Source organism: Ascaphus truei, chromosome 12, assembly GCF_040206685.1.
Source record: "Ascaphus truei isolate aAscTru1 chromosome 12, aAscTru1.hap1, whole genome shotgun sequence".
NCBI lineage: Eukaryota > Metazoa > Chordata > Amphibia > Anura > Ascaphidae > Ascaphus > Ascaphus truei.
Window position 1 is genome coordinate 29,039,989 of NC_134494.1, and position 144,179 is coordinate 29,184,167.

Sequence of the window (144,179 nt, forward strand, 5' to 3'; positions counted from 1 at the left end):
CCTGAGAGTGAAGTCTATTGGGAAGAAGGTAACAAGATTCTCCTGCAGAGACTTCTCCCCATACATCTGGGGGCTGCAAGAGATGGAGGCACTGTACCTGTTAGTAAAATTTGGGCAAGACCCCAGAAGCCTGTCCTGTCTTTCCCCTATAACACCATGCGGGAGACTCAGTGCCCCCTGGTACCAGCAGGTTTGCACCACCCTCAAAGAAGTAACCAGAGCAAGTTTCCCCAAGATAGACCCTATGTGAGATTGGGTGGGGGAAACAGGGTTACATTTGGAGACGCTGCTGAGATTCTAACAGGACAGGCTTTCAGTGAAGCAGAACTGGAAGTTTGGATGTATGCTTCCAGAGCAAGTGCTGAGGAAGGAGGGAGTCTAGGTGTAGTCAGGAGGCAAGTAGACCTCGCAAAGCACAACCTAAGACTAGACTAAAGAGGTGATTAGAGCTGGCAACAGAGCTACAGGCATCCCCCGCATTAACGTACGCAATGGGACCGGAGCATGTATGTAAAGCGAAAATGTACTTAAAGTGAAGCACTACCTTTTTTTTCACTTATCGATGCATGTACTGTACGGCAATCGTCATATACGGGCATAACTGATGTAAATAACGCATTTGTAACAGGCTCTATAGTCTCCCCGCTTGCGCACAGCTTCGGTACAGGTAGGGAGCCGGTATTGCTGTTCAGGACGTGCTGACAGGCGCATGCGCGAGCTGCCGTTTGCCTATTGGGCGATATGTCCTTACTCGCGAGTGTACTTAAAGTGAGTGTCCTTAAACCGGGGTATGCCTGTATAGCTGTTCTAGTCCCCTGAGGCGAGTGATCGTATGATGCCTAAAGGGGGTAAACTGGTAACATAGAGCAGGAACTTCTGGAGAGGGTCTGCGATACTGGCAGCCAAGAGGAGGTGACGTCCAAGTGCCGCGGGGAAAAGCTCCAAAAGCACTACTAGCCAGTGGCCAGACTATCACCGTAGAGCACTTGTACTGGACTGTCATCGCTCAGAGAAGAGTCCACCTCATGATGTGCTACCTAGTGACCCTCCTCTAATCTCCACCAGAGGGAGGGGTCACAGTGAGAGCCAATCACGAAGCTCTACCCAGACTAGAGGAGTGAAAGGATCCATGAGGCGCCGCGCGCTCGCCACAAGCAAAACTTACCCTCCATACATCCAGCTACCGGCACCGCTCCCAAACCTCACCCTGAGACCTATCGTCATCTTAGGAGCACACGCGCGAACCTAAATGACAACCCTGCTGGCTCTGCCTTCCCGTGGTGACATCATCAGCACGCGACACGCACATACTGCAAGCGTGCAGCACGCACCTGTATCCTCTTAGTATTCATCAGGAAGACTCCACACACCTGCCTCTTGCAGCTGAGCTTCCTATCAGAATCCTGCTCAGTGACACGCCTCCTGCTCTGCCCCATAGACCTTACACTACAATTAGAATCTGATGCAAGTCATGTGGGTTCCAGATATCACTATTTTTGCTATTACTGATTGGTTCACTGGCAAGATATGCCAATGTCACCGTTTCCTTTATTATTATTTTTTTACATGGACTGTAAAATGTTAAATAATTATATCTCTTGAACTGGGGGCTCCCAAACACACAACTGATATGGTTGTGAACGAAGAGATGGAGACCAGCTGGTTCTGTTTTAGAATTGGTTCCTCCGCATCCGAGTGCAGTGACTAAACTGCAGGTCCACACCTCCTATTAGTTGGGATAATGCGTGTGTTCATCGCTGATTATCAAAATCTTTATCACATGAAAGAAAAAGTTTGAGAAAACTGGCTCTACACCCACTATATTTTCTTAAATAGAATTGTATGTGTGTTGCATTTACGTTTTGAAGTGAGTCATTACTGATTCATCAAACTTCTTTGGTTATATGACTCACAGGCACCTGGCCAGCATAAAATCAATCCTAGGAAGAAGTGGTGTGAACTGAATTGAGCGTATCATCATTATAGACGGTTCCAGAAGCCCCCAACAGTTTCCACAGCTCAGCTTGCCCAAGGTCGAAGAGATCAAAAGATCCGTGCACATGCTAGAATGACACCACAAAAATCTCAATTCACAGCTGGCAACGTGGACACCAGCTAGAGCAAGAAAAGGACTATGGACAGGGGTATTTGGAGGCAAACCATCAATGCTGACGAAGTATTTGGAATGAGGTATGTAAGAGACGTGGAGAGGTATAACCAGGGAGACAGATTTGGGGAAATTAAACCATGGCTTTATTCAGCCCGTCACTTTAAACAATGCAGGAAATCACAAAAATAAACAAACAAACAGCCTATCCCTCTGTAAGAACAGCAGAGAGGATTGGCGGACAGCCAAAAATGCCTGGAAGCACTCACAACTCACCAGGTGGGGGACATGTAAAAAAAGTTTATTAAAGCTACATAAAAAACATGTTGGACATAGGGGGAACAGAAAACAAAAAAAAGGGGGTGGGGGGGTTCTCCTCCCACGCGTTTCACGCTGCTGTAGCGCTTTCTCAAGGAGTATCTCAAGGACTGGACTGAGATACTCAAAGACTGTTACATGGAGTAGGACTATGGAGGTATTTCATTTGATATTTACCCTTTGCTGTCCCTACCAACAGTTAACACTGAGCTTATTTACTCCCTCCTTAATCGGTCCATCACTCTCCCTACGGTTACCATTCACTGCTGTTTCATTATACTGCCAGGAACACGTCATACCCACACTCAATGTTGCCGATTTGCCTAATATCAACTAAATCTATCCACAATCGTGTGTGTATTTACTCACAGCATCAGCTGTCTTGTGAGCTGTGAATGGTCAGTTTTTCTTACTATCCCTTTGTAAGGGCTAACTCACTCCCCCAGTCCCTATCTGCAGTGCTGCAGGGATACGCCCCTTACCAACCTATCGCCCCATCTCTAAAGAGGTACCTCAAAGCAGGTGGCCCTTCATGTCAGTCTCTGGGTCTGGATTGGTGTCCGTTGAGGGGCCAGCCACTGGCAGGTTCCCCGGTTCGCTGCACCTCTGTCTGGTCCATGGTGTCTTGATGTCAGCAAACAGTCCTTCTGTGTGCTCAAGAATCTCCATGTTAGTTCCCAGCAAGAGGCTTTTCAACCTGTCTGATTAGCCAGTTGGAGACTGGTTAATTGACTCGCTGCAATTACCCAGCTCCCTGCTAGATTCCTCAGACCACTTGAGGCTTATATTTAAGCCTTATTTAGACTGCGGTACATATTCATATTCCAGCCCCACTGACCACTAGAATTGTATATGTTCAACATGTAGCAGGATTTGCTATTCAATGCCTGATTTATATTATGAGAGAACCGTCTTCATATAGATAACTGGAATAGCGTTGGGAGTTCTGTACGAGACGTGTGTGTGTGTGTGTGTCAGTCAAAGGCCCATTTGCTTTACTCATCTCCCCCACAGGGTAGGATAAATGATTACTATCACCCCCAAAACAGTCACACTACAACTCAATTACGCTGTCACCATCATGATTCATTTAAGGGTTTAAAACCTAAGGAGTCATCGGTCCCACTTTCAAAAAGAAAAAGAAACATAAACCAGATTTAGCAAAACATGTCACATAACTAGGATACTCTCTTTAAAGAGGCAATCCAAGGGGCAATTAAAAAAATTATAATAATGTTTCTCTTTTTAATATATGCAGGTTTTGATTACCTTTATTGAAAACGAATTACCTAAACTGCCACTTGATTCGTTCTCCCGTAATCGATTAGCACACATCCTGCTTTCCTGGGTTCACTAAATGGCTGCCTTTCAGTTTCAATCAATCCTTCCGTCAGTGTAACTCAGCAGCTACAATATATTCTTAAATTACAAAGGTAACATTATCTATTGTTACAGTTTGCAGCTCAGACTGCTGGGAATATTGGCAACAAATTATCACAAACAGGAAAGTGTTGCAATGATCTTGCACTGCTGGGAAAGTGTGTAAAACTTACTATATAACTTACATTAAAACTAATTGGAAATGTCATTGAGTTGAATTTAAGTGTAGGAAGTATTATCTAATACTACAGAATTGATTTATTTAAAAAAAAACATGTAGTATATTGCATGGATTGCTCCTTTAAAAGTTAATGGTTCAATTAGAGCTCAGAAACAGTATTTATTACAATTTAGATTTACTGTTACTAAAGGCATACAATGCTTATTACATAAAAAGGATTATAAGATTACATACAGCACATAAGGTCAAATCGTTTATAAAATAAGCCTGAGCTAAGACATACACACCTGACCTCACCCACGCCTTCCTGCCATCTCTTCCCTGTCAGTGGTGTTAACCTTCTGATTTAATACTGACTAACCTTAAAACTCACCCCACAAGTTAAGCATCCCAACAGCCTGCACTCATGGCTACTGTCCCACAGTCACTCCTACCACCCATTGTGGCCAAGCACTGCCATCTACAGCACGTATTCCCTCACCTGCTGTCTCTGTAAGTTTCCCCTCAAACCTCTTAGATTGTAAGCTCTTCGAGGCAGTGATTTCCTTTCCTATTGTCTGATTTTGCTGCGCTTAATGTATTTTAATTCCCTGTACTCTATACTTTGTGATGCGCTGAGCACACTTTTGGCGCTATATAAATAAAGACATACATTCATACATACATACCATATAGGTTACCAGCGAAAGTCCTGTCATAGGTACTTGAAGGGGACGTGAGGTATAAGACATAAAACACACATGCAGTGTAACCCAAGTTACAACTACATAAATTAATAACGGAATAATTTAATTTCCAATTTAGTCTGGGCGTGTCAAATACTTAGTTTAACAATATTTAGCCCCCCTCTGGGGACTTCTAAGTAATAGTACTCTGTTCCCAGGACATACTTGAAATCGAGCGGTATGACTTCCTGGTAAAACATTTAATAAATAAAATAAATAAATGTTAGGGGTTAATGGCCTTAATGGGTTAACCGGGTGGGATCGCTCTATTATTGCCCCTCCCCATCATGCGATGTAGGATGACTGTGCAGAAGTGATTGCCACTCCCTTGTATGTTTTGTGACTAGTGATGTTCCCATGGGGAGATGGAAGGGTATATATAGCTCCATCCAATGTTCGAGAAGCAGGTTCCTTTGAGTTCTGGCAGAGGACCTCACCGTGAGTCCTTTAAATATGTTTGCGTTTAGATATGTATACTGAAAGTGGTCCTGTCCCTGTTTAGTATTTTCAGTTAAGGAGTGTGCCCTATAAAGTCAGTGCCTATAGTAATGGCTCAAGATTGTTCTCATGTGGGAAGAGGAGGGAGCATGAGCAGGAATTTAGCAGGAGCTCTCAGAGTAGTAGCTATGGAGCATAATCAGATCGCCCCCATTGGAAGGTCCTTAGTAAACTCCCAATCCAATATGCATGGACGAGGTATGCAATACATAGAATTGGGATACTGATCCCAGGAAGCAGACTGTATTCCCAACGGGAGCCCACTTGAGATGGGACATTATTGATGCTATGCAGGAGATTGCTAATCTAACCAATACTAAGGGAAACAAGCATGAGTGCCTCCCCAGATTAGGAGTAAGAACTACAAGGGGAAGAAGCACAGAGTAAATGTATGATTTGCCACCAGTTAATATGTCTAGTGGGAAGTCTGTCCTTGTATGGCGAGTCTTATAAACAGATGTTGAATAAAGCTAATTTTTGTACTATAAAAGTGCCCGGCGCCCAACCCAGCACCCTGAACAGGTATGAGACTGAGCACAGCCATGTATATAGGCAATTTGATGTAAACTCTTTTAGAGTCGGGCAAGGAGGGTTACAAGTAGTTAATAGATTAATGACCCCCCAAGAGGACAAACACATAGGTACCAACTTCGGAGTGAAATCCATTTTCTAACTCACTTTTTAGATTGGTAAGATTGTATACATTCACAATTAACCAATTTATATAAGATATCACTAAAAAATGTACGAACCATTGAATTATCTTAAAAAAGGTTAATCTCTAAAAATACAGAAGAGAGTTTCCTGTGGATGACCTTCAGTGACTGGTACCCAGGGGCGGGCTGGCCAGTTGGGAAATTGCCCTACGGGACGGTTAGAATGAAACAATTCGGACTGGTGGCAGAGGAGGAGAGACGAAAAGTCTCTGTGCAGCTCACCGATGCCGACCATTAGGTGGCGCAGAAGAGCTTACTTCGCAGCTCCTCCTTTCACAGGCTGGCTCCACTCTACAGTGTGCTGGCAATGGTAAGGTAATTTGTATGGTATATTTGTATGGTGTTTGTACTGTATGTATGTGTTTATGTAAAGAGAGAGCACAACCCCATAGCGTATGATGTAATTTAATATAAGGGAAGGGGGTGGACAAGGGTAAAAGGCACTTACTTACAATTCGAACATTAAAAACGAGCGTTTGGGAATGTAAATATCACCAGCACGAAGATATGGCACCGCCAACCGACTGCACCCACTGCTCTCCTGGTGCAGCTTTCTCGCCAGGCGGTAGCAAACGTCCCGATGCCCCGATGTAGCTTGGCAGATACTACTGACCGCCTGAGTAAAATGAACATCACCCTCCGGCCACGAGCGAGTCGCCGCTTAGTGACGTAGTGTCCAATTGCAGGGTCTCCGTACGCGTTTCGCCGCATGCTGTGACTTCTTCAGAGGAAGAACCTTTAACCCAGCCAGGGCATTATTGGCCAGTAATGCCCTGTTCTGAGGGGATTATTACTATTATAGGCTAAATGTAGGTTTATTTTATTTTTATGTTTTTTTAAATTTTTCATAAAAGATACATTTTTGTAGTCATATTGATTTTTATCAGCATGATTGTCTACATTCTTTTGCTTTTACTGCAAGTTTATTCAAAGGAAAATTGTACATACACAGCCCCCTCTATACACACACACACACACACACACACACACACAAACATACACACACAAACGCGCACACACAAACGCGCACACTGCAGCCCCCCCTCTATACACACAAACACACTCTGCAGTCCCCCCTACACACTGTGCAGCCCCCCTGTTCTACACCCACAAAACACACTGCAGCCCTCATCCACCCTCAACACTCACAAAACACACACACACACAAACGTGCACACTGCAGCCCCCCCTCTATATACACAAACACACTCTGCAGTACCCCCTACACACTGTGCAGCCCCCCTCTTCTACACCCACAAAACACACTGCAGCCCTCATCCACCATCTACACTCACAAAACACACACAGCTGCCCCCCTCTACACCCACTGCAGCCCCCATGTAAACCCACACACTGCATAGACACACACAACACTCTGCACCCCTCCTCCACCCACAAAACCTGGAGCCCACCCTCTGCACCCACAAAACACACACTGCAGACACATACAGATCAACAAAACAGACTCTGCCACCTCTACATCCGCAAAACACACACCAGCAGCCCCCACTCTACACCCACTGCAGCCCCCCGTAAACCCCCACACTGCAGACACACACCAACAAAACTCTGCACCCCACCTCCACCCACAAAACACACACACAGTAGACACACACCAACAAGACTCTGCTTCCCCCTCTACACCCACAAAACACACACCAACAGAAAACACACACCAATAAAACACACTGCTGGCTGCCTTTACACCCACAAAACACAAAACAGACACACAAACCTTTCCCCTCACTCTCCTGTGCAAGCTCTCAGCAGGCAGGGAGGGGGAGGAGTCAGTGCCTGGCTGCAGGCAGGGTGCGGGAGGTGTCAGTGCCTGGCTGCAGGCAGAGTGAGGGAGGTGTCAGTGCCTGGCTGCAGGCAGGGTGGGGGAGGAGTCAGTGTCTGGCTGCAGGCAGGGTGGGGGAGGAGTCAGTGCCTGGCTGCAGGCAGGGAGGGGGAGGAGTCAGTCTCTGGCTGCAGGTAGGGTGGGGGAGGAGTCAGTGCCTGGCTGCAGGCAGGGTGGGGGATGAGTCAGTGCCTGGCTGCAGGCACAGTGGGGGAGGAGTCAGTGTCTGGCTGCAGGCAGGGAGGGGGAGGAGTCAGTGCCTGGCTGCAGGCAGGGTGCGGGAGGTGTCAGTGCCTGGCTGCAGGCAGAGTGAGGGAGGTATCAGTGCCTGGCTGCAGGCAGGGTGGGGGAGGAGTCAGTGTCTGGCTGCAGGCAGGGTGGGGGATGAGTCAGTGCCTGGCTGCAGGCACGGTGGGGGAGGTGTCAGTGCCTTGCTGCAGGCAGGGTGGGGGAGGAGTCAGTGTCTGGCTGCAGGCAGAGTGAGGGAGGTGTCAGTGCCTGGCTGCAGGCAGGGTGGGGGAGTAGTCAGTGTCTGGCTGCAGGCAGAGTGAGGGAGGTGTCAGTGCCTGGCTGCAGGCAGGGTGGGGGAGGAGTCAGTGTCTGGCTGCAGGCAGAGTGAGGGAGGTGTCAGTGCCTGGCTGCAGGCAGGGTGGGGGAGGAGTCAGTGTCTGGCTGCAGGCAGAGTGAGGGAGGTGTCAGTGCCTGGCTGCAGGCAGGGTGGGGGAGGAGTCAGTGTCTGGCTGCAGGCAGGGTGGGGGAGGAGTCAGTGTCTGGCTGCAGGCACGGTGGGGGAGGAGTCAGTGTCTGGCTGCAGGCACGGTGGGGGAGGAGTCAGTGTCTGGCTGCAGGCAGGGTGGGGGAGGAGTCAGTGCCTGGCTGCAGGCAGGGTGGGGGAGGTGTCAGTGCCTGGCTGCAGACAGGGTGGGGGAGGAGTCAGTGTCTGGCTGCAGGCAGGGTGGGGGAGGTGTCAGTGCCTGGCTGCAGGCAGGGTGGGGGAGGAGTCAGTGTCTGGCTGCAGGCAGGGAGGGGGAGGAGTCAGTGCCTGGCTGCAGGCAGGGAGGGGGAGGAGTCAGTGCCTGGCTGCAGGGAGGAGTCAGTGTCTGGCTGCAGGCAGGGAGGGGGAGGAGTCAGTATCTGGCTGCAGGCAGGGTGGGGGAGGTGTCAGTGCCTGGCTGCAGGCAGGGTGGGGGAGGAGTCAGTGTCTGGCTGCAGGCAGAGAGGGGGAGGAGTCAGTGCCAGACTGCAGGAGGGTGGGGGAGGAGTCAGTGCCTGGCTGCAGACAGGGAGGGGGAGGAGTCAGTGCCTGGCTGCATGCAGGGAGGGGGAGGAGCCAATGCCTGGCTGCAGGCAGGGTGGGGGAGGAGTCAGTGCCTGGCTGCAGGCAGGGAGGTGGAGGAGTCAGTGTCTGGCTGCAGGCAGGGTGGGGGAGGAGTCAGTGCCTGGCTGCAGGCAGGGAGGGGGAGGAGTCAGTGCCTGGCTGCAGGCAGGGTGGGGGAGGAGTCAGTATCTGGCTGCAGGCAGGGTGGGGGAGGAGTCAGTGCCTGGCTGCAGGCAGGGTGGGGGAGGAGTCAGTGTCTGGCTGCAGGAGGGAGGAGGAGGAGTCAGTGTCCGGCTGAAGGCAGGGAGTAGGAGGAGTCAGTATCTGGCTGCAGGCAGGGTGGGGGATGAGTCAGTGTCTGGCTGCAGGCAGAAAGGGGGAGGAGTCAGTGCCTGGCTGCAGGCAGGGAGGGGGAGGAGTCAGTGTCTGGCTACAGGCAGGGAGGGGGAGGAGTCAGTGTCTGGCTACAGGCAGGGTGGGGGAGGAGTCAGTGCCTGGCTGCAGGCAGGGTGGGGGAGGAGTCAGTGTCTGGCTGCAGGCAGGGTCGGGGGGGGAGTCAGTGCCTGGCTGCAGGCAGGGTCGGGGGAGGTGTCAGTGCCTGGCTGCAGGCAGGGTCGGGGGAGGTGTCAGTGCCTGGCTGCAGGCAGGGTGGGGGGTTGGAGTCAGTGTCTGGCTACAGGCAGAAAGGGGGAGGAGTCAGTGCCTGGCTGCAGGCAGGTTGGGGGAGGAGTCAGTGTCTGGCTGCAGGCAGGGTGGGGGAGGAGTCAGTGCCTGGCTGCAGGCAGTGTGGGGGGTTGGAGTCAGTGCCTGGCTGCAGGCAGGGTGGGGAAGGAGTCAGTGCCTGGCTGCAGGCAGTGTGGGGGGTTGGAGTCAGTGTCTGCCTGCAGGCAGAAAGGGGGAGGAGTCAGTGCCTGGCTGCAGGCAGTGTGGGGGAGGAGTCAGTGTCTGGCTGCAGGCAGGGTGGGGGAGGAGTCAGTGCCTGGCTGCAGGCAGTGTGGGGGGTTGGAGTCAGTGCCTGGCAGCAGGCAGGGTGGGGGAGGAGTCAGTGTCTGGCTGCAGGCAGGGTGGGGGAGGAGTCAGTGCCTGGCTGCAGGCAGTGTGGGGGGTTCGAGTCAGTGCCTGGCTGCAGGCAGGGTGGGGGAGGAGTCAGTGCCTGGCTGCAGGCAGTGTGGGGGGTTGGAGTCAGTGCCTGGCTGCAGGCAGGGTGGGGGAGGAGTCAGTGCCTGGCTGCAGGCAGGGAGGGGGAGGAGTCAGTGCCTGGCTGCAGGCAGGGAGGGGGAGGGATATACAATGAAACCTGAACTCCTGCTTTAAAGGTACAGCAGGGCTCCGCTTCTCGGCGATGCGCTTATACGGCGCCACCGAGAAGGGGGCCGCCATCTTTAATTCCGAGTCGTGCATGCGCAGAACGGGCGGTTGCGCCCGGCGCACATGCGCAGACCGTTGTCTGCGCGCACAGACCGTAGTTTGCGCGCGCAGAACGTAGGCCACGCATGCGCAGAACGGCAAAAACGCCGTTCTGTGCATGCACAGAACTGAAAATCGCCGGATCCGCTTTCCGGCGATTTTCACAATACGGCGGGCCCCTGGAACGGAACTCGCCGTATTCCCGGGGCCCTGCTGTACCACATTTCTGAGAGACTCGCCCATGACAGGTTTTAATGAGCAAGCAACATATTGGAGGTTGGGCGGAGGCATGCTACTGAGGAGTGGTAATGTCACTGCCTTTGAAGCTGCTGGACCTGATTTGAACCCCAATCTCTGCTGACTTTGTGACCTTGGGCAAGTCCCTTTATATCCCTATGCCTCAGACACAAAAATGAGCTGGTAAGCTCTTTGGGGCAGGGACTCGCGCTTACATTGTCAATACTATATAGAAAATAAAAAGATTGTTATTGTTACTGAGTTTGAAGCAGGGGAGCCTGGTCCAAACCCCCCCGGTGTCGGCTTCTCGTGCAAATCACTTTTTCTCCCTGTGCCTCAGGCACCCAAAAATAGATTGTAAGCTCTACAAGGCAGCAACAATTCTATGTACAGCTCTGCGTACACTGTCAGTGCTATACAAGAAGACAATACTGTATAGAAAAAACAATATGGAAACATGGTTTTGGATCATTTTAACAAGCCTCTCTTGACTGTGCTTCGGATCAGCACAGTTGATAACTTTCATACAGTGTTTTCTGTCTGTACGGCCACTTGCCACACAGGGATCCTATCTGTGCGGGGAGGTTTTCCCATCCCTTCTGTGAATGGGGTTGTTGTGGTGACACAATCGTCTCAGATGGTGGTTTCAGGCGGCTGCACCAATCCAGTTGTGCAGCCGGCAGTGATGTGATTGAAGCTGTGTATGTGATTGGTAAGCGGCGTGTGCACGTCACTAAAAGGGGTGGGAACCAGAGGAGAGAGAGAGAGAAAGAGGAAGGGGCTCCGACTGCAAACCTGCAAGACTTCTTCTGTCTTACACAAAGGACTGCAGAGCTGCATGGAGACTGCCCCAGCCCGGCGCCCACACAGAGGTAATACAGGAAAAGAAATGGCATTATTACTTTAGTTTTTATATGGCATCAATAACTGCGGAATACTTGAAGTTAAACAAGGAAAATTGTAGCCCCTGCGTATAGCGCTTACAGTGTAAGGCAGTGCCTATAGTGTCGTCGACGGCGACACGACGGGTGATGTCACCCGTCGCCACCGGCGAAAGTTATATTTCTCCGTGCGGCAGCGTTGCGTGTTTTTGGCAATTTGATTGGTTCGTGGGCCGCCACGTGACGCGACAGCCCTTGAAAAATCAAATTTTGCCGGCTACAAGTTTTATATAGCGCCATTAATGTACATATGCACATGTACACTAAGACACTGCGCAGCGCATTCCTCAATCTGCAGTGTAAGGCTACGCTTATAGCGCCGGCGACGTCACGATACGCTCACTGGGAAAATCAAATTGAGATGACTTCCAGCGATCGCGACCAAGCGTCGCTCCGTGCTTACTATAAGCGCACGCGACGGCGGCAATACATTTGTTTTGACGTTGCGTCACTGTCACTATAAGCGCAACCTAAGTGTTAGAAATTCCACCGTATTATACTATAACGGCTTCAAGTGTTACAGTAATCTGACCCCTGCGCTGGATTTGCAGAAAGGAAAGTAGCGATTTGCATACCGCGCGTTTTTATTGAGCTGTTCTTGTTTATTTAACCTAAGGATTTGTGCCATTGTTATTTGTAGATAGCAGCACATAACAGGAGGCAGAATGTAACATGCACATAACCACATTCACGCGGAGACAGAAACATATAGGTTATTTCATGGACATTAAAGCATATGGAGAAATGGCGCTGAAATGGAAAACACCCTCAATGCCTAGAAAATGTTTTTTATTTTCGTTTATTTGTAAAGCGCAAACATATTCCGCAACGCGGTACAATGGGCGTACAAAGATTTGTGCGTTGCATCAACAGAGTGACATACAGGCATACCCCGGTTTAAGGACACTCACTTTAAGTACACTCGCGAGTAAGGACATATCGCCCAATAGGCAAACGGCAGCTCACGCATGCGCCTGTCAGCACGTCCTGAACAGCAATACCAGCTCCCTACCTGTACCGAAGCTGTGCGCAAGCGGGGAGACTATAGAGCCTGTTACAAATGCGTTATTTACATCAGTTATGCACGTATATGACAATTGCAGTACAGTACATGCATCCATAAGTGGGAAAAAGGGAGTGCTTCACTTTAAGTACATTTTCGCTTTACATACATGTTCTGGTCCCATTGCGTACGTTAATGCGGGGGATGCCTGTACCAAATAGGGGTAAACATGCACAAACAGTTTACATATCTTTTAAAAATATATATTACATGGCTGCCGTTCTCTATTTTTTTGAATTTTTTTTTTGTTAGTGAAAGAAAAAAAGCAATGCACAGGTATTTTATTAGATTCACATATTCTCAGTTTCTCCTTTATAAAAGAATTTAACTTGGAAGAGTGCAGGGTCAACATGGGGCAGTCTTGGGTAATGCACTCTTTGAATCTTGTATAATGCACTCTTTGAATCTTGTATAATGCATTCTTTGAATACTGGCTGCCAGTAAATCCCTGAAGCAATGATTTCTAGAAAGAATGCATTGTCTTATTAATTAACTGGGTGAATTAGAAGCAAAAGGGAAACACAAAACCACATTTGCAAGTACAAAGATCACTGCATTCTTTTGATTGTAAGCTCTTTGGCACAGAGTTTCTTCACCTCTTTGTAACAGTATGCACGGCACAGAGTTGCATAAACAGAATGACAAACAAGCGCAAACAGGTGATGGGGGCCTCGCTCATTAGAGCTTACACTCTAGAGCAGGCCTGCACAACACGCGGCCAGCGGGCCACACTCACTGTGCAGCCCGCCACGGCTTTGCTTGCTCTCCCCCTCCTCCCCACTCTCCCCCTTAGCCCGTTCTCCCGAATCAGAGGACTGCATGATAGGAGCGCGCTCTAGCCGTGTGAGGCCTTGGCCAGTGTGGCGCTGAGCGGGCGCTTAGCTGCTTGAATTTGTCGTCCGCAAGCGCGTCACGTGAGCGGTTCGCCAAATGAGGGCGAACCAGCTCTGTGACGTCATGGCGGCACGCCCCGATTTCCCCCCCCCGCCCGCGCACCTAGCCGGCCACAAATGTCCCGGCCGAGCACGGAGCATGACGTCACCGCGTACTCGCGCCAGCGCACTCGCTCCCTGCCTGGCCGCAGCCTGAGAATGTGCCTGCTGCTAGAGTGCGTGTGTGCGCTTCTTTCCTCGTGCAGTCCTGCCTGCTCTGCTCACACTATTCTGCTGCCCTCCGCCGCTGCCGCTGCTGCAACCACATATCCCCCGCCTGACTCTTAATCAGGTAGAGATCTGGGTGGGGAGGGGAATTATACGAGCTGATGATGATCTGGGGGGGGGGGGGGGGAGATGATATGATGATGATGATGAGGGGGACTGAGGGAGATATGATGATGATGATGATGAGGGGGGCTGGGGGAGATATGATGATGAGGGGGACTGACCCTGGAATACAACAAGCTTGTTGCTGAAAAGAGGTGTAAGACCTCTCATTAAGGCCGCACTCGGGGTGCCGGCGCGGGTGCGCACCAGCGTGCTCACTCCTGCAGTCCCAGCTATGTGTGCACTGGGCTGCAGAAGATTAGGGAAGTGATCGGGGGCGGGGCAATAACGTGGCGAACGCGTCACGTAGCTGGTTGGCCCTCATTGGCTGAACCAGCTCACGTGACGCTGACGTCACGCGACTGCAGCCTGTAAGACAAATTCACTGCTCTTGGCAAAATGTCGCAGCATCGACGTGCTACAGCGCAACGGGCACTTTAGGAAGCACCCTTGGGAATCAGGTCCCAAAAGTGCGCGCGCACTTCGCGACGCCAGCACCCTGAGCATGTGCAGCCCAAATCTTTTTTCCTTGGAGCAGTTCGGCCCATCTCACTTTACAAGTTGTGCAGGCCTGATCTAGAGGGAATAAGGGCCAATGTTGGAACAAAATGGAAAGGGGGCTGCTCATTGTGGGACGGAGTGTGCCTCAGGGTGGGGTATGGTGCAGCTGCGCAGCTGGTCCCATTAAGGTTTGGGGGTGGTACATGGCATGGAGTTTGCTACTGTATTTAAATCCCTGAAAGGCACTATTTGACACTGCATTTCATGTCCCTCTGACCAGTGTGGGAATAGCAGCTGGCACTAAAGTCTTTATTTGTTCCTTCAAGTACCTTTTGTTCCTGTAAATTGATGACTGATTGGCATTGTAAGGAAACAACAGCTAAAACAGCAGCTGAGCCGTCCAAACACCTTTCCTACTCCTTCCCTTTGGCTGCACCCAAATACACACATTCATGTTACACAAGGAATGCATAGTCTATCTCTCCCAGAATTAACCTGTTACACAGGCGTCAGTATTTGTTTTTAGCAAACCCATATCATAAGCAACCAAATAGGTGTCATGTATGTAGATTTTTATTTACCCAAGACATTATATACTTTAGGAATTTGAATACAATACAGAGGTAACATGCAAAAGAAAGATTAAGTTGCCATAATGCATTGAAGTGGTTAAGAAGAGGAAGTTGCTAACGTCTGGACCTTCCATAAAAGAGTGGATTAGAGGTATTTGGAATAATGACCTCTCACGGTTGTACTGGAACAGGATTATACATTTTCTCTGTTCTCACACTGCCAGCTCTCCCCAGGGAAAGTTAAATGTTTTTCCCTGCTCTGATGCAGCCAGAGCTGTGCAAACTGCGACATTATTGTTACATATCCCTTCTTTACACAGCCACTAGTTATTGGTTGCCCTGGCAACATCCCAATCCTCATAGCCATAAGGTTGGTTTAGCCCAGGTCCCCTGTCCCTTTCTGTTTAATGGATTGGTCCTCAGCATGTTCTTGTCTGTTACAGGAAAGTGTATTCCTTTTCCTAACAAGCTGCCTAAGGCCTCGGCCAAGCTTCCCGCTGGCGTGCTGAGGCGCGCTGGGGCTAAGGGAAAGAGGGTGCTTTCCCTGCGCGCCGTCAGGGGGCGGGCAAGTGATGTCACGGAGCTGGTTCGCCCTCATTGGGCGAACCGCTCACGTGACCGGCCCTGCGCGCCGGCAAGCGGGGAAATTTTACATTTCCCTAAGACCTGCGCTTCCGCAAGCGCGCGGAAGCGTAGGCGAGCCCCTACTAAAGCCGCTCTAATTGCGACTGTAGGGGCTCTCAGTGCTGAGCGGGAGCGTGCTTCCGCCAGCAAGCAGGTAACATGGCCGAGGCCTAAGGCCAGGGCCATGGTCAAAAAGACCGTGCTGAGCCGCTTCCGGAGGCGTGTGGAAATGCAGGAGACAGGCAAGTTTCAATTTTGCCGCTGAGAGAAGGGGAGGGCCCGTCACGTGACTGCCAAAAGCCAATGGCAGTCCTTGTCGTCGGCGCCATGACGTGGCGCACTAGCCCCGCCTCCCGCCCGTCTCCCACACGGCTTTACAAGTGCGCACGCTGACGCTCATGCAGGGACACACAAAAAAGCTCCTGCTTGAGCAGCAGAGCATGGGCGTCAGCGCTCTTCCCTTCACCATGTCCGAGGCCTAAGTGAGTACGCTCTCCCCTCCATTACTCCCCCTGTAAAGGCAATCCTTTTTTACCATCCTCTCTGAGGAGTACTCTCACACAGCAGAACACCTTCCCATCATTAGGTCATTCTCCTGACAAGAGAAATCTGCCAATTATATCCTTGTGCAAGTACTTTTATTTCTGTCAACTCCCCCAATAAAGTTGAAGAAAATAGAAGGACTTTGTGTGCTTTAAAAAGGGGACGAGTTATGCGATCTGTACCTACATGCTACGCATGGCCCTGGATCCAGAATAATGATTGTGGCAAATTGTTGAGTCAGTGACCTTCAGGATTCAAGATAAAACAGTGCAAAGTTTAAAAATACAGGGTTACACTATCATGAATCCTTTGAAGCTGAGTGAATTGTATAGTCTAGAGCAGGGAAGTGCAAACGTTTGTTGCTGCGCCACCCACCTTGGCTTCGACGCCGGAATGCGTTACCCGACACCTGAATGCGTTATCCAACGCTCCCCGCCACTGATTAACATGGGACTCACTTTACAACGGTGTCACTATCCAACGCTACTTCCAGAACGGATTCCGTTGGATAAACGAGCACTGCCTGTATAACCTACGCGTGTTGGGCAGCCCTGCTATAATCATTAGTTGACAACCCATGCCTAACTGCGGAAAGAAGGCAGCAAGATTTACAAAGTTGCAGTGGGGAGGGCTGTGTTATCAAACAATTCACAATAGAAGCCATCTTTAATGGGCCCCAAATTGAAAAAAAAAAAAAAACATTTACATCAAGATTTTTTTTTTTTTTCCAAAACAGAAACGTATTGGATTATTTCACAATGAGTCCAGAGAGAAAAGGGGAAAGTCAAAGTATTTAAAAAATGACCTTCAAGAGGGGGAAAATATGAAGCAAGACATGTCTCTCTCACACTCGGCCTATCTCTGTAAATCAACATAATATAAAGAAACCCGGCTTTGCAGAATGCTTTAGATTTAGTATTGTGTATACAAAGCTGTGATGATGGAGAGCTCAAACTTTACAAAGCGATGTGTTGTCAACAGAGCAATATGCATCCAATGCAACGATGAGCAGAAAAAAAGGTCAAAAGACCAATCCTGGGGCTCAAGAGTTGTCCAACAGTGGGACAAGATTACAATGTAGTCTCAATGATTATGTTCCAAACTTATAAAGGGGTATCCCAATCAAGTCCATATATATTCTTGTTAATCAGTCTGGGGGCTTCCAATTGGGCAATATTAAAGATAGTGCCTACCTGGCTTCACCCTTCATGAACCTCCAGGCAACAATATATGTGTAGCGCACAATAATCTTTAAAGTCCATAACTATATTCTTCAGCCCCCCAGACGACGCGCGCCTCTCACCAGCCCCTTACTTCCTCCCTAGCTGTCCCCAGTGGCGCCTTGCTCCCCGGCTCACTGCGCACTGTGAAGCGTCAGCCAGCAGGGGCTACAACAGCATTGTGCAGCAACGCGTCACGTGGTGTGGCAGGGAGCCAATTAGAAAGATTGATGGGTGGAGAGACAGATACTGGGGGTGGGGGGGAGAGCGGCACAAGAGGTAGAGAGAGAGAGAGAGAAACTGACAGGATGGAGAATGGCACGGGGAGAGGGATGGTGGGGGGTAGAAAGCACAGTAGCACGGGTGGAGAGGCCAAATATCTATAACTCACTTTTCACAGCACCTTACAGCCATGGGGGAGAGGAGAGTGGCACAGGAGAGAGGGATGGCCCCCCTCGTGTCATGGCCGTGCCTCCCTCGCGTCAAGGCCGCGCCCACCTGGCCCGTTTTGGCCACGGCCCCCCACACCAAAAAAAAAAAAGCTCCCTGCAGACTGCAGATAGCTGTGAAGTGCCGTACAGGCGCTGCCAAGACGCACGGTGGGCGTGCCGGTGCGTGCAGTGGGGCCTTGGCCTAAGGCCCCAGTGCCTGCGCTGCATGAGCGTCTGCCAGGCTGGTGGCGAGTGCAGCCGAGTTCCCCGGTCTGCAGTGAGCTGCAGCTGGAAAGACGGGGGGTGGGGCGGCGTGACGGGGGCGCGGCCATGACATCACTCGGCAGGTTCGCCCTCATTGGCTGAACCGCCGGGGTGCGTGGCCTAGCTCTCCGTTGCTAATACTAATCTCAATTTTCCTGTCTGCAAGAAAAACGCAGCGTGTGGCATGTGGCGGCCGCCCCATTTAGCGGGCCCGGCCCCATTGATGGGCGGGTCTTGTCCCCGCAGCGCCCGCCATAGCACGCACTGCAGTAGCCAGCAGCGACCAAGCCTAAGGCTAAGGCCTCGCTCCCTCTGTCAGCGCGCCTGCACTGCATGCAGCCAGCGCGCTGACAGGCAATTGACCACTACCTGCGGTCTGTAGGGAGCCGGATCGGGGGGGCGTGGTTTGAGGGGGGAGGCGTGGTTCGAGCAGAGGGCTCTCCGTGCTGTCCCCCCCTTCCCCGTCGGTCCATCTGTCCCCCCATGGGTATTGAGCACTGGGGTGTGTGGGGGGGACAGCAGCCCAGACTGGGTGAGCCGGTTTTCGGCGCAGGGGGTGCACAACACAGCCAAAACGGCAGCAGACAGGATTCCAGCCGGACCTGTCATGCTTTTGCACAGACCCCCCCCCAATCTGCTGCTGCTGCTGCCGCCTCTCCTTCCCAGGAAGAAGACGAGCTCAGCAGCCAGAGCTGGCCGCAACCTTCACAGCACACACAGCCTGAAACGGGCACCGGAGCTTCCCTCCTCCCCCTCGTGTATCCCCTGCTGACTGACGCGTTGCAGTGCGCAACGAGCCTTGCAGGGAGGGGGGACTGGGGCCGCCTCCGGAGGAACTCATGTCCGGTGAGTGACGCGGCCGTGCGCGCGCGTCGGAAGCAGTGGGACCCCAGCCTAAGACTGCAGTCTTTGTGCCGAACGGAGTAACTCACAGTTGTTGGAGGTGTGCGACTACAGTCCTCTCCTGGCTCGTGATTGGGATCCGTCCGTTTTGCTGTTCACCTAGATCAGGGGTGGGGAACGTCAGGCCCGAGGGCCGTATAAGGCCCTCGAAGTCATTTGGTCTGGCCCTTCTAAGGCAACTGCTATAACCGGGGTCACGCTAATTTTTAAAAAAAAATGGCTGCCGCGCGCCCGATCGGGAGGTGGTGTGAGGCGCCGGCAGCCCTACATGATCCCCAGCAGCCACCATACTAGCTCAGGCGATCCCCCAGCAGTCACCGTACTTCCCCCGCACTCCCCCCGCAGCAGTCCCCGCATCATTCCCCGCACTTCGCCCATGCTTCTCCAGCAGTTCCCCCCGCACTTACCCCAGCTTCCGCCCTACACGATCCCCCCAGCAGCAGCAGCAACTACCAGAGGTAGGGGGGCGGGGTTCTGTGTGCCTGCGTGCCTGCCGTGTGCCTGCCTGTCTGTGTCTGCATGGCCCGCGAACGATCTTATAAATATCCAAATGGCCCTTGGCAGAAAAAAGGTTCCCCACCCCTGGCCTAGATGCTGAGGGTAGAGGTAGAAAAATTGCGACACACCACCAAGGATGACCGAGAGAGGGTAACTTCAAAAATAGGTCATTTAATGCATCGTAAGATCAGGAAAACAGGCACTCGAGGAGCCGACATGTTTCGTGCCACCGCACTTTATCAAGGCTCCTTGAATGCAATGATGAGCCTGTTTTCATCCTCATTTTGATGTTGTGCTACTGGTTTTTTTTAAACTAGGCAACAAATTAGTTTAAGACAATATTTAAACAAACTACAGTGATAATAGGGCTGAATGAATCCCACACATAAAGATCGTACCCGAGCAAAGGACCTATTGCTGACTGTAAGGAAGTAGGAGCACTATTGAGAGAAGGACACTTATTGTATTTCATGTACAGTATGTATTCTGTATAGTGTGGCATTCTGTAGGCGTCGTCATGTGCTCCATAATCGGCGGCGGATTTGAAAATCCGCCGCCCCTTTGCACTTACACGTGTCGGCCGCCTCCTTGCTGCCACCCCACATCTCCTTTTGGAATCCCAGCGTCAAATGAAGCCGCAGACGTCATCAACATGATGGCGCACGGCGGCGTGTTGTCATGGTAACGAGACGCGTCCTCTGCGTCAGTTGACACTGGGATTCCAAAGGAGATGGAGGGGGGCGGCAGAAATGAAGCGGCCGACACGTGTAAGTGCCTTCCCATTAGGTCCAATAGGCCCGAGAGCGCAACAAATCCATATGGGGCGGACATTTTTACCACCCCCAAATTTTGCCGCCCTAGGCCCGGGCCTAGTGGGAAGTCCGGCACTGTCAGTAGTATAACATATGCAGTGACCACAATGAAAAAGCCTCTGTTCAGTATGTGGGGTTAGAAATCAATTTTAGGAAGATGGGAACACAGTTATTTGTAATTCACTATGTTTTTGGCGTAACATTGGATGGAGCACGATGGGGTTTCTTTGCAGTCTACATCTTACTCGGGACAAAATGTAGCACTGATTGATTACTAACTGATTACTGATTGATTACTAACATGAAAGAGAGTTAGGTTTATAATGGGCTGGGAAAATATGTGGTGCCTACATTTGGAGACATTAGTCTTTAAACTAGGATAAATAGTTATATTAGAAATCACCATGTGAATCTTACCTAGTGGGTTAGTAGCAAGTCAATTCACAATCAAGTTTAGTTTTTGGAGCACTAGGGCGGACTGAAATACAAATGAATAGCCTGTAAAGATCAACATAAAGCTGATTTTAAGTCTTAAAAACACATTCAATATTTTAATGAAAGAAAACCTTCTTAAAAAATCTATATTTGAGTTCTGTTGCATATTGAAAATATCTATATTGCAGCATAGAATATGATTGCAGAGCTAGCAATAAACGAAAGGGGGGTTGAATCCCGCTCGGCCTCCATGTATATGGAGTGGAGGGTGCATTAGGGAAGATGAATTCTATATTAGCAAAAACTCCAAGCACATGATGGTAATATCACAAACTGGGAGACTGGGAGAGGCTGTTGCTCCAATGTGAGTGCCGATAGATTTATGTCTTACATACCAGGTATCCTTCTGGCCTTAATGAAGGGTTTCTTTATTTACCTTTTCTTTAATGATCAAGAACGATGGTTTCAATTAGGGTACCATTATTGTATCGGTTAGACCTCATCTTCTTTTACTATTGATTTTTTATTCACCATTCAATTAGTGTGCGGGGCTTAGTTCTGTCCAGTACACTCTGGGTACACCTGTCAGTATCATTTCACTAGTAGATATACTTTACCTGACACTACGGTTTTTACATCTCTACCTATAAGGAAGTAGTATATGACGCAATACCTCTTGGCTATTTAGTATTAGCGTGCTGTAAACAATAGAAGGCACCCAGCTATTGGCAGTATTACACACACCTCTTGATTTAGGTACACACTAACAGGCAACAATGAGTATTATCTCCAGGGTCAGTGCACGCGCATCAATGCCTATTACATCTGTGAACGCATAGAATACCCAGCATTTAACACCAGAGGGGACGTAGACACATTCAAAGAATATTATAGATCGCGCATGCGCACTCATGTGGTCATGGATAGCAGTCAGCTGAGCATGATTGACAATAGGACAGCGCATGCGTCATTATGGCGGCTGGAGAAATCCAGCGGCAGCTGTGTCACCAGTTCCATATACAGGTATTTAAAGATAGCCCACGCAGGTATTAGCACGCCCTTGACAAAGCCGCCCCAGCGAAACGTACGTCGGGTACGTGGGCGCGACGACACTATCACAGTCAGCGCTCACAGTCTAGACCGGGACACCATTACCAACAACTGTAGCTAAGTATAATTGCGGTTATAATACTCTGCAATGCTTTCTTGCTTGACGAAGCATCTCTGCTTATGCTGGCTGCCGTACCACTAAGATTACTGAGTGGTATTGTACAGTATCCCTATACATGGTGATTCACTGAGTGGGATCACACATTATTGTATACCATTTATTACTTACTGTGGTTCTGATATAGGTAGTTGTAGGGAGATCTCTGCTACTGTTATCTCCACTTAAATTAGGTACACCACACACCCGATATTTTAGAAATTAGCTGCAGTTGAGTATAGTTACCACACACTACTCCAAACAGTGTAATTGTACTTTAGGGTGTACTAGCTATAATCACCAACCCACCTGTCCTTTCCCTGTGGCCATGGACACTAGGGGTCATTAGTATTTCATCCAATATTGCTTTAGTAGCGTTAGGTATCTAGTGATTTGCAGACTAGTGCCCGCCTACTTCATTGCTTCATTAGTATAAGGAATCTAGTGATTAGTGATTAGTTTTCCAAGCACCTTCTCTGAGCATATATAATTGTTCACCAAGGGCAAACAAGTGCCCATCTATTCATCTCCACAGAGACAGGCTGTCTGTGGCTCTTCATTCCCTTCCCAGTCCATATTAGTAGTGCTAATATCTCCAGCATTGTCATTGGGAGTACTCTCTCCTTGTTTACCACAGCAGTAGCTACGTACACTGGATTAGGGTATATTGTAATCACCCTCCAATTATTTTTGTGTATACTGTACAGTGTTCATAGGGAGATTTCGTTATATTATAACCTCCTGTTGACATTATACACTGAGTCACAAGGAGGCTCTGTATTATATGTAAGTGTCCCTTTTATTTTACATTGGTCTAAGGACTATCCACTTCACATCTGTGTGTCAGGGAATCTCTCCATATGTGTATATATACCTGACTTCTGATTTAATAAGAGGAGCTCCGTTTTTGCCATGTTAAGGTTAAGTCGGCGGAGGGCCATCCAGGATGATATAGCAGAGAGACATTCAGAAACTTTGGTCTGTACAGCAGGTGTAAGGTCAGGGGTTGAAAAGTAAATGTGTGTCAACAGCACAGAGGTGAAATTTGAACTCAAGAGATGTGATTAGGTCACCTGGAGAGAGTGTGTAAAGAAAAAAGAGAAGAGGTCCCAGGGCAGAGCCCTGGGGTACCCCCACAGAGAGATTGATAGAGGAGGAGGTGTTGGCAAAAGAGACACTGAAAGTACGATGGGAGAGGTAAGAGGAGATCCAGGATAGAGCTTTGTTATGAATACCAAGAGTATGGAGAATGTGAAGGAGAAGATGGTGGTCCACAGGTCCACAGTGTCAAATGCTGCAGAGAGGTGGAGTAATATGAGCAGAGTGTAATGACCTTTGTCTTTGGCAGCATGGAGGTCATTAGTTATTTTAGTGAGGACTGTTTCAGTGCAGATTGTAGAGGGTCCGGGAGAGAATAAGTGGTGAGAAAATGGAGCAAGCGAGAGAATACAAGACGTTCAAGGAGTTTAGAGGCAAAATGCATGAGGGAGACAGGATGATAGTTAGAAAGACAGGTAGGGTCAAGCTTGCTGTTTTTAAGTAATGGTATAACTGTTGCATGTTTTGAAGGAGGTGGCAAAGGTACCAGAGTAGAGGCAGGAGTTAAAAATGTGAGTGAGTGTAGGGATTATAGTAGGAACAATAGGTTTTAGGAGATGGGAGGGAGTGGGGTCAAGAGGGCAGGTAGAAGGAGAAGAGGAGATCAGCAATGATAGTTCTGAGTAGGGAGTCAAAGACAGAGAAGAGTCTCTGTGGGTTAGACTTGTGCATGTTTATTAGTGAAGGAAAGTAGGTTTGTTTAGCCTGAGAGAGGGCAGAGTTGAAACAGGATAGCATAAATTTGTAGTGAAGGAATTCTGCAAGAGTGTGAGATTTCCTCCAGAGGCATTCGGAGGAACAAGTGCAGCAAAGCAGCATGCGTGTGTGGGTATTGATCCAGGGTCTGGGGTTAGAAGGATGAGAATGGCAGAGAAAAAGCGGGGCATGTAGATCAAGAGAGGAGGACAGGGCAAAGTTGTAGTTGCTGACCAGGTTGTCAGGGTCTGGAGCAGAACTGAGAAAGGAGAGGGAGGAGCATAAAGTAGAATCAAAAGCTGGTAGGTTAATAGAGCACAGGTCTCTGCAGAAACGAGGGGGAGGTGGAGAAGGGGAGAAGTGAGAGAGAGAAAATGAGAGGAGGTGATGGTCAGTTTGAGGAAAGGGGGCAGTGGAGACATTAGAGAATTTGTTTTAGTGAAAACCAGGTCTAGGTAGTGGCCATCCTGGTGGGTGCTGGCTGCAGTCTTCTGTTGAAGGCCAAAAGAAGAGGTTAGAGAGAGAATGCGGAAAGCCCACGGGAGAGAGGGGTCATCAATATGGCAGTTGAAGTCCCCAAGGAGAAGAACAGGGGAGTCTGAGGAGAGAAAGAAAGAGAGCCAGGACTCAAAGTGAGATAGGCAGAAGCGGGATGAGTAGAGGTAGGTGGGCAATAGATGATCGCCACGTGGAGAGGGAGAGGAGAGAAATTCTGGACAGTGTGAGCCTCAAAGGAGGGAAAAGCAAGAGAAGGAGGAATAGGAAGGGTTCGGTAACGGCAGAGAGAGGAGAGGAGGAGCCCCACACCTCCACCCCTGCCATCAGGGCGCGGAGTGTGGGAGAAAGAAAGGCCACCATAAGAGAGGGCAGCTTCCAGAGCAGAGTCAGACTGAGAGAGACAAGTCTCAGTTATAGCAAAGAGAAGCAGAGAGTGAGAGAAAAAGTCAGACACAGAGAGGAACTTGTTATAAAGGGAGCGAGCATTCCAAAGGGCACATGAGAAAGGGAGAGAGGAGGGAGGGTGACAGGGGATGGGTATGAGGTTTGAGGGGTTGACACCAGAAGGAGTAGAAGTTGCATGTAGGTGGCGAGAACAAGAGCATGTAGAAATAAGGCAGGGACCAGGATTGGGAGAGATATCCCCAGAAGCAAGGAGGATGTCACGCTGCGCTCACCACAAACAGGACTGAAGACCGCGGGGCTGAGGTGGGGATGGAAAGACACCGACCCACAACCACGCAGTCCTGTCCGGAATGCGTAGTCCAAGTCGTTCAGCGTCGTAGGGTTGGAGAGGTCAGGGTAGTCAGGGTACTTGCCGTAATTCAGGGTCGGAGAGTGGAGGATGGTCGATTTCCGTAGCCAAGGTCAAGGGTAATAGAAGGTAGAATGGTCAAGGGACGAAGCCGGGGTCAAAGCGCAGGAGAGTGTAGGAATCCGAAGAACAGCCAGGATCAGGACAGGAGAGAACAGACAGGTCAGGCCAAGCAGGGACCAAGACACAATTAAACAGTAGCGGTGAGCACAATGCATAAACAGGAGCTTATGCTCAGCAAGGAATGACAGACAGGAGCAGGTATATAAGTAGGAAGGATCCAATTAGCTTGCAGGGGTGTGATCCGGTCCTCCAATGGTGTCAGGAAAGTACTAATCTGAAACAGCCTGCAGGTCAGGCTTCCCTGGTGATTACTTTGGTTGCCGGGCAACACGCCCACGTGCGCGATGCGCGTAGCGCTGACATCACGCGGACGCGCGGTCGAGTTTCCTCCCTATGGGAGGCGCCGACGGCTCTTCAGAGCGTGCGCGTACCGGCTTGGCAGTGCGCGGGCGCGTGGGTCTGCCGTGTGACGCATCAGCCGGGGCGGTTTCCGGCAGGAGTTGCGGCGGATGTTACAGAGGAGAAGCATTGAAAGAAAGAGAATGTGAGAGGATGATTTGTTGGGGTGTGTTTTAGTGCTTGGGGTATAGCTGTGTAGTGTAAGAGGGCGCAGGTAAGAAAGGAGTTCATGTGAACTGAGAAGTTGCGAAGGAAGGAGACATGGAGAAATATGAATAGAGTTAGAGACATAACGAGGCTGGTAGAAGTGAGGTCAGAGCAAATATAAATAGTAGCTGCGGCGTGGCAGCAATAGTTTAGTGCTGAGATGTGCAGTCTGGGATAGATAGTATTCTCCTTTCCAGCGTAGTTCAAATCCAGGATTCAGGGCCAGTAGGTGTTGTGTTGTCCACAAAGTGTTGAGTAAAGCACAAGAAACTAGCAGAATCCTAGCGAGAGATCAGAGCTGAGATATAAGCAAAGGTGGATCAGCCTTGAAAGGAAAGCAAAGAACTTTATAGAACAGCAGCTATAAAGAACTTACATGTTTGTCCAATAAGGTATGTGGCTTGCAAATGATCAAGCTTTCTCCAGGAGGAATCTAGCTGTGGTACCAGAAATATGTAATTGTACACAATGTAATCTTTACTCTTGCAGTATAGAATGGGTGACCGCCGAAAAATGAATGCATCCAAAGGAGATCACAAAAAAATCGGAAATGGGGAAAAGGAAAATCTGGGTCAATGGGGAAGAGCCTGGTAAGAGAACGGTTTTGATTCTTCTATTCTCTGCACTTGTTACGTTGTTTGCACTGCCACGTATCTCTTTACACAACAATCCACCTATAATCATTTCTAAAACCCTTATTCAATATGCTGTGAATAGAGTAGAAGTCTTCTCCAACCCTGGACAGAAGGAATGAAAACAGATGAACATTTTCACCCTGATCCCAAAATAGGATTGATCAGCACCTTGGAGCAATGTAAACCTGTTCCAATGATTCTCTTTGTCCTGGTAGATAAATATGTAGGGGTCTACGTATCAAGGCAATTCTGGCACAAAACTGAGGCATCTTCTTTCTGCACCTATGTATCAAAGCATTAAGCTCCAATTTTTCCCTCTCTGCCCAGCTTGCGAGTTTGGGGAAAAATCAGGAGGAGTTGCATGGTGCACATATTATAATGAGATGTATCACATTCTGTGTCTCTTCTACGTTTATTTGCCCCAAAAAATCCTTGATATCTGATGGCAGCGTAAATCTAACTGTTGTTACATACGACGCAACTCTGCTCCATTGTAGGACGTCAAACCACACATGTTGATACGTTGATCACATTTTTTTTCATATTTTACTTTTTTTTTTTTAAGTAACAGAATATTTGCTGCTGGTAAAGATGGAAATTGACACATGTTTTGGTTGCAGGGAAGTCGACTGGTTTTCCCTGGCCAGCGTCATCTTCTTGCTGATGTTTGCCCCTCTAATTGTGTATTATTTTATTATGGCATGTGATCAGTACCAGTGCGCACTCACTGGTCCTATCCTGGACATATATACGGGCACTTCTCAGCTGTCTGACATCTGGAACAAGACCCCACTTTTGAACTGGAGGGCGGCCAACATCTATATAGCTTGGGTTTCTTTCCAGGTAAAAGCTCATTTTGTTTTTTCTAGCAATGTGCATTATTGATGACTTAATAGTCATACATTGAAAGGACATGACAAACGGGACTTCTGTGTTTATGGGAGGGAATGAAAGATAATTAATGACAGAACAAAAAAAATGGTAAACAGCACTCACAAAAGTTGGTTACAGTGCAGGGTGCCAAGGACAAAAAAGAACACAACACCTCTAACAATAATACACACTAATCCCAAAAAAATGTCCAGCACTCACTGTTTATAGAAATCAGAATTCAAGAATGGGATAATTCCAAAAAGCATCATTTAATATATACACAAGAGAACCTATAACAGAACCGCATACTCTACATCCAATAAAGTGAAATAGCAATATGTAAAAGCATACGTATAACAGAGGGGGGATAAAGGGAGGGGGAGGGGGGGAAGGAAACAAAATAAAGGGTACAAGACAGTACACAGGTGGGTACCATGAGGGGAAACAACGGGGGGGGGCAACGTTTCGGGGAACACCCCTTCGTCAGGCCCGTTCCCCCTCGCTCCAGAGGAACAGAGGGGTACTTCCCTGTCCCCACAACCCACAGAAACAGTGTCAAGTCCCCAAAAAGAGACAGAACAGCCCCCCACACAAATTTAAAGATAAATAAACTTTGCTATATGGCAATTGAGATATATAGTATAATTCCCAGAGGGAGCAGAGCAAATATACAAAGGCAATAATATGGACAAAAAGCAAACCACAGGCAATCTGTATGTAAGTTAAAAAGTCCTGCTCCTCTCATATGCAAGACGCCCTTTGCATATGAGAGGAGCAGGACTTTTGAACTTGCATACAGATTAAATTTGTGTGGGGGCTGTTCAGTCTCTTTTTTGGGGCTTGACACTGTATCCCCCCTGCCCCCCTGCTGTTTCCCCTCAGTGTACCCAGCTGTGTATTGTCTTGTCCCCTTTATTTTGTCCCCCCCCCCCCCCTCCCTTTATCCCCCCTCTGTTATACGTATGCTTTTACATATTGCTATTTCACTTTATTGGATGTAGGGTATGCGGTTCTGTTATAGGTTCTCTTGTGTATATATAAAATTATGCTTTTTGGAATTATCCCATTCTTGAATTCTGATTTCTATAGACAGTGAGTGCTTTTTGGATTAGAAAGAAAATTAATGTTGGGGTTATAGGCCATGGATAGGCTTGGGATTCCTTAGCCAGGATACTGAGGGTGTTGGATTTTGCACAGCCACTAATGAGAAGTGTTTGTGTTTTAGGTGTTTCTCTACATGTTAATTCCTGACATTTGCCACAAGTTTCTACCCGGATATGTGGGTGGGGTGCAAGAAGGGGCCCGAACACCTGCAGGTAAGTAACAATAAATATTTCCCCTGGGTGAAAGGGTTAACGTTAACTAATATTTGAGGAGTCTGGGAATCAATGTAAAAGTTTGACTCTTAAATAGACGTATCACTCATTTGGCCACTTGGGATACTAGCACATGTTCCTAAACTGGCTAAAATGATAGATTTTAATATTAAAGAAAATATTTAAAACATAACTGGTGCTGGGTACCATGTGTTTTCTTTCAACTTAGTCTGGTTCACATCTTGTGAAGGGACCGTAGCTGGGGGAGCAGTTGCTGGAAGAACTAGTCTACTAAGACGGTTTGCTCCTTCAATTGTTTTCTTATTTCTTTGCCTTCGTTCAGGGGTGGCAAACTCCAGTCCTCAAGGGCCACCAACAGGTCAGGTTTTAAGGATATCCCTTCTCCAGCACAGATGGCTCAATCAGTGGCTCAGTCATTGACTGAGCTACTGATTGAGCCACTTGTGCTGAAGCAGGGATGGCCTTAAAACCTGACCCGTTGGTGGCCCTTGAGGACTGGAGTTGTCCACTCCAGCCTTAGTTGAATCTGCAAAGCCTGAGGTCCCATTGGCATAAAATCTAAAAAATGCTATCCATTTTCTTACATTTGCTGTGGCTGCAGAAACTTCTGGCACTGGCCTAGAATGTAAATATTAGTGTCTTACTTGATGGACCCCAAGGAGCCTTACCATGTGGACATTCAAAATCTTTAAAAAACAAAAAAAAACACACCATATTACATTTTACACATGCTGTAACGGGCATGAGTTGACCGAAGGGGGCTCAAGCAGACCTTAGGCTACTGGCTACCCACCAGTATATATATATAATGTACTTTTGCTTTGACATACAATGTATTTATCAGATCCCTCCATTGACTGAAAAACGAGCATGTTCTTGTTATAGGCATAATTAACAAGTATGAAATCAACGGACTTCAGGCCTGGATAATCACCCATATTCTCTGGTTTGCCAATGCATACTACTTCCACTGGTTCTCGCCAACCATCATCATCGACAACTGGATTCCTTTGTTGTGGTGTGCCAATATTTTGGGTTATGCCGTGTCCACGTTTGTATTGATTAAAGCCTACCTCTTTCCCACGAATGCAAATGACTGGTGAGTTTGCCTCTGACTTCTGTTTCACTGCTGGGGTGAGCTAGGGGAAATAACTGGTCTGTAATGTCTTGTTGCCCCCCAACATGCCAGCAGTGAATGTAACTAATATTGAATCTGAAGAAAAAAAACATGCTTTTTACCATAGCTCTAATTCTAATGTACTAATTATTTCAGCAAATTCACCGGCAATTTCTTCTACAACTACATGATGGGGATTGAATTTAACCCCCGTATAGGAAAGTGGTTTGATTTCAAGTTATTCTTCAATGGACGCCCTGGTATTATTGCCTGGACTCTAATAAATCTGTCGTATGCGGCAAAGCAGCAAGAGTTATATGGCCAGGTCACCAATTCAATGATTCTCGTCAATGTTCTTCAGGTAAACCCTACTATAACACCTGCATGGACAAACACACACTCAAAGGATTACATTTAGTTAGGAAGTATGCATGGGATATGGAGAATGCCATCGAAGAGACATAATGAAGGTAACCCCCATGAGTAGAAGCAGTAGCATCAATTTCATATGAGAAGGTTTAGTTTGTGTCTAATTTTCTAGGAACGTATTTTCTTAAAGTCACTGTTTATCCATAGAAACCTGCTTACGAGGAATAATGTAAATGTGCAGTATTAGTTACATGGTGTGTTAGCTGCTTCTCCGTCTGTTTTGTAATATGTTGTTGGAGTATTTTGAAGTGGTTCATTAAAGCATAACTGTCAGATTTGATCAAAGTCTAAGTAGGCCGTCCCAATTCTGAGAATTTACAATAGCAGGGCAAACGTAGAGTCAATTTGAGCACTTTTACTGCTGAGAAGACATGCAGAACTTAGGAGGGAATTCTAAAGGCCGCAGTGAGGGATATCGGAGCTCGATCTGTTTTAATCGGCACTGAAGAGCTTAGTCAATCTCCCCGCTGGTGAATGTTTTGCAGTGCAGTTGCAGGCTCCATTTTGCAGTTCCATAAAAACTAATTGGGGAAGTTATTATCTTGAATGTATTTAATGAGTACAGCCATAAAATTGTGACGAGTCCGTTTGAGAATGCCCCTGTGTGGTACAGACATTAAATTGTAAACAGGGAAGCTAGCACAAATTAATTCCCCCAATTCAATATAGTTACAGTAATTGTTGCAATTAAGAGTTAATGAGGCATCAACTTTCATTCACTTGAAAACACACTGTGCTATATTGAATAGAGGTAATGGTGCCATTTCTCAGTACTTGGTTGATATTGATTACACTAGAAATTTGATAAACCATGTCTAGCTTATCATTTGATGGGATATCATATCTCTGGACACTGACGATTATCGTGTAGTTCGAGCAAAACTGTGGTTGTTAACGGAACTCTTCACCATAGGAATAAAAGTGAATGGTAGGAAGAGAAAGACATTAACTGAATTTGCTCAATTAAAAGTATCACAGTGTCCTTCATCAGTAGAATATAAATGAATCACCCGTTCATATCTACCTTTTGTAACTTGCTTTTGAGCAGGCTTAGTTTTTTTCTATGGAACGTGGCACTCGTATACAGGCATACCCCGGTTTAAGGACACTAACTTTAAGTACACTCGCGAGTAAGGACATATTGCCGAATAGGCAAACGGCAGCTCGCACATGCGCCTGTCAGCACGTCCTGAACAGCAATGCCGGCTCCCTACCGGTACCAAAGCTGTGCGCAAGCGGGGAGACTATAGAGCCTTTTACAAATGAGTTATTTACATCAGTTATGCACATACATGATGATTGCAGTACAGTACAGTACATGCATCGATATGTGGGGAAAAGGTAGTGCTTCACTTTAAGTACATTTTCGCTTTACATACATGCTCCGGTCCCATTGCGTACGTTAATGCGGGGTATGCCGGTATATTGATGATATGTAGTTATCATGGTGTTTTACTAGGACAGATACAGTTGAGATATCATCCTGGTGTAGCACAGAGAGAGAGGTGACCTGCTACTTAATTAGAATCTCTATCTTTACAGGCTGTTTATGTAGTGGACTTTTTCTGGAATGAAGCCTGGTACCTGAAAACCATTGACATTTGCCATGATCATTTTGGCTGGTATCTGGGATGGGGAGACTGTGTCTGGCTGCCTTATCTCTATACTCTACAGGTAATAAAAACAACACAGAGACTGTGCCCATCCTTTTTACTTCCCAAATGGGTATTTGCTATGAACGTAGTGCATTGCTGTGCACTAAAGTAATGAATAGAAAGGATTGGACACCCTTTAAGCCCTTTTCTATGCTGCTGCAGTGGTCAGTAGCATTTAACCACTATTTTAAATGTTAATGTTTTGTACTTTAAACTTTTAGCTAATTCACAACATTTTTAGATATAATGTAATAAGGAATCACACAATACATTTCTAAATTTCCTGCGTAAAAATAACATCCATGATAGCCTCTGTTCTGAGCAATACAAGACTGAATTACATACTATGTGGACAGAATCCAAAAGATGAAATTGCCCTATGATCTATGCTGCTATTGTTTTTGTTTGTTTTTTGGAAAAACCTTTATGTATTTTATGATTGTTCCCTATCAATAAAAATCAGAAGAGTGTTTGTATTCTAATTTGGTTCTGTTTATTCTTCTAGGGTCTATATTTGGTGTATAACCCTGTGCAGCTGTCCACAACGGCTGCAGTGGGGGTTCTTTTGCTAGGTTTGATTGGCTACTACATCTTCAGGATGACCAACCACCAAAAAGACCTGTTTCGACACACCAATGGCAACTGCAAGATATGGGGCAAAAAACCCAAATACATTGAATGCTCTTACACGTCTGTGGATGGCAAGAGGCACTACAGCAAGCTCATGATTTCCGGCTTCTGGGGAGTCGCACGGCATCTTAACTACACCGGAGACTTGATGGGTTCTTTGGCTTACTGCCTAACATGCGGCTTTGATCACCTACTGCCTTATTTCTACATCCTATACATGACCATTTTGCTGGTTCACCGCTGCATACGAGATGAGCATCGTTGCTCCAGCAAGTACGGAAAGGACTGGAGGCTTTACACGGACGCTGTGCCCCACAGGTTACTACCTGGAATATTTTAACATCTAAGATGCAGTTCCTAACAAAAACACCCATGAATCCCGTTCAATGTCGGTGGGACTATTACCAATTCGATTTTAAATTGCATTTTAATAAGCAAGGGCTGTTGACCACTTTTTGGCCACGTATTGCTTTATGAATAAAGCATATCACAGAGGGGACATGAGTTCAACTTATTGTAGAACCTGTTCTTGGAAAATACATGAAACGCCGATTCCAGAAATGGACTAAAAATACAGGGTTTTATCCTATTTCATTTACATCAGGATTTTTTTTTAAGGTGTTTTATAACACGATAGGTCGGATTTATCTTTTATACCGTTACAGTTCCTTCATAAATCCAGTACTATTTCTGCTGAATAAAATGTTTAAGTATTGCACTTTTTGTCCGAATGTTTTTCGTTATCAGTGACACTGACTCTGGTTTCAGGAAGCCCAGTTCTTGCATAATTTGTGTAGCTTTTTAATGCCTCTGAACATAGATTTTTATATTGATGTCAATGGTGGGGTGGCGTTAACAAACTAGCCACGCTAACAATCTTGATAGAATTTGGGGTTCAGAAAAAGGGCAAACTCAAGTAACAAAACAACAGTACATCATTGTTTAAATGAGGCAATTAGAAAGATGCTGAACTACATGCCAGCAGCAGTTTGGAAGCTCTGGAGATAATATGGTTCATCAGAACACACTAAGGCCCATGAATGCTACAATTTATCGTGCCCTAACTACCATTTCAAATGAATGGGAGTTAAAATGTGCCAAAGCTTAGCACCATTTAGTGAATATGGGCCTAGGAGTGTTTACCTTGTAGTGCCAAGCCATAAAACACCTTAAGGGCCATTCACCTGAACAAGCCGTACTGTGCCTTGTGGCTTAGCACTTCTTCGCAAATATGGTCTTTTACTCGATATAAAAATTGGCACCCTGTTACGGTTTTACAGTGTGTTTTATTTCACATTTCTTTTGAATTTTAACACCTTTTTAGAGAGATTTGTGCCTTTGTGGTGGTGGGTGTGGAGGTGGAGAGAGGAATTATGGTTAAACATATTTTTACATTGGACAGGGTTAAAAAGGATGACCTAAAGTAAATGTTTTTCCAAAACTTGAGTCAATTGTTTCTTGAAAAACCTTTGAGGTAAAAAATCAACAAGTATGTATTTGAATGCTTGATCATGCAATATAACATATTGAACAATATTATGAGATATATATATGAACAAAAAACAAACAGAAGCGCAAGCTCCATAGCATGTAACTGTTTAAACAATAGAGTACATTTATTAAAATCAGCAGCCCAAAGGAAATGCACTTACAGGATTAAAAAAAGCAACCATACGTGGGAGAGAAATCTCTGTGTGAAGACATCAACGGGGGTGGGGGAGTCCAAGATATGCAAGGTGCACCTGATCAGCTCATAGCCACAGCCAACTCCTGTCACGAGCTGGCGCCAAATCGCTGTGCCTGTCAGTGCCTCCGCGTCCTCTGCTCCTGCATAGATCAGATGCCAGCTGACTGGATCCGCTAGGACGCCCAGGACTCCACATGCACGCAAACACACGTGATGACGTCCCCAGCCCTACGCGTTTCGTCATGTTTGCGTGACTTCGTCAGGGGTCGTCACTATATATATAGTGTCAAAAGGAGTGCTATTGGGTGTGACCAAATATACTGTATACAACAAAAAACAGAAAGCCCCAATGCAACATCCAAATGACAAAGTGTATAGTTAAATACTTATCTGTCTTCTCATAAGTAAGGGTCATTTAGTTAAACTCTTTGGCCAAAGCATTATATGCCTCCAGCCACGTCACGATCACTCTGCAGGTCCTCCATCAAATTAGCCCTGCAACTCACCGCACAGAAACCGGACCTCAAGCGGCAACCTGTGGCAAGGAACTTTTTGGAATATGGGCATCAACTATCAGCGTTTTCCTTGATGCCCATCGATCATGTGGCACAGTCCAATAGAGGAGGTGACCGTGACACGACTCTGCTCCAGAGGGAAGCCAGGAGGGTATTTAATCTCAACACCAGAGTTCCACATGGCCTCAACGATGAGCTGAGCCGTTCATGTTTCCTGTGAGCGTACTTTACAACACTTTGGTCCACTCGCTGTCACTCTACCGGTCACCACAACGCATGCTTTGTGGGATTGTTCTGTTCATCAGACTTGTTGTCAATTTCCAATCCCATACAGCAGGTTCCATTGGTCGGACTACTATCCAAGAGTTAACTTATCCCCATATACGGTTTGCCTAATGTTTGCTCGGGTTTTTGTGATGTACTGGTTGTCTGTTTTTGATACTTTCTCCAGCAGCACATTTCATATTGGGCATTTTCATCCCTAAATACCACGTATACTGTACCTGTGGTCACCACCCCCCCAGTCTTCTACATTATTGGGCGCTTTGTTGTGATGATATCAGTGCCGCTGTGTACATCTTACCATCCATATTCATGTGACTGTGTTGACACCATTAGCATGAGCAGCATCACCTGTTCCTTGACCCTTTGACCTTTCTGGTCAACTCAGTTACTTTCAGTTACTTTCCTTCAAGTGGGTTGTGTAAAATACACATAAAAATGTGACAATGCAGCCTCAGCTATATTACCTCTGCATGTTTGAGCTTGGTCAGACACTATTTGCATACTCTTCTGGACCTCTTGTGGTGTTGTATACTCTATCACTACAGGCATACCCCGGTTTAAGGACACCCGGTTTAAGGACACTCACTTTAAGTACACTCGCGAGTAAGGACATATCGCCCAATAGGCAAACGGCAGCTCGCGCATGCGCCTGTCAGCATGTCCTGAACAGTAACACCGGCTCCCTACCTGTACCGAAGCTGTGCGCAAGCGGGGAGACTATAGAGCCTGTTACACATGCGTTATTTACATCAGTTATACACGTATATGACGATTGCCGTACAGAACATGCATCGATAAGTGGGAAAAAGGTAGTGCTTCACTTTAAGTACATTTTCGCTTAACATACATGCTCCGGTCCCATTGCGTACGTTAATGCGGGGTATGCCTGTACTAGATATGTTTGGCCAGTAAGGTTACACTTGGGCATCAGCATAATCTTGTGAGCTAATGTTGTTCCTTAATCTGTATAAACACAGTTGAGCTGTTTGATACGTCTCTGGCTGCCATGCTGAAATTTGCCTACAGATGATTCTTCCAGTGCCAACTGTTTCTTTCCAGCCACTACTTTAAAGTAGTCATACTGCCCCCTGGTGGCACAGTGCTTATAAACTACTGAATTAACTCCCTGGTCCGCGACTCCTATCCCTGGATCTTCACTGCGTCCTGGCTGTGTCTGGATCTTCACTGCGTCCTGGCTGTGTCTGGATCTTCACTGCGTCCTGGCTGCCTCTGGATCTTGTGTTTATTTATTTATAAAAATGTTTTACCAGGAAGTAATACATTGGGAGTTACCTCTCGTTTTCCAGTATGTCCTGGGCACAGAGTTATAATGGCAAATACATGGTTACAAATACATAGTTACAATGAGTAAAAAGGGTTATACAGTACATTATATACAAGACATTGTATGCTCAGTTAAAGATAATATATATTACTAGCTGAGAGACCCGGCGTTGCCCGGGATGTAATGTTCCCGTTCCTCTCTCTCCTCCCCCCTCTCTCTGTTTGTCCCCCATTCACATCAATCCAGTCCCCCCCCTCCCTCCCTCCTTTACAGCTTCATGTAGCGTATGGGACCCGAATGCGGATCTGGATATATACCCCCTTGGGCATGGGAATATCATCCCCTTGGAAATTACACCCAGGTCTCCTGACTCTCTTTGTGGAATGCTATAATCTCAGAATAGCGTTTAATTACCGCTGGAACCCTGCTTTATACTGCTACTGATGGGTCGTTTCCTCTCTTGTGCATTGAATTAATTGCTGTAGGAAGTGGTCTATTAAAGATTCTGACCCTTTTGGAGACTTCTGATCAGTACAAATTGCCATGGGTAAAAAAAAAACTACTAGACTTGTTATTTAAGCAAAACAGACTTTATCTAAACGTTTTATTCAAGCATTGTCCCCTGCATGATCTGTGGCACGTACATTCATTATGTATTGTATACCTGGATAACTCTGTATCTGTCCCTCGGTGTGGTTATCTTCTAAATCTGACCCAGTGATGGATTGAGACCCTCGGGGGCCCCTGGACACCAAGACTTTGGGGGCGCTTTCTCGTAGCTTATGTTAAAAAAATATTTATATACATAGCAACGAGACGCCGTGTGACGCCACGTTGGTGACGTCTGTGGCGTCATTTGATGCTGCGAATCGGAAGAGGGCGGCAGAAAGGAGACAGGCTGTAAGTGACTTCCAATCGGCCCTGAGAGTGCGGCAAATATATATGGGGGCGGACATTTTTTTGCTGCCCTCCAATTTAGCCGCCCTAGGCCCAAGCCTAGTGGGAAATCTTCCACTGATTACGTCATCTGGTTGCTAAATTACTGCAAAGGGTGAATCTGCAGTCAGGGACGGATTTCCCATAAGGCCGACAAGGCTATAGCCTAGAACGTTCCCAGTAAGCTCAAACCCCAACACATATATATATATATATATATATATATATACCCTATTTCCTCGATTGTAAGACGCCATCGATTCGCACCCTTGATTTAATAAAAAAAATTGGGGGGGAAAATCCCACTATATTAAATGTGCAGAATTTTTTTTTTTTTTAACTAGCAGGGTCACATGACACTTCAATAACCAATGGGGAGAGAGAGGCAAAATAGGGAGAGAGAGAAAATGGAGGGAAATGGGGGGGGGGGGAGAATGGGAGGGAAAAGGGGGGGGAGAATGGGAGGGAAAGGTGGGAGAATGGGAGGGAAAGGGGGGGAGAGAATGGGAACGAAAGGGGGGGAGAGACTGGGAGGGAAAGGGGGGGGGAGAAGAATGGGAGGGGGAGGGAAGGGGGGGGAGAGAATGGGAGGGAAGGGGGGGAGAGAATGGGAGGGAAGGGGGGGGAGATAATGGGAGGGAAGGGGGGGAGAGAATGGGAGGGAAGGGGGAGGGGAAAGAATGGGAGGGAAGGGGGGGAGAGAATGGGAGGGAAGGGGGGAGAGAGAATGGGAGGGAAGGGGGCGGAGAGAATGGGAGGGAAGGGGGGGAGAGAATGGGAGGGAAGGGGGGGAGAGAATGGGAGGGAAGGGGGGGAGAGAATGGAAGGGAAGGGGGGGAGAAAATGGGAGGGGAGGGGGGAAGGGGGGGAGAGAATGGAAGGGGGGGGAGAGAATGGGAGGGAAGGGGGGGGAGAGAATGGGAGGGAAGGGGGGGAGAGAATGGGAGGGAAGGGGGGGAGAGAATGGGAGGGAAGGGGGGGAGAGAATGGGAGGGAAGGGGGGGATAGAATGGGGGGGATAGAATGGGAGTGGAGGCTGGGAGAGAATGGGAGGGAAGGGGGGGAGAGAATGGGAGGGAAGGGGGGGGAGAGAATGGGGGGGAGAGAATGGGTGGGAAGTGGGGGAGAGAATGGAAGGGAAGGGGGGGGGAGAATGGGAGGGAAGGGGGGGGGAGAATGGGAGGGAAGGGGGGGAGAAAATGGGAGGGAAGGGGGGGGAGAAAATGGGAGGGAAGGGGGAGGGGAGAATGGGAGGGAAGGGGGGGGAGAGAATGGGAGGGAAGGGGGGGGAGAGAATGGGAGGGAAGCGGGGGGAGAGAATGGGAGGGAAGGGGGGGCGAGAGAATGGGAGGGAAGGGGGGCGAGAGAATGGGAGGGAAGGGGGGGCGAGAGAATGGGAGGGAAGGGGGGGCGAGAGAATGGGAGGCGAGAGAATGGGAGGGAAGGGGGGGCGAGAGAATGGGAGTGAAGGGGGGGCGAGAGAATGGGAGGGAAGGGGGGGCGAGAGAATGGGAGGGAAGGGGGGGCGAGAGAATGGGAGAGAAGGGGGGGCGAGAGAATGGGAGGGAAGGGGGGGCGAGAGAATGGGAGGCGAGAGAATGGGAGGGAAGGGGGGCGAGAGAATGGGAGGGAAAGGGTGGGCGAGAGAATGGGAGGTAAGGGGGGGTGAGAGAATGGGAGGTAAGGGGGGGGCGAGAGAATGGGAGGGAAGGGGGGGTGAGAGAATGGGAGGGAAGGGGGGGGCGAGAGAATGGGAGGGAATGGGGGGGCGAGAGAATGGGAGGGCGAGAGAATGGGAGGGAAGGGGGGGCGAGAGAATGGGAGGGAAGGGGGGGCGAGAGAATGGGAGGGAAGGGGGGCGAGAGAATGGGAGGGAAGGGGGGGCGAGAGAATGGGAGGGAAGGGGTGGGCGAGAAAATGGGAGGGAAGGGGTGGGCGAGAGAATGGGAGGGAAGGGGTGGGTGAGAGAATGGGAGGGAAGGGGTGGGCGAGTTAATGGGAGGGAAGGGGGGGCGAGAGAATGGGAGGGAAGGGGGGGCGAGAGAATGGGAGGGCGAGAGAATGGGAGGGAAGGGGTGGGCGAGAGAATGGGAGGGAAGGGGTGGGCGAGAGAATGGGAGGAAATGGGGGGGGTGGAATGGGGGGGGGAGAGGGGCACACACAGACCAGAGAGAGAGACAGATATGGCAGGGGCAGTGTGGGGGGGATTTTTCTTAACCCTTTTGCTGTCAGAGCAGCGAGCATCTGATTTCAAAGCAGGGAAAGAGTGAAGCATGAGAGAGCAGTAAGAGCAGGATGGGTAGGAAGGTGTCCTGGATAAATGAACACACTAGCCATTTGCTTTAGTGGCCCTTTTTATGATGTTACCAAGTACCTTTTTATTCCTGTACTTATTGCTTTCCTTAAAGTAAAATGAACATGTTCTAACAATCTCCTATACTGCTTTTGATAGCAGAGAGACAGACACACAGACACACAGAGACAGAGAGAGAGAGACACATACAGACACACACACTCAGGCACAGAGTGACACACACAGACAGAGAGAGAAAGACACACACACACACACACATAGAGACACACAAACACATACAGAGACACAATCACATCCAGGGACACACAGAGAGACACAGCTACCTCTGCACCTCCTGCATTTCACACTGGGATTCGGGAAGGGGGGGGAGGGGGCTTCTGGGCAATGTTGATGTGCCCTGACAGACATCTCCGATACCTCTGCACCTCATGGGAAGGGAAGGGGTGGGTGGGGAGAGGGGGGGTTGATCGCAGCCATGTGCTCTTCATGCATGAATATCCTGGCCGGCATCTGCAGCAGCGCCCCCTAGCTGATTTTTTTTAAATACATCGATTCTAAAACGCAGACCTATTTCAGCCATGTGAAAATAGGAAAAAAAGTGCGTCTTAGAATCGAGGAAATACGGTATATGTCAAAAGGAGTGCTATCGAGCATGACAAATGTATAATAAAGAAAAAAACCTGGCGCCAGATTGTCAGTGGAATGTCCTGTATTCCTCAAGGGATCCGCACACTTGCTTGACAGACCATGCAAAGAAATAAACACAAACAAACAAAGATCATAGCGCAACACTGTAGGGTGAGCAGTATTGAACTAATATACACAGACAATTAAGAATCCTAGAGACAATTAAAACAACTATTTATTAAAAAGAACTATGCCAAAACTGAGGACCGCAGGTCATCTGTAACACAAAAATTGGAGCCCTACTTACAGACAGCAAGGCTTAAACTCGCATGGTAGGAACAAGTCCTAGATAGAGATGATCTCCCTGCCGGGTGTGATCTCTGCTCCACTGCGGCTCAAACTCCAGTCAGTCCCTTATGATGGTAACCGGAACATCTCCGGCCATGGAGGCTGGTGTGCGGGGTCCACAGCTCTGCACCGCGTGTAGACACACGCCTCACTTCCTCCTCCGGAACAGCAGGAAGTCTCTGAGCCCCTGAGGAAGTAGAGTGACATCTACGAAACGCGTAGGGCTAGTGGCACTGCCACTGTTTGATTGACTTTGGACTTATATGGTCGTTTGGCTTTGGAGCCCTGCTTTTCATTCTGCCTGCCAGCTGTCCCTTTAAGACTACGGGTACTATCGCGCGCGGGCGCGCAGAGACTTCCCGCTGTTCCGGAGGAGGAAGTGAGGCGTGTGTCTACACGCGGTGCAGAGCTGTGGACCCCGCACACCAGCCTCCACGGCCGGAGATGTTCCGGTTACCATCATAAGGGACTGACTGGAGTTTGAGCCGCAGTGGAGCAGAGATCACACCCGGCAGGGAGATCATCTCTATCTAGGACTTGTTCCTACCATGCGAGTTTAAGCCTTGCTGTCTGTAAGTAGGGCTCCAATATTTGTGTTACAGATGACCTGCGGTCCTCAGTTTTGGCATAGTTCTTTTTAATAAATAGTTGTTTTAATTGTCGCTAGGATTCTTAATTGTCTGTGTATATTAGTTCAATACTGCTCACCCTACAGTGTTGCGCTATGATCTTTGTTTGTTTGTGTTTATTTCTTTGCATGGTCTGTCAAGCAAGTGTGCGGATCCCTTGAGGAATACAGGACATTCCACTGACAATCTGGCGCCAGGTTTTTTTCTTTATTTTGTGTTATTCTGTTAGTACTGACAGTATCACCGGGCAGCCATCCTTTATTAGAAGTTTTTTTTACAAGTATCACACTGTGTTTTACACTTTAGCGCTAGTTCACATATATTTTCACCATGACAAATGTATACAACAAAAGACAAGGGAGCCCAATGCTACATCCAATTGACAAAACATATATGGTAATAAATATAAAGTGTAAATTCTTCAATTATAGTATTTTCTTGGTTATTTAGTTAAACCCTTTGGCCAAAGCATCATAAGCCTGCATACCACGTCAAGGTATAACCAAATTTGCAGGTCCTAACACTAAATTGTGAACCTTTCCTTTTACCTCTGTATGAGGGGAAACAACCTGCTTTGGCGAAAGGGTTTAACTAAATAACCAAGAAAATAGTAACTAAGAAAATCGCCCCCCTCAAGACAAAGGCTCTGGGGCAGCCACCTCATCCGATTGCTCCGCAAGCCTGGATGCTCTGGAGGTACGCTGATCACTGGGGATGTCCTGTTGGGAGAGTCCATCAGCATTGCCATGCTCACTGCCCTTCTTGTGCTGAATAGTAAAGTCAAATTTCTGCAGGGCGAGGTCCCAGCGAAGTCATTTTCCATTCTCCCCCGACACCATCTGTAACCAACTGAGGGGATTGTGATCAGTTATTACAGTAAAAGCTCTACCAAACATGTAGGACTGGAGCTTCTTCAGTGTTCACACAATTTTGAGGCACTCTTTTTTAATGGTGGCATAAGCCACCTCCCGAGGCAACAGCTTACGACTCAGGTAGACAACCGGGTGTTCTCCCCCGTCCTCGCCTACCTGGCTCAGTACAGCCCCGATACCATAGTTCGAGGCATCGGTCGGCACCAGGAATCGCTTGCTGTAGTCGGGTGCTGCCAGGATGGGAGCACTAGCCTGGGCCGACTTCAGAGCCTGGAATGCCTCCCCAGAAGCGGGAGACCAGGCAACCAGAACCAAGAGTGTCATCTGGGTCAAGTCAGTCAGGGGTTTGGCCAGGGTGCTATACTGGGGCACAAACTTTCTTAGTCTCTGCAGGGTAGGCTCTCTTAGCTCCAAAAATGAAGCCGGTTGCTCTGCTATTCGAAACAGAGCAACTTTGAAAAGCCTGCCCGCACATCATCAACTCAAGCCACAAGATCATCTGGTTTTCTGACTCGGCCATGGAGGAAGGAGGAGCGATCAATCAGCGTGGGCATTCCGTCCCACCAGCCAATAGAAATGGGGGCTCGTCTCCTGGCTGATGTCAGAGGAGGGGAGTGCCAAGCCGGCTCGGGATGCTGGGTGCACGAGACATACAGACTGACCAGTGGGATATGCGCCTATGGTCTGTGGCTTCCCCCAGACAACCCACTGCCTCCTACTGGGCAGGCTCCACTGAGTCTGGCAGACCAGTGTCCTCCCCGCAGGGGGTCTCTGTTCTCCGGACCCAGTACTCCATCCTGCCCTCTCAACACCTCTCAACATCCTGTCTCCTCTTTGAACTACGATGTCTATCCAGACATCCCGGCACCTACGTGGATGCCCGGGCTGACTGAATAGACATTTATAGAAAATGCACCAACACAATAAAATATGTTTTAATACATATAACTTGGGGAGACCCATACCTCCCATATGTGATTATACTATCCCATCACTTCCCTATATCACTCCTACACTGTCCCATATGTTATTATAGTATCCATCACTCTCTATATTACCCATGCACACCCACCCATGTCTTTATAGTATCTCATCACTTCCCTATTTCACCACTATACACTTTCCCATATGTGATTATACTATCCATCACTTCCCTATATCCACCCTACACTCTCTTATATGTGATTATAGTATTCCATCACTTCCCTATATCCCCCCTACACATTCTCCCATATGTGATAATAGTATCCCATCACTTCCCTATATCACCCCTACACATTCTCCCATATGCGATTATAGTCCCATACCTTCCCTATATCCCCCTTACACACTCTCCCATATGTGAATATAGCATCCCATCACTTCCCTATATCAACTCTTCCATGTTATTATAGTATCCCAACACTTTCCTATAGCACTCCTACACATCTTCCCAGATGTTAATATAGTACCCATCACTTCCCTATATAACCTCTAAACACTCTCCCATATGTGATCATAGTATCCCATCACTTCCCTATATCACCCCTAAAAACTCTCCCATATGATTATAGTATTCCATCACCTCCCTATATCACCCCCACACACCCTCCTATATGTGATTATAGTATCCTATCACTTCCCTATATCACCCATACACACCCTCCCATATGTTATTATAGTATCCTATCACTTCCCTATATCACCCCTTCACACCCTCCTATATGTGATTATAGTATCCTATCACTTCCCTATATCACCCCTACATAGGGTTGCCAGGTGGCTTGTCCAAAAATACTGGACCCAGTGCGGCGTGGACGAGAATCGTTGGTGGGAAAGAATGTTATTTATAAATGACTTGACTGTTACGTAATTTTTTCTAAATTTCACTCCAAGTATACACCAATTTGCACCAATTTATATATTCTATTTCATAAAAAATCTGGGGAGGATCTTGGGGGGGAGGGGTCTTGGGAGGGAGTGCCCCTCCCTTCATCCTCTCTCTTCCCCCCCCTGCATCCTCTCACCACCCTCCCTTCATCCTCTCACACCCCCTTCCCTTCATCCTCTCACCCCCCTTCCCTTCATCCTCTCACCCCCCCTTCATCCTCTCTAACCCCCCCTTCATCCTCTCACCCCCTCTCCCTTCACCCTCTCTAACCCTCCCTCCATCCTCTCTCACCCCCCTCCCTTCATCCTCTCTCACCCCCCCTCCCTTCATCCTCTCTCACCCCCCCTCCCTTCATCCTCTCTCACCCCCCCTCCCTTCATCCTCTCTCACCCCCCTCCCTTCATCCTCTCTCACCCCCCCTCCCTTCATCCTCTCACCCCTCCATCCTCTCTCACTCCCCTTCATCCTCTCTCACCCCCTGTAAGGATACGTCATTCGCGCCCTCCCCGGCGCGCTCCCTACCTGCCTAAATCTGCGACCGGCCTCCTGCCTCTTCTGCCTCCTGCAGCGCATCTCGCGGACCGGCAAATGCCTGCGTTACATCAAGGGGCGCACGCAGACCACACTCGGCACTAAATGCCGTTCCCGCTGGACCCCCCCTCCCTTCATCCTCTCTCATCCCCCCTCCCTTCATCCTCTCTCACCCCCCTCCCTTCATCCTCTCACCCCCCCTCCCTTCATCCTCTCTCACCCCCCCTCCCTTCACCCTCTCTCACCCCCCCTCCCTTCATCTTCTCACCCCCCCTCCCTTCATCCTCACCCCCTCCCTTCATCCTCTCTCACCCCCCCTCCCTTCATCCTCTCTCACCCCCCCTCCCTTCATCCTCTCTCACCCCCCCTCCCTTCATCCTCTCTCACCCCCCCTCCCTTCATCCTCTCTCACCCCCCCTCCCTTCATCCTCTCTCACCCCCCCTCCCTTCATCCTCTCTCACCCCCCCTCCCTTCATCCTCTCTCACCCCCCCTCCCTTCATCCTCTCGCCCCCCTTCCCTTCATCCTCTCGCCCCCCTTCCCTTCATCCTCTCGCCCCCCTTCCCTTCATCCTCTCGCCCCCCTTCCCTTCATCCTCTCGCCCCCTTCCCTTCATCCTCTCACCCCCACTCCCTTCATCCTATCTCACTCCCCCTTCATCCTCTCTCATCCTCCCGTCATCCTCTCTCACCCCCCTTCATCCATCTCTCACCCCCCTTCATCCATCTCTCACCCCCCTCCCTTCATACTCTCTCACCCCCCTTCATCTATCTCTCACCCCCCCTCCCTTCATCCTCTCTCACCCTCCCTCCCTGTCATCATAACCACACAGGGGCAGCCAGAGAAGACACACACACAAAACAGGAGAAGTACTGTACAAATAAATACACACACCAGGACTAAACAGAACAAATACACACAGGACACAGCCTCACCCCTCTCTCTGCTCCATGCTTTTCCTCCGCGCTTTTGGCCCCACCCCCGGCTCCTGCAACCTCCTCCTGATTGGCTGCATTACAATCAGGATGGAGGAAGCTGCCCAGCCCCCTAGCAGCAGCAGCAGCCCTGCTCTCTCTGCTCAGGGGAAATCCCACGGCCGGTTACTAAGTCCCTGGAGAGGTAATACCGGCCACATACATACATGTCCCGCCCCGCACACATACATGGCCATTATTATCTCTCATTTTTACCGGACAGAGGAACAAATAACGGGCTGACCGGTTCAATACCAGACACCTGGCAACCTGTCCATCACTTCCCTATATGCTCCCTACACACTCTCCTATATGTGATTAGACAGTATCCTGTCACTTCCCTATATCATCCCTACACTCTCTCCTAAATGTGATTAGACAGTATCCCATCACTTCTCTATATCACCCCTACACAGTCTCTCCTATATGTGATTATAGTGTCCATCACTTCCCTATATCACCCCTACACACTCTCCCATATGTTATTATAGTGTCCATCACTTCTCTATATCACCCCTACACACTCTCTCCTATATGTGATTATAGTGTCCATCACTTCCCTATATCACCCCTACACACTCTCCTATATGTGATTATAGTATCCTATCACTTCCCTATATCACCCCTCCCATGTTATTATAGTGTCCATCACTTCCCTATATCACCCCTACACCCTCTCCTATACTGTATGTGATTATAGTATCCCATCACTTCCCTATATCACCCCTACACACTCTCCCATCTTATTATAGTGTCCATCACTTCCCTATATCCCCTCTACATACTCCCTATATGTGATAATAGTATCCCATCACTTCCCTATATAACCCCTACACACTCTCCCATGTTATTATAGTATCCTATCACTCCCCTATATCCCACCTTCACACCCTCCTATATGTGATTATAGTATCCCATCACTCCCCTATATGCCCCCTACACACTCAATGCTTCCCTGCTGGAAAGGCCAGCTTCACTCCTATGCACTAGCGGCGCCTGTTGTGATTGACACATGGGGGGAGGGATGTCCTCGCCAGCTCACCCAATCACAGCGCGCGTTTTTTTTGGTAACCAGGAAGTGGTTGTAAGTTGCGACAGGGAAACAGAAGGCGGAAGTGGCCGGTGATTTCCCTCGGGCGAGATGAGCTCTCCGGTGAGTCCGGGGGGCACCGGGCCCCTGTATCATTATTACACCGGGCACCTGTATCTCTATTACACGTAAAGGGGGAGAGAGGAAAGGGCTGAGAGCTGGACCGGCACCGTGTTCTACCAGCACCCATTATAATTACTATTATTAATAGCAAAGCAGATTACTGTTCTTATTATTAAATGTATATTATTATCATCATTCTTCTTATAAAATTAATAATACTACTATTATTATTACTACTACCAGTACTACTGTTATTATCTAACGAATACTATTGTGATTACTGTTATTATGAAATGTATATTATCATCCTTCTTAAAATGTATATTATCATTAATACTATTATTATTACCAGTACTACTGATATTATCACATTAATACTATTGTGATTACTGTAATTATGACATTTATATTATCATATTATCATCATCCTTCTTATAAAATGTATATTATCATCATCATTCTTCTTATAAAATGTATATTATCATTAATACTATTATTATTATTTATAATAATATTACCAGTACTATTGTTATTATCAAATGAATACTATTGTGATTACTATTATTATGAAATGTATATTATTATCATCAACATCCTTGTTATAAAATGTATATTATCATTAATATTATTACCAGTACTGCTGTTATTATCAAATGAATACTATTGTGATTGCTATTATTATGTATACATAATAATTAGATTGTAAACTCTTTGGGGCAGGGACTCCTTTAACTAAATGCCACTGTTATGTCTGAAAGCGCTTCTTCCCATGTTGTGTTATTTGTTATTTATATGATTGTCACGTGTATTACTGCTGTGAAGCGCTATGCACATGAATGGCGCTACATAAATAAAGATATACATACATGTATTTATATAGCGCCAACAATGTACGTAGCGATGTACAACATTACAATAGGAGGTAAATAAATTGCAAACAATAGGGATAAGTGCAGCAGGTAAATGACACCATAAGGCTAAAGGAAGACCCTGCTCCAATATTCTGTAATTATAAAATTAATATTATTATTCTTGCTGTCATTATGGTAATAGGCTCAAGAAATCCAACTCCACAAAATTTGCTTGTGTTAATGTTGCCGTAAAAATCTAACATGATGTTTTTTGTTATTATTTAATGAAGCTGTTTATCTTTCTATGAATATTGTGGCAGTTGTGTGAACTGCGTGTATAAAGAACACAACTCACTGATACTGCACATGAACTTGATACTAACAGAGTGGTGTTATAACCACAGTGTCGTTCTTCATGTTCGTACATTTGGCACGCTTTTTATTAGATCTCCTGTGTAGCGTGTGTAATTTTAAAGCAGCAATCCCACCCGAAATGGGTATTTGTTATTGTACATAATTGGAATCCGGAGGGGGAGGGTCCCCTGGAGTTGCCCTGATATATTTCAGCTACAAGTCCTCCGCACCCTCAGGTACAAGAGATGCTTCAGAGCTAGTGCACTTCCTTCCTTTTTTGTCCAAAATGGCACATGTGGCTGTCAGCCTAACTGTCAGCCCTTGATTTTGAGGTGACAGACACCTAAAACTGTAAGTATCTCGGGAACCGGCGAATAGCGCTGCTCAGCTGTCAAGAACCTGACGGTTCCAATAATGTACAATTAACTCTACTTACAGGTTTAGGTGTCTGTGTCTGCTTTTAAACATAAAAAAATCGATATAAAAAGAGCTGCTGGGATTAACTGCTTTGAAACATATGTCTATAAATGACACAAATGTCAATAAATCCTAATTTAAAAGATATTCATGTACGCCACAGACAACATCCATTCCCCGTCTCTAGCTCCTTCACGCTCTAGTGTTTCTTTGCAAAAAAATACACTAGTGCACAACACACACAAACTGGTTTTATACGTCGGCACGCAGAAATGCACTAACGTGCTATTCCCCTGTGTGTCTTTTTTTACAACAAAATAATATAGTAATGCTTTATACCTACATAAGCCCCACAAATGTTACAACCCTGGCAGGTAGTTGGGTCAGTTGCCGTTTAGCAGGTATTTCCTGTTCCATCTCTGCCAGGTAGTCTTGTGATAAAGCCTGACCCTGCAGTGCTGCAAAGGGCCTAACTGTTGTGGTTTCACAGAATCCAGAAGGAAGTATGTGTGCATGATTCCCATGCTGTGCTTAAAAGCTGTGTTAACAGCGAGCATTAGCTTATAAGGGTTTCAAGTAAAAATGGATTCCGGCAAAAGGTGACATGGTGTGTTCATTTGCATGTCATTTCCCAGAATCCCTTGCTGCAGTGGAATCACTGAATGCTAGGTGATAATGGTGAAAGGCAGGGTTGCAGACCTGTTTAAGACATGTGAATGTGCTCAATAGTGATATATATATCTCCAAAGTGACCAGTGCTTGGCAAATTGTTCCTCCGTTATCTTTCTTTTCTTCCTTTGTGTAGGAATGTATCTATGCATATAAAAGTATTCACCTCTTGTACATGATTAAAGTAGGTCAGGCTTCTTAGTGCTTTAAGCAGCAAAACATGTGAAATCTTATGATTTTTTTTTCTTTAAATAAATCAGTTATGTAGTATTGCCTAATACTTATTGCATTTTTATATTATTGTTATTTAACTCTTAATGCTATTTTTAATGAGTTTGAATGCATCCTTTAATTTCTATAGAGGGTTTTAGCCAACCTCCCCAGCAGCGCAAGATCTTTGCAACAATGTCCTGTTTGGGAGAATTTGTTGTTGACAACAGTCCCAGCAGTTTGAGCTGCAAACTGTAACAATAGATAATGTTACTTTAGTAACATAACGATACAGTTTAACTGCTGAGTTACACTGAAGGATTCATTGAAACTGAAAGGTGGCCATTATGTTAGGCACACAAGCAGTATGTTGACAGATTTATAACAGGAGCAGCAAACGATTGCCAGCTTAGGTAAGAATGTAGAATTATACGGTGTCACATGCTTTATTTATATAAAGAATAAGAAAAAGGGGTGGGGTGAAGGTACAGTACGGTTGCTGCTTTAAAGTCTCCAGCTAAGGGACTAAATCGCCCTTGTTAAAATTCTCATATTAATTGCTAATAAGAATCTGTTGAGAGGTGCAATCCGACTACATTTTAATTACATTGCAGGTAAGTGCCTTTGGTGTATTAAATTTCTTCTACCTCAAACACTGTATCAGTTTGAAGATAAGAAAGATTCAAGTTAAAGGCCAGAGAACCCTTCACTATGCTGTGAAGCAGTGTTCCCTGTGCTGGAAAAAAGCGCAGCTCCAATCAAATACAGTGGATTCAAATCCTTTTCCATGAATAAAGGCCAACTCCAGTCCTCAAGGGCCACCAACTGGTCAGGTTTTAAGGATATCCCCGCTTCAGCACAGATCTGAAACACTGGTTGAGCCACCTGTGCTGAAGCAGGGATAGCCTTAAACCCTGACCTGTTGGTGGCCCTTGAGGACTGGAGTTGGCCTTTATTGACCTCTCTTGTACTAGTAGGAACACAGAAATTGTACAGGCAGACCTGAGTGGAGGGAGTGAACCACACAATACTTGTTGATCACCTTTATCCACAGCCTGCCGTTTTCAACCCCATCTATGACCATGCATGTGTGTGAATACAGGTTTTCGAGTACCAGGAATATGGTTTAAATAAATTAAAAGGCGTGTGGTTTATTTTTATTTTTTTAATAGGAGTTTTCAAGTAATAGAGGATGAACTGGTGTATTAATCATTGCGTGCGATGTCCTTCAGTCTGACTTCTGTGCGTGGTTTGTGATTTTCATTCTTTTTACTCTTTGGAATAAACAGTGTAAATTGTCCCATGGTCACGGCCATCAGCATGGACACCATCAGCATCCAGGGCAGCACTGGCAGGACGCCCATTCACGAGATGACAAGGAGACCGCCATTCAGCCTGGCCTACCTCTCGTTGAAGATTATAGTAACTGGGATATTGTTAAAGCTACACAGTAAGTTGCTTTATTTATTTTTTATTAAAGTGAGTTTTGATTAAACAAAAACAAAAAGAGGGAAACCTTGTAGATCAGAGCAGTTTTGTGCGGTGCCCTTTACTTCCACATTATACAGTATGACCGTAAGGACCAGACATGGGGGATGTCTCCCTCCGCTTACCAGGGTCGGGGAGTTTTCCTGAGATGTTCTTATGTGAATGAGACAGATACTCGGCCTCATAAAGTGGCAGCAAGGTTGGAAAGGGTGTCTGTCTGGCAGCTTACAAGTGTGGAACCCGGCTCTGTCTCTTTCTAAAAATACGGTGACTTTGAAACACCAATGAGCGCAACACCCAACGGCAATAGGTAGCACATCTGTAATTCGGCATTCCAGAAGCCTTTAACCTTTTTTGCTGCCAGGTGGTGCAGTCAAGAAAAGAGTTGATGGAATCCAAAATCAGATTGGTTCTCCTGTCAGTAGTTTTATTTGAGGGGTGGAGACAATACAGCTTTGTGTGTGTGCACCAAACGGATGTTCATCGCCAACCCACACTCGCTTACTGGGAAGCAGAACCAATGTGATTTAAGGATTAATTTCCAGAATCCAGGTGTTTGTGTATCTTTTCCTGTCAAATAAATCGACGTCAAATCCACTGTTCTTTACGAAAGAAAGCAGCAGCCAATTTATGCACTCGAGTGAGGATAATTCAGGTGTCCAAAGTCTGTAAGTTGGCGACCCCACACCTGTGCTGTCTTACTGTGGTAACCCTCTGTGGCTGTAGCAACAAGCAGTGCATTTCAAAGCTTAGAACAGGCATAATGCTGAGTGTATTATAATGATGTTATGACATTCTGTGTAAGGCGTCTCAGAAACCCCTACAATGCTTGGGCATTTTTGCAATGCTTCCTGTTTCATTCGCTTTTGTCCTGGTGGAGCACGGTATCATATTTTCAGGTCTTGTAGTTGTCTGTTTGACATGTCTCTGTGTACAAAAGCACTATTGATTTTGGAATAATGCTTCTCAATAGCTTTGTGGCCATAACACATTGTGTAGCACAGAAACTAGTTGGTGCCTGTTAACACTTTGATTGTGATGTGTCACACACACGATTTACAATCGCAGCTACCTCTAGTACAGATGGTTTAATTTTTGTTAAGTAAATATGCCATTTTTGTCTAGGTTTCCTTTTTATCCATGTTTGTCTCCAGGGTGCTTTACTTCTCTAGAAAACACCCACATTTGCGGGTCATTAATACAAGAAGGGGACATTTGGCTGCATCTAAAAGAATCATGGAGATGCCTTCATTTAAAACCTTAATCCGTATAGTGGTAATAAAAAAAAACAGAATGAGATGAAATCATAATAAAGCAAGAAATATTTCTAAAGGTCCTTTTTAAAAAAAAAATATTTGTTACGCGTTTGTAAAAGTAAGAGCAGCTTTAAAGCCGCAGCCTTCCTCCCCCATAAGCGGTGCCAGGGAGTCCCGCAGAACATTACCGCGTTGCTCCCAGCTACAGAGACCCCCACTCCCGGCTGATGGTAAAATAAAAATGACGTTTAGGTGATCTCTTTGCGGCTTTCTATTGGTGACCCAACCATATGATCCCAAGCGTTCTTTTCCGGAATTTGTGGGGGTTAATGTAGCAGCAACCGTGGGGTCCTTAGAAACTGGCGCAACGCAGTTGAAGTCTGCGGGACGCTTCAGAACTACTAAGGTATGAGAAGCACAGATTGCGATATTCAACTGGTGTCATGAATGGATATATTGTAGAGAATGAAGGATTATCACTTTGTGGCCCCGATTCACAAAAGGATGCTAAGCTTTAGCACCCCCTGGCTCCCATTCACATGAATGGGAGTAAAAGCATGCTAAAACGTAGCACCCTTTTGTGGGCGTGGGCCTGTATGTCAATCGGTTTATTACCCCATCCTATGTGATAGTGGATGAAGGGTTACATGCTTTTTTCTCTGCGTTGCTTCTAGGCTTTGGTTATGAAGGAGAGATGTGAGTAGATCCTATTACGTGGTTTTGAAACAGAATCAGGTACTGAAGCACTCTATGTGATATACTGTAAATGTATTTTATTTAAGGCACGGCCTATTGGAGCGATGCAGAGAGCTGGTAGAAGCAGGATATGACGTTCGACAGCCAGACAAAGAAAACGTGACTCTTCTTCACTGGGCCGCCATAAACAACAGGCTGGAGCTTATAAAGTAGGGTATATAGAATATACATGTGCAGCAGGATGTTACTCTGTCTGGATGACACTAAACATATTTGAGCCGTATGTGTGGGGACCGGGAAGCTTTACCATTTGTCTTTGTTTGTTGACTGAACCATTTTCATTTGTCTTGTTTATTGACAGTCACATTGTGTCTTGTGTACAGATATTTAATTTCCAAAGGCGCAGTCGTGGATCAGTTAGGAGGCGATTTGAATTCTACCCCCCTTCACTGGGCTGTCAGGTAACTGAGACTCTAGCAGTGTGTGTTCTGCAAAGATCGAGTTCCGGTAGTGTTGGTTCTGGAGGGGAACACTATTATTTGACACATTTTTTATTTTTTTTTAATAAAAACAACAAGGCTTGTATTTAATTTTTACTTTATTTTTTTTAACCTACAAAACCACAGAAGTGTTAACGTCACAATTTTTATCTATTGCTACAGATATGAGGAACCTTCATGTTGGTATTGTAAAAGATATTAAATTAATGTCCCGTAATTATTGCCAAAAGTAAAAGAATCAGAGTGCCTTGTTTCAGTGGCATATAAGCAGTTTCCAATTGGGAATAGAACTGTTCCCCTGCTTTGTACTTTATTTATTTTATTTATAAAATGTGTTACCAGGAAGTAATGCATTGAGAGTTACCTCTCGTTTTCAACTATGTCCTGGGCACAGAGTTAAGACAAATAATACATGGTTAATATTATAGAATATCTGGGTGGAGGAAGGAATTCTAAACAATGTGATTATCATCTGACTTCAGGATCTATATACACAATGCAATCATGACACACATTCGGTACGGTAGACTGTTTTGGAATAACCTGCCTGTTTTGTATTTGTTGTACACTTTTAAAGGCGATATATATTGTTTGTCACTAAATCAGGTCTGCGGGGCATTTTGCAGACGTCATAATACCCTGAACACACCCAGCAAGTCATACAAGGTCTCTAATGCAGCCAGTGCTGATTCATGTTAAATTTAACATTTTAAGTTTTTATGCTTTATAAAGAATTTTACATAATTAAATTCTTTTCTTCAACTAGTTACTAAGGTTTCTTAAAAGATAACACAGGCTGTGCCGAAAAACCGTGTAATGCGGCAGGCATAAGCTTATAGGGGTCCATGTTGAAATGGATATAAAGAGTGACACACTGTGCTCATTTGGATGTTATTACCCAGAATCCCTGGCTGCAGTGGAAGTATTGTAGGCTAAGAGATAATGGGGAAGGACAGGGCTGCAGACCTGTCTGAGATATGCAAATGCACCACAAGTGGTATTTTTATTTGCTTTACACTTAAAATATTCTAGTTGTTTTCCTTCAAATATGTGTTTGCAGATTACTGCGATGAATTGTGCGAGGGTGGCTGTTCCGTGGCTTTACCTGTCTGTTTTCTTTCTACACAGGCAAGGACACCTGCAAATGATAATATTGCTGCTGAAATACGGAGCAGACCCCACTCTTATTGATGGGGAAGGGTACAGCAGTATCCACCTTGCTGTACTGTTTCAGCACCTGCCTGTTATAGCATATCTGATATCGAAAGGACAGGTATGTTTAAAAGACAAAGGGTTATATATTGGCAGGTTCTTTGCATTCAGAACGTGATACTAATGGGAGTTTTCCCCTTCCTAAGCCCCTACCAGTGAAGTATATATGTGAATATTATTTGAGGAATATTGCAGACCTGTTCAGTTCATCGTTATAACGCTCCCAGGTCCCACCACAATGAGGGCAGTACCAAACGGCCATCCGTTTAAAGAGCAAAATGATATAATAATAACTTTATTTCAATATAGCGCTTTTCTCCCAATGGGACACAAAGCACATCACAATTTCAGTATAGTGCGCGGTACGCAGCACATAGGATTGTTACAGACACCATCCCTGTCCAGATGAGCTTACAATCTATGTTGTTGGTGCCTGAGGCACAGGGAGATAAAGTGACTTGCCCAAGGTCAAAAGGAGCTGACACCGGGAATTGAACCAGGTTCCCCTGCTTCAAAATCAGTGTCATTGTTATCAGAGTCCGTGTCTTTACTCTATGAGCCGCTCCTTCAGTCTTTTCCCCAGTACACTTTAAACATGTTTCAGTGTAAAGCAATAATGAGCGTACATTTCCAACCGCTATGGAAAACAAATACTTAAAGAACAAATATAGAGGTTTTTTTTACCATTTCGGACTGATCATCTTTAACATCCTCTAACACCATTCACACCCTTCAAACACGAATATAATACACATTACAAAGGAGAATCCCTCATTTAACTTTTAGAACAGCGTTGCTGGCTACCACACAGAATCAACGTGGCACGCAGGCGACCTCTCTGTTGGGGGTACTTTAAAAGCAGTAATTTCCCCCCTCCCTACTGTTATAATTTTTTTCCTATGCTATTTTCAGATCCGGGGGATCCGTTAGTTCCCAATATACTTACCGGTGAAGTCGTCAGGTTTAAATGTCGCCCCAGGGGAAACAAAATGGCTGCCAAATCTTTGGCAAATAGGAATCCACAACATCATTGGTTGCTGCTTCCTATTGGATGGCCATTTAAATCGATTTTAAAAACGAGGAAGAAAAGGGGGCGTGGAATCGCTGCTTTAAGTTTGAGGAGAATCCGTTTTGAGTTGTTTTCCATGTGAAGTGATACTCGGCCCCCAAAGTTATTAAGCAAGGTGAAGCCTTGGGAGGTTATTTACTAAACTGCGATAGTGCTGCTTGGGGCACTATCACAGTTTAATGAATAACCCCCTAAGTGCATTTGAAGTCCTACTTAACTCGCTTTGTCATGAGAATTTTCTTCTGCAAACAAGTGTTGCTGGTTTAACTTTACAGAAATAAAGAATTAACCCCAGATATGTGTTCATCTGTTTTTTTTCAGAGCATAGACATACAAAACATGAATGGAATGACCCCCCTCATGCTGTCTGCAAAGCAGATAATTGGGTATGCATAGTACTTACATTAAACTGATCTTAAACTGACTTGTAGTTTGGAAACTAAAATGTGCTCCAGGAACTGCATAGAACGAGACCTAATATACAGTATTACGTGAGTATGGTATTATGGTGCGTGCACAGAATAACACTTCAGACACAGAAGAATTATCTGCTGCTATCCCAGCTCTTGGGTAGAATAAGGAACATGTAACACTAATGTGTTAGTGCCTCTCCCTTAATTTGCTCAGGAGGCTCCTTCTGCTACATACCCTAAAATTAACACAACCGGAAAAGTTATCGTATTGAAGAGCGTAATAATGGGAACGTGGCCAAACCCCGTGCGGCAGAACTTGCAAAAATATGAGATAAGGTAGATGCTGCTCACCAAACTAAATTGGTAAATGAAAGTAATAGAGTTAGCGGTGCTCCTGCGGGTGAGGGGAAGCCTGCAGGAACTCCAGCAGTACATGAAGATGGGCAACGCAAAGCACCACGGATTTGTCAATAATCTCATTTATTTTAAGCCAGAAACATCACAACGTTTCGACCTTGTGGTCTTTATCAGTTCACTTGATAAAGACCACCAGGTCGAAACGTTGTGATGTTTCTGGCTTAAAATAAATTGGATTATTGACAAATCCGTGGTGCTTTGCGTTGCCCATCTTCAGAACTTGCAAGAATGCCAGAGCAATACAATATCAATGAGAAATAAATGAAATGGTGATGTTTTCCATGCTAGAACGCACTTAAGAAAATATCTATAGAAAGCCTATGAGATAAATATGCAGCATATTATATTAGACATGACCAGATTCGGACAGAAGAATGGAAGGTAATGAAAGAGAGTAGGACATGTCCAGATTTAACCGGCTGTACTTACAGCACCAGCACCCAACACCTTCTCTAGGTACATAGATGGGAGATATTTTTTAGACTTTGCCTTCACTTTTGTGTCATTTTGATCACAATTGTTATAGCGTGATGATATATTTTTTTTCCCTGTTTTTGAGAAGTATTGAAATCAATATTTTCAGCTCGCAACAGCAGCATGGTTTTTAAGATCTGCGTTATTCCTCCGTCCTGGTTCCTGTGACTATGAAATATTTGTGACCACTTTAGCTAGGTATGAGCCGCTGACCCAATCAATAAGCACAGTATGTCCCGTTGTATTTATTGTTGTGCTGTGCAAAGTGAAGTTGTCTTGCGTAAATACAAAATGCTATTAAACTTGTTTGTAAATTGTGAATGCGAAGGTTGGAAGAGAAAGTTGATCCAGTTCCAACTTCTGATTAGGGCCCTATTCAATATGCCGTTTATCAGACTTACCCCAAAGTAGAGATGAACTCTTCCCCCAACATTGGAAAATATAACTTCACAACATACCGGGGATGTACTACTGAGACCTGCTCAAACCAAAAAGCAGATCACTGGCTACTGGTGCACAAGTTAAAACATTTTTGCAGCACTTCAACATTTAAAGCAGAAGTGGCCAACTCACATCCTCGAGGGCCGCCAACAGGTCAGGTTTTCAGGATATCCCTGCTTCAGCACGGGTGGCTCAATCAGAGACTCCGTCTTCAACTGATTGAACCACCTGTGCTGAAGCTGGGGTATCCTTAAAACCTGACCTGTTGGTGGCCCTTGAGAACTGGAGTTGCCCACTCCTGTTTTAAAAGCTAGCTTTGTTTTTAATATGAAATATTCGGTCACTATTGTGTCCAAAAAGCTCTTTCCGCATAACTGCACTGAGTAGCTGCCTCTCTGTATAATTCCTATGCTGTTATTCTGCTAGTGGGTCTTATACTACACTGCAGTTGTAACTGTCTTCAGATCCCCCCAGTAAATGTGTGTACACTCCTGCATTGCTGAATAGGCTAACAGAGTACTGCTCAGAGTGGAAAGTCGTAATAATATTATTGCTGTAGTGTGATTTATGCTTTTTGTTCTTGTTTAGCTTGGAGCCCACTAGTTTCATTTTGAAGTTCAACCCATCTGTCAACGCCACGGACAAAGTGCACAGAAACACGGCTCTGCATTGGGCTGTTTCGTCTGGCAACGTTGACGCTGTCGATCTTCTGTTGGAAGCTGGGTCTAATTTAGATGCTCAAAATGCCAAGGTGAGGATATGTTTTTACATTGAGACAAACACTTTGACAAGTGACCACCAGGGGTCACTAAAAGCCCTGATAGTAGCACTCAAAGTCACCATACACAAGTAAGTATATGGCAAGAACTGGATATAAGTATGATTACTAGGACCAAAAATAAGGGTATATAAACCCTAAGCCAAGAGACTCCAAACTGTAATTAAAACCAAAAAATTATAAAATTTTATTAAATCTAATGTGACGAACAGAAACAAATCAACATATATAAGGAACATATAAACACACAGGATATTAAAATCCTCAATGGAACGGACGGCTGTGATGTGGTATAAGTGACAAGCTAGTGTACATATACTTAGCTACAGGGATATACCCAGTCGGATAGAAGGCATATAGTCAGGTGAAAAGTTTATATCAGGTATTCACTTACCTGACTTTGAGTCCACTTTAAGCTCCACCCTCTCCTCTCTCAGCTCTGCTACAGACCCTGACAACCTGGTCAGGAACTACAACTCTACCTTGTCCTCGTCTCTTGATCTACATGCCCCGCTTTCTCTCTGCCGCACTCGCCCTTCTAACCCTAGACCCTGGCTAAATTCCCACACGCGCATGCTGCGTTCCTCCACTCGTTCCTCTGAACGCCTCTGGAGGAAGTCTCACACTCTCGCAGACTTCCTTCACTACAAATTTATGCTATCCTGTTTCAACTCTGCCCTCTCGCAAGCTAAACAAGCCTACTTTTCTGCACTAATCAACAAGCACAAGTCTAACCCACGCCGACTGTTCTCTGTCTTTGATACTCTACTCAAACCACCCTCAGCTGCCTCTCCTTCCTCCATCTCCGCTCAGGACTTTGCTGACTATTTTAAGGAAAAGGTGGAATCCATACGGCAGAACATCCCCTCTGTTTCTTCCTCCCATCCTACACCTCTTCCTAACTCTCCTCCTGCCTTCCTTGACTCTTTTTCCACTGTCTCAGAGGAGGATGTGTCGCTGTTGATCGCCTCCTCTCCCTCTACCACTTGCCCTCTTGACCCCATTCCCTCCCATCTCCTAAAACCTCTAGCTCCTACTATAATCCCTACGCTCACACACATTTTTAACTCCTCCCTCTGCTCTGGAACCTTTCCATCCTCCTTCAAACATGCAACAGTCATACCATTACTCAAGAACAACAAGCTTGACCCTACCTGTCTTTCTAACTATCGACCTGTCTCCCTCCTGCCTTTTGCCTCTAAACTCCTTGAACGTCTTGTATTCTCTCGCTTGCTCCATTTTCTCAACACCTATTCTCTCCTAGACCCTCTACAATCTGGCTTCCGCTCTGCTCACTCCACCGAAACAGCCCTCACTAAAATAACTGACGACCTCCATGCTGCCAAAGACAGAGGTCATTACACTCTGCTCATATTACTCGACCTCTCTGCAGCATTTGACACAGTGGACTACCCTCTTCTCCTCCACATTCTCCATACTCTAGGTATTCGGAACAAAACTCTGACTCAGGCCCTCATTCTCTCCCGTCTTGATTACTGTAACCTCCTGCTGTCCGGCCTTCCTGCCTCTCACCTGTCTCCCCTACAATCTATCCTAAACGCTGCTGCCAGAATCACTCTACTCTTTCCTAGATCTGTCTCAGCATCTCCCCTCATGAAAACCCTCTCCTGGCTTCCGATCAAATCCCGCATCTCACATTCCATTCTCCTCACTTTTAAAGCTTTACACTCTTCTGCCCCTCCTTACATCTCATCCCTAATTTCTCGTTATGCACCATCCAGACTCTTGCGTTCTTCTCAAGGATGTCTTCTTTCTACCTCCTTTGTATCTAAAGCCCTCTCCCGCCTTAAACCTTTCTCACTTTCTGCCCCACACCTCTGGAATGCCCTTCGCCTCAGTACCCGACTAGCACCCTCTCTATCCACCTTTAAGACCCACCTTAAGACACACTTGCTTAAAGAAGCATATGAATAGCACTGTGGATATTCTGAACACGATACATAAAGCTTGGCCCCCTGCAGACGCACTTACCAGAACTCCCTCCTACTGTCTCTGTACGTTCTACCTACCAATTAGACTGTAAGCTCCTCGGGGCAGGGACTCCTCTTCCGAAATGTTACTTTTATGTCTAAAGCACTTATTCCCATGATCTGTTATTTATATTATCTGTTATTTATTTGATTACCCCATGTATTACTACTGTGAAGCGCTATGTACATTAATGGCGCTATATAAATAAAGACATACAATACAATACAATACAACTCTCATGAGTACATAATGCGTAAGATAACCAGATATAAAGTGGTTCTAACAGTGTATCGCAGTATCAGACACTTATGAGGGTATCTCCACACTACCCCACAACACAGATGGAACCCGGCATATAGCACGATAGGCGGGAGTGTAACGGGAGTACAGACGAATATAGATATGGAACACCAGGTGCCAAAGGGCTACCGTGAGTGGATGTAAATCCCGCTATAACTATAGCTGCCTCCCGATACCAAAGTATTCTTCTGAGTGGGGAAATAAGCAATGTATCCCTGTGTCTGTAGCTATACTACCTTCTCTTCATCTCGCCACAAACACAAACCGTCCTTCCTGGTGTGCGTCAAACGTCTGACGTCACCATACCCCGACGTACGTTTCACGTGCTTGGCACGCTTCTTCAGGGGGAGGAGTCACACCCCGCAGTGTCAGATGCTACGTTTTAAAGTCTTTTGGCTGGGAGGAGCCGTGATTCCAACCAATGGTAAGTGTAAAATAGATCAAACCTCTCAATAGGTATAAATGAACACGGCAAAAATGAAGTATATATATATATATATATATATATATATATATATATATATATATATATATATATATATATATATATATATATATATATATATATATATATATATATATATATATATATATATATGGAGTTTGTTCACGTCGTAGTTATTCGTAAGGTTGACAAACATATTGTATTCTGATGGTAAAGGTAACATATATTCTGATTGCAATATATTATATTATCTATTATCTAGACATCAGAATGACTGACTTGATGTTTTGCAGGCTGGTTAATCAGTGCATGTCCGATGGAAGAGGATATATATCGTGCAGATATATATGATGTATTGCATATGTCATGCAGAACACTAAAATTCACACTATGACATAGTCAGAATTTATTGATGTATAAATTGCAATCAGCAACTAATGTGAAGGGTGGGGTTAATGTAATTCCCCCAATGCTACGTCCACAGATTGAAGAGGACACTTATAACAAACATATGGTTAAAGAATAGGTATTAACTGCACAGAACAAGCTACGTCCACAGATGGAAGAGGACACTTAATAAAACATATGAACAATGGTAAGTTCTCACGTGGCAGGAAAGCTACGTCCACAGATGGATGAGGACACTTAAATGAAACATGTGAACAGACTTATGAGTCTATAGTCCTAAGGTAGGGATAAGAACAGAACTCCTAAATACTATCAGGACAGAGGCGACATAGGGAAACAGGTAAGTTAACCCTATAGCAAATGAACTACGTTCACAGTTGGAAGAGGACACTTGAATCAAATGAATACATATGGGTAAGTATGTCAAACAGCAGGTGATCTGTGTCCACGGATATAAAGGGACACTTCAATAGGGTGAATGGATACGGATGGATGGTCATATACCGGATTGTGATGTCTACAGATGATAAAAATTGCTTAGATCATTTCATTAATAGACAATAATAAATCATAGAGTGAAAAAATAATCTACTGTACAAAGTGTAAATACATAAAAAAGTGAATAATATTCATTCTAAACTGTAAATTCTAATTAATAAAAAACATCCCACACCGTGTGTAAAATCTAATGAATCCTAATGTGAACTAGAATACGGATGAGAATATATATAATGTGTGGTGGATATTGAAAACCAAGATAGGGAAGTATATATATTGTGACTAATTTAAAATATAATGATACAGTGTAGAAATGTACAATACTGGCGGGACCGCCCAAAGTGGTCAAAACGGAACCTTCTGGTGAATTAACTATATACCTGGATCCCAATATAATCCCTATGTGACAGTGATAATGCGCTAGCTAATAAATACTAAAGAGTGACATTGTTGGTGTAGAAATCTACTATGCTAATTGAGACCGCCCAAAGGGTCAATACGGTCTCTCTAATAAGTAATGGATACAGACTCACTATTCTACATGGATTATAAAAATGGAGAAAAAAGAAAACCTTCATTGAGTCCTTGTGGAAAATGAGTGTTGAGCATGTAGATCCATCGACATTCAATTTGGCGGAGTCTGCGATCCCAATCTCCTTTGCGTGGCCCCCAAGGGACATGTTCTATACCTGTAAATTTGAGCACTGAAGAGTCGCCCTGATGGAAATTAAGGACATGTCGTGCCACTGGTGTGTCATTTTCATTACGTATGGAGCCCAAATGTTCCAGAACCCTGATCTTAAATTGTCTGTGTGTTTCTCCTACATATTGTTTACCACATCTACATGTAATGAGATATATATAACTCCTGTAGTTAAACAATTTATGAAACTCTTGATGTTGTAAGTATGCAAATTTTCAGAATCTGTGAAAGTTTTGGTCACATGCATAGATGTGCATGCTTTGCATCGTCCACACGTGTAGAATCCACAAGGTTTAGAGCCAAGCCATGTCTTAGTTTGTGTCGATTGGAAATGGCTATGCACTAAATGGTCCCTAAGATTTTTAGGTCTTCGGCACACCATATTAGGTGACTGTTTCAGAACTTGGGATAGATCTTGGTCCTGCATCAAAATATGCCAATGTTTTTGCAGGATCTGTCTAACAGATCCCCATTGGTCATTGTAGGTGCTGATAAATCTTATGGTGTTGTCGGAGGCTGTCTGTACTCTTTGACCCTTAGTCAGAAGTGTAGATCTGTTTGTATTCAAAGCCCTCCGATATGCTTTGTTGATAGTGGTTTTATTATAGCCCCGATCATTAAATCTATCGCCCATATCGCCAGATTGTTGTTTATATTCCTGGATATTAGAACAATTCCTCCTTAATTGAAGGGATTGTCCTGTAGGAATACTCTTAATCATATACGGTGGATGATGGCTGTCCGCTTTCAATAAGCTGTTGGTTGATGTAGCTTTTCTGAATATGGTGGACTCCAATTTACCATTAGCCCCCTTCGAAATAGTCAGGTCTAGAAAGTTAATTATTTCCCTGTGTGCCTCATAAGTCAGTTTCAAGTTATGATTATTTTGATTCAGTTTATTAATGAACTCCTGTAGTAACTCAGGGGTACCACTCCACAGTAATAAGATGTCATCTATGTATCTAGACCACATGTCTATGTGGCCCGTATACATTTTATCCCTGTAGCTAAGTATATGTATACTAGCTTGTCACTTATACCACATCACAGCCGTCCGTTCCATTGAGGATTTTAATATCCTCTGTGTTTATATGTTCCTTATATATGTTGATTTGTTTCTGTTCGTCACATTAGATTTAATAAAATTTTATTATTTTTTGGTTTTAATTACAGTTTGGAGTCTCTTGGCTTAGGGTTTATATACCCTTATTTTTGGTCCTAGTAATCATACTTATATCCAGTTCTTACCATATACTTACTTGTGTATGGTGACTTTGAGTGCTACTATTAGGTCTTTTAGTGACCCCTGGTGGTCACTTGTCAAAGTGTTTGTCTGTATATATATATTCCCTAAGCACCTAGTCTTTTACTCTTTATTACTACTAGGTGAGCGACTAGTCACCATGTTCATGTGATTTAGTGTTAGGGATACCTGGTACCCCTTTTCCTCGACTAGTCAGCTCCCAGGGAGTTGTTTTGATACATGTATTGTTTTTGAGGTATAGGTTACACTATTCTCACATCCCTACCTATTTATCTCAGTACATATCAGGGTCCTGTATTCCTTGTCTCTACCTTGTAGGTATCTGTTTGTAATATGTCTAGTTTTCTCATTGTCTAGTTTTTTCATTGGCATATTTTGATGCAGGACCAAGATCTATCCCAAGTTCTGAAACAGTCACCTAATATGGTGTGCCGAAGACCTAAAAATCTTAGGGACCGTTTAGTGCATAGCCATTTCCAATCGACACAAACTAAGACATGGCTTGGCCCTAAACCTTGTGGATTCTACACGTGTGGACGATGCAAAGCATGCACATCTATGCATGTGACCAAAACTTTCACAGATTCTGAAAATTTGCATACTTACAACATCAAGAGTTTCATAAATTGTTTAACTACAGGAGTTATATATATCTCATTACATGTAGATGTGGTAAACAATATGTAGGAGAAACACACAGACAATTTAAGATCAGGGTTCTGGAACATTTGGGCTCCATACGTAATGAAAATGACACACCAGTGACACGACATGTCCTTAATTTCCATCAGGGCGACTCTTCAGTGCTCAAATTTACAGGTATAGAACATGTCCCTTGGGGGCCACGCAAAGGAGATTGGGATCGCAGACTCCGCCAAATTGAATGTCGATGGATCTACATGCTCAACACTCATTTTCCACAAGGACTCAATGAAGGTTTTCTTTTTTTCTCCATTTTTATAATCCATGTAGAATAGTGAGTCTGTATCCATTACTTATTAGAGAGACCGTATTGACCCTTTGGGCGGTCTCAATTAGCATAGTACATTTCTACACCAACAATGTCACTCTTTAGTATTTATTAGCTAGCGCATTATCACTGTCACATAGGGATTATATTGGGATCCAGGTATATAGTTAATTCACCAGAAGGTTCCGTTTTGACCACTTTGGGCGGTCCCGCCAGTATAGTACATTTCTACACTGTATCATTATATTTTAAATTAGTCACAATATATATACTTCCCTATCTTGGTTTTCAATATCCACCACACATTATATATATTCTCATCCGTATTCTAGTTCACATTAGGATTCATTAGATTTTACACACGGTGTGGGATGTTTTTTATTAATTAGAATTTACAGTTTAGAATGAATATTATTCACTTTTTTATGTATTTACACTTTGTACAGTAGATTATTTTTTCACTCTATGATTTATTATTGTCTATTAATGATATGATCTAAGCAATTTTTATCATCTGTAGACATCACAATCCGGTATATGACCATCCATCCGTATCCATTCACCCTATTGAAGTGTCCCTTTATATCCGTGGACACAGATCACCTGCTGTTTGACATACTTACCCATATGTATTCATTTGATTCAAGTGTCCTCTTCCAACTGTGAACGTAGTTCATTTGCTACTGTATAGGGTTAACTTACCTGTTTCCCTATGTCAACTCTGTCCTGATAGTATTTAGGAGTTCTGTTCTTATCCCTACCTTAGGACTATAGACTCATAAGTCTGTTCACATGTTTTATTAAGTGTCCTCTTCCATCTGTGGACGTAGCTTGTTCTGTGCAGTTAATACCTATTCTTTAACCATATGTTTGTTATAAGTGTCCTCTTCAATCTGTGGACGTAGCATTGGGGGAATTACATTAACCCCACCCTTCACATTAGTTGCTGATTGCAATTTATACATCAATAAATTCTGACTATGTCATAGTGTGAATTTTAGTGTTCTGCATGACATATGCAATACATCATATATATCTGCACGATATATATCCTCTTCCATCGGACATGCACTGATTAACCAGCCTGCAAAACATCAAGTCAATCATTCTGATGTCTAGATAATATAATATATTGCAATAAGAATATATGTTACCTTTACCATCAGAATACAATATGTTTGTCAACCTTACGAATAACTACGACGTGAACAAACTCCCTGTATATATATATATATATATATATATATATATATATATATATATATATATACTTCATTTTTGCCGTGTTCATTTATACCTATTGAGAGGTTTGATCTATTTTACACTTACCATTGGTTGGAATCACGGCTCCTCCCAGCCAAAAGACTTTAAAACGTAGCATCTGACACTGCGGGGTGTGACTCCTCCCCCTGAAGAAGCGTGCCAAGCACGTGAAACGTGCGTCGGGGTATGGTGACGTCAGACGTTTGACGCACACCAGGAAGGACGGTTTGTGTTTGTGGCGACATGAAGAGAAGGTAGTATAGTGACAGACACAGGGATACATTGCTTATTTCCCCACTCAGAAGAATACTTTGGTATCGGGAGGCAGCTATAGTTATAGCGGAATTTACATCCACTCACGGTAGCCCTTTGGCACCTGGTGTTCCTTATCTATATTCGTCTGTACTCCCGTTACACTCCCGCCTATCGTGCTATATGCCGGGTTCCATCTGTATTGTGGGGTAGTGTGGAGATACCCTCACAAGTGTCTGATACTGCGATACACTGTTAGAACCACTTTATATCTGGTTATCTTACGCATTATGTACTCATGAGAGTTGATATACACTTTTCACCTGACTATATGCCTTCTATCCGACTGGGTATATCCCTGTAGCTAAGTATATGTATACTAGCTTGTCACTTATACCACATCACAGCCGTCCGTTCCATTGAGGATTTTAATATCCTCTGTGTTTATATGTTCCTTATATATGTTGATTTGTTTCTGTTCGTCACATTAGATTTAATAAAATTTTATAATTTTTTGGTTTTAATTACAGTTTGGAGTCTTTTGGATTAGGGTTATATATTCTCTTATTTTTGGTCCTAGTAATCATACTTATATCCAGTTCTTACCATATACTTACTTGTGTATGGTGACTTAGAGTGCTACTATTAGGGCTTTTAGTGACCCCTGGTGGTCACTTGTCAACGTGTTTGTCTGTATATATATTCCCTAAGCACCTAGTCTTTTACTCTTTATTACTACTAGGTGAGCGACTAGTCACCATGTTCATGTGATTATGTTTTTACATTCCCAGTATGAAAATCGTGATATAGGTTTGCAAAGGATTATTTTTTTGTTTTTTTGTGTGTGCATTTATTCACCGTTTTGATAAAAATCGAAAAAAACTATTATTTCCTAGATTATTTATTTGTGAAATGTTTTACCAGGAAGTAATACATTGAGAGTTACCTCTTGTGTTCAAGTATGTCCTGGGCACAGAGGTATAACAAAACATGGTTACCTTAAAAGAACAGGGTTATACAGTCAATTCACAGATGTTTCATGGACAGTTAGAGTTGGAAAATTGGGTGCAGGGGGTAAAAGGATTGGAGAGTTTCAGATTGAAATATAGCAATTTTAATACCAACAAACATCAGCGAACGGCAGCAAATAGCTCACACCCCTTGGCTGCGCCAAAGGCTGTGCACCTTTGCGGCGATGTAGACTGAAGTGGTTCACATTTTGGTTATCTGGTTTCATTCTGTGATGCTTGTTACCTTATCCCGTGCTCCTCTTTGGTAGTTATAACTCTGTATATTGCCACATTTTTTTTTTCTGTGCGATGTGGTTGGGGTTTATGTAGTCCTTATTTTGTCCTTTATGTGCTGTATCTTTATCTTTTTATAGGGTGAAACCCCTCTTGACATGGCTCATCTAACACGGCATCGCGTGATCACTCATATATTAACGCAGGAAACATACGCTAAAACCAGCAGAAGCTTCAGGATATTGAAGTTGTTACAGAAATACGAGGTGAATGCGTACTGACATGAACGTACAATGGCCATGTTTTCAATCTGTCCTGACCACCCCACTGGTGATATTTTGTACTTTTTAAAACTTTCAGTGCAATTTCTAAATGTGTGTGTAATATAAATATATATATAAACAGAAAATATAGACAGCGCCCTTCACACACTACACCTAAATTGCTGCAGCCCTGACAGATGTGGCAAGTATTTGCACCAGGCAGATATGCCCAATAAACAGTGGTGTGAAAATAACTAAATGTATCCTGGCAGGAAAAACTAAAAATGACTATTTAATAAAAACACAAAAACAAAAAGAAGTGTGCATAACATATAAAAAAGAAAAAGAAAAAAAGCAATAAAAAAGATATATTGCCAATGATAGTAAGTAAAAATGACACTGAGTGTCACTGGGACTTAACTAAAAAATGCAAATATAAAAATGAGTTCATGTGATAAGCAATAAAAAAAATTTTTACACAAATATGAGCCCATAAATGCAGTGAATATTAAAAATACTTAAGTCCACATGTGTCCATGATAAGTTGATTTGCAAAAGGTCCAGGCTGCTTCTTCTTGGGCTCACCGAACTCCCACAGTACCTATTAGAGAAAAAGAGAAAAGAAGCGCCAGATCCTTGTGTAAAATCAGATGAATAATGTTTAATACATCATGGACAAGACAAATGCACACTTACAATTTGTCTGATAAAATAAAGCATGTTATGGGACCTGCCCATGCACCAACTGAGGACTCCTCGGTCTCTTCTTTGTGTGTGAGTGTCAGTTTTGGCTCCAAAAAGGATGTTGCTGTCAGCTGCTGTCTCCAGGGGAGTAATCCTTGGTGTTTGTAAGCATTCAATCTCCACATGCGGCCGCCATTAGCCTTTCTTCTCACACTTGAAACCGGAAAAGAATCTTCAGGCAAGTCCTTGCTTCCTCACACTGGTGCAGGGAGCTGCCCTGTCACTGCCAGATATCCCTACGCGTTTCTTCCGACTCTGCGGATTTCATCAGGTTTTCACGCAGGGATCCCCTGATGAAATCCGCAGAGTCGGAAGAAACGCGTAGGGATATCTGGCAGTGACAGGGCAGCTCCCTGCACCAGTGTGAGGAAGCAAGGACTTGCCTGAAGATTCTTTTCCGGTTTCAAGTGTGAGAAGAAAGGCTAATGGCGGCCGCATGTGGAGATTGAATGCTTACAAACACCAAGGATTACTCCCCTGGAGACAGCAGCTGACAGCAACATCCTTTTTGGAGCCAATACTGACACTCACACACAAAGAAGAGACCGAGGAGTCCTCAGTTGGTGCATGGGCAGGTCCCATAACATGCTTTATTTTATCAGACAAATTGTAAGTGTGCATTTGTCTTGTCCATGATGTATTAAACATTATTCATCTGATTTTACACAAGGATCGGGCGCTTCTTTTCTCTTTTTTATATATATATATATATATATATATATATATATATATATATATATATATATATATATATATATATATATATATATATATATATATATATATATGCACCACCTTGAGAAAGGTCCCACTGGGGGACCGAAACGTCGGTTTTTGTGTCTTTTATCAAATATAGAACATTTTTGATTTACTTACCTGCGTGCTGTCCCTTGATGTCGTGTTGCAACCGGTATCGTATGGTCTATATATATATATATATATATATATATATATATATATATATATATATATATATATATATATATATACAGCTAAACCCCGTTATAACGCGGGTCTCGGGGTCCACCCCGAGACCACCGCGTTACTAACGGGGTCGCGAGAAAAAAAAATGGCCGCCGCGCTTTAGCGCATATTCATCCCGCGGGACAGGAGATGGGAGCGGGCATGTCCCTCCGCTCCCCGCTTCCCCCTGTCACCGCGGGACAGGCCGCGGGGCAGGAGATGGGAGCGGGGATGTCCCTCCTGTCCCCGCTTCCCCCTGTCACCGCGGGACAGGCCGCGGGGCAGGAGATGGGAGCGGGGATGTCCCTCCTGTCCCCGCTTCCCCCTGTCACCGTGTGACAGGCCGCGGGGCAGGAGATGAGAGCGGGGATGTCCCTCAGGTCGCCGCTTACCTCAGATCCCGCTGCCTGCATGGAGGTGGTAGCGGGGGGTTTCTTCTCCCCACCGCTGTCCCTGGCGCTCCCGCTGCCTGCGCGGGAGGAGGGGGGGGAGCGGGTGGTGGTGCTGGTCGCGGCCTTTCCTGTGCTCCGACCCCACCCCCCGTCTGTGTAGAGTGAGAGAGTGTGTGTGTGTATGTATATATGGGAGAGAAAGTGTGTGTGTGTATATGGGTGTGTGTATGTGGGTGTGAGTGTGTGTAAGTGTGTGTGAGTGTGTGTGTGTGTGTGTGTGTGTGTGTGTGAGAGTGTGTGAGAGTGTGTGAGAGTGTGTGAGAGTGTGTGAGAGTGTGTGAGAGTGTGTGAGAGTGTGTGAGAGTGTGTGAGAGTGTGTGAGAGTGTGTGAGAGTGTGTGAGAGTGTGTGAGAGTGTGTGAGAGTGTGTGAGAGTGTGTGAGAGTGTGTGAGAGTGTGTGCGTAAGTGTGTGTGTGCGTAAGTGTGTGTGTGCGTAAGTGTGCGTGTGTGTGCGTGTGTGTGCGTGTGTGTGAGTGTCTGTAAGTGTGTGTGTGTGCAGTGTGAGCAATGAGGAGTGTGTGTGCAGTGTACAGTGTGTGAGCAATGAGCAGTGTGTGTGCAGTGTGTCCAATGAGCAGTGTGTGTGCAGTGTGTCAGTGTGAGCAATGAGCAGTGTGTGTGCAGTGTGTCAGTGTGAGCAATGAGCAGTGTGTGTGCAGTGTGTGTGCAGTGTGTCCAATGAGCAGTGTGTGTGCAGTGTGCAGTGTGTCCAATGAGCAGTGTGTGTGCAGTGTGTCAGTGTGTGCAGTGTGCAGTGTGTGTGCAGTGTGTCAGTGTGTGCAGTGTGAGCAATGAGCAGTGTGTGTGCAGTGTGTGTGCAGTGTGTCCAATGAGCAGTGTGTGTGCAGTGTGCAGTGTGTGTGCAGTGTGTCAGTGTGTGCAGTGTGAGCAATGAGCAGTGTGTGTGCAGTGTGCAGTGTGTCAGTGTGAGCAATGAGCAGTGTGTGTGCAGTGTGGCAGTGTGAGCAATGAGCAGTGTGTGTGCAGTGAGTGCAGTGAGCAGTGTGTGTGCAGTGAGTGTGTGCAGTGTGTGCAGTGAGTGTGTGCAGTGTGTGCAGTGTGTGCAGTGTGTGCAGTGTGCAAAAAAAAAAATGAAAAAAAAAAAATTAAATTTTTTTTTTTTTTTTTTTTTTTTTTAAAAACGGGAGCCACGGGAAAACCACGTTATAACCGAATCGCGGTATAACGAGGCGCGTTATAACGGGGTTTAGCTGTATATATATATATATATATATATATATATATATAATCAAAAAATAAATAGATGATACCGTTCTGTGGCTAACGAAATGCTTTTATTTGTGCGAGCTTTCGAGATACACTGATCTCTTCTTCCGGCGATGTTACAATGAATGAAGCAAGCAAAGGGTATACTTAACTTAATGAAGCTAAAGGATTTACTGGAAAAACAGGCACAACTAGACAGCGATACCATCTTCCTCAGCAAATGCAAAAAGGAGCATCTGATCCCGAAAGGACTCGTCCTCAAAAACCCACTTGCCAACACATACAACACAAAATTCTCCCAACAACTGTGCACCAGGAACTCAGAAAGATTAAGGAACCATCTGATCAGCATCTGTTACAGCAACAGGAGAAAGACATGTTTTTAAGTATACCCTTGCTTGCTTCATTCATTGTAACATCGCCGGAAGAAGAGATCAGTGTATCTCGAAAGCTCGCACAAATAAAAGCATTTCGTTAGCCACAGAACGGTATCATCAATTTATTTTTTGATTATTGAAGCTCGGCTAACACGGTACGGATACCTCTACATGTATGTATGTATGTATGTATGTATGTATGTATGTATGTATGTCGACAAATCACCAAAAAAATCTACTCGCCGAACAAAAAAATCTACTCGCCACCTAGTACCACACGTGTGCTGCTTGGGCCAATAGGAGCTCGCCACGATGTTAAATCCACTCGCCCGGGGCGTGCAAATGTATAGGTTTGTCGAACACTGTATGTCGATAAATCACCCAAAAATCTACTCGCCCAACCAAAAAAATCTACTCGCCACCTAGTCCCTCCCCCAACCCCGCCCCTAGTCCCGCCCCCAACCCCGCTTTAAAATAAAATATATAAATAAAATACATTTAATAAATTCCTAGTCAGAACAACATTCGTTTTTGACATAAATGTATTTATTGTATTACATTATACTACAATTAGTCCTTGTTACGTGTGTGTGTGTGTGTGTGTATGTCGGATCTAGAAATAAAAGCCAGATGTGAATGACTAGTTTCCTGAACCCCTTAACCAGTGTCTGGACGCCCCCGCTTCACAATATCTAAAGCAGCAATCCCGCCTGGGATCTTACCTGATCCGCAGTCCCTCAATGTCCAGGTACCTCATTCCCGCAATGTTATAAGTTGGAGGGGACGTGTTTTCTACCTGTCTTCTGGGTTAGGGGGGATTCCGATGTCTTCCGTGTGACATCGAGAGTTAGATCTGGAAGAAAGCAGTATAGGTTATTTCGGTGTAGTATAGGGCAGTTAAGATATATAAGGTAAATAAGAGATCCAGAGTGTGAGAGAGAGAGAGTGTGAGAGAGAGAGAGTGTGAGAGAGAGAGAGTGTGAGAGAGAGAGAGTGTGAGAGAGAGAGAGTGTGAGAGAGAGAGAGTGTGAGAGAGAGAGTGTGAGAGAGAGAGAGAGAGAGTGTGAGAGAGAGAGAGAGTGTGAGAGAGAGAGAGAGTGTGAGAGACACACACACACAGAGAGAGAGACACACGCACACACAGAAAGAGAGACACACAGAGAAAGAGAGAGAACACACACACTGAGAGACTGAGAGACAAAGAGAGGGCGACAGAGAGGGCGACAGAGAGGGTGGGTGACACAGGGAGAGGGAAAGGGTGGGTGACACGGAGAGGGAGAAAGGGTGACACAGGGAGAGGGAGAAAGGGTGACACAGGGAGAGGGACACAGGGAGAGGGAGAAAGGGTGACACAGGGAGAGGGAGAAAGGGTGACACAGGGAGAGGGAGAAAGGGTGACACAGGGAGAGGGAGAAAGGGTGACACATACACACACACACACACACACACTCACTCAGACACACTCACTCAGACACACTCACTCAGACAGTCAGTCAGTCAGTCAGTCAGTCACTCACACACACAAACACTCACCCGCAAGGCAGGGGGTCGCACATGACAGCAGTGAGGCCTCCGCACGGCAGTGGGCCCCCCACATGGCAGGAGGGCCTCTGCAAGGCAGGGGGGGTGCACATGGCAGCGGGGGCCTCGGCACGGCAGCAGGGCCTCTGCAAGGCAGGGGGGTCGCACATGGCAGCGGCAGGAGGGCCTCTGCAAGGGGCCGCGCCCCCTCCAGAGGCGGACACCGACGCCGCAGTATTCCCTGATAGAATGGAGAAGCACCGGTTAGGGGATTTCCCCTGCTTAGAGCGAGCAGGGAGAAGCACCGGTTAGGGGATTTCCCCTGCTTAGAGCGAGCAGGGAGAAGCACCGGTTAGGGGATTTCCCCTGCTTAGACCGAGCAGGGAGAGGCACCAGTTAGGGGATTTCCCCTGCTTAGAGCGAGCAGGGAGAGGCACCGGTTAGGGGATTTCCCCTGCTTAGACCGAGCAGGGAGAGGCACCGGTTAGGGGATTTCCCCTGCTTAGAGCTGAGCTGGCCATCAGAGCAGGAGAAGAGTAGGGCTCGGGGTTTCCTTAACAGCTGAGTGCTTGTGTGACAGATCGGGGGAAGCGGAAAGTGGCGCGGGAAGCCGGGGGGGAGAAGGGGGAGAACACCTTGGCTTGCAGGGAAGGAGCAGAGGGGCCGCAGGATGGAGGATTAGAGAGTACTTACTCTCCAACAGATCTGCGGCCAGAAAAAATGGCAGCTCGTTGGGGGCTGGCTCATATAGAGCCTGGCCGCGCGCCCACAAAGCCTGGGAGCGCGCGCCAATCAGCTGTCAGGTAGGGGGAGTTTTTTTTGTTTTTTTTCAGCGCGAGCAGGGAAATTTAAAAAAACAAACACGTGTGCTGCTTGGGCCAATATTTACTCGCCCGGAGGTTAAATCCACCCGCCCCGGGCGTGTAAATGTATAGGATTGTCGAACACTGTAATATATATATATATATATATATATATATATATATATATATATATATATATATATATATATATATATATATATATATATATATATATATATACACACACTCATTTGCATGTCATTTCCCAGAATCCCTTGCTGCAGTGGAAGTGCTGTGTGCTGGGTGATAATGGTGAAAGACAGGGTTGCAGACCTGTCTAAGACATGCAAATGAATATACAGGAATATTTACAGTTGCTATATATATATATATATATATATATATATATATATATATATATATATATATATAAATATATCTATATCTCAACTGTAGCATTTTTTTTTTGTAATATTATTTCAGTAGTGTAACTTTGTGACGTTTATTTCTCCCTCTAGAAATTACAAATGTAATTATTAACTAACCAGGTGGTATTGCACTACAGCCTCTCCCCTAACATTGGATAGATGAACTCATTAGGTTAGAGTGGGGAGGCGCACATTTTCCTAGGGAGGGCGCAGCGATTAATGAGGCCCCGCGCCTTTCCCCAAGGCATTTAAATTAAATGAGGGGTGAGGCCTCTGTAACGTCCCTTATCTGCTGCCAGCCGGGTCTTCGGCAACACGTCGCCATGGCAACGCGGTGTCAAATGACGCCGTACGGTCATGTGACGTGGCGCATCGCCATGACAACGCGCGTCAAATGGCGCTGCGGGTTCATGTGACGTGACGGCACATGGCTGGCGACGTCATTTGACGCCGGGTTTTAACAGAGGGGTGGCGCGAACGCTGGGGGGTCCCAGGTAGGGGGACGCACGCCAAAATCTTTGCGCACCCCTGGACTAGAGAATATGTTTCTTAAAGGAGCAATCCCTCCTTGAACCTAAGTGAACTAATTCCAATGACCTGTTTAAAGGGTCTCATTGATACCTTTTTTGTACCCAAATCGGACACCTATATTCACTGTATGTTTTTAAAGTGACACTTGGGCCGGGGTGTGATGTCAGCTAGCGCTTGTACAACCAGATTCCCACCTCTGCGCCACCCCTTATCTTTATTGGTTCTCTTATTGACAAATACTTCCAATTCAGAGGCCTTTCCCCCCAAAAAAATTTTCAACTGGCCGACTGTGGGATTGCACCTTTAAACGGACATTTCCCAGACATGCATTCTTTTTGTTTGTTTTTAAGCTATGCTTGCTACACTTAATTAATACCATAATTTAGTGTGGAGATGACTACGATTCTTGTTTTGTGTTTTCTGTTGTACTTCTGCACACTATTCTTAACCACAATTCAATCTGTTTCGCTTTTCTGCATTAGCTGTCCTTGATCGTGCTGGTTTCCTTGGCGGTGATTGGGGGTGTTGGTTACATACTGGACATGAGTACAGATTCCTGGCTTTTAAAGGGAACCCTCCTTGCTTTGGTCATTGCAGGCTCTCAACTCTTCATCAGGTTTATTTCCGCATTTATATATTGAATTCTAATTTGTCCTGAAGCTTGGCTAGATTGTCAGTGAAGTGGGTCAAAACTGTAGAAATAAAAATGCTAGGGCGCATTGTATAATAAATAGTCACTTTTCTTTGTAATGTGGACTATTCTTTTATTCAGTACTATAAATGCTTTTGATGTATTTGTCACATTAACATCACATTATATAAGTTATGGGTGGTAAAAAAGTGACAAAACCCCTCCACCATACAGTGTACAGTAAATAAAAATATCACGTGTGAGCACATTCACATGTCTCAGACAGATCTGCAACCTGCATTTCCCCATTATCGCTTGGCATACAGTGCTTCCACTGCAGCTAGGGGTTATGGGTAATAACATGCAAATGAGCACACCGATAGAACACCCACTTTGACAGGAAGGCGTACTTTAAGGGTGCCATAGAAACAGAACTTGGCAAGCTCGTCAAACTGAGTAACAATCTCCGTGCTGAGAGCGCCTGGTAATAGAGATGTATGTATGTATATCTTTATTTATATAGCACCCTTAATTTACATAGCGCTTCACAGCTGTAATAACTGTGACATTATCATATAAATAACAAATAATACAAATAACACATAATGGGAAGAAGTGCTTCAGACATAAAAGTGACATTTAGGAAAAGGAGTCCCTGGCCAGAAGAGCTTACAATCTAATTGACCATTATACATTTCAACATGGATATGTATAATTATGGAATTGGTTCATACTATAACATGGATATTCCATCTCCATTTATATGGTCTGTGATTAAAGTCAAATAAGATATGTAACCTAGAGAATTTTGGAGCGAATTTATGGCTGGTGCTCGATCTTAAAAATACACTTTTTTTTTTTATGAGGAAAAGTTACTTGACTATGCTATGTGATAATGAATTCCTTTCCATTCTAAATGATTAAATTGTCTTTCTAATTAATGACATCCGTGATATCTCGCATCATAATGTTCCTACCCCAGTACTTTCAATTCTACTGACTGACTTTCATTTCTAATTCCAGGCGTTTTGTCAGCCACAACAGCCAGAAATATTTACCTGCCGTCTTTTTTGTCAGCTCCATTTTCTGGGTTTTCATGACCTGGTTCGTCTGTTTCTTACCCGATATCCTTTCCTTGGGAATGTATACACCGAGCGTTCATTAACAGGGTGAAACGTTACTTTCGAACAGATGTAGAAGGCAATTACATGAGTTATAATCCGTGACGTACCATGGGCCTGTCTCTAAATGTCAGCCACGTATTGCAATCTATTAACAGTGTATTTTTTATAGCACTAACCTCAAGGACTTGCTGTCATTGCAGAGCTACGGTTTAGTACTCCTTTAAAGCTGCCGTTCAAGCAATATCCTACATGTGTTTTGTTTTTTTAAATAAATCAGTTCTGTACTCTGAGAAAATACTTTTAGCATTTTTTTTTTGGAGGGAAAAAAAACAATTTTTAAAGACATTTTTAATGTATTCTAATGTAACAAGCATTTTTGTTTCTATAGAAACCATTTGCAAAGTCACACCCCCTTCCTCTTCTGAGACAGGCTCTGGCTCTTGAGCCCTGCCATCTCTCCAGCAGTGCGCCAATTGTATCTAGTGCCTGCCTGGTCACATGATCTTCCCCACTGAACTTTGCATCCTGGGTACTCTTGTGCAGCCCCAACAGTGAATTAAATAACCCTAAATTCGGCATTCATTGATTACAGGAGAACGGATCGATCGGCAGCTTAGCTAATCACTTGTCAGTGTGCAGATTGTATTGCTGCACATATTGAATAGAATTTTTTTATTTTTTTTTTAAATGGGTGCTTGAACTACAGCTTTAAATCCATCGCTGACGAAGGAATCAGCAATTCATTGCTTGGTTTATAGGGAAGTAGACGATACAAGTTGATCTGATTTTTATGTTGCAGCAACTGTACGTTTAATGAAAATGACCTCCAGGTTCTCCGGTATTTTTCCTAAATGATAAAAATCCTGAATATATTTTGTACTCCTATTTGTTATCCTGCTATAAGCCTCTTTTTATATTTTATTTCTTCATTTTGTGTCTCGAATCTGTAAATTGTTTGACTTCTCGGAGTATGTTCCTTAACGTAAATCTTACATTTGGCCGAGGCAGCTTTTCAGATGCCTTTCATTATCAGTGTGTCGTGCCTTCTCTATTTCTTCTACAAAACCTGGCGGTCAGACCCAGGATACATAAAGGCTTCGGAGGAAGAGACAAAGCAGGTATTGTCATTGTTACCTCCCTCCTTTTGATAAATCCACCATGTGCTGCGCACTGCGGCTATTGAACATTGCATCCATCAAAAGTGGTCCCTGTGTTTTCAGTGCACATTAAGCCTAACCTCATCCCTTCGCTCAGTCTAGAGCAGCGGTGGCTAGCTCCAGTCCTGAAGGGCCAGCAACAGGTCAGGTTTTAAGGATATCCCTCAGTCATTGATTGAGCCACCTGTGCTGAAGCAGGGATATCCTTAAAACCTGACCTGTTGGTGACACTTGAGGACAGGAGTTGACCACTCCTAGATTAACCCTGTTTAGTGCTGGCACGGACTATTTTACATCAAGGCACTGATCCTTGGACAGTCTCTTTGTTTTGCTTCTTTTTTGGATGGTGAACTTTTAAAGCTTAGTGAGCTGACACTTTATGAAAATGATTTGTGTTTTCCAGACTATTATCACACTTGCTGAAGCCGGATGCTTGGACTATAGAATGTTCTGCACGTCCTGTTTGGTAAGTATGCAATATTTCTTTTCTTTGGATAAAAACCTGTTGTGCTCTGATTTTCTTAACCACTGCACCGCAGTTGGGCAACAAGATAGAGTGGGAATGATTTCCTATTAGTTATGGTTTAGGTTTGTTTTGAAAATGACACCGTACATAAAGCATTAACCATGCCCTCTGTTCATTTACTTTCTAAGGTAAAGAAACCATTAAGATCCATGCATTGCCACGCTTGCAACTCTTGTGTGGCTAAATTTGACCAGCACTGCACATGGACCGGGCAGTGTATTGGTAAGCTCTTCCTACATCACAATATCGGTCTCATTTGTGCAGGTGGCAGTGCACCTTCACATATATACCATCTGTGCTTTACACCAGTATGCGCCTACTTACTAATTGCATCACAACAACATGCACCCAGCACAATAATTAGTTTTATATCCTGGAAGTTAATGCGTGTTCCAGCATTTTGCTTCTACAACGGACGGGAAGCCTTCGATTTGTCTATGGCCTGTTTGCATAATGATGAAATCCAATCATTAATGTAGTGTGATATCTTATCTTATCATAGCACTGATGGATAATAAAGTGTATGGTACATCTGTGAAGTGCTTCAATTGCTGTCAATGTTCTAATTCTATTGTGTCCTCTCTCCTTTTTGCTATAGGTACAGGCAACCATCATTACTTTGTGCTGTTCCTGTTCTTTCTCTGCATAGTGGGTAATTGGATGGTATATGCCACTTCTGTATGTAAGTCCTGAGCCGTTCATGTGAATGTTCCTGTTTTGTTGCTTTATGACTGCGTGTCTTTGGGAACAGCCCTGTACTGACCCTTGTTTTACTCTCTATTTAGACTGGGCAGATCACTGTTCTACAAGTTTCAGCAAAGACGGAGCCTGGATTTTCTTGATGCAGATTATATCGTGCGCACCCTGGGTGTTATATATATTTTTAATTGTTTGTTCCCTTACGATCTGTTCTACACTTATGCTTATAATGCAGCTTTTTCAGGTAATTCAGCTTTTTTTTTTAGCATTTTTGCATAGGCATGAGGCCAGATGAGACTTCAATGCATTCGAAAGTGGTTTTTAAAATGTATTACTACATGAACATATTAGTATGAAATTATACCTTTTTAGATCCAAGAGACCGGTAAAACCATCGCAGAAAACCATAAATGTATTACAATTAGAAGAGTAGAATCTGCAAGACTTGCCCTCACATAGGGATTAAAAACACATTCAGTTGAGGGAAATATAGATAAGTGTCACACAGGTCCAGTATCAGCTGTGCTGGTAGTAGGTTATGCCTCCGCTGTGTTGAGCCTATAGATCAGACAGTCTGTGGAGCTTTTTTAAACGCTGCATGGTAAAACAGTATGACCGGTACCTCAAATGGGGGCAGCAAGCTTCCCAGCACACTTCCCGGCACTTAGAAGACACTCAATAGCTCGCAGTATATGGGGAATCCAGCAGAGACTCCGCACTGGACCTCTGTTCCTCCTGGCGCAGCACCAGTTACGTAGTGGCGTCACAGCGACCCAACGTTTCGTCACGTGGTGACTTCTTTAGTGGATGATTGGCTAGCACTATCCAGTGATTTAGATACACTCCGTTGCTAAGCAACCAGAGTAAACAATATGGAGCCTCGGCTACAATCAATGCGAGCTGATTTTGCTCAGTGACTTGAACCAATCCTGTTGCATATATGTCTCTCTGTCTCTCTCTCTGTCTCTCTCTCTGTCTCTCTCTCTGTCTCTCTGTCTGTCTCTCTGTCTGTCTCTCTGTCTGTCTCTCTGTCTGTCTCTCTGTCTGTCTCTGTCTCTATCTATCCCCCTTTTTATTTAATATCAGTAAGAAGTCCACAGCTTACTCCAAATTCCAGAATTAAATTTTCTGACACTGAATATCTTTCCTCATTTCATTGTTAATCTGTTTGTTTCTTGTATGAAAAATAATGCAACTGGCAAAGTTTGTGTGCAATGCTTTTATGCAAACCCAGCACTGTGTTCTGTAGTTGAAATCAAAATGTGTTTTTATTACCTTCTCTCTTCTCCCTCTACATTTTTTAGATTGCCTTTCTTGGCCTAACGTCTCAGGAAAGAATCACCCTCCAAATGCAAAACAGACATTCCAAGCGTCAAGTTTCACTCCGAAAAACACCTTTCAAGTAAGCAAATAGTTCTCCTGCTAGCAATTTTTTAGGCATTGCTAACGTGATGTGGTTAAAGGAGCAATTCTGCCTTGGGGCTTTTTGTTTTTCTTATCGGTGGGAAGCAGGGGGCTGGCTCCGAATACTGAGATATCCTCCCGGCAGCATGCCCGGCTGGGTGAACAATACAGAGGCTTAAATATCCCATGGGACGGGAGCCAATCGGAAGCTGCAACGTCATTCGTCACGGCTTCCTATTGGCTCGCGTGGCACAAAGGATGTAAACCTCCATGATGGAATACTGGCAGCACCTATAGGGGTATTTCTGGAAGCAGGGTGTCCCCGCACCGGAAAGTAAGACCTCTGGAGACCCCCTGCTTGTCTCCATAGGTGGATTCATTTTTTTCTAATGGAATGCTGCTTACGTACTCGCGCACACACACGGAGTTTGGTCCCATTTCGCTTTGTTGTCTCACATTTACTCCTGTTACCAGGCTGATACTTTTGCAGTTTTATCTTTACATAGGAAGCTATTATGGCTGAGATGTGTCCTAGCGATAAAGACATTGGCTTTGAAGTAGAATCATTCTCCTTTGGTATAAGAAACATTTACTTAACATCTTCACTGTCAGATAACCAGGAATATATGTTGCTCTGTAGGAGTCTCTGGCAGTAACGTGTGGGTTAAGGACGACCCTGTTTGCAAATTCCGATTGAATATCATATTCTTAGTAATAATTTTCCTCTTGTGTTTTTTTTTCCCCCCAGCCACGGTTGCTTTCAGAACCTTGCAGATTTCTTCCACTGTCGCTGTTTTGGGCTGTTCAAGGTCAATTCTGTTGACTGGACTAAGCAATACCAAATTGCATTTGATCCTTCCAAGATGAGAAACTTACGATCTGTTTAAAGGATACTAGTAGAGTGGAGAAGGATCTCTGCTTTTGTACAATACCATCATTACACTAAGTTTTTGGACTTACCTGCTGCTTGTTGACCGACGGCAATAATAAAGTTAAGAAAAACCAGATGGTAGTTTAATGCATGATTTTGTGTTTATCTGTTGAACATCACCAGCTGTGAGTGGTGGATATTCTACAGGTATTGATACAAATGAAGGCACACCTTGGTGTAGTAATATTGAGACCTGATGCTTCATAGTAGTCGCATGGTGCTCACACAAAACGCTGTAGGAATTGCAGAAAGAAGACCTGTGTGTGGCACAATCAGTCTTGCGAATATTAAATATGATCATTTTATTGAAGTACTCATACTGACGTTTCGTAAAACAAAATCATACCTTCATCAGGCCTTCGCCGTCCTGATGAAGGTGTCATTTTACACCGGAATGTTGGTTCAATAAAATGACCGGATTTAATATTCTTCAGACTAGGTGTGCCACACTTTTGTCTCCTTTCCAACAATACCCAGGGCCATCCTAATGTTCTTCTGGAAATCATGCATAACCGGTCACAAAAACTCGGGTAACAGTCATGGTTCGCATTGATGCTCCTGGATGGCTTTCCCAATACAACAATGTGTCCCGGCAGCTACTATAACTGTTCCTCTCTCTCAAAGTGAAAGCTCAGAAGTTCAGTGAGGACGGACCAGCCCATTAAGCAGCAGGAATCAATTTTGCGGTTGTTTGAAATTGCTGACATGTAATAGAAGACAATTGGGTTTTTTTTGTTTGTTTTTTAATTACCTACAAATAATGTCAAATGTACGCATTTTAAATCGGCCGATTGCAAATAGTTTGCTTAATGTGCACGAAAAGCTTTCTTCTTCAAAGCCGCATAGTCCATGATAGCACTGGGAGACTTACTCCAAAATCCTTGTGGCAGATCCTGCTCCCAATGCTTGTGTGCTGCAAATTGTGTACGTTTGCAGCAGAAGTACTATCCTTGCAATACCAGAGTTCAACATATTCAGTTAATAGATAATAGGATAAAAAAAAAAAAATCCTACTGTTTTTACAGTATTTGTATAGGTTTTGTAACTATCGAATATTTTTAGTAGGCATGCAACATTTGTTTTCCTATATTGTGCCTTAAAGCCATGCAGCAGCTCATTTTAGGCAAATTTCATATCTTTGCCCCCTTCCTTAAAAGACAATCATTAAGGTTTTTGTTTTTTTTACATTTGGGTATTTATTAAGATATATTCCGCTGACTTTTTCTGATTACAAATATATTTTTTTAGGAATCTTTAGAAGTATCCAATGTAGCATTCTCCTTGTATGTTACTTCCTGATCCTAGAGCATTGTCAGATTTGTACATCTATTCAAATATGTATTCCATGCCATCAAAATCTAGAGCAAGGAAAGAAGAGGATGCAACAAAACAGAAAGAGAAATAGAACTGTCTTTTTACATACAAAGCTCATCACTGAACAGATATAACACAGACTGGAAATTCCACAGGCTCCAGACCAACCAGAAATGTATAGCGCAGCACCTTGAGGTGCTGCAGAGCAATTCGATCATTGCTATCGAACTCCTATGTGTCCTATATTATGGTCATCACACTAGTACAGCAAATATTTGATTTTGTCTGAACACATACACCTGAGGTCTTTCCTTAGTCCGTCGTCAGACTCTTAACCTTCAGTGATTTGAGACATTTTGTTCAGAAGGGTTACAGTGAAACCTTTATTCTCTTGTGAAATTATTTCTGTTGTGTACTGTATAATATTTTCGATATGCGTTTTCACTGTTTAATAAATAGTCTCTCAGACTTTGAATTGTTGATTTTTTTTTTCTTTTCTTCTAACCAACACTAACATGGTTTTCACAGCTTGGTTACTTCAGTGTGTGACATATTACAGGAGTTATTCATAATTGGGGTCCTGTGTAGGTGTGTGCACTGCTGTGAGTAGGCTGTTAGACACCAATCTTATGGTTTCCGGAACCCCACTGTACAGAGACTTTTATTCAAGCCGCTACCCAGGGTTATTTTAAACCCCTAAAAGTAGGATTTCTGAAAAGTAAATCCAGTAGTCTGTCAATGCTAGAGGGACCAACAACACATTGCAGTGAAACGTTTGTCTTTACTGTCAGAGCGGCCTACAGCGCCATTGCCCAGCGAAACATTAAATGGCATCACAGTCTGTAGTAAATGTGGCTGCCTGACCCCATGTTGTCTCTTGGTTATCATCGCGTTCTCTGACCACCGGCAGCTGTGGGTTGTACAGTTTGCCCTGGAATGGGCTGCTTAATGCTGACTGCTGTTTCAAGGATGCAAGAGCAGATAAAGCGTCTTTGCCGAGATGCCCTATACACCGATGCAGGGTATTGCATTGAACGCCGGTTACCGCCGTTTGGCAATACAGTGCATCTGGTCTTAATGAATCTCTCCCATTGTGTTCAGAATAACAAGTGTCTAGTAGGGTCTGCTTTTGGAGTTGGGTGGTGTCCCATTCTTTTGAGTGTCTTGGTCCATCTAGCGTACTCATAACTACTGCACGGAAATTAGGGGTGGACTGTATCCTCAGGCATATATGTTAGCATGTATAATAATAATAGGGGTTGGGTACATTTCTTTCTTTCTTAGCCCTCTGTAAAAGTTTGGGCTAATCTTGGTACCAGGAGCTAGATGGGTAAGGAATACCACTCCTTGGAAATTGTGTTTATTTCTAGACTTTAATTTTTACTCTTAATACAACTTTTTACCATACACATCTGAAAGCACAGAGCTGGGTTATTCTTCTGGGACCCTTTTTACAACACCGGCCCCTCTGGGGAAGGTGGCTTACTCCATACACAGGTTCAACACACTTCAACAACCAGACCCTTCACAGTGAACACAAAAAGGGTAAAGGGTGCACCCAAATTAATAGTGAATTATAATATGTATAATCAATAAGTGAAAAAATGTAATTACATGTGGAAAATGTAATATCTAATACTAAAACAATTTATCCACAAAAGTGAATAAGATAGTGACTAATAATAATAATGCAGCTCTAAACCCTATTAATAACTGCTCCAAACGTTCTTCCAGATGAGAAAATCTAAGTTCGTCGAGCACAGGTGTCATAACCGGAAATAGATAAAAACACAATACAGTGCAATATATTGTTTGAAAGAGAAATAAGACACATTCACATTGCCCAAAAGTGGGAGAAGAAAAGCTCATTGCTACAAGGCACATGATGTGTTGAAATGGTAACCGCTAGCTCAGCTTGATACATCCGGCTCTTGGTAACCTTGTTGGTGGTGATGTATAGATATATTGAGGAATGATGCATGTATGCATCTCGGGGGGGGGGGGGGGAAGAGAGGTGCAGACGATACAGCAATAACGATGTACACCTACAGTGAAGGTGCGGCTCCATGAGTAAAGACACTGACTCTGATAACAACCACATGGAGTGTGAATCAGGTTCTGCTTCAATTCCTGGTGCAAGCTCATTGTAATCCTGGCAACTCACTTTATCTCTCTGGGCCTCGGGTACCAAAAAACAAGATTGTAAACTCATTTGTGCCGAGACTGTGCCTGTAACAATCCTATGTACACTATACTGTAATTGTGAAGCGCGTTGAGTCCCATTGGGAGAAAAGCGCTATATAAAATAAGTTATTATTCCAATACAAAATACACACATGGTCAGATTTAAACTCTTAAGTGTCCCTTCTACCTTACTTCTGTCTGTCACGGCCTCAGCGTCTCTCTGTCACTTGAGGTTTCAGAGGGGGATGTGTGATCTCATCCGGACTGCACTGGCTTCCTATTAAATCTTAACCTGGCTTCCTATTAAATCCCATATTTCTTACAAAATTCTCCTCTTTTTTTAATGCTATACACTCTTCTGCTCCTCCTTACATCTCAGCCCTAATTTCTTCTTAGGCGGAGATTATAATGGCTGCTGCAGGGCGTGCATGCGCGTGAATCCTGCACTGCATGCAGGCGACGGTGCGTGGCCCGTGACGTCACACGAGCGGTTCGCCATGATATTGGCTAAACCACCTCACGTGACCCTGTTGTCACGCGGCCATCGTACGGAGAGACAAATTCATTTGTCTCCTGAATTCTGCCGCTCTGTCGTGCCACCGCCTGGTCATGGTCACGCCCACTATGTGCACCTCGACAGAACACAGGTATTTGTTTGGCGGCATGCGCCGTCTCGGCCTTATACACCTGCTCGACTCTTGCATTCTGCTCAAGGATGATTTCTGCCTACCCCTTTTTGAATCTAAAGCCGTCTTCTGCCTAAAACCTCACTCACTGCCACAACCTCTGGAATGCCCCCCACCCCCTCAATATCCGACTGGCACCCTCTCCCTCCACCTTTAGGACCTTTCTTAAAACACACCTCATTAACGAAGCGTATGGTTAGCTCCGCTGGCTGATACTATACAGCTCATATGCACTGACCGCGGCCGCTTACCAGAACACCCTCCTACTGCCTCTGTAAGTTCTCCCTACTTACCACTTAGACTGTTATCTCTTTGGGGCAGGGACTCCTTTTCCTGATTTCATGGCTGAAGCGCTTATTCCCATTGTGTTATAATAATATATTATGTCACGTGTATTGTAAAGCGCTATGTACCTGGATTGCGCTATATAATTAAAGATATACATACATGTATCTATTTCCAGTTATGACACCAGCGCTCCCTGAACTTGGAACATTCCCTCACAGTCACGCGACTAATAGAGATTGTGTGACGTACAATAAAGGGACACGCATTTATTGTCATCCTGACATGAGTATTTAAAAAGTGAAACGGTAAAGTGAAGACACATTTGTATGGTGTGTGGTCAAGAAAAAAAACTTCACAGTCACAAAGGCGAGTTGCAACATATTGCTAAAGAATTCACATTATGCGGCTTTAGCACTGACCTCTTCTCCCCCAGGGAGGTTCACAGGCCATGTCTTTTTGTTACGCTACAGACCCCAAGACGGGTTCTCAACTCCAGTCCTCAAAACACCCCTGTCCCAAAAGGTCAGGTTTTCAGGATATCACCGCTACAGCACAGGTGGTTCAATCAGTGGCTCAATCGAAGGCTGGACCACTGATGAAGTCACCAGTGCTGAAGCAGGGACTGATAGAGTCACCTGTGCTGAAGCAGGAATATCCTGAAAACCTGACCTTTTGGGGGTCTTGAGGACTAGTTGATAACCCCTGCCCTAAGAGAATCAAGTTTGAAAATAACACAGGGACCGCATTCAATATTTCACGTTATCGCCTAAATATGATCTCGGGATATTGGAGCATTCAACAAGAAATGTACATTTGTTGGTACTTCCAGGTATAAATAAGGCTTTTAATTAACTTTACTAATACAACAAATGCATTTTTTTTGTATATATACGGGTGGCTTTGCCATTTATCCTTCTTTCTGTTCCACTTGTGTGAGGCCCCCGAATCCAATCCCTTTCGGGCCAAAGTTTTTTGCATAGCAAACTGGAAAAAAGAAAAGTGGGATATTAAGGTGATGTTAAGACATGAGCAAAATATTTTACCCGGGCTATAGCTTCTTATCCGCATAATGTGTCTCTCTCTATATATATATATACTAGCTGAGAGACCCGGCGTTGCCCGGGATGTAATTTTGGGGGGGCGTACGACAGGGTTGGGCTTCCCCCCCCCCCCCCTTGACAGCTAGGTGGGTGAGTGAGTTGACTGAGTGTGTGGGTGGGTGGGTGACACTTGAGTGGGTGGGTGGGTTGGTGACTGAGTGGGTCGGTGACTGGGTGGGTGACTTTGGGTCGGTTTGACTTTGGGTCGGTGGGTGGGTGACTTTGGGTCGGTGGGTGGGTGACTTTGGGTCGGTGACTGGGTGGGTGACTTTGGGTCGGTTTGACTTTGGGTCGGTGGGTGGGTGACTTTGGGTCGGTGGGTGGGTGACATTGGGTCGGTTTGACTTTGGGTCGGTGGGTGGGTGACTTTGGGTCGGTGGGTGGGTGTATGACTTTGGGTCGGTGGGTGGGTGGGTGACTTTGGGTCAGTTTGACTTTGGGTCGGTGGGTGGGTGACTTTGGGTGGGTGGGTGAGTTGGGTCGGTGGGTGGGTGACTTGGGTCGGTGGGTGGGTGACTTTGGGTCGGTGGGTGGGTGGGTGACTTTGGGTCGGTGGGTGGATGGGTGACTTTGGGTCGGTGGGTGGGTTGGTGACTGGGTGACTTTTTCAGGGTCGGTCTCTGGGTGGGTCAGTGACTGGGTTCGGTGACTGGGTGGGTCAGTGAGTGGGTAGGTGGGGTCGGTGAGTGGGTGGGTGGGGTCAGTGACTGGGTGGGGTCAGTGACTGGGTGGGTGGTTTTGGGTGAGACTGGGTGGGTGAGTGGGAGACTGAATGGGTGGGTGAGTGGGAGACTGAATGGGTGGGTGACTGGGAGACTGAATGGGTGAGTGAGTGGGAGACTGAATGGGTGGATGAGTGGGAAACTGAATGGGTGGGTGAGTGGGAAACTGAATGGGTGGGTGAGTGGGAAACTGAATGGGTGGGTGAGTGGGAAACTGAATGGGTGGGTGAGTGGGAAACTGAATGGGTGGGTGAGTGGGAAAGTGAATGGGTGGGTGAATGGGAAACTGAATGGGTGGGTGAGTGGGAGACTGGGTGGGTGAGTGGGAGACTGACTGGGTGGTAGACTGACTGGGTGGGAGACTGACTGGGTGGGAGACTGACTGGGTGGTAGACTGACTGGGTGGGAGACTGACTGGGTGGGTGACTGACTGGGTGGGTGAGTGGGAGACTGACTGGGTGGGTGAGTGGGAGACTGACTGGGTGGGTGAGTGGGAGACTGACTGGGTGGGTGAGTGGGAGACTGACTGGGTGGGTGAGTGGGAGACTGACTGAGTGGGTGAGTGGGAGACTGACTGGGTGGGTGAGTGGGTGACTGACTGGGTGGGTGAGTGGGAGACTGACTGGGTGGGTGAGTGGGTGACTGAATGGGTGGGTGAGTGGGTGACTGACTGACTGAATGGGTGGGTGACTGACTGAGTGGGTGGGTGACTGAGTGGGTGGATGACTGAGTGGGTGGGTGACTGAGTGGGTGGGTGACTGGGTGAAAGTGGGTGACTGGGTGAAAGTGACTGGGTGGTTGTGTGGGTGACTGGGTGGTTGTGTGGGTGACTGGGTGGGTGGGTGACTAAGTGAGTGGGTGGGTGACTGAGTGACTAAGTGAGTTTTTGGGTGACGAAGTGAGTGGGTGGGTGACTGAGTGGGTGGGTGACTGAGTGGGTGACTGGGTGGGTGTGTGGGTGACTGGGTGGGTGAGTGTGTGGGTGGGTGACTGGGTGACAGTGCGTGGGTGGGAGACGGTGGGTGACTTACCTTGACCCCGGGGGGCAAGAGTGGCAGGAGGCCCGGGCCGCGCTTCCCCTCCGTCTGGGAGCCGGCGCACGTGAGGGGGAGAGCAGGAGGCCCGGGCCGCGCTTCCCCTCTCCGGTAGCGGCGCACATGAGGGGGAGTCCCGGGCCGCGCTTCCCCTCTCCGGTAGCGGCGCACGTGAGGGGGAGTCCCGGGCCGCGCTTCCCCTCTCCGGTAGCGGCGCACGTGAGGGGGAGTCCCGGGTCGCGCTTCCCCTCTCCGGGAGCGGCGCACGTGAGGGGGAGAGCAGGAGACCCGGGCCGCGCTTCCCCTCTCCGGGAGCGGCGCACGTGAGGAGGAGAGCAGGAGGCCCGGGCCGCGCCGCGAGGGGGGAGGAGCCTGTAGTTTGCTGCTGAGCAGCAGGGCCGCGCTTCCTCCGCGGCGCACGGTGAGGGTGATGGTGCGGCTGGGGATGTTGCGGAGCGTGGGGATTTGGGTGAGGTGGGGAGGGGGGAGAGAGTGAGGGGCACCGGGAGAGGAGGGGGGGGGGGGTGTGGAAGGTGAGCTGCGGTCCAACTGACGGGGGAGAGAGTGTGTGTGTGTGTGTGTCTGTGTGTGTGTGTCTGTGTGTGTGTGTCTGTGTGTGTGTGTGTCTGTGTGTGTGTGTGTCTGTGTGTGTGTGTGTCCCCGTCCGTCCCCTTTGGCCCGTCACTCCGCCTCAGGCCAATGAGAGGTGTGCGGGGGCGGGCGGCCCAAGGGACCAATGAGATTTCCCCTAGGGACACCGGACATCCAGGCAGGCAAACATACAGTGCTTTCAATTATATATAGTAAGATATATATATAAAAATAGGCAAAAATTTCCGCCCCCATATGCATTTGCCGTGCTCTCGGCCTATCGGACCTAATAGGAAGTCACTTGCATGTGCCCTGCCGCCTCCTTGCTGCAGCGCTCCATCTCCTTTGGAACCCCAGCGTCAAATGGCACCACGGACGTCCCAACGTGACGTCACACGGCGTCTCATTGCCATGGCATTGTGACATTAAATGACGGCAAAATGCCACGTTACCATGGCAATGCGACGCCGTACGTCATCACGTTGACGTCCGGAATCATTTGACGCTGGGATTCTAAAGGATGTGTAGGGCGGTAGCAAGGACGCGGCAAGACACATGTAAGTGCCTATGTCTCCAATACATTAAAGAGTTTATTGTAGCCTGAAACGGAGCACTCCCTTGTCATGTTACGGTTTATTAAATGTAGATATGCCATCACTGCTCCCGTCCACTAAACCAGCATGGACAGGATTGACATGAGGAAAAGAGACACAACTTCAAAAGACGTGGACGTCGTCAGCTTCCCCCTCCTCCCACCTACCCCCTCCTCCCCCCTACCCTCTCCTCCCCATATGTCTGCTGTGTGGGGGTCTGTTTGCTGTGCAGCTGAATTCCTCAATCTCTCTTGGACATAACACCAGAGTCGTGCAAACATGGCAGCTTTGGTGGTAGCCAAAGGATGTCGACGTTTACTGCTCTGTTATTGGTCTTGGATTAAATATTTTATCCCCTGGTACTTTTTTTCCCGCTTACCCTTGTAGGTTGTAAGCTCTTTGGGGCAGGACCCTCCTTATCTACTGTAACAATGTATGTTAATGCTTGTTATTTAACTATTTTCGTCCTCCAGCCCTATTGTACTGCGCTACGGAATATGTTGACGCCTAATGAATGATGATAATAACGCTGCGTGGGTTGTGGTCAAACCTTTGCAGTAGATTTCTCCGTCCTTTTCTGTCACAGTAGTAGAATCAAGGCTTTTCCCACAAAAAGCGCAACGGAAGCAAGTTTTATGCCAAGGCTAAAGGAGAGAGAGAAAAAAGGTTAAAACAAGTTCAATCGTCTTTCAAAAAGAAGAGTGGCTCTAACAATCCTAATATCCCACAGCATTGTGTTATCCACAGCTGGCAACAGTAAGTGCCTATTAAAGTGGCTGCATCCTTTTTCTATCTGTCACACCAAACAAAAGGGTTTTGTGAGCAATTAGGGCAGACGATTATCTTCTGTACTTTAAGAATGACAACACTAGTATTGATCATCCGTTAAAAAAGAAACAATAACACCCCCATCTAGATCTAGAGTTGAGACGCCCACGATATAAAAATGGTTTACGATGATGTAAATCCCCCAAATGTTTTAACCAAATGTTGATTTGCAAACTGTAGATGTATCCCATTATTGTACTGTAATTTCTCATCACCTCCCCCTCCTCTTCATTATGTACCCCCCCCCCCCCCCCCATTTGGATAAAACAATAAAAAAAATCTAAGTAACAAACAAAGGAAACTATAGATAAAGCTTTTCTTTATGATGTTACAAGCATGTATAGCGTCAACCAGTAGTCTTTTAAAATCAGACATCAGACATTCTAATCACACCAGTTCAAAGCATAAGGTAATTCATTAGTTATCAAGTATAAAAAAATAAATGTTTTACGGATAGACCTTTTTGGCAATTTAATCAACATCATTTATTATTTCTGGTACAGTGATTTCTAATGACTTGATCGGCCATTCAACAGTAAAAATGTGGAGACCTAATAATACAACTTTTTTTTTTCTGCTTAATCACTTAATTACAGTAGCACATATGAAGAAGGAAGAGGTTATCCTCCCTGAGACTTATGCATGAGAAAAAATAGCTTGAATGTAACTTACCAGCCCTCCTCCCATCACTTTCTCTGCAGCGTACACAGATTTCCCACATCTTGGACATTTCTCTGTGGCTCCAAACTTTGGTGCAAACTTGGAGGTGTGTGTGGTTGTTGGAGAACTACGGGCAGGCTGTGGTCTGGTGGGAAAAAAAATATACACCATTTGTAAGTAGTCCTCCAAAGGAATCGCACCTCTGTCACAGCTATGGAGGAATTTATCAACGTTGTCAAAAAGGTAACCATCATTTGAATTTTGAATAGTGTAACACGACTGCATAGAGCAGGGCTATTTAAATGGCACATTGGGTTCCAGATGTGGACACCAAAGAAGACTTACTCCTCTTTCCTTCCCTGCTTTCAATATCAGCACTAGATTTGATGACGCGAGCCAGTCATTTTACAGAAAGTGGACTTCTAAGACTACATTTTTTTTAGAAAATATTTTACCAGGAAGTAATACATTGAGAGTTGTCTCTCATTTTCAAGTATGTCCTGGGCACAGAGTTATGATAACAGTACATGGTCACGTTATATGAACAGGGTTGTACATTCAATTTACAGACATTTCATGGACCGTTAGAGATAATATGATTATGGGCGTAAGTAACAGTCACAGACAAGGGATTAAAAGGTGAGAGTTGAGTTCTAGAAATTACTTAAACTGGAGTCAGTTTTGAGAGTCTCTGGTAGGTTGTTCCAGTCGTGAGGTGCACAGTAAGAGATGGAGGAGTGGGTGGCCTATAAAGTACACCCAGTTTGGCATAAGTTTTGGATGCCAGAGTATTAATGTGCAACCCAAATGGGAGTCAAGCCATATGCCCAGATATTTAAAACTAGTGACTGGGGCAAGAATGGTGTTAGAGTTGGTTCTGATCTGTAGCTCTGTCATTGGTAGCTTTAGAAATTCTGCCCTAGACCCATATACCATCGTTACCGTTTTGTTAGTGTTTACAGTTTATTTTTGGGATAACTAAGCATCCTTAATTAATGTATCTGAATATTGAAGTAGAGATGCAGAACTTGGAGCAATGAGATCTCCCTATTAATATTGGGATGAACCCAAGATTTTTCTAAAGATAATTATTAGGCTAGAGCCTACAATTATAGCATCACTTGATTGTAAGCTCTTCGGGGCAGGGATTTCCTTTCCCATGGTCTGATTTTTGCTGCACTTATTGTATTATTATAATTCCCTGTACTGTATTCTTTGTGAAGCGCTGAGTACACTTTTGGCGCTATATAAATAAAGACATACAATACAATACTTGCCATCTGTAAATGTCTTCCTCTTATCTGCCTGCACTACATTATTGAGCCTCTACAATCAGTGGTAAGACCAACGCTCCAGTCTAATAAAGAGTTTTATGTTGTTTTACACTATGATGCTTAATAGGAAGGACAATTACTGAGCTTGTGACCTGTAAGATGTTAGGGCCCTCATTGCCAAATCGCCTTGGGAACAAAACAACAACAAAAAGACTGTAACTCTTCAGGTTATGGGATCATTGCACATGTGACCCAGTATATGAGTGCATTCTGTAGTGGTGCTGCCCGTGTACATAGTACATGAGAAATAAGACTTACTGCTGCACTTCAATGCCAAAGCGTTCACTTGTGTCAGAGCTTAGAGCCCCAGCACCCTGCCCATAGCCATATCCTTTGGGGCCGTATTTCCTTCCATAGCAAGATTTGCAGTAGATTTCCGATTCATGAGCTGCTACAGTGGTGCTATCCAGGGCTTTTCTGCAGAGCACTGGAAAACAGAATGCAATCTATGAACTGGTGGTAGTGCATGCAAAAAACGGGGACACAGCAAGAGTGGAATACAGAAGGATTATGCCCCCCCGCCCCCAACAGGACAGGTTTTCAGGATATCCCAGTTTAAGCACAGGCTTGAGCCATCTGTGCTGAAGCACGGACTGATTGAGGTACCTGGGCTGAAGCAGGGACTGATTGAGCTACCTGTGCTGAAGCTGGGATATCCTGAAATCTTCGCCGATCGATCGGCAACTTCGCTAATTACTTATAATTGTGTAAATTATATTGCCGCACATATTAAAGGGGGGGGGGGGGAAGGGCAGCTTGGACTGCTGCTTCAAATGCTATTAAATTATTGTAATATACAGGAATGACACCAAGCTACAGTCTCCAGAGCTGGAAGCTGTTACTGCTTTGTCTGAACCAACATGAAAATTCCTTGCAGATGTTTGTAAAAAAAAAATAATTCTGTACATCCAAAAACCTGGGGTTTTTTTGGTCTACTGCGGCTGTCAGATAATTCGTGGGCAGGGAACGGGGGTGGGGGGGCGGGTGGAATTACTGCCACTAACAGCAGATAAAATACTCCTATTCTTAGAAACATCAGGACCATTTGCCACGACAGATGGAGCTAAAGCCCTTGAAGTGGTATTGTCAAAATATCTCTGAGACTTGTCATCTGACAGCAAGCGCTTCCAGGTCTGCATTAAGAAGCACGGGCGGCCAAATGTGTAACGCAGCTGCGTTTTAAAGAAGCTGGTAGCAATATAACCAACGCAATCTAATAATAATGCGAGTGTTCAAGGTGACACTGCTGTATCAACAAGTCCCTCATACTTGCCTTTAAGGCCACATTGTATATGCTGGCAACCTCGGCTGAAAATGTAAATGTTACAGTGTAACGCAGTGTTGTGTGTGACCATATATTTCCAGATACAACAACAGTATTTGTGTCTTTAAAGAACTAGGGCGTTATTGTTATCAATTGTTTTATGATGCTTCAACATATTCTGCAGTGCAGTACAATAAGGAGGGGAGACAATAAAGCATAGAATGACAACATTAACAAACACGGGTACTGTACTTAATGGAGTTTACGATCTAAAAGGGCGAGTGGAAAGAGGGGACTGTTGGATGAGGAGGTTGGCGTATCCCTAAAGGCTGGTCACCATGACGCAAGCAGGTGGGGTGTTCTTAACTCTGCAGCATACGATGGGTGTTATGGTGGAGGCAGGAGAGAGAGGATGGAGGACATTAGGAGGACCATACATAGGCTTCCTTAGCGACGTGAAGTTTCAGGTCACGTCTAAACGTGTTGGTGGAGAGCATGATGTTGGCGAGACGGGAATTCCATAGCGGCCCAGCAAAAGTCACAAAGATGGAAGTAGTCCGAGCAGAGAGGGCGTGCTGGGGAGTATTTGGAGATGGGGACTGAGATTTACAGAGGGGCTGCGTTGTGAAGAGCTTTATATGTGAGGATTAGAATCTTGAACTTTGATACTGGTCTCCAGTGTCGGGACTTCCACAGAGGGGAGGTAGAGGAGGAGAAGTGTGTGTGTGTGTGTTGTAAGTCTGGCAGCAGCATTTAGAATGAACTGCATGGGGTGGGGGGTGACGGGTCACATCGTAGAGAGCAAGACCAGATAGAAGGAGATTACAGTAGTCAAGGTGGATATTCTAAGGGGATGGATTAGGGTGGGAAAGGGGCGGATTCTGGCATTATTGCAGAGGTGGAATGGTCAGAATTTGTCGAGGGACCGTATTTGTGAAATAAAGGAGGAGGAGTCAACAGACATTGGGCTTGGGGTACTGAGAAGTTGGTGGAGCTGTTAGTGTTTGTTAAGAATTAGGCTGAGTCCCCGCTGGCGTTGACCGCGCTCATGCTTGAGAGTGGTGACATCACCAACTCTTCAAGCATGAGCATTATGCTGTCCTGCAAATTTTTTAGAGCAGGAGCGGGGGGCGTGGCTATGAAGGGAGGGGGCGTGTAATTGGCTGGATCGGGGCTGTGTGTGTGTCTGTTTGTATGTGTCTCTGTGTGTGTGCTTGTGTCTCCATTCTCTTCCTTCCCCCTTCCAAAAATGGCAATTAAAAACATTTGTGCAAGAAAAATAAAAAACCTCTCTCCGCTCCCTCCCTTCCACCTCTCTCTGTCACCCCTTTCTTCCACCTCTCTCCGTCCCCTTCCCTCTTCCCCCTCTCTCCGTCCGCCCCGCCCCCTCTTCCACCTTTCTTTGTTCTCCGCCCGCCCCCCCCCCCCTTCCACGTCTCTTCACTCAGCCTATTCTGCCTCTCTCTCCCCATTGGGCAGACCCTGCTCTCCGCTCCAAAGTCAAACTATTTTGTCTCGCCAAGCTTGGGAGAGCGTGCGTGCCCGCGCATGAGCACGCGCAGCGTGAGCGTGGATGAGAGGATTACCATTCACACAGGTAACCGCTCCAAGTGCCGTCAGCGCCAGCAGGGACACGGCCTTAGGGTGGTTAAATGCAAGCGGAGGGTGGGGAAATGAAAAGTTCTGTTTTGAGTTTGATAGCAAATACAAATCTCACTTGTGAGCTCATTCACATGCCTCAGGCAGGTCTGCAACCCTGCATTCCCCAGCATCTCTTAGCATACAGTGCTTCCACTGCAGCCAGGGATTCTGGGAAATCACACAGAAATCAGCACACAGTGTCACCTTTGCTTCAAATCAATTTTAACATGGGACCCCTCCATAAAGTTTACGATAGAGAGACTGCGAGTCAGACAGTCTTATGGGGAAGGGGAGAGATCTGGAGAGGACAGAGAGAACATTACTGGTTCTACTCTGCACCATTATATTATGCCAAGAGTAGACCTACTTACTGCAGATAAAGCAAGGCTTGTGGAAGCTCCTTCCATTGCATTGAATCTCCTCCGCGTGATACACCGTCCTGTCACAAGCAGCACACTTGGCTCCACCACCCAGGTTTGGCATGTTTCCGGACGGGAGAGTAGCTGAAACTAACACCAGGATCAAAGTAATGGCTAGAAGCTAACACAGAGAACATCATGTATGGGGAACTTCTGACGGGTGCTTATTCTGTCACAGCCAGACTGCTGTGCAATAAAATATCACAGCTGTTTGTCCACAGCAATGAAGAGTCAGATCACACGTGTATATGGCAAGGAAAGTGTAATATGTCCCTTTTGGTCTCTGATCCGTGGATGTTTTCAGGCTGCCCATTAAGACCTTCTACACTATAGATTGTATAGATCATCTCGTAGAAGCCTCATTAACCCCATGCACTGCCATTACTCTGCAATGCATTGCTGGCCCCTCTGGCAAAACAGGTGTTAAATAGGTATCCATGCAGATGGGCCTGTGGGGTATAAAAAGTGACCTTAGTGCTTTGTGAAATGTAGGCAGCAAAGCATTCAGGGCTCTACCAGACTTACGCCAATACAATCTTAGCAAATTCTGACAATCGAATGTACAACAGCGTACGGTATATGTTTAGCTTTTTGAGGTGGGTATTGCAGCCTACACAGAATTTACCTTTCTGCTGGGCCACAGCAATTCTTTATTCATTTATTAAATATCAATTGTTTGATCAGGACCAAGTTGCATGCACTTCTCCAAACCACATAAGCCATACCAAAGTCACACCATACAAAGTCATGTTAATGAGCAGCTCAGTGTGTAAAGACACTGACTCCGGGAATTGAACCAGGTTTCCCCTGATTCAAACTCTGTGTCTGCTCCTTATGACCTTGGGCAAGTCACTTTATCTCCTTGTGCCTCAGACACCGAAAACACAGGTTGTAAACTCATCAGGACAGGAGCTGTGTCTGTAATAATTCCTATGTGCTGCGTACCACGCACCATACTGTAATTGTGAAGCGCTTTGAGTCCCATTGGGAGAAAAGCGCTATACTTTATGAAATAAAGTTGTTATATTATTATGTACTTTGATAACTAGTAGATCTTAGTTGAAAACATGTTGGACGAGAATGAGACTCAGCTTCTGTTCTTTCTTGGTGTATCTGTTCTCTTGTTTCTAGGAAACCTGGAATGTCATCTTGTCAGCAGTGAATTCTTTTTCAGTCATGTTATCAGACTGTCCTTATCATTTGGCTTCCACACTCCATCTCCAACTGGGAAAAGAACGAGTCATTTCCCCAATATAGACCACTAGTTTTTTTACAACTAGACTGGCACAGCTTTGCTGACTGGAAAATGATTTCCTTCACAATAGGGCTACAAAATCATCCCAAGTTTAATGCAAACTAAATACAGTAGTGTGGATAACATTCCAATGTTTCAAGGTAATTTGCTCCATTGTTCGGGACAATTCAATATCCATCACCAATTGAAAAAGTCAGTGGAAAATGGTCGTACTGGATGCCAATGGTGTTGACATGTTACCCCCACCATTAGTATGCATTAAACTCATTGCAATTTTTTGATCATCTTATGTATGTTCCCCGGCTTTTGTTTATTTTGTACTTTTTTACTTATAAAGCTAACCGACTTACCTGAAGCCATCGTTTAGCCAAAATATAATAATAACTTTATTTCATGTAGCGCTTATGGCATTCTCCCAATGGGACTCAAAGCCCGTCACAATTACAGTATAGAGCGCGGTACTCAACACATAGGATTGTTACAGACACAGACCCTGCCAAGATGAGCTTACAATCTATGTTTTTGGTGCCTGAGGCACAGGGAGATAAAGTGACTTGCCCAAGGTCACAAGGTCACAAGGAGCTGACACCGTGAATGGAACCAGGTTCAAAGTGTACTCACTCAGCCACTCCTTCTCAATATGCCCAACAGCCATATAATCCATAACTGTGTATATGACAAGGTCATGGCTTTCAACCAAATTAGTAACTTTCGGTCCACATTTTATTTGTATTTGTTATGTTTCTCTCTTTTTTTTTTTACTGTAGAAATAAGAATGGAACAGCTTTCTTCAATGGCCACAGTGCCATTAAAAAGTAGCGATACCATGATGCAACGCAGGAAAGCGCAATTCTTTTGACATTTGCTGGCAAAAATCTTCTAAACTCAATTTTAAAACTTTAAAAAAGATATCATATGCTTTAAAAAAAAGTGTATGTTTGTACTGTAGAAAAAACAGGATATTCAGCGCTCGTGCTGTGTGATGGTGTGGATGATCCCTTTGCAGCATGTACATAAAGCGTCTCCCCAGAAACTCTCAAATCTAGGTGAACCCCCCTTAAAAAGGGGGGAGGGCACCCTGAAATACAAGATAATAAAAAATGCACAAATGCGCACCAGGGATTATGTTTGTACTGTATATAATATAATGTTGAGTTGTGGTAAGTGTTAGTACTGCGGAAATGTAGGTTGGTCACAAGATTCAACATTATTATTATTATTATTATTATTAATGGACCAATATGGAACTTCTTCATACTGTAGCAGCTTTCGCACAAGCTTTGAGACCCCAGAACTGCTTTCTCCAGATGTGCTGCCAGGTATCTATATGCACTATAACATTGCTAGGTTGTCACAGGCACAGTACATCTGAAGAAGAGAGTTGTGAAGTCTTGTATAACAGGATGACCAGCTTCCATATTGCCCAGTTGAAAGGTCTGTTAAACCAAAAGCAGTGCGTCCCATACTCTTATACCATCAACTGTAAGATTGTACATATAAAAACAAAATAAAGTCTTTTCTTTCGCCTTCTGTTGATGAATTGTCTTTTAAAACAATCCGCCCTACAAAATCAGGGTTTTCATTTCAACGGCAAAGGAAGATTGTAGAACCATTTCTAACGCAGGTTATTCTTATTTGAAACTCCAAATAATTATAATAGTATTATTTCCATCCCTTCCAAAGTAACCCCAGATACCTACCAGTTAAGTGGACTTGTCGTCTCGTACTAGGCTGGTGGAGTCAGTGTAAGGGCTGGAGGGATTTCCGAACCCTTTAAATTCCCCCAGAAAGAGCTTTCCCAGGGTGATGAGTGATGGGAGGGACATCTCTGAAATCAGGAGGCTGAAAATAGCTTCTGACCAAACCCTGGATTTCTTCCCTAATGCTCGGAGAGTGTCAGCTGGATAACAATGCAGTTCTGGAATTACACTTAGGATCAGAGGTTTCCAGACACTGGATCTGGTTTCACAGGCACATTTATTAATTAACCCCTTCACTACCGGAATTAATTTAAAAACATATTGCTGTATCTCTAGCACACTTGGGAAGATTATTAAGGAATTGGAGGGGGCGGGGGGTTGATGAAGCTGACAAATGTCATGCAATGCTGCCCTATGAACATTTCACTAAATATAAAAGGGATGACAGAGAAGGGAACGTTTTTGTAGAAGTGAGTAATACCGAAAAGATGCTCATGTGCTCGAAATGTCAGAATGGCATTAAATCCGCAAACTGCAGCCTGTTATTTTATTAACGCTACCGTAGGAGCCAGCATCTCTTTGTAATGTCAGTGAGATCAAAGCACTCGTAAAAACATTCAACTTTGTGGGCCACGTTTACTAAGCGATGCTAAGTCACAATGCACCTTATGACCAATTCACAGAATGGGCCATAAGTTTCCTTACGGCTTCGCACTGCCCAGTAAATATGGCCCCACCCTGAGCTGTGGCCCCACAAGACGTGCCTGGGCATCCCGGGCGGTAATTACGCCATTGCTTCCCCCAGACCCGATCATGTACATAAAATTGCAAGCAATGTGTTAACAGGTTTTGAGCTACTTCGATAAAAGCGACCGAGCAGGTGACACTGCAGCATTAAGATAATATAAACGTGTTCTAGAACAGGTGTCTCCAAACTACTGCCGGGGGCCACATCAGGCCCCCCACAAGATTGTATCCGGCCCGCAGCAACTTGAAAAATATATATTTTTGCTCATTATATATCATTTCCCAGTGAAAGCGCGGCATCCTTTCTTTGTAATTGTCACATTTCTCTTTTGTTCTGAATCGTATCATGCTGATTACCCCAAAAAGATCCAAATAAAATGTATTCGTTCATTTATAAAATATATAAATCTATATAAAGCCCGCAAAAATGTGTAGAATATACGACGTGTCCCTCGTACTGAAAAGTTTGGAGACCACTGATCTATAGTATGAGTATAGTATGAGTATGTACCTGTTAAGTACAAAGTAATTAGTGAAGGGTTAACATAAGAGTCTGACTCGTGTAGTTCCTATTATTATAAACAGTAGCCCTGCCAGTGTCTTGTACACCCCACGAACCATTAATCTCTGGTCCAAAGAGCTTGCAATCTACGTTATTGGTCTATATCGCACAAAAAAAAGTAGAGGAACCGCTCGTTTCTGCCTTGTTCGGCCGGTGGGGGATTTCTTTCCCTTTTCTTGGTTCAGTGCCCTTTCAGCTTTTTCTCACTTCCTGAAAACGCATGAGCTCAACCCCCACACGCTTCATCAGGGGTTGGAAATATGGAAACACGCGAGCAGTATCGCTAGCCGCCCTGTAACGCTGCTCTCTCAATTTTCCAGACATGCATTTTATTGAGATTCCAGAGATCTGTTTTTTTACAATAGCCACGGAAAATCTGAGAATTTCTTTTGCATATACACATCAGAGAGAGAGAGACAGAGAGAGCTGCGATTTCTTTTTAGTAGAGGTGGGAACATATGTCAGAATTCGCTCTGCGGGGTTAAGTTTAACACTTTTGAAATGCGTGAATATTTCAAAGGTCAAAGTTGTCCAAATTTTCAATGCAAACTATAGTTGATGTTTTTCTCGTGGTGAAAACGCTGCCCTGTGTTATTAATTATTGAAACCTTTTTTTCTTTGATTTACTGTAATATTGTGACATTAAAAAATGTATGGTGGGTAAAAAAAAAGTGATAAAAACCCTCCACTGTATCAGCTGTCTGTGAGCAGGGTTACTGGCCCTGCACTTCTTTAACCCAGGCTGTGCTAAAAAGCTGTGTAATACGGCAGGCATAAGCTTACAGTATAGTATAAAGAGGGTTGTGTTAAAATGGATGAGAAGTAAAGAGTGACAGACTGATGCATGCCACTACCCAGAATCCCGAGCTGCAGTGGAAGCATTGTTGGCTAACGATAATGGGGAAAGACGGGGTTGCAGACCAGTCTGAGACATGCAAATGTACCCACATGCTGTAATATTCTATAACTTCATAATATTTTTCCATTTTTTTTTTCCTATTGTCTAATTTTTTTCCCCCAAGTGTTTAAATAGTCACACATTTTCAGGGGGAAAGGTTGAAGAAAAAAAAAAAAACACTAGCAGCAATTATTTTTGAACTCGTGATGTTGCAAATAATCAAAAATGCAAAATGTGAATGGCAGGGATTTTTTTTTTTTAATTGACCAGAGCGGGGTTATTAAAGCAGTTCTGTAAAAATTCACCGTAATTTGCGTGGAAAATGTTTATTTGCAACATTGTCTCTAGAAAACAAAGTGGTTTCATAATGAAATAAGCGATCAGAAGCAATAAGTGATACTCTCCTTACTGTGAAACACTCACTGTGTTAGGTGTTATGATACCTTTTTTTGGTCCAACAAATACAGCAGTTATGTTACAAGCTTTCGAACCTCTCACGGTCCTTATATTGGGTAGAGGTCCGAAAGTTTGTAACATATCAAGTACTTGCTGGTCCAATAAAGGTATTATAGCACCTACTCCCTCTCCCTCCTTTGTTACTACATGAAGAGGTGTGAAGTTTATGCAGGCAAACAGCAAGATAGCAAGATACTTGCACAAAAATTTTATTTTTTATTATTATTGCCAAGAGTGGTATATTTGAATATTTACCTCTACCTACTGTAAAGTCCGAACTTAGACATTAGTCGCTCTTATCTACATTTGCAGTAATTATGCCTTATTGTATATGGGTTATACGGGTCATTTAATATTGTTCAAAGATGTATTCTAATTGTTCCAAACACTATATACACGGCATAGAATGTGAATACAACCAATTACTATCAATGTAGATACATTGTATCTAAAATGTTTCTCCCTATATTTATAGTCTTGTTAAAACACGATACACATTTTTTTTTTTTTTTTAAATATATTTTTTCCTTTATTGGCATCTTTTAAAGTACATACATGTGGATAGTAATATGACATTCACAGCATAACATAACAAATCGTTGTGAGATACAGGCACATGACAGTGAGGTACTCAGAGACACACAATAAACCTTTTTTCCCTACTTTCAGAAGTGAAAAGAGAGGGGATGACGAGGGACGGGTGGATAGTTGGGAACGACATGGGGAAAAAGAGGGGGGGCGTGGAGGGGGGGAGGGTGGAATGGATTGTGGCGGATAGGGCGCTCCGGCCTACAATACACATTTTTAAAAGTGTATCCTCTCTCTTTTTTCATATTTACACTATCCGTAATAAAGTATCTTATGTATGTATATGTTATATATAGAATCAGGTTGTCCTTATGTCCCCTAATCAACTGTTGATTAAGTTCAATCACCCTGATATATTAAGGGTAGGGAAAGTAGATGTTACCATCCCCCCCTGAGGAAGCTGACCAGCAAAACGCGTCAGGTTACCTCGCTGGATTGCCTGGTTACACGTTGCACATACAACTGCCTAGCCATTTGCCGCCAATGCTCCCTGTGGACGCTCTCTCCATGGATGCTCTCCACTGATGTAATCTGGAAGATTACGAGACGGAGAATGAGCAGGGCCGATTGCAAAAGAGGGCTCTATGCACGCTGTCTCGGCGTTCCTGGCTGGATCCGACCAGCGGGCTGACCGCAGCAGGAGTCGCTGACAAAGACCGTGCTGGGCGGTTCCCAATACACGCAGAAATTCTGTGTAAGTGTGATTTTTAACTGCGCAATATAACCTTTTTTTAAAATCAGTATTACACTATTATGCCTCTTATTTTCCGAGTTACTCCTACTTCATCTTGATCCATGAAGATCTTTTGTTCATAAATCCTCCACTCTGACACATCGAATATAGTAATTGACTCATGTGAGTGTGTATTTTCAGAACACGTCATTTTTATTTAACTCACAGTACGAACATTATTGTTCCTGTTTCTCTTTCTTTTGCGCTTAGGTCCTTTTTGGGAGAAAATATATTAAAAAGAAAAAATGAAAAGCGCACGTGATAAAAATAACAAAAATAGTTTTTTAATCCATAAAAAGACAATGCTCACTTAATAAAACAAGGGTAATTAAATCCCAATGAGTTTGTTTAAAGCAACAGGTATCAATCTCACATAAGATGATACTAATTGTGGGGCTGCCACAGTGTCTCCTACAGTATTTTCCTTAAGAGAATAATGCTACTAACAAACAAACTCTCGCAAGAGGTGCAATAGCCCCAGCTGTTAAAAGTCCAGTCATAGAACCAATGGGGAAAGTGGAGCAGCAGATATAATAGCCCCAATCTCAATAAGGTTCAATGTACTCACTGCGTGAACACAATGCAGCACTTCTGAATTAGGTGTACAACGAACTCACCGGGTCTCGATCACATGAAAAGTTAGCCCAAGGTTGCTGCAGTTTTATGACACGGAGTCCTTGAAATCTTCCCTACTGAGACAAAGTGTCGTCTTAGGTGCGAAACGCGTTAGTGTTTCCACCCTCGCTACTTTGTATGTGCCATTAAATTTAAAGCAATCTCCGCAGTCCAGCCTGGGATACTTTTGTGCAGCGCACCGCCATTTGCTTGAATTTTCTCTATGAGAATATCCCCTTAGCTCACAATACTTCTCCAGAAGTCAAGTCACAGGAGAAACAGATGACTGATGCAAAAAACAAAAGCCCCAGAGCTCTACGAGTCTCTGTGTCTCCGTGCATGAGCTGCACGTGCTGTAAAAAAAATCACTGTGGTGTCTCCCCATCAATACGTGATATCACCTTGTTGGTTCAACAAAGAAAGTCACGTGTCCCAACGCATTTCGGCGCCTTCATCAGGGACGTTCTTTACTTATATAACACCTTAATACTATTCCTAACGTTTTCAGATTCAAATTGTAAAGCTGCAGCTAAATGAATTATCAAGCACAGGTGCCTATACATGTGGATACATTAAAAAAACAAACATCTAGTTGCTGATAATTATATTTACTCACAATGTCAAATAGTGTATTGTGCTATTCAATTAAGTTTCAATACTTTTGTCCAGACATGAAATAAGTTATGGTGGGTAAAAAAAAGTGACAAAAACCTTCCACCGTACAGTGAACAGCAACTAAACATACCACTTATGGTGCATCTGCATGTCTCAGCCTGTTTTTCCCCATTAGCGCTAAGCAAACAGTGCTTCCACTGCAGCCAGGGATTCTGGGTAATGACATGCAAACGTCCAAACCCAATCAAAGCACCGTTTTAGTATAGGTAAGAATAGTTGAGCAGAGTGCTAAAGCCACATAAAAGGTATCAAGGCTGAATATGAGAAGGGCGAGCATTAGTAACATGCTAAATTCATCAGTTGACTCCAGTTATTATCTTCAGTGGGTGGAGCAGCTCTGCAAAATCTTCCTGTAAACTATTCATAGCCGGGGACTTGAGCTCACACTGCAACGGAAATAAATCACCTTCCCCTGTGCTCTGCAGGTCATTTATTCGGCACACTTTGAATAACCCCTGTGAAGCTTTACAAGCAGCACCAAACGGGCACCTATTATTTTGGCACCTCAGTTGCGATGTAGTCAGTGTAATGGATCTGTGTGTGGTGGGGTTATCAGTTCCCTGGCACAAGCATTATATATATATATATATATATATATATATATATGTAGCCTTTCAACCCCCCTCCTCCCCCCCCCAACCTCATATCGGGTACCCTAGGGTGTTTCTTGGTCTGGCTACATGTCTGTGTGTGGTGCGTACCTGCTGGCAACAGGAGGGCCTGAGTCTCCCGCGGTTACATGGGGGACAACAGGACAGGTTTCTGGGGTGAATGCCTTCGTTCTCCTTCAATGGTGCAGCGCCTCCATCTGTAGTAGGTCCCAGGGATACGGGGTGGAATCCCTACTTCAGAATCCCCTCCCAGGGAGGAGAGATTCCAATCTCACACAAGGTCTCTTTAAATATCTCTTTATTATCCTCTCAACAGTAGCAGTCAATGCAGTATATAAACAGCCAGCCAGCTGTCCTCCTTCAATATGTCCCTGCTGCCACTCTGGGCCTAAGGGCCACAAAGAGTGGGGCTAGCTCTTCCCTCACCCCCTAAGCATGGTGAGAGGTACTTGGTCCACCTATCTATATCTATCATCTCTACTCCTCACGCTCCCACTGGACTGACTCTTCACACTTGACTAACTCACTCTAAAACAACTCTTCTGCACTAAATAGGAAGTTGCACTGCCATAAGTAGATTCAGCATGCACCGCCCCTGTGCCTCTTGTTTGGACACAGAGTCAGGTGTCTACAAAGGCCATTATGTTTTCTTCCATAAAGAGCATAGCGTTAATTATAACGGTCGTTACTGGAAAGACATGGAAATGAGGTGTTATCATTGTCACAGGAGACCAGAACTTATTCCCCGGGATTAAGACACCAGAAAGGACAAAGGCGTTCAATAAAGGATTTTTATTTGGACCAGAGTCAGCAGACACAACACATACACAGATCAGAGCTATAAACACTAAAACAAGGCAATACAGGGGCAATCCTAGCTGGCTAGGTGCCAACGCCGCTACTAAGATCTGCTACGACCTACCCAGGAGTACTTCCAGGTACATGGGGTTTTCGGTTTGTCCAGACCTTGGGGATGCAGTTCATCACCAAGCAAAAATCCTGTTCGAAAGTCTTCTTCTGTACGTCTTCGGCAGATGTACAAGTCCCAAGGGCACAAAGCAGGGTCAAACTCCATGCTCCGATCAGTCCAGAGCCTCGTTCTGGTGTGGTTTGGAGCACACCGCTTAGTCCGCTTACACACTAACTCGGGGACAATCTGTGGAACTCAGATCGGCTCCCCTTTACATAGCTTCTCTGTCTCCATAGGAAAGCATAGAAGAAGGTGTCATGACCAATCATAGCGCAGATGCTGCGTGGGGGACCAATCACAGCATGAGGGCTCGTCTGTGTTGGCCAAACCGGGCTGGGGGTATGACCAGGCTGCCAGGATGGCACCTAGGGGTGGGTTTAGGTAATAGCTGGGATTAAAACCGATCAATAGGAATCACGCTTACGGGGCTGAGAGTCAGCAGCGGTTCCCACGGCTGGCCAGCCGGTTTGCTCCCACTGGGATAGGCGCCCCGGCGTTTGTGTAGACAAATGGCTCCACTCTTTGAGCCAACGTCCCCCAGACCCGATCTCCGTCCATCTCCACTCAAGTTTTTATCCCCCGCCCTGCACTTCCCCCTTCTCGCCTAGCGAGACCGGGTTTCCTGAACATTCAGGCTGAGTAAGTGAACTATCCGCCCCACACATTTCAACATTTAATCAGTACATTTGCACATAGGAATAAAGAGCCCATCCAATGGGTTATACAGCAGTTACAAGGTACCTTTACACAGTGTAACTTGGCAGTCTTTTGGGGCGGATGAGCCACAGGGAGGTGGTTCTGCAGAGCCTTTCCCGCAGAGCCATCAGACAAGTAGGGGCAAGGAACCGGTCTTAACCTTTAATATGCTGGTCCTTCTGCCCTTACTGTCACAATAATAATATTGTATATCCAGTAAAGTTCCAGGGATCTACTAGTGCATTATTTAAGTTATACCTAAACTTGCCGTCACTCCCATCCAATGAAATAGGCCTTTTGCAGTGTCTGGATGGGTGTAGCACCCAAATTAGATATCAAATAAATAATATAGTGTTATTTCCCTGGCATTATTTCCAACATCTCCTTATCCTCTCCACTTCAGGTAGAGACATATTTCAAGCTCTGTATAGGAGTAAAGCTGTGACTGGCCTAACATCGCATTATTCTGAGATTAATGCAACGTTATGCTACATTATAGGCTAAGCTACTGATAATACCACCAGCTGATTGGCTGATTTTCGGGCATTATTCTTCCATGGAATGTTGGCCGTTTTAAATTCACCTGATGAAGTATACCTGTTATACGAAACGCGTCGCGAATTGTGTAACTAGCTTACCTTAACTCTGGTGGCTTGCATACACTCGTGTATTCATTCCGGTCGCGATTCCTCAAACGAACCGACATCTGCGGACGGCTATAGGGGGCTTCTTTTCCACGCATGCACACTCACACTACACACCACGCCAATACCCGCATACACACGGAGGTGATGCTGCTGTGAGTGCCACGGTGTCAGCCCCAGCGCGTGGGACTGCTACCTGATAGGAATTGAACATCGCCCCCCTGCCTGATCTATGGTGGAGCCAATACGATGAGGATATCGTTTAGACCTGGACATGAACTAAGTTTTATTTAAATGTAAGTTTCTACATTGTTGTTGTTATATTATATCACATCTTACCTTGGTGCGCACCTGTGCTTTTTTTCTCTATTATTATCATTTATTTGTGCAGCACCAACATATTTTGCAGCGCGGTACAATGGGGTACAGTGTTACTTACATTACAAAAACAAAGTTACATACAAGTGAGGACAAAGAGGTAATGAGGGCAATGCTTGTGAGATCTTACAGAGTCTATAATAGTACTAATCCCCTCAGAACAGTGTGTTATTGGCCAATATTTGCCCTGTTCTGAGGGAATTATTACTTAAATAACATGACTTCAAGCCTATGCCAATGAGATGTATGTCAAATGTTGTTTTTGCATATAATTAGCTTTGAGGATATCATGTGAATCCAGGGAGCATCACGTCCGTTCCTGTTTTAGATAACGTCAGGTTACGAGCCCTGATTTAATGCAGCTTTATGGACCTAGCCTTTAATTCGTCCCACTGTCATTTTCCTGTTGACGGAGTTAGCTGTTTTTTTTTTACTGGAGACCTTGTACCTTTTTCGTGCCTCCATCCCCTTGGTGGATGAAACGTCAGCAATGTGTGATGTTGCTCATCATGGAGTTGATCTCACATGGTAGAATTGCTATTTCCTGCCTGGGTAATACTGCCTATAGACAGGTGCATTATTTCAACTTGTCCAGGATCCAGAGGGAGTGTTTTGTCAAAATCAGCCCAAAAAGAAGGAAAAAATATAGTGCACAACTGGATGAAAATTCTGAAGGGGACGGGGTCTTGGCTCCTCCAAAAACCTATTTACAGTGTATCTGTATTTAGTAGGCAGAAAAAGTGGTGTTCTAGTTTCAGGATCAGATGTGAAGTTTGGAGTATGATCTCGGGATAAAAGGAAAAGAAAAACGATGGTGCAGACCAATAAGACAATTGTATACCACTATGGTAAGAAATACAAGCATATGTACTCACATTGTGTACATATGACACAGGCACATAACAAGTGTTGGACACGTGTGGTCATTGCGCGCCGTGGAGGATGGAGTTCACGCCGTTCCCAGCCTCCCAGCAATGCTACCTGGTAGCTGGGGGATTCCTCTGCTTAGCGTCCCGCGTCACATCAGGTTCACCAGACCCAGAAGGTAGAATGAAGCGGTGAATGGGCAAGTCCTCCTGGCGTCTCAACAGGGCACTAGCTCTACGCGTTTCGCTGAACTAGTCATCTTCATCAGGAGAAATAGATTCCCACATTGTGGGGTAAAGATATATAGCATGTGCAATTAGCAATGATTATTTGGTCAGGTTCTCTCAATGAGAACACACTTCAGTGATCAAAATCTATCCTTGGTCTATAAGAGGAACTTTAATAATACAACAATGAAAATACATATATTTATACAAGTGCAATAAAATACAAGAGATTAAATCTCATTAATAAAACATAATATGAACATAAACTCTGTCTCTCTCTCTCTCTCTATATATATATATATACTAGCTGAGAGACCCGGCGTTGCCCGTGAGTTACATTTAGCGCTAGGAAAAGGGGGGAAAGGAGGGGAGGGGGGGACGGGGGAAAAGGAGGGGAGGGGGGGACAGTGGCCGGGGGGGACAGTGGCCGGGGGGAGGGGACAGTGGAAAGGAGAGTGGACAGGAGGGGATGGGAGGGGGTGAGAGTGGACAGGAGGGGGGGGGGAGTGGACAGGGGGGGACAGTGGACAGGAGGGGGGGTGAAAGTGGACAGGAGGGGGGGACAGTGGACAGGAGGGGGGGGTGACAGTGGACAGGAGGGGGGGTGACAGTGGACAGCAGGGGGGGTGACAGTGGACAGGAGGGGGGGAGAGTGGACAGGAGGGGGGGTGACAGTGGATAGGAGGGGGGGGGGCAGTGGACAGGAGGGGGGTTGGTTTGCTTTAAATTGACGGGTCCCTCCTCTCCACTCCCCCTGTATCTTTCTCCGCTCCTGACCCAATGTGTAGCTCCGGTACCCACTCTACAGTGTCTGAGACACAGTGTAACACACACACACACACACACGCGCACACACAGACACACACTCACCTCTCCTTCTGGCCGCCGCCATCTTAGTTAGTCCGCGAGGGAGGAAGGGGGTCCTTCCGTCCGCCGCCATCTTAGGTGCCGCGTGGCAGCGGTAGGCTGCCCTGGCCAATGCCTGTCCCCGCGCCAGGGAGGTGAGCGGGAGGGAGGTGAGCGGAGGCAGCGGCAGGCTGCCCTGCCCACTGCCTGTCCCCGCGCCGGGGAGGTGAGTGGAGGGAGCGGGAGGTGAGTGGAGGGAGTGGGAGGTGAGTGGAGGCAGCGGCAGGCTGCCCTGCCCACTGCCTGTCCCCACGCCGGGGAGGTGAGTGGAGCAGGAGGTGAGTGGAGGGAGCGGGAGGTGAGTGGAGGCAGCAGCAGGCTGCCCTGCCCACTGCCTGTCCCCGCGCCGGGGAGGGAGTTGAGCGGGAGGGAGGTGAGTGGAGCGGGAGGTGGAGGGAGGTGAGTGTGATGGGGGGGGGGAAGAGGACAGAGAGAGAGATGTGTGTGTGTGTGTCCCTTTGTGCCCTTTGGCCCGTCACTCCGCCTCAGGCCAATGAGAGGTGTGCGGGGGCGGCCCAAGGGACCAATGAGATTTCCCCTAAGGACACCGGACATCCAGACAGGCATACAGTGCTTTCAATTTTATATAGTAAGATATATATATATATATATATACACACACACACACACACTGGTGTGAAAAAAAAAAAAAGTACACCCTCTTTGAATTCTATGGATTTACATATCAGGACATAATAACAATCATCTGTTCCTTAGCAGGTCTTAAAATTAGGTAAATACAACCTCAGATGAACAACACATGACATATTACACTGTCATGATTTATTAAACAAAAATAAAGCCAAAATGAAGAAGCTATGTGTGTAATAGTACTTGCTGTGAACTTTCCATTCTTGTTGCACTACACAAGCACCTCCCAATTTATTTGTCCTAATTCCAATGCGATTGGATAACAAGCACTTTAATTGAAGTCACAATTTCTATCTTTAATATAATCTTCCACAGACTTTAAATAATTAATCATGGTCATTGTGATATATGCAGTAATGTGAATCACTAAAGAAAAGTTTTTATAGTAGTGTAAGTACAGCCAGCAGTCAAGTGACTTGAATAAAAGCACCCAGAAATATCTGGTCTATTTGAAGGCTAGCATCTTAACACCATAATATCACATTTTATAGCCTTAGACTTTTGTACATATAGTACCGGTATATAACAGTCTCTAGTGGAAAGAGTAACTATTACACATCTTCCCTACGTCATTGTGTAGCATTCTAAAAAAAGGCAGTGAGGATTCTCTCCTTTTGGTATCTGCATTAGGTCAGAAGGTCTAAAATATCTATAACAAGTCTGGTCAGAATGTTTCTCAGTACAGTCAATATTACAGCACAAAAAGAGAAAACATACAACCTCTTCTAGGTACTGCTATGTTCTCACTGAAGTCCCCGTGCAGTAATCATAGAAGTATCCATATTACCAGACACTGTTAAATTGGAACAACGTGTACTGTACTTGTTAAATTAGTGGATTAAAGATGCCATGGTAATTGAGACCGTCACTGAACAGACTAAATCGTTGCTATATCAAACAGTAACAAGAGATTAAAATGGATTTTGGAATGGTCTGAAGGGTATTGGAGACAGTCCCAGTAAGGAAGGGGTTGAGGTAGCTGAGGGTTGCACGTTTGAATTAGTCATTGATGGTACATGGCATGATGGTCAATACCCACTAAAATTCAATACCAAATAATGTATTGACAGCCATTGACAAGAACTATTGGCCATCACAAATAATGGATGTACTACATTAACTTACATAAATTGATAGGATTAATCGCATTATCTTGACTCATAAAAGGTATCTCAAGATTGTAAATGAGGAGGGTGAAGCAAAGGAAGCATGTTGCTACATACTATCTGGATTGAAAATAAAAAGCTTTCGGATGTATCAGATGTACCAGTTTTGATCTTTCTATTTGCGTGAGGTTCTCAGAATGGTATTTTAAGCTTGGTATCCGACACCAAGTCCCAGAACTTGTGTTTGGGTGCTCTAGAACTGAGCAGGAAATGTTTAGAAATACAAAGACACAGAAGATCTAGACAATAACTTTTTATAAAGAGGTACAAGATTCAGAATAATGAAATGTAACCTCAGAGCAGAAGAGCTAGCTGGCACCTGTTCTGTCAGGAAAAACACCTCTCATACCAAAAAGATAGTGACATTTGTTGCTGAATCTCAACAACTCCTCAAACTAATTAAAAATCATGGAAACCCAAAAGGGTTTAATTCTCAATACATCTGCAATCTATTTGTAGGAGCGTAAACAAATTCTAAGTTATTTTCTTCATCCGGGATTCTCCTCTATTATGTTCAATTCAAACCCCAGAAATTTAAAAAAAATTGTATCCACCTCACAATACACTTAGGGACAGAACAGCACAGGTTACAGATTGCCTAATAATATAGTTTTAGACACACTAGTTATTATCTAATGTCATGAGAAAAAAAAAAACAATAACCAGAGAAACAACAGATCCCCCAAGATCACAAGAACCTCTCACAGAACAAAAAGATAGATTAGCAATTAGCTTTTATTTAGATGTGAGGTTAATCCCCCCCCACCTTCAAAAAAAATAAATTTATGAACAAATTTTTATTTGATTCAAAATACATTATATAAATAATTCAACCTTGTTTGACAATCTTGATTGAAAGTTGTTACAAGCTATACAAAAACAGCTTTACTGTAGGAACGTGGAAATGTAATTATACAATTAAAATAGAACCATAGCCCATAAAAAAAGGAATATAGTACATATACATCACAGTATGTTCATTGTGCAAAATGTGTACTTACACTGTGCAGTTATGTGCACAAAAGTTCATATTATTTCTGTATGGAGTAAACGGACACTCATTTACTGTGTACAGTGCATTCATTTCATAAACGCTTAACTATATTAGTTATAGTAATGCTTATTGGAAAATGGGAATCTTAGAAACAAATATTAGTATTCAAGTATTACTCATCGTCAGCATACCTGCACTTTTAAGTACCGGCAGTCCATAAAACCATAACCACTGGCAAATTTCCAGATTGTCAGGGAAATTGTGAATGTTTTTGCTTTCGAAAAAGTGTCCCATTTACAGAAGAGAACAATTAAGGGAGCGTTGCAGAATGTATCCCATTGCAGTGGATTACAGGCACTTGGAGAAGGGATTCATTTTCATATTGACAAGAATTCTTTTATACTTAAAAAAAAGTCATCTCATCGTATTGTATCCTATGAAACCGAATGGAGGATGAAAAATACTGCAATCATTTAATTTGATATATGCAAATACTTACTAGGCATAGAGGCAGAACTCTATACACAACTTTTTATTTTATAAAATATCTTCGTGCTATATATACGAAAATATATATCCTTTGGTTTGTTATAAACCAGGGGTGGCAAACTCCAGTCCTCAAGGGCCACAAACAGGTCAGGTTTTAAGGATATCCCTGCTTTACCACATATGGTGCAGTCTTCGACTGAGCTACTGATTGAGCCCCCTGTGTTGAAGCTTGGATGTCCTTAAAACCTGACCTGTTGGTGCCCCTTGAGGACTGAGTTGGCCACCCGTGCTCTATAGATAAACCAAAATAATGCATCTAAAAAAAGACATTCAATGCCAGTTTATTATCAAAAAGTCACAGTGTCCTCTGAGCCTACATCGAGTTTCCTTTGTGAAACAAGTACTGGTCCCTGAGTAACATGGTTAGAAGCAGCAGAATTGGTAGGGGATGAGGTCAGACCGCCAGGGGTACGGAAGAAGCTTTCCTGCGGTACTTGGGATCCTTTAGGGGTCACCGGCACGCTTGGCTGTATAAGGAACAAAAATACCAATCCACGTTACAACAGAAGAGCTAGCAAGGGGAGAAATCTGATAAGGTTAAGGCCGCACTTATAGTTGCGGCGACGGCGCCAAAACACATACGTTGTTGTGCATCATGCTGCAGATAGGGAACGCGACCGCGACCAGGCGGAGGCAAGACCGAGCGGCAGGATCCAGGAGACACAACTTAGTCTCTCCATGCGGCCGCCGCGTTGTCCGCATCACGTGACGCGGTTCAGCCAATAATCTCATCACAGGCCACGCCCCCTGTCGCATCCCGCCTGCATATAGTGCAGGATTTGCACGCATGACGTCACTGTCGCATGCGCTGCAGTGCACACTCGGCCTAATACTGTGACATCAATATTAATCTTTACTGTAGCAAATCTCTTATGAAGGTAGAATATACACCCACACACCCACCCCACTTTGCCCAGGGAAGGCTAAACTAGTGACCACCACAGAGTTAGCAGAACTTCAGTTAATACACATACAGAAGGTTCCGCCTCAAAAAAAATAAAAAAAAGGGGGATTTGAAATAGTCGAGGATAATTATGCTAATCATAAAGTATCTAATAAATGGTCTTTAGAGCAAACCTACCTGTTGCAAAGTAAAGACTGTAAAAGGCTGTCCGTGATATGGAACTGGAGACAGATGTTTAAAGTTTAATACTTGTGCTGCCTGCAGTTCTTCGGCCGCCTGCCCGTTTCTCGGAGACACAGCGACCGGTTGCGGGCCGTCAGAGAACGGTGCTCCGGGAGAGATCAAATCTCTATTCTGAAGTGTAAAACCGAACATGGCTGGACTGGGGCTTTGGGAAGAAACACAGTGTCCGGGAGGCACAGGCTGGCTGGCCTGACTTACAATAGGCACGGCAGGAACTGAGCCTGGAGAAACCATTAAATTCAGAGGAGTCATGTGAAGGGAGGGGAAATTTGAAAGTTCAGAGGCATTCATGGGGATAACTCCTACAAAACAAAAGAAAATAAACATGAATATTACAACACACAAAATTACTCCCACTGGCGATAGTGTGTTATCTATGCCCCTCTTTTTACACACAATCCTTCTGAATGAGGGCTTTTTCCACTGATGAAGGACTTTGGTAGGCCGAAACGGTGGTAATATGCAAGAAATGTTAAAGCAGCAATATGGGCTTAACTTTATTATTATTAATTACAGGTTTGAAGCAGGGGGTATGAACTGCATTCATGTCAGCTCCGGGGACCCCTTGCATCCAGAGACTTGCCTCTATGGGGGGTGCCAGTATCTCTGCAATCAGAGAAACTGTGTGCCCAACATATTGGCGGCATTTAAATACTGCACGTTTGCCAAATAGAAAGCCGTCGCATCCCCCTGTGCGACTTCCTATTGGCCCATGTGACCAACACATTTAAACTAAAAAGAGATACCAGCACCCCCTACGGAGGTAAGTATCTCTGGAAGTAGGTGGTCCCCAGAGCTGAAATTAACGCAGTTCAGCTCGGCAGACCCCCTGCTTCAAACATGTAATTTTAAAAAAATAAAGGAATTAAATATATATTTTTTTAAAGTGTATTGTATTGCTGTTTTAATCTACTGTAAGACTGAGGAGTGCTGCCTGATGCTATATACACAGGGTGGGATACACAGGACATTCCCTGAACCGGAGCCCCCCCCACAAACACAAGTATACAGTGGTTAAAATGTGAGCGATGGCATTTATTGTGTGCCAACTTTGTGGCTTTTCCCACTTTCACATGATGCATGTCCCGCTGCAACGTGCCAATGGGAGCAACGCCTTGATTATACCGGCGGCGGCCGGACCCTCAAGGCGATGCGCTGCACCCCCGAAACCTGCACAAAGGCATCGGGGAGGCGTGGCCATGAAGTCACGCGAGCGATTCTCCCTCAATTGCTGAACCGCTCACGTGACGCGGCCGTCACACCTGAAAATCAATTTGACAGATTATACATTCGTGCGCTTGGCCACCTCGTTTGCGCAATCATTGGAAAACTGGTATGTTTTGGCGTAGCGCGTTCCGCCGCTTTGGGTATAATCACGGCCTAACGTTGTGTGTGTGTGTGCGTCCATCTACTTTTGTATACCTGCAATAGGAGAAGTGAAAATCTTATGTTCTGGGGAGGAGCCAGCTTGGTCTTGAACAGGCTCACTGCCCAGTGAAGCAAAGTGAGATAGCGGAATGAGATATCCTGAGGGATACAGAGTCTACAAGACAAAACAAAATGAAGCAACAGGTTACTTCCTTTATCCATAGCATCACCAGCAACCTTTCTCGCACTGATGAGACCTAAAGGGTCGAAATAGCTGTCTCAGCAGAGTTTCTGGCTGTGCACTTCTTTATTCCAGGCTGTGCTGAAAAGCTGTGTAGTGACAGGCATATGCTTATAGGGTCCCATGTTAAAATTGGTAAGAAATGACTTGCTCATTAAAGAGTGACACTGTGCTCATTTGCATATCATTACCCAGAATCCCTGGCTGCAGTGGAAGCACTGTTTGCTAAGCGATTATGGGGAAAGACATGGTTGCAGAGATGTTTGAGACGTACAAATAGTATTTTAAGTTATTATATAACACACACACACACACACACACACACATCACCCCTTCCTCCCTCCCAAATGAAAGCTACATATAGGGCATTCAACTTTATTTTTGGGCATATTTATGCTGCAACAAGGCAGAAAACTGACAGTGCAAATAAAATATGAAACAGAATCTGGTGCATAAGAGAAGGAAATGTCCAGAAATTAGTTAGGAACTCTGGACAAACACAAAATATTGTGTCCAGATGTGACACGCCTGCAGGGATCAAAACACAGATCCGTCAATACTTTGTATTCGTCGAGAGCACATCCCTCCCATGGATACTTATGCCACTTCCTAGACTTGACAAGAGTCCTTGCATTCTCCTCAAACACACAATAAAACACACAGATCACACTGCAATTTTTGTGCAGAGCCAAAAAGTGTATCCATCCAAAGTAGCAAAGGCCACAAGGTATTTACAAATAAATAAATGGTAATGCTTGCTCAAATTCATAAAGATTATCTACACAACGGATGCAGTGAAAAACATTCTATTGAACATTTAGAAAAACTAGTATAAAACAGTGGGGGAACAAATGCAAAGCATTATTGTGTAGTATCCCTTAATATCTGCTTGTGAAAAAAACAAAAAAACAAATAAAGCTTGCTGTATACCCCAGGGAAATTCTCCATCTGTCCTAGGGCACTTTTAATTCGTTTAGATGTGCTGCTGTCCTCTGGTTCAGGAAGCCTTTTGGAGCATTTTTCTGGTGGATCCTCTGTCAGGGACATGCCTCCCCCTTTAGTCACAACATCTTGTAACATATTACCCTCATCCAACTTGGCTTCCAGCAAACTTGTCAGTCCGCAGCCCTTGGCACAGGGAAAGAGATGTCCTTGAACATTGGGGCTTTGTGAAGTCACAGTTCTTGCTTGGGAAGGCTGCAGATAGATTGCATATGAGGTACCGGAATTAGCGTGAGGATGGATTAAAGGGATGGCTTGGCAAAAAGGAAACATCCCTTGTGTCTGAGTGAAAGATGGACTCGAGCACGGTGAACTTATTGATGGCTTCACTTCAATGTTTGGTGTGCAGTTAAGCACAGTTTTCGGCATTTGAAGTTTCCTCTTCGGATCTCTAAAGAAAAGATAAAGAAGAAAGCGATGATATAAATTAATAGCTGCGTCTGCTAAAACAACCTTTTCTATTACTTCTTAATAATGAATTCACTTATTGGAGTTTCCCCATCAACTCTTCCCACAATATTACGGTGGAAACAGTCCTAAAAGAGTTATCACAATGACCAGAAGGCTCAATTATTATGTTTGCAATTTTTGACTACTGCCATTTACTCCTTTAGCTATTGACAAGGCGTATATTAACTTGTGAAAAGCTGATTAAAGCAGCAATCCACACCTCTCGCATTACAGGAGGGCCCCAGTCATGCAGCGGGTTCCGGTCCAAGGACCCACCGCAAAGCGAAAATCGCCGGAAAGCGGAACAGGCGATTTTCGTTATGTGCACATGCACAGAGACAATGTGCCGTTCTACGCATGCGCAACATCGGCAAAACCCCCATTCTGCGCATGTGCGACCCCTGACTGTTCTCGGTACATGGCGGCCCCCTTCTTGGTACCGCCGTATTGGCAGATTGCCGAGAAGCGGGGCCTTGCTGCATTAGTTTTTTTTTTTTTTTTTTTTTTTAACTTGGCGGTCGAGAAACTGACCGCAATGTCTGACTTCTCTTGGTGGTCAACAGAAAGTTGCAGGGATTGCTGTAAGTCTACAATCAACTATATCTCAGCACCAAAATGAAGGGAGAAGGAGCGGCTCAGTGAGAAAAGACACTGACTCTGTACAACGACACAGAGTTTAATCAGGGGAATCTGGTTCAAATCCCGGAGTCAGCTCCTTGTGACCTTGGGCAAGTCACTGTCTCCCTGTGCCTAAAAACTATGGTCATTTATTGCAGTTATCGCCCAGTGGATCAAGCGTATGAAATTGTTCATTCCTTCCCACTGTCGGCAATCGACTATGTGGCTCACAGCTGTGGGGTCAGTATGTGCATATGCCATACAGTCATAATTACCCATTGGCAACCACTGCACACGGAGAAATCACACCTTTACTGTCACAACGTGAAGGTACATACTCACTTTGACTGATCGAGCTGCTGTTTGCATATTGCTGCAAGTTGGGACATCTTACTGGGAATAGATGACGAATTGGTTGAACTATGGCTACTATCTACTTGATAAAGAGAGAGAAAAAAAGCCATTGTAAAAATCAGATCTATTCATAGCTGAAGTACTTATTGTATAACGTGACATAATGCTCCAGAAAAGTAGTAACACGCCACAAAGGGATCTTTGCTATAAAACCTGTGTAAAAATGCAAGCATAAGCCAATAGGAGTCCATGTTAAAATGGATAAGAAGCAAAACGTGACGCAACGAGTCCACATTTGCCTGTCGTTACCCAGAATCCTCGTATGCTGATAGGTTTGTGAACCAGGACATATGAAGGAGTTTGTTTGTTTTTAAAAGTAACCAACCCCATGATTCATGCGTCACATTCCAGAACATACACACTTTTGATAGGCTAAATCTGCAGAGTAATAGTAACACAATAATATCCAGGGAATAAATGTACCTGTCTTCATAGGGCTGGAGGGAGCAGAGTTGATCTTCCTCCTGTCATTGTCAATACTCGTGGCTAACTTGATGAGAGACTGATGCCGAGTAAATTTCTGCTTGCCACGGGAAGCGAAGAGATTTTTGGCACACTGCTCTTTTGGGGATCTCAAGTCTATAGCTATGGAGGTCTGCAAGGTAGGGCTGCTTATGGGCTTTGCCTCTGGGGGGGGGGGGGGGGGGGAAACACAAATCAGAACAAGGACTGTGAACTTCATCACAAGGTTAATATTAATGCCACCAACCTCAATAGTAACTCCATAAACAAAGGAAAAAGTAGTAAAACAAGGTTACTGCACAAAAGCATTTTTAAAGATTTATGAAGCCATGATTCGGAAGGTCTGCCTGCTAGTGTAAAAGAATACTCACATTAGCAATAATATTTACATATAATACTATCAGTTCAAGTTATTTAACATTATGGCTGCTGGAAGTTTTTGCATATTATGTTGAAGGCACTTTTTGTAACTTACGGCTAAATATACAATAGGTAAAAATTACACAAGGATCACATGATCAACCGCCTGCACTCCTCTCTTGTAGTTTATGAAGCGTACATTGTACATCATAAAGAAGTTAGAATAGTCACACACTTACCACTCAGATCACAGACTGGAAGTAAAAGCCTCTCATGTTCTGCATGATTACCACATCATACATGGTCCATTTCTGGAGCGTTCTGCTCAGCTAAATGGTAGGGACTGGGCCTGGTACCAGAATTTCCTACAGGCCTACCTGCCTTAAAAATCCACACAGACAATACATCAAATGCTCTTTCTACTAAAAGCACAAACCTTGTCCATCTTTAAATGCTTCTGGCCCAGTCCACTGGAATGCTGGTTTTCGACCCTTTTCTTCTGTTACATGAACTTTCTTTATGAGATCAAGACTACTCAGGACATTAGCGATATCGTACAAACGTCTGATTTTTGCTGGGGAGGGGGGAAAGACAGCAAGTTATTGCTAAGAATTTAAGAGTTCAAATAGAAGAATACTTTGTTTCACAATATGCTGGTATTCGGCATTACCACAATGCAAAGCCAGTACAACCAGCCTCACACTGGAGACCCAAAAGGTCGAAACAACTGTCTTGTGAGTAGGGTTACTGGCTATGCACTTCTTTAACTCAGGCTGTGCTGAAAAGCTGTGTAAAACAGCAAGCATACGCTTATAGGGGTTGTCCATGTAAAAAAATGGATAAGTGACACTGTGCACATTTGCATGCATTACCCAGAGTCCTTGGCTGCAGTGGAAGCACTATATGCTATGTGATAATAGGGAAAACAGGGCTACAGGTGTCTAAGACATACAAATGCACCACAAGTGGCATTTTTATTTACTGTATTACCAAATTGAATGACGTGACCTCTTCATGACAAACAAGCCGAGTAGTTAACATTGTACATTCTCAGAACATCAAGCGCCATTTCCCTACCGACTGTCGACTCCCAACACTTACATTGTAAGCTCCATTGAGCAGGGTCCTCCTGACCTATTGTTATCGTGCATTCATTTATCGAAACGTTTTTGTTATGCTTCTTACTGTCTTTCACGCTCATTGTACTGTGCTACAGAACCTGTTGGCACACTATAAATACAAGCCAATAATGTGAAAACGTCACTTCTGTAATTATGTTAAGCTTATGGTGGGGGAAACAAGTCATCCGCCATCTATAAAACTAAACCAACACCAACAGAAAGTGTTAAAAGATGTATATTGTTTTACAATTGAGATTCAGTCTTCCTTCTGCTTACTATAGAAGCAATTACATAGAACCAAGAAACTCTGTGCCTTATGGTGCCAGATCTTGTCAAAGTTACTCAGGAAAGTAAGTCCCTTCCCCGCATCTGAGTCAGGGTACTTACTTTTGAATTTGCTCTTATCTAAATCCTCTATTTGGTCCTCTCCAATTAAAATTTTAGCGGCGACTTCCAAGCTCACAATCTGAGGCGTCGACACAAGAAAGAGCATCACGAACTTCTGACTCATCACTCGCAAAGATTTCTCTTTTCTGCTGTTGACAGACGCTGTGCAGAGAAGAAAATGCACGACAAGGGAATTTAACAACAAAATGAACACAAGCCATACTTATAAATAATTATATAAAAAAAGTGAGATCGTAGTAAAAATAAATAAACATTGCATTGTAAACCTATAACGGTGTCTAAACAGACATAGCCACCCTACCCCTCTGACAAGAACTCTTCGCTAGTGAAAAAGCTTTAGTGTACAGCACACTTACACCATACTAACTTTTATGACAAAAGCCTGCCAATTGTAATAGTCTAAACCAGCATTTCATTCAAAATCCTTTGTGGATTAAAAAAATAAAAAATAAAAATTAGTTGTGTAGTATTATGTAATACTTACTGAATTCCCCCCCCCCCCCTCCCTTATATTGCATTAATCTTCCTTGGGTTGCTGTAGCAACTATTTAAAATAGGCGGCCATATTGGGTGCCCTGGGAAGTAGGAACTTCTCCGATCGATTACGGGAGAATGTAGCGATCGGAAGCTACGATAACTGCAATGCCGTAAAAGGTAAGGAACTGCTGCATTTCCACACTGCCCCGCAGTGCTTATTTAAACATTTATTTATCCACAAATTATTCAACATTCCATATCCATGTGTAAAAAAAAAGTAGGTGAACCTTTAGATTCACTACTTTGTGGCACCCCCTTGAGCAACAATGATTCTACCAAGCATTTGCTGCAACTGCTGGTCAGTCTCTCATCGGTTTTGAGGAATTTGGGCCCTTTCCTCCTTACAGAACTGCTTCAACTCAGCGACATTTTATGGCTTCCTTGCATTGACACCTCAAGTCAGGTCCTGCCACAACATTTTGATGGGGTTTAGGTCCAAACTTTGACTAGGCCATTCTTAAATGTGGAATTTCTTCTTCTGCAGCCATTCTTTTGTAGATCTGCTTGTAGGTTTAGGATCATTGTCTTGCTGCATGACCCACTTTAGCTTCAGCTTAAAGACAGATGGCCTGGCATTCTTCTTTAGAATCTTCTGATACAATGCGAGAATTCATGATTGTGTCGGTCAAGCCGTCTAGGTCCTGAGGCAGCAAAGCAGACCGAAACTATTATACTCCCAGCACCACGCTTGAAGGTTGGAATGAGGTTCTTCTCTTCAAACACAGCGTTTGGTTTTCGCCAAACATAACATTTCTCATTTAAGCCACCTTTTACTTGTCTGTCCAGAGAACATTGTTCCAGAAGTCTTGTGCATCATCTGTGTGCTCTTTGGCGAACTTCAGGCGGCAGCAATATTATTTTAGAGAGCAGTGGTTTCCTCCTGGCTATCCTTCCATGATCATTCTTGTTCAGTCTTTTTCTGATAGTTGGCTAATGTGAGTGTTCATGACTCAAGGCGAGTGAGCTGCAGATCCTTGGATGTTACTCTGGGGCACTTTGCAACTTCCTAGATTTGCTGGTTTGTTCTTGGAGAGATTTTGGTAGGACGACCGCTCCTGGGTAGAGCGATTGTGGTCTTGAACTTTCTCCACTTGTAGGCTGTCTGACAGTGGATTGTGAAGCCCCACATCCTTAGCTATGATTTTGTATCCCTTTCCAGAATGATGAGCATCAATAGCTGCTTTTATGAGATCATTAGATTTCTTTTGATTGTGGCATGACGTGTTTCCACACATCTGTATGGTGAAGAGCAAACTCAAACTCTCTGATCTTCACATAGGGTGAGGCCTCTCAAACTCACACCTGAAGACCTACATAATTATTTTAAAAACCTAATTATCCCCTTTAATTTAACTGATAAAACCAGGGTTTCACTTACTTTTGCACATACCCTGAATCTTACTTGTATAATTCATACATCATTTTGTTTCAAAAGACATGGAATTGGTTAATATAAACCATATTGGATATTTAAGAAAAGGCTGGTTTTGATCCAAGAACGTTATCATGGAAAACTATGGAATTACCGTAATGATCATTATCAAACGTGTGTGTAAATACACACACACACACACACACACACACACACACACACTTTTTAATAAAATGCTGCATTAAGTATTGGGTTAGCCGCACTTACCTGCTCTAAACTCCAACCCTGGTAGCTCAACAAAGCAGATATCGGTTTGCTTAAAAAGCGCTCTTGGTGTTGGCGTTTCAGTGCTTGTGTCTTCGTGTACATCAAATTCCTTTTCATACTCTCTTTTCTTGAGGAATGTTATTTGCTCGGCGTATTTATTCTCCTCTCCAACTTGTTTCAGTGCATCAAAGGTTTTGCCGAGATTCAGACGTCCATGCCAGATATATTTGTTCTTGGCAAGGCGGCTGACCATGTGCAGGCTCTCCAGCACATTCACAATGTCATATATGCGTCTACGTTCCACATCTACAAATAAGTGAAAGGCCATAAGTTGGGTTCTTAAGCAGGTTATTTATTGTCCTCCATGCTGGCTGAAGCTTTAATGCACTGGTGGAAACCTCTGCAGGTTTTATTCCAGTTTCTGCAACATTCCCATATAGCAAAAACACATGTTTCTTGCAGAACACAGAAGTGAAATGTTCACTGTAAGGGCGGTGAAGACATTATTTAAGACGAGAGGCAAACTCAATGTATTCCAACCTGGTCAAACATTTAAAAAATAAATAAATTATTTACATTGATATCAGGGCGAGAATAGAGAGGAAAAACGATATATGCTCTTGCATCTGCCTATAAGGCATTAATAAAGATAATACACACACACACCTCAATAACAGCAACCTAAAACTAGTGACCATGTGGCAACTATATATCAAATACAAAACGTGTGCAATAATCAGGGGAAAAAACGAGTGATGTGCAGGTGAATATATTAACGGTGTAAACCGTGCACAAAGTAGTGATGGCGGGGTGCTAGTGTACCGTGATAGATGAAATATATAGTAGGACCAGCCGGATAGGAAGCTAGAACATGTCCAGGTGCTAATTAAATATGTTAACTATTAGCCAGTCAGAGACCTCATATAGTTTAATGTGATAAAGATAATGCAGTTCTAAAGAGAGTAGCCAACTATTGACGGGTACTCATGGGCCGATACTTCATAATCGGACTGCACAACCAAAGTAGCAATAATAACTAATGCCAATGCCTGAGAAGATGTAACAAAATTGCAGCTCTAAAGATGGTCTTCAATTAAAGACAAAGTATCGGACAACAGATGAAATTGCAATAATGTAGTGCCAGGAGATACAGATAAACATCAATACCAGTGTAGATCTCTATATGTAAATACAAAAACATTTTTTATGGGGTGTAAATAGCCAAACAAATGCACTTATTGGCACTTTTTGGGTGCTGGCACTAGCCACCATTTCTGCCTCTATGATATTATGTAGCACTCCATTATTTTCGCTCATCACCTCTTATTTGATTTATAGTAGGCAATTTTATGACTTTATGCAGTGTGTGTAGGATTTAAATTTGTCGGACCGTTTCAAAAAGAGACATTTTACACCTATCCTGGACATTATTTCACTTGTCATTTTACAGTAAAGGTTAAGTTTTAATTTAACAAGTTGTTCAATTATTATTATTTTTTTAACAGCTATGTGGTACTGCCCATTAGTAAATAAAATGAGCGTTTTCTCAATGGTGTTACAGTTTAACACCTAATGCAGCAGTGCCTTCTAACAGCCCACCCAACCACTTATTCATAGACAATCATGCTGACTGTCCTCTCATGAGCTGCTGTTAATGTCAATCTCAGGCTGATTTTAAAGTGAGGAATTTCCCACTGAGGTGTGAGCCGTGATAAAGCACACGTCCGTGACACTTTAAACCTCTCTCCCTGTGGTATATACCTTACTTGGCATTTTATTGCTAGAAGTTCACTTCTAAACTGTGTTCAAGTGATGTTTCCCTTGATTTACGTTTAGTCTTGAGGACTTGTCCTGTTAATTTGACCATTGTTTAATGTACACACTTTGCTAGAAAATAAAGTATTTGAGCCACTTTTGCTGAAGCCGGGATATCTGGAAAACCTGACCTGTTGCTGGCCCTTGAGGCCTGGAGTTTGCCACCTGTGATGTAGACAGACCACTAATTAGTCGCCGTCCGTTACATTTCATTTTTTTGGTGTCAATATCAACACACACAAAAACAGACACACACATACAGAATCAGCGGGTCCCCTGATGTTGGGGGTCCACTGCGTTAATAAATGCATTTACTTTATGTGAGTTGGGTTACTTACGCAGATTTTCTGCTACTTCATCTAAACATATATTGTTGTTCAGTGCGGGGTTAGGGTAGTTTGGATAACGCGCCAGAAATTTATGGCACAGCAATCCTAAACTTTTCTCTTTCCGGCTTGGCTGAGTTTTCTCATATTCGTCACCTGAAAAATGCTCCTGCAGAAAAAACAAAGAAACCATTTAAACAGTGCAGAAAATGTGCGAGACTAGACAAGGCTTTCCTTAGCAGTTATGTTGCAATTTAAACTGGCAATTACACAAATGTAACTTCTCACTTCCCACTATCTAAAGCTTCAACTGCTGAGGGAACAGAGAACTGGAGTGTTTTGGAATCCACTTCCCCTCATAATTGCAGTGGCCGTTAATTTTCCCTAACACCCTGCAGCAGTGGTGGCCAACTCCAGTACTCAAAGGCCAGCAACAGGCCAGGTTAAGGATATCCCTGCTTTAGCACAGGTGGCTCAATCAGAATGCTGAAGCAGGGATATCCTGAAAACCTGACCTGTTTGCGGCCCTTGGGCACTGGAGTTGACCATCCCTACCCTACAGTATCAATGCTATGGAACTGCAAAAGATATGTATGTTGGTGTTCAGAGTAATTTTTTTACTACGGCGTCGTTCAGTGTCTGGAATATGGAAATGCATATTCATTATCATCACCTTTAAGCAACTTTATTGCTGTAGAGATTGCGAGAATTGAATGTTTCCCCTTATGTATATTGTAATAATTTCACTGTATGACGTGCCAATATTTTGTCCAAAGTAAAGCACACTGATATAGGTGAACATACCGACTATAATGCTTTAATACTTATTGGGCTACAGATTTCAAACATCACAATAACCACACAATTGCATAATACAGTCGGTCCTCTTATCCTCCGGAATCCGTCCGCAAACCGCTGTCAGATTGCAGATCCAATGTTAATCCGCTGTGGTGAGCGTTGGGTAATCCATGCCGAAGTCGGATAATGCATTCAGTGGAATGCATTATCTGGTGTCGGATAACAGACCGTCGGATAGCGATGACCACCTGTACCGTATTCCCTAAACATGACCATTTATTAGCAGATTCACAGAACATAGCAGCAGGAAACAGTTTGTGTGTGGGTATTTTAAGATATAGCCAGAGTATCTTTAAACAGATCATTGACAGACCCTGCATATGTGCAGAGATCCACATATATTGTGTATTAAGCGTTACATTTTCAATCACTCTCCAAGCCAGAAACGTATATTTATTTTGTTTTCGTTACAGATTGCAGAAGCTCCATGCAGAGGCGCTAGCCCATCCAAAAGGTAATATGACTTCTAAATAGGGTATAATCTGATATTAAAAGAACTGCTGCAACCTGATCATTTTATCCAAGTTTAATTAAATGCGTTTCTTCTAGACGTAGAGCGAATTGTATTTATAAATTGTACATTACCAGTACAGATCCCTTCATATGGAATGAAGGAGTGGCTCAGTGAGAAAAGGCACCGACTGAAAACAATGACTATGGTTCAATTCCAGGTGTCAGCCCCTTGTGACCTTGGACATGTCACTTTATTTCCCTTTGCATCACGAAAAAAAAATAGATTATAATATGGGGCTGGGACTTGTAAAATAACTTTCTATGTACAGCTGCGTACAGGAAACACATTATTATCAGTATAATACCAGTCATCAAGTTTTACCTCCAGCATTTCTCGTTCCCTGTTTCGGATTTCTGGGCTGGCAGCGCTGATCAGCATTTTCAAGTTTGCGGTTGGGGTCCATGGATCCCCAGCAGCAACTTCTTTAGGCTTTGTGGGAGTTCTTAAAGTGCCGACTGCAGACTGGATCTCTCCTAATACCGAGTGCGACGTCTGCCTTGGAGGAGACTTGGCGATCCTTTTATTTGGATCGAATCTGTTATTTTCCTGCAAAGGGATAAACAATTTGCCGACTGCACGTCTGTGTGACTAGCCCTCAAGCAACAACTAATATATATATATATATATATATATATATATATATATATAAAAAACACAACACACAAATAAATTATAAATAGTTTTTCTTTACACAAACCTTCTGCTCGTCATCCATTATTTCAATATAAGACATTGTTTGTATTAGGAATTTCTTTCAGTCCCTGCAACAGTATCTGTAATGTTTTCACATCACAGTGCCCTAAAATAAAAACACATTGAATAATGACATCTTAACTTTTTTTTTCTTTACAGCTGTCAGCACCACGGTGACATCCCCACACATGCATTTGATACCTGACACATAATGATGGAAGCCGACACCCTGATTAACATTGCATGCTAATTGATTAGTACCATAGCAATCTAAATCAGTGGAACTGCAGTCCACACCCTGCGCTCCTCCACCAAGCCTGATCACACACTATCTGTTGGTGCGTGACACACACCCCAAACCCCGCCCCCAGCAGGACCTGCGGTCCAATCAGTGAGCCAGTGGTGCAGGACACTCCGGAAGGGGCGTTGACATTCGCGTCGTCCTGTTTGAAATGTAGAAATTTTGGCGCGGGAAGAACCGCCTTGTACACCCGGAAGCGGGCGGCGGGTAACCCACCGGTGTGAAGTGGGCCATACCTCCGGCCGCCGCTCCCGGTGTTTTGTTGCCCTGGAATAGGAGGCAGCAGCGGGGGGTTGCACGTAATAAATATATCACAGTGATAATATTTAATACAGACGTTAGGGCTAGAGATATACATACGCACGTATTCTATATGTACAACACAATCTATATGTATAGGGCTAGAGATATACATACACACGTATTCTATATGTACAACAATCTATATGTATAGGGCTAGAGATATACATACACACGTATTCTATATGTATAACACAATCTATATGTATAGGGCTAGAGATATACATACACACGTATTCTATATGTACAACAATCTATATGTATAGGGCTAGAGATATACATACACACGTATTCTATATGTACAACAATCTATATGTATAGGGCTAGAGATATACATACACACGTATTCTATATGTATAACACAATCTAGCTGTCAAGGTAAAGTATAGACACACAAACACCGTCTCTACATTTCCACCAAGATATATACATCTAGATATACGCGGATCTCTGCACATACGTAGGGCCCGATATTATTAATATATATATATATATGTATATACATACACACATACATACACATATACACACAACTGTGTGTATATGTGCAAGGTAGGGGTTTTGAGCATATGTACAGCTATATGTGTTATATATCTGTGTGTGTGTATATATATATATACATATACACACACATATATATATATATATAGTTAGTGTGTGTATATATATATATACACACACACACACATACACAGACAGACTGTGCGTAGTATAGTAAGCAGCGATTACACACCGTGTGTCAGTGTCACCCCAGCAGACAGCCCGGCTCTGTGTCCCCCACAGTTGGGGGGGAGGGGAATAGATGTGACTCACCTTCTGCCTCCCGATCCTCCCAGGCGGCGGTGACCTCTGTCACGTACAGAAACACCCGCGCTCCGGGTGAGCTGCCGGTCTCCGGGCGTTGGGAGAGAGAGAGGCGGGCGGGGTGAGGGTCCCGCGCTCCGGGCGTTGGGAGAGAGAGGCGGGGTGAAGGTCCCGCGCGCCTCCCGCGGTTTGAATCACCGAGCGCGAGACGCTGTCGAGAACAACTTTTTTTGTTTTTTCGCCCTGCCGCCGAGGGAGCCAATCAGAAAGCAGCGACTCCACCCGAGCCGACCAATCAGCAGCGCGGTTGAGATGGTGGGCGGGGCATTTGGTACAACTTTCTTGGCGGGAACAAGCAAGTTGTTGGCTGTGCAGTGTGGGTGTGATACTACAGGACCTCCCGTGGGCACAATGGGACAGGGCTGTGTCATACCAACTTTGGACCATTATATATATATACACACACACACACACACACACACACACACACACACACACACACACACACACACACACACACACACACACACACACACACACACACACACACACACACACACACACACACACACACACACACACACACACACACACACACACACACACACACACACACACACACACACACACACATTAAGGTTATGGTGGGTAAAAAAGTGACTAAAACCCTCCACAGTAAAGCATAAAGCAACTGTAAATATTCCTGTATATTCATTTGCATGTCTTAGACAGGTCTGCAACCCTGTCTTTCACCACTATCACCCAGCAAACAGCACTTCCACTGTAGCAAGGGATTCTGGGAAATGACATGCAAATGAGCACACAGTGCCACCTGTAATGCGAGCATGAGATAAAAGGTGGCACTGTGTGCTCATTTGCATGTCATTTCCCAGAATCCCTTGCTACAGTGGAAGTGCTGTTTGCTGGGTGATAGTGGTGAAAGACAGGGTTGCAAAAACAGTCACATGTGATGACAGTCTCTGAAAAATCAAATTTACCCGGCTTCCAAATTTTTGGTCGCTCCGTCACGCTTACTATAAGCGCTCGCGACAGAGTCAATTGTTTTGTTTTGGAGCGATGTTGCATCGCCGTCGCAGGCACTATAAGCGCAGCATGTGCGTGTGTGTATGTGTGTGTGCGCGCGCGCGATTGGGGGAGTGTGTGTGCGTGCGCGCGATGGGTGTGTGTGTGTGTGTGTGTGTCGCTTGCGACGGAGTCAATTGTTTTGTTTTGGAGCGATGTTGCATCGCCGTCGCATGCACTATAAGCGCAGCATGTGCGTGTGTGTGTGTGCGCGTGCGCGATTGGGGGAGTGTGTGTGCGCGCGATTGGGGGAGTGTGTGCGCGTGCAATTGGGGGAGTGTGTGTGCACGCGCGCGATGGGTGTGTGTGTGTGTGTGTGTGTCGCTTGCAACGGAGTCAATTGTTTTGTTTTAGAGCGATGTTGCATCGCCGTCGCAGGCACTATAAGCGCAGCGTGTGTGTGCGCACACGCGATTGGGGGAGTGTGTGCGCGCGTGATTGGGGGAGTGTGTGCGCGCGCGATTGGGGTAGTGTGTGTGTGCGCGCGCGATTGGGGGGGAGTGTGTGTGTGTGTGTTCCCCAGAATTTCAAAATCGAATTCTGGGGTTCCCTAACCAAACAAATGTTGAAAACCACTGCGCAATATTCACTTTCTGTTTTGTGAAAAAAATATTCATTTTTTTACATAACGGTACTGTGTAATTATTATTTATTTAAAAAGGGTTTTACCAGGAAGTAATACATTGAGAGTTACCTCTCGTTTTCAAGTATGTCCGGGGCACAGAGTTATGATGACAAATACTTGGTTGCGTTAAAATGAACAGAGGTTAAATGTCATGTTTACAGACATTTCATGGACAGTTAGAGATAATATGATTATGGGCGTTTGTAACAGTTACAGGCAATATTAAAATGTGAGAGCTGAATTCTTGAAAGAACTTAAACTGGAGGCGGCTTTGAGTGTCTAGTACAGCGGAGACAATGGTATTTATTTTTTATTTTCACTTTTCATTATTAGTCACTTGAGGCATAAGGTCTGTTGATACATACTGCTTATATGCTGTTTCCTTTTTCACATATATATGCTGATATCCCAATTGGAATTCTATCACCTCATGATATTGTCAAGATGAAGGAATGTTGCAGACTTTAATAACATTTGCTCTGCGCACACGTGGCGTTGGTTACATAGCAACAGGCAATATCAGAGCTTTGGATCCGACAAGAACGCACCACGGGAGCAAAGGGAGTTTGCGTATGGCCGCGATGACATCTCAAAGTTGGCGCCTGACAGTGGAGACTCTCCCCCTGGTAGACGGATGACACGGGACGAGATGACGGGAGCAAAGGGAGATTGCGTGTGGCCATGATTACATCATGAGGTTGGCGTCTGACAGCGGAGACTCTCCTCCTGGACGACGGATGACACGGGACGCGATGACGGGAGCAAAGGGAGATTGCGTGTGGCCATGATTACATCATGAGGTTGGCGTCTGACAGCGGAGACTCTCCTCCTGGACGACGGATGACACGGGACGCGATGACGACGGATGAAACGGGACGTTGGATATGAGATCATGTGTACAAAGAAGACATTTCCATGGGACCTCAAAACTGCAGCAATCATTTCCAGCTGCACTACTGAGGAAGCTTGTGGACTCAGCATATCACAGCAGGTGTTTTCCATCATCATCGGAGAGCATGTTGGGGGTTTATATGGGTATGTAACGGGTATTCCCTGTGAATACAGACGCTGCTACCTTGCTGTGTAACCTGTGTGGCTCTCAGGAGCCTAAGCCTTCGCTTGGGGAGCCTGGGGTACATACAATTTAAAACGATCTCGTGGTGCAACGCCTCCACCTGAGAGCGATCCCAACGGAGTGGGAGGAGGCCTTCACAGGAAACAATCACATTAAGCAAACAGTGGTGAAACAGAACTGACTTTACTGCATAGCGTGTACTCATTCATCAATCAACAGGCGTCCCTCTCTAGAGAAGACACTGACTACTGCGTCTCGCAGGACGCTCCCACCTACACCGGGTGATCCCACCCCGTGTCCAGTAACCACATACACAATACGTCTCCCACCCTTTCCTAGTGAGAGGATATGTATGACTGCGCTGTCACTGGTCCCGTGTGAATCTAATATATCGTTGGTGCACTTGATGAGGGTTACCTGCCGAGCACTCCAGTGCTCGGGCCTGCAACGGAGCTTCGCAAAGGATCTAATGGCGGATGAACACAGGAACTACCGTCCGGGGCGATCCCACCCGGATGGCCTCTGCAGCAACAATGAAGATCTGCGCCCAACCCTCTGGACGGACGCGCAGCGTCTGCTGAGTCCCTAACTAACACTAATAGTAAGGGGCAGGGTCCCTAACCTGGGGCCTGTCCCTACAACACTCAAACTACTGGTGACTCAGGGCTATCTGGGGCCTAGGGGGCTGCTGGCCTAGTGCAGGGAGTCACTGACTCCTGCACCTTACCTCCTTCCCCTGGCTGCTCCTGGCACTCACTGACACTCCCAGCACCTGCAGCAACGCACTGCAACCTACTTTGTACCTGCAGCGAATGTGCTGCACACACACACACAATGCCTTCTTGTCAGCCCTCACAGCACTGACAGCCGTGACACTGACAAGACTGCACACCACACGCACCTAAGGGCAGAGTCCCTAACCTAGGGGCCGTCCCTCATTACTTACCCACTAACCTGGTGGGGAGTTGGGCCTGTCTGGGACCTGGGGGACTTTACCTGGTGTAGGAGCCACTTGTTCCCTACACCCTTCCTTCCCCTTCTTGCTCCCAGCTCCAACTGCCGTTGCTCTAAGCCCGTGAAATGTATCTATCTGCCTGTGTGGGAATCCTGGTCTCATTAGCCACCTTGAGGCACCTGGTGCCTGCCTCTCTAAGCCTCATGGGAGTTGTAGTCCCGTGGAGGCTGTTTCTGTATTGGGGCCACGTGCGCGATCCTACTGCGCATGCGCAACTCCCTAAGGGCTGCCACAACCTCCTAGCCTGTACCGCGCATGCGCGATCACGCCGCATGCGCGCGCACCCGCAATGGCAGCCCCTGCTAGCCGGGTACGCCACCTACAGCTCGGCTCGCTCCCTGCACTGGCCCCCACCTTTGGGAACAGCCGGCGGGTCCGTCGCTGCCTCCTGCGGCACCCGCGACCTCGCTGACCCAATGGAGGGGGGTCTCTGGGAGCCGGAGAGCACCGGGGCTACAGGTATATAAGACTCTATTGGACACCTTTACTTAAGCCACTCACCACTTGAAAAAGACTGCTCTGGTCGAAACGTCGCTAAGTTTTGGCTCATTAAACAGTATTAGAACAATCCGCAGTGCCTTGTGATATTCTTGTTTAGGTATAGTACTTGGATTTCCAGCAGGACATCTTTCAACACAAGTGCACCGGTAATTATGTATGTGTATTGATTATATTGTGTATTGATTATATGGTGTGCAGCAGTCATCCTCCCTTTTTCTACATACAGTTAGGTCCGGAAATAATTGGACACTGATAAAAGTTTTGTTATTTTGGCTGTGTACCAAAATAAATTCAAGTTACAGTTAAATAATTAATATGGGCTTAAAGTGCAGTCTATCAGCTTTAATTTGAGGGTATTCACATCCAATTGGAGGAAAGGTTTAGGAATTACATCTCTTTAATATGTAGCCCCTTCTTTTTAAAGGGACCAAAAGTAATTGGACAATTGACTCAAAAGCTGTTTCATGGACAGGTGTGGGCTATTCCTTCGTTATTTCATCATCAATTAAGCAGGTAAAAGGTCTGGAGTTGATTCCAGGTGTGGCATTCGCATTTGGAAGCTGTTGCTGTGAACCCACAACATGTGGCCAAAGGAGCTCTCAATGCAAGTGAAACAGGGCATCCTTAGGCTGCAAAAAAAAAGTAAATCCATCAGAGAGATAGCAGGAACATTAGGAATGGCCAAATCAACAGTTTGGTACATTCTGAGAAAAAAAGAACGCACTGGTGAGCTCTGCAACACAAAAAGGCCTTGACGTCCACGGAAGACAACAGTGGTGGATGATCGTAGGATCCTTTCCATGGTAAAGAAAAACCCCTTCACAACATCCAGCCAAGTGAAGAACACTCGCCATGAGGTAGGCATATCATTATCCAAGTCTACCATAAAGAGAAGACTTCACGAGAGCAAATACAGAGGGTTCACCACAAGGTGCAAACCATTCATAAGCCTCAAGAATAGAAAGGCCAGATTAGACTTTGCCAAACAATATCTAAAAAAGCCAGCCCAGTTCTGGAACAGCATTCTTTGGACAGATGAAACTAAGATCAACCTGTGCCAGAATGATGGGAAGAAAAAAGTATGGAGAAGGCTTGGAACGGCTCATGATCCGAAGCATACCACATAATCTGTAAAACACGGTGGAGGCAGTGTGATGGCATGGGCATGCATGGCTTACAATGGCACTGGGTCACTAGTGTTTATTGATGATGTGACAGAAGACAGAACCAGCCGGATGAATTCTGAAGTGTATAGGGATATATTGTCTGCTCAGATTCAGCCAAATTCAGCGAAGTTGATTGGATGGCGCTTCACTTTACAGATAGACAATGACCCAAAACATGCTGCGAAAGCAACCCAGGAGTTTTTTAAGGTAAAGAAGTGGAATATTCTGCAATGGCCAAGTCAATCACCGGATCTCAACCCGATCGAGCATGCATTTCACTTGCTGAAGACAAAACTTAAGGCAGAAAGACCCACGAACAAACAACAACTGAAGACAGCTGCAGTAAAGGCCTGGCAAAGCATCACAAAGGAGGAAACCCAGCGTTTGGTGATGTCCATGTGTTCCAGACTTCAGGCAGTCATTGCCTGCAAAGGATTCTCGACAAAGTATTAAAAATGAACATTTTATTTATGATTGTGTTAATTTGTCCAATTACATTTGAGCCCCTGAAATAAGTGGACTGTGTATGAAAATAGTTGCAATTCCTAAACGTTTCATACGATATTTTTGTTCAACCCCTTGAATTAAAGCTGAAAGTCTGCACTTCTATTGCATCTCAGTTGTTTCATTTAAAATCCATTGTGGTCGCGTACAGAGCAAAAATTATGAAAATTGTGTCAGTGTCCAATTATTTCCGGACCTAACTATATTAATTCCAGCAACGGAGGGTGCCTGAGGGGGTTACCGTACCATGCATCGCTTTATGTATGTATATCTTTATATAGCGCCCACAATGTACTCAGCGCTTTACAAAAGAGACTGTACAGAAACTTATAATACAACAGGTGAAACAAACAAAATCAGACAATAGGATGGGAAATCCCTGCCCAAGAGATTACAATCTAAGTGCTATCCATACATCTGAAATGTGTGAGTGCAATTATTTCCAATCGCCACAATCCTGCTTTTTAAGGACATACTACACTATGTTTATTTATTTTCACTCTATTTTTGAGATCATTGAAATTTCGGAAGAAGAAAACCTATTTGTGGGGGGTTTTGAACACTGTTGGCTGCAATTATAGGGACAGATTTAAAGTGTTTAAACTTATTTACCATATATGTTTACTCTAATATTATCCGAATATTGATTTTACACATTTACAACCATCTTGGCGGTGAGTAATCTTTTTTTCCGCCTTTCCTTAATTTCTTCAAAAGTTTTGATCATGCCTCATGGGTAGTTGAGAAAAGATCATTTTGAGAGCGTTGCAGTACTCTTGGGTAAAGCTAAATGATTAACCTGGAGTTCTGATTGAGGTCTAAACAATGGGAGCTGCCGAGACACCCGTCTCAGGGCTATTATAAGCTGTCTAAATAGGATATTTAACTCTGTGTTTTCCCATATTGTATTATTATTACTATTATTTCTTGCCTCGTTTAAATTCAGGTTGGTTATTTTTAATTTGCTTTTTCATACTAACATGCTTACAAAAAATATGAAGGGATGGAGTAGGACATAGAATGTAGCAGATAATGCACAAACACATATTTGTAACACACACGGTGAACCATAATGGGCCTTGAATACATAGCAACACCACAATTTATTCACGGGGAAAACTTTTCAATGTCCACATACTGTACACACAGGATCTTAGTCATTAGGAAAGATGGGCTACTCAACATAACAGAAAGAGAGGCTTTTTTATTTAGAGTTAATTTTCCAGGGCTTACCAACTCTAATCTTGCAGAACATTTTTCTGCTGTGATCATTTAAATGATCTTTAAAGTGTGCAATTTTGATCAGTTTGCGGTCTTTTTACATCAGAAATAATTGATACAGGGAAAATGTATAATTTGTCTTTTTGAAAATATAATGCATTCCTTCAGTTGCATTACATATTGTATAAATAAACAGAAATAACAATAAAAATGTTTAAAAAAATGAATAAAAACTAGTCATATTGAAAAACTAAAAACATTTATGTGTAAGTGTTTTACAGGACATTTTTTAAAGTTTACCTTGGAAATGTATGTTTACGGTGTGTTTTTTTCTGTTTTTATCTGGTCCCCATTCTTAGGTCAAATGATGAAGTCATGTAATGCTCATTTTAACAATAGTCATTTACAAACTGATACACTGTTACCTGTGTGTTAATACCATGTAATAAAACAAGGACTAGTGGAACCGTCATGGAAAATCTGCTTTGGATAACCACGCTAAACTGGAGTTAATCTAATTATTTCCTTTAAAAAAAAAAAAATATGTGTACAAATGTAAAAAATAAATAATTGGTTGCGTTTGTTTCTGTGAAAATGAAAAGTTATGGTGGATAAAAAAAAGTGACAAAACTCCTCCACCGTACAGTGAACTGTAAATAAAAATGTAGTTTGTGGTGCATCTGCACGTCTCAGCCTGTTTATCCCCATTATCGCTTAGCAAACAGTGCTTGCAGTGCAGCCAGGAATTCTGGGTAATGACATGCAAGTGAGCACAGTGTGTCACTCCTTTAAACCAGACTGTGCTGAAAAGCTGTGTAATGCGGCAGGCATAAGCTTATAGGAGTCCATGTTATGCATTAATGATGTCCAAATGAATATGAAATAAAGAGTGACACACTGTGCTCATTTGCATGTCATTACCCAGAATACCTGGCTGCAGGGCAAGCACTGTTTGCTAAGTGATAATGGGGAAAGACAGGGTTGCAGACCTGTCTGAGATATGCAAAGGCACCCCAAGTGGTATTTTTGCATTTTCTTTGGAAACTAAGCACAATTTATCTGTGGATCAAACTTTGGTCCTAAGAGGGACACCCCCTGTAAACATATCACTGCTCCTATCATATGTTTCCACTTTATATATGTTTAACCCAATGTTTTTAAGCATATTTTTGGCTAAGGAACCATATATTTATATTGTGACATTCCAAGGAACCCCAACACTCTCTAACAGCGTGCCTGAGATCAGATGCATTGTAAGGAACCCCAACACTCTCTAATATCGTGCCTGAGATCAGGTGCATTGTAAGGAACCCCAACCCTCTCTAATAGCGTGTCTGAGATCAGATGCATTGTAAGGAACGTCAATCCTCTAATACCGTGTGAGAGATCAGATGCATTGTAAGGAAACCCAACCCTCTCCAATAGCGTGTCTGAGATCAGATGCAGTGTAATGAACCCCAACACTAATAGTGTGTCTGAGATCAGATGCATTGTAAGGAACTCAAACCCTCTCTAATAGCGCGTCTGAGATCAGATGCATTGTAGGGAACCCCAACCCTCTCTAGTAGCGCGTCTGAGATCAGATGCATTGTAATGAACCCCAACCCTCTCCAATAGCGCGTCTGACATCAGATGCATTGTAAGGAACCCCAACCCTCTCTAGTAGCGTGTCTAAGATCAGATGCATTGTAATGAACCCTAACCCTCTCTAATAGCGCGTCTGATATCAGATGCATTGTAAGGAACCCCAACCCTCTGTAGTAGCACGTCTGAGATCAGATGCATTGTAAGGAACTCCAACCCTCTCTAATAGCGGGTCTGAGATCAGATGCATTGTAAGGAACCCCAACCCTCTCTAATAGCACGTCTGAGATTAGATGCATTGTAAGGAACCCCAACCCTCTCTAATACGCGTCTGAGATCAGATGCATTGTAAATTCTTCTGTATTTGGTTGAATTTTCCTAAAAATTGCAGATGACCCTTTAGGGATGCCCGGTAAAACCAAGGGTTCTTAGGAACTACTGCTGAAAAATAAGCAAGTTAGAAGCCGAGATTCCAACATAAGGCTAAGGCCCCGCTCCCTCAGTCAGCGCGCCCGCACTGCAGACAGGCGGCGCGCTGACAGGCAATTGACCACTACCTGCAGTCTGTAGGGAGCGGCGGCCGGGGGAGCGTTGTTTGAGTGGAGGGACCCGCTACTCTCCCCCTCCCTCCACATGCCCTCTGCTGCTCCCATAAATGCCCCCCACCCCCTCCCCCCCCGCGGATGGCTGTAGCGGAGCTCAGATTCAGGGAGCGGGAGATACAAATTTTCTGCCTCTAGCTGGGCACCTCCCTCCTCCCGAGCCGGCCAAAAGTTAACCGCAAAAACCCAAGACACACACACAGCTTCCCTCCCTGCTCCCCTCCACTCACACACACACACAGGCAAATACACACGGGGGGGGGTGAATCGGAACGGGGATCGGAGCGGAGGGGGGAAATCGGAACGGGGGCGGGGGATACACTCTCCGAAACTACAAGCTCCTTGTAGCTCTGGCTGTCTGACGCGTCACAGCACGCAGTCAGCCACGCCGGAAGGAGCCAGTGGGGACCTCCAGAACGGGGGCGAGCAGCTGGTGGCCCGCGGCCGCGCGCGCCGCTGGCTGCAGCGGGACCAAGGCCTAAGGCACTTTAAGATACTCAGGACTCACTTAAGTTTCCGGGAAAGATGTTGCAGTTTATGGATGGTAACTGGTTTTGCAAAGACATTCAGGTTTGCCAATGCTTTTATATTTAGTGCACGTAACGGTCCGTATTTCTCATTGTATGTTTACCTATTGCAACTATCACTTGTTTCTGCAAAAAATATACATCTAGCACAGGGTTATGTAAGAAGTCATACAATAATGTCTACAATTGAGTGGACTTACATATTTTATAGATTTTCCAAAATGTAAGAATCATGGCTAAAGGTCAATAAAAGTTAGAGCTGATCAGTAAACATGATAAGCCTTTGATCCTACAATGCTTTAGGGCTTAAACAATGCCTCTCCCTGCCTCTTAACCAATTTAACTCAATGCAAACACAGCATTACATTGGAAGCAGAACAACACCCCACCTACAAGCCTGTGACAAGCTATGTGTGGGAGAGGTTGCAATATTGATTAGCAGTTACTGCTCGTCTAAGGCCTCGCCCCTGTGAATGCGACCGCATGCGCGATGATGTGCGGGGGCATGCTGAAAGCACGATCATTTTGCCAAAAGACAAGAAGTTTGTCTTTTGGCACGGCGGCCGAGTGCTGGCTACGTCACGGCAGTGGTTCAGCCAATGAGGGCGGACCAGCCAAGTGACGTCATGGCACCCCCTAGAGCACAGATCGCGGCAGAAACTTGAGCACGTGTTATTTATTTAGAAAATCTGTTACCAGGAAGTAATACATTGAGAGTTACCTCTCGTTTTCAAGTATGTCCTGGGCACAGAGTTATGATGACAAATAATACGTGGTTACAATACATAGTTACATAAGTGAACAGGGTATACATTATATACAAGGCATTGCATGCACAGTAAGAGATAATATATGTTATAGGCGTATGTAACAGTTACAGATCAGATTAAAATGTGAGACAGCTTTAGTTTGGAAAGAACTTAGACTGGGGGTGGCTGTGAGAGTCTCCGGCAGATTGTTCCAGTTGTGGGGAACTGTATGACTGATTTTATATTTTATCAAATGAAAAGAGATGGGGTAAGATATATTATTAGTGTAAGGGGGTCACTCCCGGTTTCCCTGATGTCCCTTTGCCCAATGTCTTACCCCTGTGGCTGTGGGGGAAGGGGACGGCGACTTCTCCCGGTGGGCGTCGCCATCTTGGTTGTGCGCGAGGTTCGTGCAATGCGCAGAGGTTGGCAAGGGTAGGGGTAGCCATTACAAGTGTGCAGGAGCTCTGGGAGGTTGCGCAGGCGCAGTTAAGCATTGCGGCGGCCATTGTAGCTTCGCACAGGCTCAGGAGAGATCACGCACGCGGTCCCCATAGGAAAGAGGTCCTGAGTGGACTACATCTCCCAGCAGCCTCTGGGGAATGCCCTATGATCCCTGTCACCTGCAGCCAGCCAGCCGCTGAGACTGCAGATTCTCTGCAGCAGGGAATTGGTTACATTGTTGTGTGCAGTCAGGAAGCAGACTGTGAAGGACATGAGGCAGTCAGACTGAGGATACAGAGGGGGAAAGAAGGGGGGCAGAGAGCTGCGAGCTTCTGCCCTAGGCCAGAAATCCCCAGGCTAGAGCTGAGGCTCTGATTCCCCACTAGTGAGGGTGGGTGGTCATAGGGACAGGCCCTAGGATAGGGACCTATCACATTAGAGAAGGAGCTCTGCGTGTAGGGAGGCAAGTAGCCCCTACACTAGGCCCTATACCCCAGGCCCAGTTAGGCCCTGAGTCATTGAAAGGTTGGAGCTGCTACAGGGACATGCCCTAGATAGGGAACGGATCCCCTCAGCAGTCAGGTGTGTTATAAGATAGTCAGGGACACAGCTGTGTGCACGTGGCCTGGCAAGTTTGGTCTGGGAACAGACATCTTCGGGAAAGAGACAGTCTTCACGGTGGGAGCGTCTGGCGGGACATCACCCCACGCGGAGGCAGGTTTCATCGCAGGATCAGCGGATCCTTTGTGAAGATTCATCATACCGAGTGTGGACACACTCGGCAGGTACAGTCACCAAGTGCACCAGCATTACCGGTACCACACAGGCATTGATCACGCCTAAGGTTGCATAACTCTTGGGACACTTGGGACTCAGGGAATAAGGTGTGGGGTACAAGGCCCTGCGAGGTGTGTGGCTAGTTGTGTCTTCAGTGGGTGGAGTGATAAGATATTATCATAGAGTTATAAGTTAGTACATTAGAGCGTTAAGATATATGTTATGTTCAGTAAAGCCCTTTGCTATTTCACATCCAGTGTATGTGTTCATTTGTATGTGTCCTGCGAGGAACAACTCCCGCTCTGCTGGGAGCCATCGCAGGTGGAGGCGCTGCACCATATAGTAGTGGTAAGAGTAATTCACCCCAGGTTCCCTGTGGCGGAAGCTCAGCCCTCCTGGTTGCCAAACAGGTACAGCACCACACTGATAAGTAGTCAGATACACCTGCCCACCTCAATCTCACTTAGGGTGGGGGTAAGAGGGCTACATTATTATTATGGTTTATTTGTAAAGCACCAACATATTCCACGGCGGGGTACAGTTATGTATATTACGTAAACAGACTGACATATCAACAAGGAAAAACAGATACAGAAGGTAATGACCGTCCTGCCCATGAGAGTTTACAATCTAGAGGGGATAAGGGGCAATGTTGAAACAAGAAGGTAAAGTGGCTACTCATTGTGGGATGGCGTATGACTCAGGATGGGGTATTGTCTGTTTATATATTTAGCCTATATTTATTCTATAAACGGCAATCGCGCAGATCCTGTGCTATCGCACAAAAATCCCCACTGGAGCAAATCAGGGCCACTAAAAAGATATCATTCCTACATCCTACTGTAGCCCTGGCTGGTTTTGGGCTATAAGTCTGCCCTCCTCCTGGCAGTAATCCCTAGTAAGGGTAGGTTTGCCAGGAGTAATCATGGGTTTTCCCTACACCTTGCAGCTCAGTGAGTCAGAGATGATAGTGCAATCAGGCCTGTTGTCCAATCAGGGACAGGGGGATGGTTCTTACTGGAACTGCACTTCCTCTATTTAGCCAGTTGCCTCTACCGTGAGAGAGGTGTAGTTTATACAACCTAGTGGAGTGCCTACTGGGTGCCTTCCCTGGGGGGAAAGGTGGAAGACTATTCCCCTTACCCTACCAGGGGGTAAGGGAAGAGCAATGACTACTCCTGGTGGCCAGTGGCCGGGAGTGTAGGTCCAGAGACATCCTAACGGTGAAGACCTGATTGCTAAGAATTGATTCAGTGTAAGCTGTACACTGTCCTTGATTTGTGTGAGAGAGCAACCAGAATAAAGATCATCTGTTTCCACATTCTTCTTGTCTGAGACTGAGATTTATCAGGGAGAAGAAGAGGTAGTTCTCCTGCAAAGATTTCTCCCCACATCTCTGGGGGCTGCAAGAGATGGAGGCGCTGTCACCGTGAGAACGATTCGGGCAAGACCCCAGAAGCCTGTCCTGACCTCCCCTATAACACCATGCGGGAGACTCAAGGCCCCCTGTTACCAGCAGGTATGCACCATACTAAGATGAGTAACCAGAGCAGCTTTCCCCTTGATAAACCCTATATGAGATTGGGTGGGGGAAACAGGGTTACACTACTGTTGTGCACAGTATGGGAATAATCTAATCCCAAATAATGTCACCTGCAGTGCAAAGGGGATAAAGAGCCAGGGCATATTTTTAAGGCTATTTTGGAGCAGAGCTTTGAGGGCCCAGCCCAAAATCGAGTCGGACCTTCAGCTAGTCTTATTAAATCATCATTAACATTACAATTAGCTGCATGACACATATTCACTATCAAGTGGAATTCATATGCTAGGAATTCCAAGCCATACAAATGGTGGAATTTACTACACGCGCTAAAAGAAACATGTACATATTATACGTGTAAATGTACAACAAACTCTAAACATCAATCACCCCCTTCTAATAGCATGTCTCCTAAGAGGGATAGTTAATTGGTGTTTGTGCAGAGATTCCGTTTAAGAGCTTTACTTTCATTTTTTTGTTTTGTGGAAAGCGTTTGTTCACAAGAACTGCTTTGTCTCGGCTCATCTCATTTATATGGTTAAGTAGGCTCATGGGCCTACTCGACAGAAAATTGTCAGTTTATCGAAGAAATGTTCAGGGTTGCTCTTTGATGTGTAATGCAAGAGAATTTCTAGAAAAAGCGGAAGAATCTTACATTGTGCGTTTTCTTTGGAAGTCTCAAATATTATGATATGACTTTTGGACTGCTGTGGTGTTCATTTCAAAGTAACTGCTGGCGTTTGCTGCCTATGTCTAGGTCATTTGAGAATATCAAGAATTTGTGTACTGGGGAATTATATTACACCGTTCTGCACATCTAACAGTGCTTTGTTTTCCAGTATAGGTGGGAAAAAAACCCTGCAATATTTCTCTGACATCACTAATATGTGTATCGAGGCACAACAAACTGCTTACATGTTTGGCATTTTTTATACTAACCCTTTACAGTACTACCCATGCCACAGTTGATTCTTCTACATAAGAGGTGGCCAACTCCAGTCCTTAAGAGCTACCAACAGGTCAGGTTTTCAGGATATCCCTGCTTCAGCACAGGTGGGTAAATCAGTGGCTCAGTCGAAGGTTGTACCACCTGTGCTGAAGCATGGATAGCCTGAAAACCTGACCTGTTAGTAGCTCTTGACTACTAGAATTGGCAACCCCCCTAACATTCTTAGAGGCTGAAGACTGCTCATCCAATTATGCATTTAGCAATAGTCTAATCTAAACTATATGCTCTGCAACTTTATGGACTACTGAGTTACTTTAAGAAATATCCCATCCAAAGACCAAATGGATCAATAGATGTGTCATGTTCAAATCCAGGTTATTGGGGACAAAGTATTTCACTGAGTTTGAATCATGGGAACCTGGTTCAGTTCCCGGTGTCAGCTCCTTGTGACTTTGGGCAGGTCACTTTATCTCCCTGTGACTCAAGCACCAACATCATAGATTGTAGACTCACCTGGGCAGGGACTGTCTGTATATATTCCTATGTGCTCCGTGCCTATGTGAAGCACTTTGTGTCCCATTGGGAGAAAAGCGCTATCTTAATATATAAAATCGAATGGTTGATACTAGCTGCAGTGAATGTGATTGGCCACCACGACTCTCATTGGCCACACAACTCTCATTGGACAAAACTTACAGTGACATCACTGACACACACCTACTTCACTCTCACACACTTGCACTGACAGCATACCCCCACAGAACCCCTGCGGAGTCCTTGGTAAGTTTACATCTCACACTCTCACCCCTGTGTACACACACACACACACACACACACACACAAACCCGTGCAGAGTCCTTGGTAAGTTTACATCTCACACTCTCACCCCTGTGTCCGTGTACACACACACACACACACACACACACACACACACACACACACACACACACACACACACACACACACACACACCCCTGTACACACACACACACACCCCTGTACACACACACACACACACACACACACACACAACCCTGTACACACACACACTCACCCCTGTGTACTCACACACAACCCTGTACACTGACTCCTGTGTACACAAACACACACAGTCACTGTCATCCCATCCCAGATGTGTTTACACACACACACCCACACAACCCTGTACAATGACTCCCAAACACACACAGTCACTGTAAATTTCATTTATACTATGGCCGCAACACCAACTCATCTACCTTACATTTACATTATACAATGTCCCGCTTTGACAATTTATACTTTTTTAAGTTCATTCATTAACTTTATTAAATACTCTCCCTGTATGCCTTTGTACAAACACATTCTTTGCTATTACAATCTATATATACGACGAAATGCACTCCCTATACACACACCGCTCATCCTTACTCCCCTGTGCATGGCCGCAAACATAGCCACTGTAAAATGATTTTCTACAATGGCCACAGTGCTTACTTTACCTACGAATGGTTGGTACTAGCTGCGGTGAATCTGATTGGTCCTCAGCCTCTGGCCAATCAGATTGGTGGGTGTGACGTCACCCAACTGCCACTCTCTTCCCCCTCGGCCACACACACACACACACCTCACACACACACACACACAAATCACTCCCCGGCGCTCAAACTCACCTCCCTCACTCTCCGGCGCTCCTACTCACCTCCCTCACTCCCCGGCGCTCAAACTCACCTCCCTCACCGGCGCTCCTTCTCACCTCCCTCACTCCCCGGCGCTCCTACTCACCTCCCTCACTCCCCGGCGCTCCTACTCACCTCCCTCACTCCCCGGCGCTCCTACTCACCTCCCTCACTCCCCGGCGCTCAAACTCACCTCCCTCACTCCCCGACGCTCAAACTCACCTCCCTCACTCCCCGGCGCTCAAACTCAACTCCCTCACTCCCCGGCGCTCAAACTCACCTCCCTCACTCCCTGGTGCTCAAACTCACCTCCCTCACTCCCCGGTGCTCAAACTCACCTCCCTCACTCCCCGGCGCTCAAACTCACCTCCCTCACTCCCCGGCGCTCAA

General features: G+C 44.9%; 4 protein-coding genes across 10 annotated transcripts; 2 read left to right on the forward strand and 2 right to left on the reverse strand.

Annotated features, from left to right (window-relative positions):
* The first annotated feature begins 2,063 nt into the window (after positions 1-2,063).
* DHCR7 (7-dehydrocholesterol reductase) lies at positions 2,064-33,172 on the forward strand. 4 transcript variants are annotated; one of them, XM_075567173.1, is made up of 8 exons: positions 2,064-2,190; positions 26,268-26,368; positions 27,125-27,256; positions 28,512-28,602; positions 29,509-29,722; positions 29,897-30,101; positions 31,712-31,843; positions 32,330-33,172. In XM_075567173.1, the coding sequence occupies exons 2-8, from the start codon at positions 26,354-26,356 to the stop codon at positions 32,792-32,794; spliced, it is 1,254 nt and encodes a 417-aa protein (XP_075423288.1). In that variant the 5' UTR covers positions 2,064-2,190; positions 26,268-26,353; the 3' UTR covers positions 32,795-33,172. The 4 variants fall into 4 exon arrangements, with proteins under 4 accessions (XP_075423288.1, XP_075423286.1, XP_075423287.1 ...); XM_075567171.1 differs by having other exon boundaries at positions 2,066-2,190; positions 27,034-27,256; XM_075567172.1 differs by lacking the exon at positions 2,064-2,190 and adding an exon at positions 11,462-11,599.
* Positions 33,173-46,386: 13,214 nt separating this feature from the next.
* ZDHHC13 (zDHHC palmitoyltransferase 13) lies at positions 46,387-82,634 on the forward strand. Its single transcript, XM_075567174.1, has 17 exons — positions 46,387-46,480; positions 50,271-50,431; positions 52,508-52,630; positions 52,805-52,882; positions 54,050-54,194; positions 55,524-55,588; positions 57,536-57,698; positions 67,205-67,330; positions 74,856-74,989; positions 76,028-76,128; positions 77,122-77,246; positions 77,689-77,751; positions 77,940-78,033; positions 78,410-78,493; positions 78,597-78,754; positions 79,815-79,912; positions 80,663-82,634. Exons 1-17 carry the CDS (start codon positions 46,469-46,471, stop codon positions 80,799-80,801), a joined length of 1,869 nt encoding a protein of 622 aa, XP_075423289.1. The 5' UTR covers positions 46,387-46,468; the 3' UTR covers positions 80,802-82,634.
* A 3,506-nt stretch (positions 82,635-86,140) lies between these two features.
* On the reverse strand, positions 86,141-98,613 carry CSRP3 (cysteine and glycine rich protein 3). Of its 2 annotated transcripts, XM_075567175.1 has the most exons (6): positions 98,459-98,613; positions 95,456-95,593; positions 92,438-92,606; positions 90,858-90,990; positions 89,908-90,001; positions 86,141-86,301 (listed from the first exon to the last, which is right to left on the reverse strand). In XM_075567175.1, exons 2-6 carry the CDS (start codon positions 95,565-95,567, stop codon positions 86,225-86,227), a joined length of 585 nt encoding a protein of 194 aa, XP_075423290.1. In that variant the 5' UTR covers positions 95,568-95,593; positions 98,459-98,613; the 3' UTR covers positions 86,141-86,224. The 2 variants fall into 2 exon arrangements, with proteins under 2 accessions (XP_075423290.1, XP_075423291.1); XM_075567176.1 differs by lacking the exon at positions 98,459-98,613 and having other exon boundaries at positions 95,456-95,614.
* A 12,555-nt stretch (positions 98,614-111,168) lies between these two features.
* Positions 111,169-127,971, reverse strand: E2F8 (E2F transcription factor 8). 3 transcript variants are annotated; one of them, XM_075567180.1, is made up of 13 exons: positions 127,779-127,971; positions 126,369-126,470; positions 125,993-126,217; positions 124,312-124,468; positions 122,159-122,464; positions 119,962-120,123; positions 118,890-119,027; positions 118,055-118,258; positions 117,560-117,650; positions 116,078-116,540; positions 114,961-115,081; positions 113,473-113,840; positions 111,169-112,858 (listed from the first exon to the last, which is right to left on the reverse strand). In XM_075567180.1, exons 2-13 carry the CDS (start codon positions 126,402-126,404, stop codon positions 112,679-112,681), a joined length of 2,451 nt encoding a protein of 816 aa, XP_075423295.1. In that variant the 5' UTR covers positions 126,405-126,470; positions 127,779-127,971; the 3' UTR covers positions 111,169-112,678. The 3 variants fall into 3 exon arrangements, with proteins under 3 accessions (XP_075423295.1, XP_075423292.1, XP_075423293.1); XM_075567177.1 differs by having other exon boundaries at positions 117,560-117,653; XM_075567178.1 differs by lacking the exon at positions 127,779-127,971 and adding an exon at positions 126,626-126,697 and having other exon boundaries at positions 117,560-117,653.
* Between the last annotated feature and the right edge of the window lie 16,208 nt (positions 127,972-144,179).

Bases quoted from the DNA above. Each gene is read 5' to 3' on its own strand.
- DHCR7 (XM_075567171.1), top strand. From the start codon at position 26,274: ATGGGTGACCGCCGAAAAATGAATGCATCCAAAGGAGATCACAAAAAA. The intron at 27,257-28,511 runs GTAAAAGCTCAT...TTTGTGTTTTAG, and splicing joins TAGCTTGGGTTTCTTTCCAG to GTGTTTCTCTACATGTTAAT. The intron at 30,102-31,711 runs GTAAACCCTACT...CTATCTTTACAG, and splicing joins TTCTCGTCAATGTTCTTCAG to GCTGTTTATGTAGTGGACTT.
- ZDHHC13 (XM_075567174.1), top strand. The intron at 52,883-54,049 runs GTAACTGAGACT...CTTTCTACACAG, and splicing joins CCCCTTCACTGGGCTGTCAG to GCAAGGACACCTGCAAATGA. The intron at 67,331-74,855 runs GTGAATGCGTAC...TTTCTGCATTAG, and splicing joins AGTTGTTACAGAAATACGAG to CTGTCCTTGATCGTGCTGGT.
- CSRP3 (XM_075567175.1), bottom strand. From the start codon at position 95,567: ATGCCAAACCTGGGTGGTGGAGCCAAGTGTGCTGCTTGTGACAGGACG. The intron at 92,607-95,455 runs GTAAGTAGGTCT...TCTGTTTTCCAG, and splicing joins CAAGCCTTGCTTTATCTGCA to TGCTCTGCAGAAAAGCCCTG. The intron at 90,991-92,437 runs GTAAGTCTTATT...TTTTCCCACCAG, and splicing joins TTTGGCATTGAAGTGCAGCA to ACCACAGCCTGCCCGTAGTT.
- E2F8 (XM_075567177.1), bottom strand. From the start codon at position 126,404: ATGTCTTATATTGAAATAATGGATGACGAGCAGAAG. The intron at 116,541-117,559 runs GTGAGTATGTAC...TCTTTTCTTTAG, and splicing joins CAGCAGCTCGATCAGTCAAA to AGATCCGAAGAGGAAACTTC. The intron at 112,859-113,472 runs GTAGGTTTGCTC...TTCCTTATACAG, and splicing joins CAGTCTTTACTTTGCAACAG to CCAAGCGTGCCGGTGACCCC.